This window comes from Tamandua tetradactyla, chromosome 8 (assembly GCF_023851605.1).
Source record: "Tamandua tetradactyla isolate mTamTet1 chromosome 8, mTamTet1.pri, whole genome shotgun sequence".
NCBI lineage: Eukaryota > Metazoa > Chordata > Mammalia > Pilosa > Myrmecophagidae > Tamandua > Tamandua tetradactyla.
The window spans coordinates 29,897,604-30,041,782 of NC_135334.1; the positions used below are offsets into that span (position 1 = coordinate 29,897,604).

At 41.5% G+C, this 144,179-nt stretch overlaps 3 protein-coding genes, 1 non-coding gene and 1 pseudogene across 16 annotated transcripts; 3 read left to right on the top strand and 2 right to left on the bottom strand.

The window, feature by feature from the left end:
* Nucleotides 1-6,050: 6,050 nt before the first annotated feature.
* LAYN (layilin) lies at nt 6,051-28,534 on the bottom strand. 2 transcript variants are annotated; one of them, XM_077112992.1, is made up of 7 exons: nt 28,213-28,534; nt 24,908-25,205; nt 20,558-20,715; nt 14,715-14,747; nt 13,456-13,539; nt 10,086-10,188; nt 6,051-8,417 (listed from the first exon to the last, which is right to left on the bottom strand). In XM_077112992.1, exons 1-7 carry the CDS (start codon nt 28,295-28,297, stop codon nt 8,054-8,056), a joined length of 1,125 nt encoding a protein of 374 aa, XP_076969107.1. In that variant the 5' UTR covers nt 28,298-28,534; the 3' UTR covers nt 6,051-8,053. The 2 variants fall into 2 exon arrangements, with proteins under 2 accessions (XP_076969107.1, XP_076969108.1); XM_077112993.1 differs by lacking the exon at nt 28,213-28,534 and adding an exon at nt 27,154-27,378.
* Nucleotides 28,535-33,605: 5,071 nt separating this feature from the next.
* On the bottom strand, nt 33,606-79,329 carry HOATZ (HOATZ cilia and flagella associated protein). 10 transcript variants are annotated; one of them, XM_077112999.1, is made up of 9 exons: nt 65,352-65,501; nt 64,651-64,797; nt 63,177-63,287; nt 62,827-62,989; nt 62,274-62,312; nt 61,722-61,792; nt 36,653-36,712; nt 36,102-36,154; nt 33,606-33,796 (listed from the first exon to the last, which is right to left on the bottom strand). In XM_077112999.1, exons 4-9 carry the CDS (start codon nt 62,915-62,917, stop codon nt 33,739-33,741), a joined length of 372 nt encoding a protein of 123 aa, XP_076969114.1. In that variant the 5' UTR covers nt 62,918-62,989; nt 63,177-63,287; nt 64,651-64,797; nt 65,352-65,501; the 3' UTR covers nt 33,606-33,738. The 10 variants fall into 10 exon arrangements, with proteins under 10 accessions (XP_076969114.1, XP_076969117.1, XP_076969118.1 ...); XM_077113002.1 differs by having other exon boundaries at nt 65,377-65,496; XM_077113003.1 differs by having other exon boundaries at nt 65,386-65,494.
* Nucleotides 43,045-43,119, top strand: TRNAS-GCU (transfer RNA serine (anticodon GCU)). The gene has a single exon. It is a non-coding gene; the product is annotated as a tRNA-Ser (tRNA).
* Nucleotides 76,144-106,893, top strand: BTG4 (BTG anti-proliferation factor 4). Of its 3 annotated transcripts, XM_077112994.1 has the most exons (10): nt 76,147-77,023; nt 77,937-78,018; nt 78,510-78,706; nt 79,156-79,293; nt 79,899-80,103; nt 81,853-82,016; nt 103,992-104,280; nt 104,375-104,467; nt 104,694-104,901; nt 106,668-106,893. In XM_077112994.1, exons 3-7 carry the CDS (start codon nt 78,534-78,536, stop codon nt 104,023-104,025), a joined length of 714 nt encoding a protein of 237 aa, XP_076969109.1. In that variant the 5' UTR covers nt 76,147-77,023; nt 77,937-78,018; nt 78,510-78,533; the 3' UTR covers nt 104,026-104,280; nt 104,375-104,467; nt 104,694-104,901; nt 106,668-106,893. The 3 variants fall into 3 exon arrangements, with proteins under 3 accessions (XP_076969111.1, XP_076969109.1, XP_076969110.1); XM_077112995.1 differs by lacking the exon at nt 77,937-78,018; XM_077112996.1 differs by lacking the exon at nt 81,853-82,016 and having other exon boundaries at nt 76,144-78,018.
* On the top strand, nt 82,162-85,317 carry LOC143643840 (adenosylhomocysteinase pseudogene; annotated as a pseudogene).
* Nucleotides 106,894-144,179: the final 37,286 nt, after the last annotated feature.

Below are 144,179 nucleotides of genomic sequence, written 5' to 3' on the forward strand. Positions count from 1 at the left end.
AGAACATTTTTCTGGGGCACATACAGCTTGAAACCACCATAGCAGTCTGTAATTTTGATGTGTTCTTACTTTGATCATTTGATTAAAGTAGCAGTCTGCCTGCAGTGTTGCTTTTGTAATAAATGAGCATCTGTGGTGAGACACTTTGAAACTATGCCAATACCCCATCTTCATAAAAATTTCAACTTATTCACTTATTATTTTATATCAGTATTAGATCACAGTTTCCTGTTTTATCCAATGAATTATAATCTGTCACTATAAGTATTTACTTTGATGCTCAAAATATCCCACAGTTACCTAATGTGGACTCTATAAACTTGTAATCTTTTGACATGCCTTCATCATTCTTTGAACACTCTTTGCTTTCTGTCACAGAAAGATTTCTCAACATAAATCATATTTTTCCTGCCCTGGCCCTAGAATCAGCCATTTACCCAAGTGCTGTGGTATATTTTAGTGGAGAATAGTATTTAGAAGCCAAGATCTGAGTGCTATCTAGGGAATATATGTATATATACATCCACAAATATGTGGTATATACTCAGTATTGTAAATCATGAGGTCATTTTGAATACTTCCGATTCCAATCCAACACAGGGCCCATTCTAGTTTTTTCCCTTTTCATATCTGCAAGTCCCTTCTCTGACAGTGAGAAACCTGTTCTTATATCCTTAATATATTGACTCATTTCACTCACCTGCCCTGTATGTAGTTGTTCTAGTTTGCTAGTGCAGGAGCATTATATACTAGAAACAGAATGACTATTAAAAGTTGCAGGTCCTCAGTTTTAAGGCTGTGAAAATGTCCCAACTAAAGGAAAGCTATAGAAATGTCCAATCTAAGACATCCAGAGAAAGATACCTTGGTTCAAGAAGGCTGATGACATTCAGGGTTTCTCTCTCAACTGGAAAGGCACATGGTGAACATGGAGGCATCTGCTAGAGTTCTTACCCAGCTTCTTGTTCCATGAAGCTCCCTGGGGGTATTTTTTTTCTTCATCTCCAAAGGTCTCTGACTGCCTGGGCTCTGTCTCTCTTTCCAAAATGGTTCTCCCTTGAGTCTGGGCCAAGATGGTGGCTTAGCAATGTGCAGGTTTTAGTTTGTCCTCCAGAACAACTACTAAATAACTAGACACAGTACAGAACAGCTCCTGGGGCCATGCCAGTGACTGGACACACAGTGTACCCCAGTCTGGACCAGCTGGACTGGCTGCAAGCCCCCCCAGAACTGTGAGTTCCCTAAGCAGCCATGGCCGGCGCCCCTCCCCCACAGGCTGCTTCCAGAGGGGAAAGGAAAGAGACTTTACCAGCAGCAGGGGCTGAGCCCAACCAGATGCCAATTGTGGAATTAATTAACAAATTCTGACTACTAAAAATAGGCCCCCAGTTCAGGTGAACGTGGTCAAAGTGGAGGTCACTCATTTTTGCCCTGGTGCCGGGGGGGGGGGGGGGGGGGGGGGGGGGGGCAGCACTAATGGAAAAACTAAAAAAAAAAAAGGAAACAGAGTTTTTTGTTGCTGTGTTTCTACAAAGGCTTGACTGCCTTTGTAGCCTTGACTGCCTTTGGATACAGCAGCAGGGCTTCTCAGGCTGCAACTGCCCCAGGCATAGGCAGAAAAAGCTCATTTGAAGGCTTGTCTGGAGCCTGTGCCTTCCCCAGGGGAGGGATGAAGCCCAACTCAGGTGGAATCCTTCCCTCATGGAATTCAGACACCAGGGCTTGGTAATTTGAAGCCATTAAAACCAGCCTACAACCTCTCCTCTGTCTCCACCATGTCCCCAGCAGGGAGAGTCTGCCAAAGTTAAAGGTACTGCAACATCTTATGCTGGTAGGACCTACAGGCAGACAAGCACCACATACTGGGCAGGAAAAGAAAACAGAGCCCAGAGACTTCACAGGAAAGTCTTTCAACCTTCTGGGTCTCACCCTCAGGGAAAACCGATGCAGGTGACTCTTTCCTCCTGATAGGAGGCCAATTTGGTCTGGGAAAATCTGGCTGGGGTCTATAATACCTAAATAGACCCTCCTAAGGGTGGGGGGCTGCGGCAGAAAAGGCACCATACAGGCAGGGCAAGAAACAAGAAAACAAGAACTGAAAAATTCTCCTCTGTTAAACAAAACCTAAGCTAGAGGTCCAGAAAAAGCTGAACTGAATGTCAAAGAACAGATAGACAACAAATTCATCCAGCAATAAAGCCCTAGGTAAAAGAAGTGAAAGCAATCTCCAGAATAAACTAAGTAAGGTAATTAAATGCCTAGACATCAGCAAAAAAAAAAAAAAACAAATCACACTAGGAAAATTGAAGATATGGCCCAGTCAAAGGAACAAACCAACAATTCAAATGAGATACAGGAGCTGAAACAATTAATTCAGAATATACAAACAGACATGGAAAACCTCATCAAAAACCAAATCAATGAATTGAGGGAGGATATAAAGAAGGCAAGGAATGAACAAAAAGAAGAAATTGAAAGTCTGGAAAAAAAATCACAGAACTTATGGGAATGAAAGACACAGTAGAAGAGATGAAAAAAACAATGGAAACCTACAATGGTAGATTTCGAGAGGCAGAACATAGGATCAGTGAACTGGAGGATAGAACATCTGAAATCCGACAAGAAAAAGAAAATATAGGGAAAAAATGGGAAAATATGGGCAGGGACTCAGGGAATTGAATGACAATATGAAGCACAGGAATATAAGTGTTGTGGGTGTCCCAGAAGGAGAAGAGAAGGGAAAAGGAGGAGAAAAACTAATGGAGGAAATTATCACTGAAAATTTCCAAACTCTTATGAAAGACATAAAATTATACATCCAAGAAGTGCAGCGTACCCCAAAGAGAATAGATCCAAATAGACGTACTCCAAGACACTTACTAATCAGAATGTCAGAGGTCAAAGAGAAAGAGAGAATCTTGAAAGCAACAAAATAAAAGCAATCCATCACATACAAGGGAAGCCCAGTAAGACTATGCGTAGTTTTCTCAGCAGAAACCATGGAGGTGAGAAGACAGTGGGAGGATATATTTAAATTATTAAAAGAGAAAAACTGCCAAACAAGAATTCTATATCCAGCAAAATTGTCCTTCAAAAAGGAAGGAGAAATTAAAACATTTTCAGACAAAAAATCACTGAGAGAATTTGTGACCAAGAGACCAGTTCTGCAGGAAATACTAAAGGGAGCACTAGAGATAGATACGAAAAGACAGAAAAGAGAGGTGTGGAGAAGAGTGTAGAAAGGAAGACTATGAGTAAAGATAAAAAGAAGGAAAATTAGATATGACATATAAAATCCCAAAGGCAAAATGGTAGATGAAAGTCCTACCCATGCAGTAATAACACTAAATGCTAACTCCCCAATCAAAAGACACAGATTGGCAGAAGGGATTAAAAAACAGGACCTATCTATATGCTGTCTCTACTCAAAGGATGTGAGGGCAAGGACACAAATGGACATTTGCACACCAATGTTTATAGCAGCATTATTTACAATTAACAAGAGATGGAAACAGCCAAAATGTCCATCAACAGACAGGTGGCTAAACAAACTCCGGTATATACATATGATGGGATGTTATGCAATTGTAAGACAGAATAAAGTTATGAAGTATGTAACAACATGGATGGACCTTAAGGACATTATGCTGAGTGAGATTAGCCAAAATCAAAAGGACAAATACTGTATGGTCTCACTCATATGGACTGATATTAGTGAATAAACTTGATATATTTTGCCAGTAACAGAGACCATCAGGAGATAGATATAGGGTAAGATATTGGGTAATTGGAGCTGAGGATACAGATTGTGCAACAGGACTGAACACAAAAACTCAGAAATGACAGCACAATGCTACCTAACTGTAATACAATTATGTCAAAACACTGAATGAAGCTGAGTGTGAGAATGATAGAGGGAGGAGGGCTGGGGGCATAAATGAAATCACAAAGAAAGATAGATGATAAAGATTGAGATGGTATAATCTAGGAATGCCTACAGTGTATAATGATAGTGACTAAATGTACAATTTTAAAAAATGTTTTTGCATGAGAAAGAACAAAGGAATGTCATTATTGCAGGGTGCTGAAAATAGATGGTAATTAATATTTTAAAATTTCAACTTATGTGTGAGACTAAAGCAAAAAATGTTTATTTGGTACAAAATTTATATTTTGACTAGTGCATTTCCTAATATAACTTATGTAGGTAGTTGGTTGAACAACATAAATACATGGAACCTTGGGTAGGACATGAGATTTTGTTGGTTTGTCCAAAGTGATGCCCCGATGAATCCCAGAGTGATTTGATCAGTGGGTGGAAAAGTATATGCAAAGTCTCCTTTGGGGAATGGTGAGAATGGGGGAAAATTCAACCTCCCCAAGTTGAATTCTTGATATTCTCACAAGCGATGTGGACAACCAAAGCTATAGGCTGAGACCAGTCTTGGGGTTTGTTCATATGAAACTTAACCCCACAAAGGATAGGTCAAGCCTACTTAAAATTAGGCCTAAGAGTCAGCCCTTAGAGTACCTCTTTTGTTGCTCAGATGTGGCCTCCTTCTCCAGCCAACACAACAAGCAAACTCACCACCCTCCCCCTGTCTACGTGGGACATGCTCCCAGGGGTGTGGACCTTCTTGGAAATGTGGGACAGAAATCCTAGAATGAGGTGAGACTCAGCATCAAGGGATTGGGAAAACCTTCTTGACCAAAAGGGGGAAGAGTGAAATGAGACAAAGTGTCAATGGCTAAGAGATTGCAAACAGAGTTGAGAGGTTATCCTGGAGGTTATTCTTATGCATTAAGTAGATATCACCTTGTTCTCCAAGATGTAATGGAGAGGATGGAGGGAACTGCCTGAAAATGTAGAGCTGTGTTCCAGTAGCCATGTTTCTTGATGATGATTGTATAATGATACAGCTTTCACAATGTGACTGTGTGATTGTGAAAACCTTGTGTCTGATGCTCCTTTTATCTACCTTGTCAGCAGACGAGTAGAACATATGGAATAAAAATAAATAATGGGGAACAAATGTTGAAATTAATTTAGTTTGAAATGCTAGTGATTAATGAAAGGGGGGGTAAGGGGCATGGTATGTATAATTTTTTTTCTGTTTTCGTTTTATTTTTCCGTTTTTATTTCTTTTTCTGTATTGATGCAAATGTTCTAAGAAATGATCATGATGATGAATATGCAACTATGTGATGATATTGTGAATTACTGATTATATATGTAGAACGGAATGATCATTTAAAAAAAAAGAAAAAGAAGAAAGGACATAGTTTTTCTGGGGTCCACAAATTCAAACCAGCACAGTAATCATCTCCCACTGTCGCTGTTGCCCCATTTGCTGCCGGGAGCCAGGCCACTCCTCTGCGCGGACACCTTCCTCTCCCTGCTCTGGCCCGACAGCCAGCTCTGGGCTGCCAAGGTGCCCCGTCCCCTCCCCTCGGCACAAATGCCTGTCTTCCCCTGACTTACCTAATGACTTCAAACTAAAGAGTTCAGTGATGGAAAGGAAGTAAAGGGAAAGAGGAAAGAGAATAAGAGTTTTGCAAACAAACATCAAAATTACTGCAAATTCACTTTCACTCATTTATGGTCTGATATGGCTATATGTCTTCTCTCTCCCACTATAGTGTAAGCTCATGGTGATATGCCCGTATCCGTGTCGTTCATTATTATATGCCTAGCACCTAGCATAGTTCCTAACTCAAAGCAGGTATGTTTACACCTTTTTGAATAAATGAAGGAATAAATAAAATGAGAAAAAAAAGAGAGAGAGAGAGAGAGAGAGAGAGAGAGAGAGTATTACAGCTACCATGTTGGAAAGTGCACATAACCCACAAATCAACTTATTCAAGCCTTAGCCTAGAACCTGGCTGTGGGCCAGTTATATTGTCCAAAGTGATGTGTGGCACATAGCAGATGATCAAGAAATTCTTGCTGGATGGACCCAAGGAGTTATTTGAAACACACATTCCATCTATCAAATGTGCCACATTGGAATAAAAGGTTAGAAACTACAGTTTAAAATTATGAAGCACATTTATTAAATTTTTGAATGATATTTAGATGAATAAACTCAGTGTTCAGTTTGAACATAACCAACACTTAACATTTAACAAATGATTGTTAAATAAATGAAGTGCAATTATTAGAGATAAAATTGGAGTTGGGTAAACTCAGGCTGCTAAATTTGAAGAGGAATGAAGAAATCGTACATCTAAGATATGGATTAAGACTAGCTGTGCAGAAGAACACGGAGAGAAGACATCTGTGGGTCCTGGTGGAGATAACGCTCTAATGACAAAGGGAACATGCTGAAGTAGTCACTCTGATTATAAATTTACTTCCTTTATGGATTAAGGATTGGTCCTTGTTTTGAGTTTTAGTGACATAATTAAAGTAAATCCTTCACAAAATTCACCAGCTTCTGTTTATATATTACTATGCTTCCTTTTTCCTAGGATGTAGGAGTGCTTTTCAAAGTAAAATTACTCGCTTACCTCCTCCACTCAGGGGGAAGTGTGAAAAACAACGACTGCCAACTTTTAAGATAAAACTTTTAGGCTATTTTACATCAGTTTGAAAGATGAATAGTTCATTCATTCAACACATATTTATTGCCTTGCAAGACAATCAGTATCACAATTTCCTTGCATTTGGCAAGGTATAGTCTTGGGTGCAGGAGGTACAATGCTGATGGGGCAGGTATGATACCATCTTCACAGAGCTTGCAATCTAATGGGGCACAGGCACAGAATATGAAGCTAGGAAGTCTGAAGCAAAATGGGAACTTGGACATTTTAGAACAGTGAATCAGTCCTTTAGAGCATGTGTTTGCAGTTTTTGCCTAAAATGTTATAAATCCACAGAATGAGACATTTGGTTACAAAACATACTTGCCATAATTCCCAGTCATAAATGTTGTTTTTCTATGCACACTGTTCTCTACCCCAATAGGGCAGGTAATTGGGCAGTGTCTATAATCCATTATATTCAATAATGATTGATTCAGACTAATTAACTCTGTCAAGGATGGGGCTTCATATGTGAGGCAAATATGATAAACTATTAAAAAATAAGATGTAGAAGGAAAGGATAAAATAACTTTATTAAGCTGAAAGAGGGGATTTTGCTAAATGACTTAAATAATGACCTCAGATATTCAAAGGGTAAATGACAGATATTAGGCTGGGAAATTTTTCTCTTGATTTATGTCCACATATATTTGAAATAGGCCCCTAAAACAAAAGGTGTTACCATTATTGCAATTAGCAATACTATGTTGATACTATAGTAAAACAAACAACACCAAAAGAAAAATAGTATCAGGGCTGAGAGGAAAAATAAGCTCAGAAGCTCAAACTCAAATGCCATTTTTAGTTTCTAAAGTGTTTCCAAGTTGGATACTTCCAAGTTAAGCTGTCAGGAAAAAGAAAACAAGGTCCCCCGAGGCCACGAGAGAGGAAAGGCTATAGACAGAGAGTGACTAATATTCTGCTTCCTGCTTTTTATTCAATTCATTCTTTGCAAAAAAAACAAAAACAAAAACAAAACACAACAGACATGAGAATTGCTGATATGCATGCAGGCTAGCCTGATGCTACTGGGCATGAGCTTTGGAAATCTGTCATTTCTGTCTCCATGTGATTATGTGTGCTGCTGCATAGAAGGAGAGAAACAGAACCAGCAGTGGGCTCTCAGGCTCTACAGCCACAAGCTTCATCCCTTGTCCCTTCAAAGTCAGACACAACCAACACAGCCATCATTTACTGAGGCTCTGCTAAGTACCAAATCCTGCACAAGGAGCTTTCTCACATGGTTGAGCTGGGTGAGAGGCTGGGATGAGGATTTATAACCCAAACCTGGGCATCCAGCAGAGGCCAGTGGGGATCACATGCTCACCCCCCAGGATCTGATCTGAGTTTCATTCACCAAGGTAAGCATTTCCATAGACCTTCTGAGTACTTTCTTCTATAGAACACGTGAGAATTTTGCTTCTTTTCTTTCCCATTCTTGGCAATTACGTTTTTTTTTTCATATGCTCTAATAGCCATATATTTCATTTTCCACCCACCCAGACTCCTTGCTCCTTCCCATTCTGTCTGGAGAGAACTCATAAATGTCGTTGGTCACAAATCCACTCTCCATGCTCGCCAGAGTCACAAACCCACTTTCTGAAGGGTTCACAGCCATGTTGTCATAGTCACAAGACATGTCCTCAGGAGTGGCATCTCCTGAACACACACGGAATGAGATATTCTTCAGATCTGGCCGGGGCTCAGCTAAATCAGCTTCACTTTGTTTTCTTATCACATTGTAAACCTCCAGGTTTGGGCTGTTCTCATGGTGAGGAGATGGCCAGATGGTACGTTCCTCCTTAGTGCTAGGGTCAGGCTGTTTCTGTTTTCTAGGAGAAAAGCAGAACAGTGCTGAGTATTTTAATCACAAGGGTACTGAGATTATCCCTGTGCTTACCTGTTCAGGCAAGAGGAAGTATTTCTGGACAACTGCTAAGCTGTACTTCTCACCTACCCGAACTTACAGGCCCGGACTTTGGGGCGGGGGACATAACAGAGGAAAGTGTTACATCGAAAACAATTGTGTATCTATCATTCAAGCTGCCAGAGTATAGGCCAGGGGTAATTACAAGGTCCCTAGAGCCCCCAAAGGGTCCATGGATTTGGATGGTGAAAAAAAGTCTCTTCTAATTGAAATTTCTCATGTCCTTCAATTATGAATGCAGGCAACAAACCACATTATACAACTAGTAATATCTATCGCTTTGTCGCCCCCAGAAATTATAGATTATTTTCATATCATGACATTCATCATTTTAAGACATAGATGTCTTGAAATATATTTTGCACACATCTCTTCTTCAAAGGTATGATTATGATTATGTCCACCACTAAATAAGAAGCATTAACAAGGAAGTACATATATTACTATATCTCAAATTCACTTTTGGAAATATTTCACTAAACTATCTAACAGTATAACTATTTATTTGTAATCTGATTTAAAAATATTGTTCTGGGAAGGGATTATTAGGCCAGAAGGGCCTGTGGCACAAAAAAGGTTAAAAATCCCTGGGATAGAGAGACCCCCAGCTTCAGAGTCACAATTCCCAAATTCTGGTGAAGTGCTAAATAGAATACAAAAGGGAACTCAAGAACCATCTGCAGAATGAGCAGGTAGAAAATATATTACTAATTTTTTAAACGAAATTCTACTTTTTAAAGTGAAAGTAAATAACTAATAAAAATTATTATGGTAATAGCTAACATTAGTTGAATGTTTATTACGTATTCACATAAGGAAGTGATTATTACGTTAGGTAGGTCCTACACTGAAATCTTGCTAATTCATATTAAATTGGTGGTCAAAGGGAATCAAATCTTGAGTTAGATCTTAGTTTACCTGTTGCAAAATGGGAATAATAGCTGCCTTCTCGGTATGCAATGATGACGGGGAATAAAAAGGTAAATGAGCAGAGCTTTAAGTACCTCAAAAATGGTGCACATGATCCAGACCCTAACAAAGGTGCTGTAAGCTACTTAGTGTAGCTAATCTATAGCTTGTATATTCAATTAAATTCAATTAAATGAAAAGCCAATTAAAAGGAATTTGGCTATTTCTTTTGAAATAAGTGGTTTAGCTTCAGATGTTTACCAAAATACACTGAAACGGTTATTTTCCAATTGGCTCACAATTCATTCTTTGCTCAAGCACTCCATTTTCTGAATGAGGCTATACATTCATGAGAACACTTTGCTGGGTGATGTGTGGATACGCTGGAGGCAAATAATATAGTTTCATCCCTGAAGTAGTTTCAAATCTTCCACACATACAAAAATTGAAATGTTAGATAACTATCTTAATTACAACTAAGTGCAAAGTGCTTATTACTTCTAAATTCCCTGAACCCATCAGAGAACTTTCTCTTACTTCTGCAATGGTGATTCTTTTGGACCTGCCAAGGCTTTTAATGAAAGAAACAGGGAAATGCCTAAATCTCAGAGAGTGCCTATTATGCAGAAGACACAAAGGTTTCCACAATGACGATTTTACTTGCCTTCTTCTACAGATCCAAACCCAACATACAACTGCAGTGACCACAAGGAGGAGGAGAAGGGGAATGCTGGGGATAAGGATGTAGGCAAGATTCAAGCCAGCTTCTGAAAAGGAAAACATACACCAACAGCAACAGCAATGTTTTTAGTATTAGTTGTGTTTTCAAAAACATACTTTTAAAGCTTAAGCAACCAAAAATATTCCGAAGAACCCATTCTTGAAAAGAAATACAGTTGGTTCTCATTAGTCGCAGATTCTGGATTTGCGAATTTGCCTACCTGCTACAATTTATAACTCGTAAATTAATACTCATGGCACATTTCGGTTCATCTGTGGACGTGACCAGAGCAGCAAAAATTTGAGTCCCCTGCATGTTCCCAACTGGTCAAACAAGGCACTGCTCTGCCTTCTTGTTTCAGTTGTCATACTGTGAACATGTGTTCTTTTCATGGTATATTTAGTGCCACGATTTTTGCATTTTTTCTCTTTGTGGTTGACTTGACCATTTAAAATGGCCACCCCAAGTGTAGTGCTGAAGTGCTGTCTAGTGTTCCTAAGTATGTGTATGGAGAAAATACATGTGTTCGATAAACTTCATCCAGGCATGAGCTATAGTGTCACTTGCCATGAATGCAATGCTAATGAATGAATTATATATACAATAAGATATCTTTAAGCAGAAATACACATAAGACAAGATTATGTACTGATCAGTTGATGAAAATGTTGTGACCAGAGGCTCACTGAGCCTCTATTTTCTGTAAGAGCATTAGTTGAAGATTTGCTAATTCAGTGTCACAGCAACTTTATAGACTATAACTACCATGAATAACGGAAATCAGATGTAGACTTGCAGTTACCCAATTAGGAAGGAGTTTTCTAGTTTCAATAAATGAACATTTTCTACTTGTCTTTTTATCCTAAGTAATAGTGAAAATAAGTTTTCATTTTAATATAATTTTTTTTTTCAGAGAAAGAGTTTCTCTCTTTTCTTGTCTTTACTCTCCCTTTGCAAAGCAGGGGTTCTGGGCAGTGTTGATGCCTTTGCCACTAAAGACAAACTGTAGTTCTTAGGGGAGGGTGGGGAGAGGAAGGGAAAAAGAAAGCAAGTCAGAAGTTTTGGTGTTATTATCAGGAAGGAGAAATTCATGCAAAGTTCCTGTAAACTTTACCCAAATTTCTGGCTAAGACTAACTGGGTTCAGTTGGGCCCATTAACTGAAACTGAAGAGCACTTAGGAGTCTGCTTTTGTGTTGGTCATTTAAAACTTACAACCAACCAGACGTCAAAGTACATTACCAAGAAAGTGAAAAGACAGCCTACAAAATGGGAGAACATGATTGCTAACCATATCTGATAAGGGTTTAATATCCAGAATGTATAATGATCTCTACTCCTACAACTCAACAACAAAAGATAAATAACCCAATTTAAAAATGGATAAAGGACTTGAATAGACATTTTTCCAAAGAACATATACAGATGGCCAATAAGCACATGAAAAGATGCTCAACATCATTAGTCATCAAGGAAGTGCAAATCAAAACCACAATGTGATATCACTTTACCCCACGAGGGTGGCTATTAAAAAATAATTTAAAGTAACAAGTGTTGGAAAGGATATGGAGAAAATCGTTCCCTTATCTATTGCTGGTGGGATTGTAAAATGATTCAGCCACTGTGGAAATTAGTCTGGAGGATCCTCAAAAAGTTGGAGATAGAATTACCATATGACCTGGCAATCCTACTTCTTGGTATTTACTCCAAATAATTGAAAGCTAGGACCCAAATAGATATTTGTTTACCAATGTTAATAATATTAACATTACTATTATTACTGAATAATAATAGCAGTATTATTCACAATGGCCAAAAGGAGATGCAACCCAAGTGTCCCATCAACAGAAAAATGGATAAAGAAAATGTGGTCTATCACACAATGGAATATTACTCAGCTGTAAAAAGAAACGGAGTTCTGATGCATATGTACCTTAAAGACATCACGTTGTGTGACATATGCCAGACACAAAAAGACAAATATTGTATGCTCTCACTTATATGAACTATCTAGAATAAGCAAATTCATAGAGACAGAGTAGATTATAGGTTTCCAAGGAAATAAGGACTCAATTCTTAATGGATGCAGAATTTCTGTTTAAGGTGTGGTAAAGGTTTGGATAATGGATATTGATTATGGTAGTATAGTATTGTGAATGTAATTAATACACTGAATTGTACTCTTGAAAGGTTAAAAGGGGAAATACTGAGTTGTATTTTACAACAACGAAAACAAATAAAAACTGTTGTAAAGAAAACTTAGAACCAGAGAATTTTCCCTCAAGGGACTTCAGGAGAAATCAAGGATTGGGGACTGACCCCTTCCTACTCTGACTGATTCAAGATTCTCAACCATCTAGAGGCTGTTGCTTTGTTTTTCTGTGAGGCTACAAACCTGTTTAAAGAAAAAAATTTTTTAACTACCACCAATAATAAAAATGCAGCAATAAAAATGTCACTTACCTTTGTCTGGCACTTTGTATCTTGTTCAAAGCATTTTTATACATTATATCCTATTTTATTTTATGGAAACCTAATGCTTTTAGATGAGTAAGGAAAGTATTATTACTTCCATTTTGCAAATAATTAAACTGAAGCATAGCGAAACTAAGTGGTTTTCTAAAGTTGCCCAGTGACAAAATCCTCTTTGAGGCTGAGAGTTCACAAGCATTCCAGTGTATCAGCCAATTTTCTTCTTCCTTTTATGATGTAACTTTTAAAATGTTTTGTCCATTTCCTCTGTTTGTTTTGCAACGTATTAATCATGGGTATTATACACAATGACCTAGTCTTTCTGCTCTCATCTCTCTGCAGCCACTCGCTCAGCCCCCAGCCCCCAAGCTTGCTAGGTAGTTCCAAGGCTCTTTCTTTACTGTCTTCACCCCACTATTTCACCTGTTTGACTGGTCTAATCTGCCACATTGTCTGAGAGTAATTCCATTCCCTTACTTCACTGTGAAACTTTACATTTAAAGAAGTTTTTGTAAAGCCACAGATGCTGTTTTCAGATTTGAAAATTTTTTATTGCGGTAAAATATATATAACAATGAAATATGCCATCGTAACCATTTTTAAGTGTACGATTCAGTGGCATTAAGTACACTCACAATGTGCAACCATCACCACTATCTATTTCCAAAACGTTTTCATTACCCCAAACAGAATTTCTGTACCTGTTAGGGAGTAAATTCCCATCTAGTTCCATTTTTAAATAGCTGTTCCACTTTAAGAACAAAGTAGGAAATGTTACCATGGGCAATTTACGATCAGAGGAGGCCCATGATCTATTTTTCCCAGGACAGTTCTGAACATACCTTTACTTTCTTTGAATACATTTTTTGTATCTTCTTTCTGTGAGTCTTTTGGAAATATGGGTGTTGCTGGCTCTATTCTCTCACCTGGAGAGAGACATATGGATTTGAGAACCCAGAAAAAGGAATCAGAACCCAGATATTTTTTGAGATCTTTCCAGGTTCAAGGTGGCATGCAACAAAGCAGTAGCAATTTGACCAGTGAAGTTTATAAAAACAGAAAGGTGAAAACTTGAATGTGCTGCTCTAGAAGTTTCCTTGCCTTCATCTTTTAGCAAGACTCTTGCTGCCAAGGCTTGGGTGCTGAATAACAGTTGGCATAAAGAACTGAAGTGCCAAGGAGAAGGGCCAGTGACTTACTTCTAAGATTGTAAATTATTAGCTAGGTTCACTTCTGTCTCAATAGATTAAATTATTCATTTCACGTGGTGACTAAAGATAAGTAACATCCCAATCTTGGCAATTGTTGCTTTTCAGCTTTGAGAGAAATAGACAACATTGCAGAAAGTGGGACCTTACACACTCCTTATCATGGCTGGGGGTGGCATGTACCTGTCCAAATGGTCTGGGTTAACACCAGTGGTGTTTCTGTGGAATAACCTGGTCTAAAGACTATATGGCTCTATCTTATGCAAGTTTCAGCTAGATATTGCTAATTGCCATAGTTTGCCAAACCCTAACCAGCATCATTCCTGTTAACTCCAAAGAACACCCAGGGCTCTACCTGAGACCCTACAAAAGTTACACGTGCTAAGTTTACTTTTCAGAAATCTAAAACCTTCAGATGGATCCTAGGTCAGAGAAGTCCTGAAACCCACAGGTGCCAGTCTCTTCAAGAACATTCACTAGTTCCATCTCCCTATCCCATATTGTTAACGCCCTTTTTCAACATGAAAAAAGTTAGAATGGGCCTAATATAAATGTCCTTGAATATTGGGAGAGGGATCAAAGGAGAAGGAGATATAACCGAGAAGTTAGATTTAACAAATGAGTGTGACTGCTGAATCATTACACTGGTATTTCTTTTTAGTCTCCAGTATCTTGGAGCAACTAGAAGGAAAAACCTGAAACTGTGGAACTGTCACCCATACCAAACATTAAAATCTGTTCTTTAACTACTTGTGAAAATGTTCTTTGAAATTTATTGCTTTTTGTGTATATGTTATATTTCACAATAAAAAAAAGAATGTACAGCTCTAAACCTATGAGGAGGGGCTTTGAACATAAATAAATTAACCTAAATCTCAAAATGGTTGGCTTACCTCCAGTCCTTGTAGAAGGAGCTGTTGGTTTCTCTGTAGTGGAAAGAAACAGAAACAAAAATAATAACTAAATTTCCATGTCATCTAGATAAAATCCACCAGAGCAAGTCACTGATGTGTTTGTTCATTCAGTCATCCAACATGTTTTAATTAGTGTTACTAGGTGCCAAGAACTGGGTTAGTAGTCAAAAGAATCACTTCTGTATAAAGATCAGAGGCGAGGCACCAGAATCTGACCAACTTTCCCCAGCTTTTAAAAAACTATATTTTAAACACTTTATTATGAGTATTTATATATATAAAAGTAGAAAGATTACCCAATATGCAGCTTCAACTTTTACCAACATAAGGCTAATCCAGTTTCAACAGTAACCCTCCCTTACTGCACTTCCAGCCTGGATTATTTTAAGACAAATCCCAGACATTTTATCAATTTCATATTAGAGAATGTTGTAAAGAGCAACAAACACTAATCTCAAAGCAGTGGAAGTGGTTGGGGTTGGCCACCCTCAAGGAAGATGCTGCTGATCTAGAAACTCAAGAAATTTTAAATATTTCAAAGAGCCTCAGAAAGCCAGGCTGTAGAGGTCATCTATAGCATCTAATACCTTTGCTTTTAGCTGAGAGTGTATTATCCCTTGTGTTGGGAGCGAATCTGAGGTTCACAGAGGCAAGGTCCTAAGGATAAGATGTTAGAAATCACAGTCCTAAGTCCAGGATATCAAGTCTTTTCTAAAGTGTCATTCACAAAGGACAAAAGCCTTCTATCCATAATTTCTTACATGGGTGTGTAGAGATGATGCACATCCATTTATTTAAAAAACAAAACAAAACACTTAAATAGTGCCTACTATGCTAATCATTTGAATGATATATTATATATGATAAGCATTTTTAAGTGTTTTATGAAAACTAACTCAATTAATCCTAGCAATGTTATGAGGTTGGTGCTATTATTATTCTGGTGTTACTCACAAAGAAATTGAGAGATTAAGTAACTTGCTCAATATCTCACAGTTAGTAAGTAGCTAGGCTGGAATTTGAACCAAATAAATTAAAGTTGAAATTGAAATGCTGAGGAGACAAACTCTGTACTAGATAGTGGGGACATAATGGCAAATGAGAAATAGTCCCAGCGCTACGCTCTACAGGACACCTACAAAAATCTGGAAATACAAGAGAATACTGTTACATATAAATTTCATTATAGTAAATGTTATATTCAGTGACATTACATGATCTTTTCATTTTGTTGTCCCTCTGTAGTTCAATCCACTGTGCCAGATTGCAATGAGCATGGTACACTAATGCAGCATTTCCATCAATCTCTACACATGTATCTGAGTTGTACTGCCTCAGATGATTTTCACTGCGAACACCTGTGCTTTTAGTATAGCCCAGAAGAAGTAATCAAGGGGTTCTGATCTGCCTAGCATGCAGCCCATTCTACATGGCCTCATTGTCAAACCCAGCTTTAGAAATCATTCAACAAGTCCCTTGCCACTCTGGTGTAACGGGATGATGGTGTACCATGTTGTAGGAACCATGTTGGATGACCTTCCCCTAGCCATCAAGTACAGTCATTAATTGACCATACATGATTTATTTCCAGACTTCATGTCAATCATGTAGTCAATGGAACTGACCTGTAAACAGGCAAAGTATACAGTGTGAGATGCTATGATTCTCACAGGAGGAAGATCTAACCTAGTTTGTATGAAAATTCACAAGAATAGTACAAAGAATTCCCATATATCCTTCGCCTACATCCTCCAATGTTATTATTTTACACATTTCATTTGCTTAATTATTCTTTCTCTTCACACACCTACACCTACACACACACATATACATATACATGAATATTTGTATACAGACATAATTTTTCCTGAAGGTAAGTTGCAGATATGGTACCCCTTTTATTACTAAATAGTTTATTACATATTTTCTAAAGGAGTAAGATTCTCTTATATAACCACAGTACAATTACCAAAACCAGGAAATTAGCACTGATGTAAAACTATTATCTAATCTAAAGACCTTATCAAGTTCTGCAATTGTTCCAATAATGTCTCTTATAGCAAATCATCATCCTCAGTCATCATCAATCATCATCATCATCATTATCATCATGTCTAGGATCCAATCCAAGCTCACCTATTGCATTTAGTTTCTAGCAAAAAGGTGATGTTTAACTTGACTCTGAATGAATTGACTGGGAAAGAGGTGAAGGGTGTTCCAAGGGCAGGAAACAGCAATTAAGAGCTCTTGGGGAACTTCACAGAGTACAAAGGGAAATGGGATGGGAGAGCAGTAAGAATGATGAGCACTGAGGCTGAAGAGGTAAGCAAGGATCTGATCATGCACTTGTGAAACTTATTTCTGCAATGGTGAAGCTAAGCTTAGTTATAATTATGCCTAAGGGTCAACCCCAGAGAACCTCTTTTGTTACTCAGATGTGGCCTCTCTCTCTAAGCCAACTCTTTAAATTCACTACCCTCCCTACCATGTGGGACATGATTCCCAGGGATGTAAGTCTCCTTGGCAATGTGGGACATGACTTCCAGGGATGAACCTGGCCTTGGCATTGTGGGATTGAGAATGCCTTCCTGACCAAAAGGGGGAAAAGAAATGAAATAAAATAAAGTTTCAGTGGCTAAGAGATTTCAAATAGAGTTGAGAGGTTATTCTGGAGGTTACTCTTATGTAAGCTTCAGTGAGATATTGCAAAATTGCCACAGTATGCCAAGTTCCAACTAACAGTATTCCTGAAAATTCTAAAGAATACCCTGAGTTCTAAGACTTCATGAAAGTTTTCTTAATAAGTTTATTTTTTCAGATAAAAAGTTTTACTTAGTAAGTTTATTTTTAAGGTCTCTAGGTGGTTCCTTTGCCAGATAAGCCTTGGAACCAAGAGGTTCCAGTCTCTTCAAGAACATCAACCAGTTTCATTTGTCTACCCCACAAGGTTGACACTCCTTTCCAGCATGAAAAAGTTAAAATGGTCATTGCCTAGATATCCCTGAAGATTGAGAGAATGATCAAATGAGAGGGAGGAGGTGAGACTAAGAAATTAGGATTTAGCAAATGATTATAACTACTGACTCTTTATATAGATATTTCTTTTTAGTTTCTAGTGTATTAGAATAGCTAGAAGGAAGTACCTAAAATTGTTGAACTGTAATCCAGTAGCCTTGATCTTTGATAATGATGGTATAACTTTATAGTTTTTATCGTGTGACTGTATAATTGTAAAAACCTTGTGACTGATACTCCCTTTATTCAGTGAGTGGATAGATAAGTGATAAAATAAAGACAAAAAAATTAATAGGATGGGATAAGTGGTATGGGATGTTTTGGGTTTTCTTTTTACATTCTAATTTCTTTTTTTGGAGTAATAGAAATGTTCTAAAACTGATTGCGGTGATGAATGCACAACTATATTTTGATACGGTGAGCCATTGATTGTATACACTGGATGGATTATATGGTATGTGAATTTTCTCAATAAAATTGCATTAAATGATTTTTTTAAAAAAAGGAAATCTAGCAGAAGGAGTGAAACCGAGTTAACATATGTAGGTATAATTTTAAAAAGTGGTATAATTAAATGAACTCTCTTTTTAAAAGAAAAAATACTGGAAAAATATATAAAGGTATGATGAATCTTCTCAATTCACCAATGCTGTGAAGAACTCATGAGACTGATGTTCAAAATCACATTTCGCTCTTAGGAAACCGAGTGTAGTAAAGCAATGGTGCATCTGAGCAATGACTGCTTTGCCCAGTTGCTTTATGCTTACTCGGGAACACCAGGCGGCAGACCAGCAAAGGGGCCCCAGGATGGACCCAGGCTAAAGATGGGCTGCTTAATTACATCATAACTGAAATAGCAAGATGCCTCTGTATTCCCTAAAATAACTGCTTACTAGCACTGAAATTAAATTGTTTCAAGATTGCACGCATTTTTTATATGCCTAATTTGGAAATTATTACCAATAATAGAAGCCTTGCTCTAATTACCTCTGAGTTTCTGTGAGAAAAGACATTTTCCAAAGGGATTGAGTAAGCATATCTGAGAATACAAGCTGAAAGACCTCTTCACTTCAGACCTGAACCCTTGGTATATGTGATTCTGATCTAAGTGCTTTATGCTATAAATTATTATTAATATTATTTGCAATCACTATTGGCCATTATGCAAAACACCATTATGGAAAAAAATTGGTATAACATTAAGTGAAAGAATAAAACAAGATTTAAAGTAATGTGTGTAAGTACATCACAGCTTTGAAAAATTACATATGACACAGAAATGGTAACTCTAGCTACCCACATCACCCAGAGTTTGGTAGTATGTTTATATACTTCTATATTTTAACCCAGAAAATAAAAAAAAAGTGTGAATCACATTACAGGTAGATCATGTAGGACAATGGGCTTGAAGTTAGTTCAGTTATTATAAATGAGTATTAAATATATCATTGCTAGAGAAAAAAACACAAAAACTTCCCATTGTTTCCCATAGCTCCTGGGTGCTTCATCATCTTTAGCTCTTTGCTCAGCCCTCTGCAAATATGCTTGTATTATCCTCTCCTCATTAAACCCGTTGAATATACCAGCTCTTTCCTGCCAGGACTCAATCTAAGTAATATAGGCAATAACAAAAGTGACAAATAGAATGATCTACTAAAAAAAAAAAAATCCACCAAAATATGTTCAAAGAACAAAAATAAAAGGACATTAAAACAAATTTCAAATTTCAAAAAATACATAAAAAGTACAAAATTTTAAGCCATGGAGCGAATAGAATAGTAGTTAATCAAAGTGTGATGGCAAGCCAGTTTGCAGAAAAGTGCCTTGCTTTCACTGCAGTCTTAGTCTTGGCAATCTCCCTGCTTGAGGCAACTGTGTATGGTGGGGAGGGGCAGATCATTGGAGAGAATTTATCTGAGGGGCTGAAAGAGGGAGAAAAAAAATCTCTTTTAGTGGCAAAATTGTGGCAAAAGCATAGTCAAATCCAAACAATTAAAAATAAAGGGATTATTTAGTTCCAGACAAGATACAACTAACAAGTCTTTCTAATCCTGTCAAGAAAAAAACACAGAATTGGGGCCAAACTTTTGGCTTCAGGGAGGTGAGAAACTTCAGGGACAGATAAAAAATTGCTTCAAGTATGGATCTAAGTCAGTTATGTCAAAGGTGTCTGGGAAGCCCCAGTAGAGTGAGACTACGGGCTTGTAGCCAATTCACAATGCTTACCAGCTCCGGAAGCAAATGCCAAATGAATCTGCAAGGCATTATATATAAAGGGTGCTCGGGGGAATTTAAAGCTGCTTATCAAAGTGCCTGCTGTCTCACCCCAATGCCGGTGAAATTGGTGTACTTTATGAACTACTTTTTTGGTCATGTTGTCTTAAGTCCCAGAAAATAATCTCATATGGCTGTTAGAAGATCTGCAGGAGCAATGCTAGCTTTCTTTCATATTTGTCTTTATTCCAAGCGCCTACAGCCAACCTCAAATGTGGAAAGAATAGGAATTGGTGGTGGTCCACTTAGAGTGCTTTTTACATTTCCTGAGGTTCTCATAATTCTTGCTTTAGCATACATAAATCAGACCATTTCTTTCCTCCATCCTTTCTCTTGGCAACTGGTAACCCATTCCACTGCTAGAATTATTCCCTGGTGATTCCTTTATAAGAATTTCAAATGTTGAACACCCCAGGCATTTGCAGCAAGCTTTCTCAGAGGCCACACAACAAATTCTTGGTACTAGCAGCTGCTTATGAAATGGGCAAGGAGGTTGAGAATTCGACTGCATAGCTTAGGAGAGGATTTATTACCATCGGAATATTTGCAGATGAAATTGTTCTTCATGTTGCATCGGTCGTCATTCCACTGGAATTTGTAGGGGCCCCCGATGCCGGCAGGTGCTGATGGCTGATGGTACATGACCACGCAGACCTCACTGCCACAGGAAGGCTCATCCACATACCAGTTCCTGGAGAAAAGTGGTCAACAGTGAGGGCAACTGCAGAGAAGACCTCAAGACTTCAACTTCAAAGTCTTTGGTTTCCCATCAAGTTTCACCAAGCCATGAACTTAAGACTCTGCTTCAGAACAGCACTCAGGGTAAGGAAGGAATTGAAGTACTGCCAATAAGTAGAACCAAAAGTTTTCTAATATGAACATCACAATCAATCATCTGACATTTATCACAACCTCTTTGCAAGGAAGAATATATTACATATGATGTCTGCAAAGTAATTATGAGAAGAAAACAACTAGCAGGTCAGTCTGGATGATGTTATTTCTTTTTTGCTAATTGGGTTCATTTCTCTATTTTTAGAGATCAGATACACTGGGAAGAGGCAGAACCATCTCCCTGTGCTTCAACGACCACAAATGCCCTCCTAACCCTGAGAAGCAGGGGGAAGATTCAAACATTTGAGCAAGACTTTCCAAAATGTAGAGGCTAGCAAAGCAGGTGAACAAGAGTCCCACTTAGTGTTTTTCAGTTTTTAGTTTCACCGGTGCAGGCTGATACTGATCTGGAGGTGGGGGAGGATGGGAGCAGGGTGAGAAGGGTATCCCTGTCCCCACCTCAGATTCTGCTGGCAAATTTCTTGTTTTTGTCTCCTAAGCTCCCTGAAATGATGCATCAGCAGCTTCAGCCCCACTATTTAGTGATACTGGGAATTGAGTGGTGCTGCCACTCAGATGAATGTGTGGGTGCCAGGTTAAAGCCCTGGACTCCCATGGAATATCTAAATGCTGGGAGTACCCACCCCATGTGTTGAATTAGGGATGAACTTCATAGTTTACCTGATTACCTACCCTGACCCCAGTTTCCATCTAGGGCTCAGACCTTGGCCTGATTCTCAGACTATTTAGATATACTCTGCTTCTCTGCCTAGCTCTTGTCAGAACCACTCCTCGGGGAAGAGGACGCTAATAGATTGGTCTCTTGCGAGAGCCACAATACTACTACGTTGGAGTCCTGTGCCTTCCTCTACCAAAAGGAAGATCCATTCCTGCTCCCACTGTGTTGAATTTGCCTGAACAATAGCTGAGCTTGTAACACTCCCTGAATACTATGCCTGGACAGCTGGGAGGCCCTAACTGGGGCAAGGCTCAGCACCTCCAGCCCATTTTCCAACCCCCTTCATGGGCCTCCTGCCCTGACTTGCCTTGTTTCCCTTCCCATTAGCCTTATGGCTTTATGTTATTTCATCTCATAAATAGATGGAATAGTATGCCTGGCACAAAGTTCCTGGACCTGAGCCACTTTCACATTTGGAACCCACTGATAGAGGGAAAGACCAGGCTCTCAGGAGGAGGCCACATGGTAATTTAACAGCAGGTACACAGGGTGATGATTTTATCTGTTCTTCCCCCAAAGGGACCTATGGCCATTTACTCAGGTAACTGTAAACTGGAAAGAGGAGAATATCCAAATGTTATGAGGACTGTTCAATATAGGGTGCAAGTTGACATTGAAAGGGAAGAGTTGAAACATCTTCCAGGCCCCCTGTTAGAGTGGAGCCAGATAGTAAATGGAATTCTGGCCAGGGCAAGCTCACAGTGGGACCTACCTGGTAGCCATTCCCCAGTTCTCAAATATATAAACAGAATAGACATATTTGGTAATTAGTGCAGTCGGTATGGGGTAGGAGCTACCCTAGTGAAGAAGGCTAAGTAGAAGCCTCTAAGGTGCAATTCTCCCATTCCTCCCAAGGCAAAATAGTAAGTCCAAAACAACAGCTTATCCAGAGGAAGACGGCAGAAAGCAGGGTCACCCTGAAAGACCTAGAAAACATAGGGTGGTGTTCCTCATTATACCTTTATTTAATTAACTTGTCTGGCTCGTGTGAAAACTAGACAGATCCTGAAGGATGATACTGGAATAGCACAAACTCAACCAAGTAGAATCTGCAATTGCAGGGCCTATGCCACTTGTGGAGTATCTTTGTTAGAGAGGTTGACATGCCCTTGGGACCTAGTACAGTGCCAGTGATCTGGTGAACACATTCTTTTCCCACTTTATCAGAAAAACGCTCAAAAACAGTTTGCATTCATTTGCAATGGACAACATTATACACTTATGGTCTTGTCTTGGGGATATACTAATTTTTTTTTTTTTAAAAAGTTTTATTCTCACACCATAAAATCCATACTAAATGTACAATCAATGACTCCTGTACAACAATCAAGTAGTTATGCATTCGCTACCACAACTACCTGAAAACATTTTAGAAACACAACTACCTGAGAACATTCCCCTTGCTTCCAAAAAGAAAGAAAAAAAAATCCCCTCTCTTATATCACTGTATTGTTGACCCTTAAATTTTGGCATAGTGCCTTTATTACAATTAATGTAAGAATAGTACAATGTTACTTAGTTTGCATTAATTGTGTTTGCCTCCCTTCTTTTTACTCCCTGAAGCCTCTCCTTTCCTACCTGCATGGCCCATTCCCCAGACAAGTTATAGAATGTAAAAAAAGTACACAAGACATGAAAATCATGCAAGTTCCATCAAAGCAGGGCTTTTGTCTGTCTTGTATTCCCAGAGCCTAGTGCTGCGCTTTCCACAGAGTTGACAGTTGATGAATGTATTGAATGAATAAACCAATTTAAAAACGAAGACATTCACTGAAAAATAGGCAAAGAGCACATATGCACACACACACATATGCACAACAGGAGTGCAAGCACACTAGGAGTGCAAACGGTGCTCATATAATCTATCACCTAAATAATAGTGAGGTGTGTGAGAGATGGAGGTGAAAGTTCAGTTGAGAAAATGCAACCATAAGAGCACAACCTCCAGCACACTACTGATCACCTTACAAGAGATTGATCAAGTTGAATAGAAAATCCATTTTAAGGAATCACATGGACTTTGCAGATCCAGAGGTGGATCAGTCAGGGGGGTGGTGGGGGCAGCACAGGGAGAAAAGGTTCCTGAGAAAGTTCCTTGAGGGCTCTCTCCATCTTGAACCTGAAGAGATCAACTAATGATGACTAAAAGCTTGCTTGGATGTTTTAGGGAAGGTGACTCTGAGAATGGAAATAGCAATGACTTTGGTTCTCTGTTGGACTCCTGCAAGAATTCACAGGATATGAGACCTTAACATAGTAAAACATAACCTGATTCACCCGGGGTGCCTTATTGTGCCTGTCCCTGTGTGTGGCCTTAGGAAAGAAGTAGGGCACTGAGAAATCCTGGAAGAGGAGTGGTTAGGGGGAGAAAATTTAAGGGCAGAGATAACTGATATTCAACTTGAATGATTTTACGTGTCGGGGATATACTAATTTTAATATCCTCTATCATAATATGTCTACCTAGATATCCTGCAGAAAATCAAACTAGTCCCCTATATGGATGACATCATGCTAATCAGATCAAAGGAGCAAGAAGTGGCTAGTACAATGGAGGCTTAGTAAGACTCCATTACTCTAAAGAGTTGGAGATAAACCCTATAAAGATTTAGGGACCTGCCACTCCATTAAAATCTGGAGGTATCTAGTGATCTAGGGAATATCAGACATCACTTTCAAATTAAAGGACAAATTATCGCATTTTACAATAATCTGAAGAAAGGAAACACCACCTTTGGGTTTTAGAGGCAGCGTATTATACACCTGGGAATATTGCTCTGACTCATATTCCAGGTGACATGAAAGACTGCCAGCTTTGAATGGGGTCCAGAGTGGGAAAGGAGTGTGTAGCAGGTCAAGACTGTAGTGCAAGCAGCCTTGCCACTTGGGTCATAAGATCCAAGAGACCCTATGCTACTAGAGTCTCACTGGTGGGAAAATGATGTCATAGAATTTGTGACAAGCCCCATGAGGAATCACAGTAGGATTCCGAGTAGACCCCAGGATTCTAGAGCAAGGTCACACCATCTGTAGCAGAGAGCTACGCACCTTTTGAAAACAACTCTTGGCTTGCTACTGGGCATAGGGCACCAAAAGACCATGTGGCCCAATCTGCCCATCCTGGGCTAGGTACCGTCAGGCACACCTAGTCGTAAAGTTGTTCACCACCTTCACTACACTGCTTTGGTCAATGGCTATTTCAGGGCTCACCTCCACTCCCCTCAGGGCTCTGATTTGGAACAGTGGATCCAACCTGCCTTCTTTTTGAGTTATGTCAAGTGAGTCAGCAACTGTGAGTCCACACACTTACCTAAATTTTGATGTGCTGCCATCGGTCCAGGCATAAAGGTCCTGGCAGGCTGTGCTATTGTTTTGTTGCTCCTCATGCCTCCTGAGTCCAATCCAGAAATCACCATCAGAAGCCAAGAGATTTTCAATGAACATTTCTATCAGTCTCTGTTCGTCTTCAGACTCGATGCTGACAAGCTGGCCACCATCTCTCCCGCAGGCTTCTCTGGCTTCCTCAAAGTTCAGTCTTCGAGAAGCATCGTGGAAGTAAATGACTTTATAACAAGGCCTCTGAGTCCCTCTGCGGCACACCGGCTGTCCTAGAAAAAAAAAAAGAAGCCAGCCTATTTAATTGGCTGCAAATGTATGCCAGGGCAGGGATAATTGGAGGCATCTGAATGTAGTAGTCTAGGCAGGAATTCTGATCACTTATCATTGGACTGTTATAATGTCAGTTTAGGGTTCCCAGAGCAAACTAATACCTCTTCCATCATGGGGATGCTATGATTTAAATTTCAGTTTCTACCTTGTGTAGGGACTCCATGCTTTGTTTCAATGCACTGTTTATTCCATTACAGTTCTTGAAAAGCACACAGTGTTTACTATGCTTTAAAAGAAAGGTATATAAAGGTTTATGGTTTCATTTAAAGGCACTTCACACCATTATGGAGTCTCAAGGGATAGTACGACTTAATGTGAGCATCTCTATTTCCTCCAATAAGAGAGGCATTCTGAAGTCAGGCGTGGCTCCTTTACCCTCGAATCCTCTGCCTATGCAGTAGAAATGAGAATTCACTCAGTCTCTGGTACAACCAGAAGCTAAAAACAACAGATCCATGGGCTTTTCTGTTATTGTCAGTCTCCTGACCTTGCCTAAAGACAACAGGTGAGGTTTATTAAACTTTTACTATGTGCCAGGAGCTATGCAATGAGCTTTACATTTGTACATCTAGTTATCTCATTTGATACTCATAATAATCAAATAATGATTGTAGACCTTGTTTTTGCCCCATTTTACAGATGAGAAAACTGAGGCTTGGAGAAATTAAGTTATTTGGCTAATAACACACGGCAATCAGCAGTAGTCCCCAAGTTAGAAGCATGATCTGATTACAATGTCAGGCTGCTAACCACTGAACTATACTGCCCACCGCCACCCCTACCCAGGCTCAGGTTGCACTGGGCACCCATATAATGTGTGTCTTCTGGCTGACACCTAAAGGGCTGATGACCATCTCAGACCAATGGATGGGATTTTCCTGAGGAGCAAATAACTCCTTGCCCAATGCACACTGTCTTTGCTTGTGTCTGGTGACTGAAGCCTTGCTGCACCCAAAACATTAGACTCATTACTCCTTTTTTTCCAATCAGCATGTATGGGGTGCACGCTCTGTGCCTGACACTGTGCTAAGGGCTGGGAATACAGAAACAAATTCTGGTTCCTAAAACACAACATCTGGATCCAAATGTAAAAAAGTAAAAACCAAATTTCAATAAGGAGAGGGCAGGCCACGGTGGCTCAGCAGGTAAGAGTGCTTGCCTGCCATGCTCGAGGACCCGGGTTCAATTCCCGGTGCCTGCCCATGTAAAAAAAATTAAAATAAATAAATAAATAAATAAGGAGAATAGTCTCCTGCAGTGCGAGAGCCAAATTGTGGGCTGTGGGTGTGAATATAGCTGCCGCAGAGTAAGGGATAAAGGATTTTGGTTTGGGGGAACCTCTTTTCAGCCCTTCCGGAATGTTCTCATTTTCCTAACTTATTTTGCAGCTGTGCAAGGGGCCAGAGAGCATTCATTAGTCCCAGTCTGTCCAGAACACAGGGCAAAAGGCCACAGATGGTTACCAGCATTATCAGTGCTAAGTGGGAACAGAGCACACAAAGGTAATCCAGAAAGTGTCTGTGAATCTTTACTTTTGATTTCGTCCCTCATCACTCCTTTATAGAAATTCTCAGTAAGTAATAAGTGATAGATAGGAGTTAGCATCTTCACCTGGTCCTTGTCATTTTTCTGCTGTTGCTGTGAGACAGAGAAACTCTACCTGGACTAGTTCACCAGCAAATTAGGAGGTGTCAAAAAGCACAACGTTCTCACTAAGGAGGTGTTCGGGAGAGGCCGGGGACCACCAGCAAGAAAGGCTTTGGCTGGGAAGCTGCCTGGGGAGGGGCTGGACCTGCCAGGCAGCAGAGGGTAGGTGGATGACTACAAAGAGTCCCAGAAACCCACCGTTCTGACCACCTGCATGACATCCGCTGGAGCTGAACTTACCAGCAGCCATAACATCTTAAACGAGCTCCCTCTGTGGTCGGAGCCTGGTCACACATCCCAAGGCAGCTGATGGGTGGCCGAGAGAGCCAGAGCTGGAAACAGGCCCGAGGGCGCATCTGGTTCCCCGGCTTTCAGGAAGTGTCTTTCTCTGCTCGCTCGCAGGAAAGGAACCGGCGAGAGGGCCTCTGTTCTTCTCCCCCACCCCCACCGCCCGCCGAGCACAGGGCCTATATAGCCTAGTCCAAGCAGTTTAATTCAGTTTCCGTCCCCTTTTGCCGCCTCGCACGCCGTCCTGGAACTAACTTTAGGTTAAGTCAGTTTAGTAAGCCGGGATAACTGAGCGTGGAGGAGTGTCCACCCTCCTCCGCCCTTCTTCATCAATCCATCAGCGCCTGCGAAGGGGCCCTGGAAAGGGGCACGGACGTCCCCTCTCCTTCCCCCAACCCCGAAATGCAAAACAACTGGAAGAGGCAATGAGGCAGAGCACCGTACCTCCTCTGAAGTTCAAGTCCGCGGCTGCTGTTAAACCACGGAAGGAAGGAAGCAGAAAGAGTCACTCCCCGGAGTCAGGCGCGGCTCGTCCCGCGCTAACTGGGCTTCTTTCCGGGTCTCTAAGCGCCACATTCCAGGCGCTGGATCCAGCCATCCTCCCTCCAGAAGAGACCAGGAGTGACAGCAGGGCTCCCACGGCACCGCCGATCCTGACCCTCTACTAAACTCGCGCCTCCCGGGCTGCGGCTTCCAGCCGGCGGGAGGTGAGAGCTAGCGGGTGAGCCCGCCCCGCGCGGGGGTCCCGCTGACTACGTGCCGCGCTCCAGGAGCCCGCCAAGGGGGCGCCCACTGGGGCAGATTTGTTCACCGCCCCACCCAGCCTACGCCCCCGATCCCCGAGTAACCCTGGGCGAAAAATGGACTTCGCACATACAGGGAACGGGGACGGCGCCCTCTCCACCGCGGAGGGCCACAGAAGAGGCGCGGCGGCTCGGAAGAGGGTCAGCAGCAGCTGGGGTGCGGCGAGCCCGCCCCGGCATCGCTCCCCGCCCCAGCGCGCGCACTCACCGCTCAGCAGGCGGTTCGACGCGCCCCGCGACCCCGCCAGCAGCACGGCCAGCAGCACGGCCTGTAAAGTCGCCCCGGGCTGCATGGCCCTGCTCTGATGCCCCCTCGGACGCCGGGGCGCTAAGGCGGTGGAGCAGGCCAACAGGCAGCGGCGAATCCGACAACTGTAACCTGGGGGGTGGCGGCAGCAGCATCTCCTGAGGACAGACGGATCCGGCACTGGGAAGAGGCGGGGAGGGCGAGGAACCAGCGTGCTGCCCCTCCGCTCCCTGGGACGTCACCGCTGGGAGGGCAGCTTGGCCGGCTGGCCCGCCCCGACGGCCTCCTCTGGCACTTTCGGCGCCAGCCACTGGGCTGGCCGGAGGGGAGCGAGCCGGGGAGGGGAGCCAATCTCCACCCTGAGCTTCCCAGGGAGATCCTGCGTTTGCCTAGTGCGCAGTGCGCAGGAAAATCCCAGTCTGGCTTCTCTGAAATCTGACGGAGGGCACTGACGGCTAAAAAGAGGACTACATCTCACCCCTACTCCGGCTGGCCATCCCCTCACCCACCTTCCCAAGTTCACCCAGAGCCCTAAGCTCTGCGGTGTGGGCCAGTGGGAGAGGCAAAACACCGAGACCTCCCTTGGGCTGGGTAGGCAGCAGTCCCTTCGTTCAGGGCTGCACCTGAGAAAGGGGTGGATCATACAGAGAACAAATGTTCAAGCAGGAGCAGCAGGCAGTGTGCCCTACTGACAAAGCAGGTTATGGGATTCAACACTTGTAGCATCCGGAGGCGGCTAAATTGGGGTTCTCCTGGCTGAGAGGAAAGTGGCTTCCACCAGAAGCCGAAAGAGTTTTGGTCCCCCCCCCCCCCTTGCTTCTGCCTACCTACCTGTCCTGCTTTTCCAAGCAACACACAAGAAAGTAGAGATGGTCCCACGGCTTCCAAGCACTGCAGTTCTAGACCAGCAGGACTGACTCCAGGCTGGGTGTTCTATGTCATTATCAGCTAATAAAATGGGAAGCTCTACTACTGCAGAAAATGGTGGGTTGAGGATTGACCTTTATGGCAAGTTCATTTAGAGCCTGTCTCTATGTCCTGATTAGAACATCTCACATCTAGCACACATTTTTTCTAGAAATTCCTGGGTTATCAAAACAAAGAGACAACTGTTATAGTGAAAAGAAGCACTTGGGTTAGCATGTGATGAGCTGTTTCAAATCCTGTCTCTTCACTTATGGTGTGGGCCTCAGCAAGACTCTTTGCCTTCAGAGTTTCATTTAACTATTGGTTACACTAGCAGTTACCTTAAGAGTTTTATGAGGGTTAAGTAAGGCAAACATATATGGAAGTGTACAGATAGCTGGGTACAGAACCTAATGTCAACTGAAAACAACTTATTTCCAGTTTTATGACATCTACTACAGCTTAGAGAAGTTGTTTGTTCCTTTGACCCTAATATTTAAATGGTGACCAGAATTCTCCCTTCAAGTCCCTGGACCTTGGTCCAGATTGGCTTTATTTAGATAGGCAGTCCAGTTTAGTGTAGTAGATTGCATTATCGACCCTAATTCTTTATCCCTCCCTGTATCCAGACTGTTTACCAAATGCCCACTGAAGAGGCAGGATATATTTCTCCACCCCTTCATTTTGTGTTTCACCATGTGACTTGCTTTGGACAATAGAATGAGCTAGAAGGTTCTGAGCCTAGACCATAAGAGGCCTCAAATGTTTTTGATTTTTGTTTGTTTGTTTCTCTGCCACTCTCTGAGAGGAACAAATCCCAGGTATCCTACTGGTTCAAGGGGGATGATGCCTGGAAGAGACCTACCTCAGTCAATTGACAGACCTGTAGCAAGAGGCAGAGCTGCCACTGTGGCCTAAAGCAGAGCTGTCTGGTCAAGCATAGATCAGCAAACCCTAGCAGACCTGCAGATGTATAAGCCATATAAATGGTTATTGTTTTAGACAACTTTGTTATGCAGTATTGTTGCAGCAACAGCTCACCATTACACCTGGTAATGCAGGCAGTTGTTACTTTGGGGAAGCTGGTTGCCAAGATAAACTAAGTGAAATTTATTTTGGTCCTGAATCTAATCCTTAGTTTGGCAAGCTCAAACACAGTGTAACTAAGAATAAATATATTTATGTATTGAGAAATATAATCATCAAGAAACTGATGTTTGCATTGGCCTGATCAGCACATATTCTCCCTTTGGATGGGCATTACTAACTTATAATTTTTATATTGTCCTTTTCTAGGCCTATCTTCCTTGTCAAAATTTTTTTCCCCAGGTAGTGTTCTGGTAGAAACTGCTAGTTGTCTCAGTATTCATTTCTATACGCCTTTCAGTGATAGAGTCACTGAGTTTTAACAAGACAAATGGCCACTCATCTAAAGACTATTTCCCACCCTATCTGGCAACTTGGTGTGGCCCTACGATTAAGTTCTGACCAATGGGATGCTAGAGGAAGTAATATATTCAACTTTCAGCCATGACCTTTAAAGGAAGGGGTATGCAGTCCACTTTCCACTTCCCCCATCTGTTGGCTCAAATTTGGACACTACAGGGGGTCACAGGCAGTCATTCTCAACCACAAGATGGAAGCAGTCTATTGAAATTGACATAGCAAGCAGAAGCTTGGCTTTCTGATGACTGTATAGCTTCCAGAGCATTCCTGGGCTACTTATCTGACCAATTCTGTATGGGTGTGTAAGAAATAAGCCTCTTTCTCATTTAACTTCTATTACTTTGACCCTATTTGTTACAGCAGCTGAGTTAATATCTTAAAAATACAAATAATTGATTTCTCCTTTTCAGATTACCAGAATCCACATTCTAGATGCTGTTTTTTTTTGTTTAAATTATCTCCTTTAGTTTTTATTTCTTAGTATTGCATGTCTCCACACTCATTCAGTAGATATCATCTGAAAATCATTTAAGCACCCAGGTATCATTTAGGAGTTCAAGGCCTGTGAGCATCTGAGCAGCAACCTGAAACATATTTTTCTGAAATGTGTGACATTTGTTCCTTTCTTATTAGACCCAAAATTCTGGAAAAATCAGAAAAGTTCTGCTTCTCTGAGATACTAAACCTCCTTTTATAGATTCACCTACCCGTATCAGTTAGAAGAACTTCAGTGAAACTGATCTTTATCCTCCAGCTTCACTCCATCTATGGCTGCACTGGCTGAATCACTAGTAAAGTGGCCCAATAAATACGGGTTCATATAATATGACTCCAGTGTGCAATGTGCATGAAATTGGCAATTAGCATCGTCGATTATTCTGGATTTAGCTTTGCTAATATTTGAATGCAAAGGGAGTCTTATTTAATTATGCAATAAAAATATCAGCACCTTCAATTAAACTATTGGGAAACTCTCAAACACTGACTTGCTACGTAGATTAAATTATTTTCTTTAATCAATTCTGAGTTTCATCTAAATTATTTTTTAACTGACATTTCAGGAATTTCCAAATTTCAGGTAATCTCTTGGTTTTCAGATGGAAACACACCAATTGTGTGAGAATTTTACTAGCTCAACTCTAAGGTGAACTTCATTTTCCTTATTCCCAGTTTCTGAGGGGGTACTTTACTGTTATCCCTATATGTTGACAAGTGGCCCTTGACTAGGTCTGACATCATAAAGAATCAATATTTCAAAGGAAGAAACACTTGGTAACAAATGTAAGAAGTTGGTTTATATTTATGTTGGCAAGTGAAAACTTCCAGACTTCATTTTTATGCAAAAAAAGGTCTTAATTGTAGGCTGAATCTGAATCTGAAGAATGGCACCATTCCTTTCTCTTCCTCTGGTCACTGGATATGAGTGTGGCCCTTGACCAAACTGAGTCTTCAGGTTGAGTCTTTTCAAAGCTCAGTCTTCGTGGCTAAAGGAGAGCCATTAGGAGAAAAGCAGTTCTGCAATATGCCTTTTCTATTTATAGGAAGCCTAAATGAGGCATAATTTAAAACTGATTAGGAGATAAATGAAGGAAATGAACATTCCTCTACATTATAGTCTGATGGAAAACCCAGACTCCATCAGAGAGGAGTGGCCTTGTGGTGGAAAAATATTTCCCTTCCTTTTTATTTAAACTGTAATGTCCTGCAAAGTAATGCTTGCTCTTAGGAAGTATGTATATGCATGCATGTGTGTGCATGCACGCAAGAGAGAGAGAGAGAGAGAGAGAGAGAGAGAGAAACAGGGGTGGGGGGGCGGGGAGAGATGGATTCAAATATTACTTATTGGGTAATTATGAATGTAACTGGCCTTGAGGGTTCATACTTATTCTTGGCTATGTTATGGAACTTGAAGTACCAAAGCCCACTTTTTGGGACTTCCCTTGTTTGCTTCCACATTATCCTGCTGTTTGGGATTTGGTTTAACTGTACTGCTGAAGACAGTGACGGATTCAAATAACTCAGACTTGGGAAAATGTAGTACTTCACAGAAAAAAAAAACTGGGCAAGTAGGAATTCCTAAAATGCTGTAAATGGGCCAGGTATAGGGGTATAAAGAAGATAGCAGAGTAATGTTAGAAACCAAGGTATACTGCAAGGAGATTTCTTCTGAGGGTTTATCTTCTTGGATCTTTTTTTCCCTGATTTAGAGAAAAGATATTGACCTTTTCTCTAATACACAGATGGAAGATTTTCCTTCCTTTCCTTGTAAGTCCCATTACTTAGCCCCCAAACTTCAGAAAAGTCTGAGGCAGTACTATCTTAAGTGATACAGTGGGAAAAGAAAAGCCGAGAGGAATAAAGGAAAGGAATAAAGAGCAGCATCTTATAGGTGTTCTGTCCAGGACTTCGGGTGGAGGCCTATAGTAAAGTGACTGGTGGTCCCAAGTAGAGCTGCAAGCACCAGGGAAGAGTATGCACCCTGAGTAGAACTGTCACTTGGACAATTTGGAAGGGAAATGCACATAACCTTCTCTTTTCAAATGTATTCCAAAGAGAGTGACTCTTGAATGGGAGGGAGGTTGGCACTGGAATTACTTATGTGAGTACACAACATAAGCATACCAAGATATTAGAAACAGAACCAGAAACAATTCATTTCTGAAAGTGACTTCAGACATGTTCCAGAAACCGAATAAGCCAAGTTTTGGAAAAGAGGTTTTTTAAAAGCAGGAAAATACGAAAGTTTTCAGGATTGCTCTTTCACCCCTTTTCCTGACTAATTGTCTTTTTCTGGTGGTCTGTAAGTTGGGGGACATAACTCCCCCCGTGTCTTGTTCATCTGATATTCACAATACAGGTCAAATCTAGAAATTCAAATACAAACATGATAAATAGGAGTTTGGGAATGTATAAGAGGAAGGAGACGTCACTGTTTATCACTGTGTCAAACACAGTAATAGCCAATAAGTAAAAGAGACACAAGTATTCTATAACCAGTAAAATTCCTAGAAGTCTGTATATTTAATCTTTATTTCTTTATCCATTTAAAATGATCCCAATGATCCCTATACAAGCAAAGGTGTTTCAAAAATGAAGATAAATAAGTAAGCTGTCCTGTACCATGTGTCAATCAGATTATTCCAAGGCTTTGACTTCTTCTTGATCCTGTTTATCTGACTCTGATATCACTTTCCTGTTGGTAGTAACATGGATCAGTTCAAGCACACAGAACTCTGTCATTACGAATACAGCATAGCATGAAAACAACTTTTGTAAACGTCCCACTAAAAAAAATTCACTGTCTTGGAATTCTGAATATGCATTATGTTTTACAACAAAGTATAAACTTACATATAGGAGAAGTGTTCATCCCACTGTGAAATGTGATTTGAAGGACGTGGGTGAAGACCTACTACCTACACATATTTTTCTCACCCAAGAATCAAACTTTTAAAAATTTCATCTTGGATTGTTTGGATTGTTCCACATTTCTTTGGATTGTTCCCTCCAGTCAGTCTGGGTTTTTTTGGTATACTGTATGGTGGGGGTTACATTTCATTATTTTTCCATGTGGGTATCCCGTTATTGCAGCACCATTTGTTGAATTTTTGTTTGCTTGTTTGTTTTGCTTGCTTGTTTTTTGGGGAGTGCATGGACCGGGAATCGAACCCAGGTCTCCTGCATGGCAGGCGAGAATTATACCACCGAATTACCCTTGCACCTCCAGTCAGTCTGCTTTTGAAATACAAATATTCCTGGCTTGTGTAAGAAACTTATTGTTACTAAAACACACTGCCTAACTCTTTCTGGCAGAAGGGTACTAAGATTTTTTCTGAGGAGATCTGTTGAAGGATAGATGCTAAGGGTGTTTCTATTTATGTAAGGAGATATGGGGAAGAGAGGAAAGGATGGGGGCAGGGAAGAGGGCAAAATTAAAGTATTTTACAATCATGTCTAAAATATTTACCAACTTAAAAAATGTTTATAAATTTTATAATGTATAGTAGAAAAATATCACTTAGCTAATACTGAACTACATGATTTTTTTACCTAAACTTTTTTGTTACAAATATTTTCTGACTTCCTATATCCAGAAACTATGTCGTGCATTTTGGGTTATCCAGTTTCTCATGCAGCTTAAAATATAGTTAAGAGACCAGACGTGAATATGTGAAAAGTTAAGTAATGATTTAAGAGACAGTAAAGGTTGAATAATATAAAATTTTGGTTCAAAGTGGTGCATGATTAATTGCCAAAAGAATGGTATGGACAACACAAGTATAAGAAGTTCAAGGGAAGGAGATACCATGGTGAAATGGAGTGAAATTCAAATGCTTCAGAATGGAAAAGGGGGAAAGAGCATGTCAATAAACAAAAGGAGTAAAATAGGTAAGCATTTAAAATATGAAGGGAATTATATGTTTGAGCTGTTAAATAATTTTTTATTCACAGGGTGGATCAATATGGGGAATAGCAGGCATGTTTTGAGTCATTCCTGAAAAAATACACCCAGAGATATAGGGCACTCAGACATATTTGTTCATGCTACTCAAGTAGCATCTGCATCCCATATTTGCATCAGATCTGTGAAACTTTTAATTGGTCTAGTTTTGCTCCACCCTTAGAAGCTATGTCAAATCATCTGGCTTAAAAAGCAAAAAATTAAGTAGCTGAACATTGTGTAGCCAATATATAGCTAGGTGATTAAATGATATTTTCATTTTTTCTAAAGATTTTTTTAGTGTATATATGTTCTTTCTTCTTTAAGGGTATTACCTTGATGATATTAAAGAGAGTCAGCCTCAGTACAAATGATATCAGAATCACAATTCTATTACTTTCTGACTGTTCTTCCCTAAATCTAGTGTGCAAATAAATATTTGCCAAATTACTATGGTTAGGCAGATTGATTTCCAGTCATAACCCAAAAATGGAAAGATTGCTTATTAGGGTTTTTAAAAAAATGGTTGTCTGGTGATAGCTAGTTTCCTTCAAAATCTTCTAGACCTTGTGCCTGGTATTCTTCTAATGTTATCCCAAGGATTAGCTAGTAAATCATCACCAAGAGACTGTAAAGCTGTTGCTACATGATCTTAGTTTTAGAAAGCTTAGATAAGTTGTTGATGGTTTCACAGCTGGTGATTTACCAGACGTCTTGGACCTCTAACAGTGGTGGGTGTAGGTGTGGGTAGGAGAGAGTGGAGATGGGAGGGCATGATGGCAGGTTAACCCAAGAGCCTGGAATGAGAAGAAATGGGAAGAGAATGTATATAGAATTCATTGGTGGTCTGTTCTCCTGTTTACACCAACTTATGCTTGTATATTCCACAGGCTTTAATGTCTATAAGGAGAAAAAAGTTTACCAAGGCAAGAAATCCCTACTACAGTGGGATGGGTTTTTAAAAGATTTGGGGTAGTGAGCAAAGTGAGTCAGAAAAAAAAAAGCAACTAGAAAGTAGCTAGAGAGGTGAGAATATTTTTGACAGAAGTGAACTTACTTTGCTTTGTGTACTTTGGCCTGTGGTTTAAAAGGAAGAGAAATCAGTTCTTTCTAAAAAATAAAGAAAAGAAAACCAAATCAAAAAGGAATAATGTCACTTCTTACATTGCCTGAAACATACTCACTTGAGAAAAACGGAGGTAAAAATCATCACATAGTTTGTACAGATTGGCCTCTTAAATTTAGAAACTGTGGAATCAGAAAAATTCCAGATTAGAGAATCTAGAGTTCATCAGGAGAGTGTGCTGTAAATCCACAGCACCTACGTAGGCTAATGTTAATACCCCACAGCTTGATAATGTGTAAGCAATAAGCTCCACTGACCATAGTACCTTATTCCCCACACCAGCAGAACTGCAAACACTGGAGATATCTTTGGTTTATCAAGGATTGCCAAATTATGGGAACTCTATATGCTTCACCTCTAGTTTATGGAAAGATCTGGTCCATGGGCACCTAGATAAATCTAGGTCAATCTTTAAACCTGTGAAAAGCTGCCACACTGCATAACTCCAGACAGACGTATCTGAATGCCTCACTATCACTCACCGTGATCCTTTCTTCTCTTTGTTTTCTTAAGAGTTGGAGAATCTCATCTCTTCTTTTAGCCTGTTTCAATGAAAGAAAAAAGGTAGATGCGTTGTGACTCAATCATAAAGACTTGTGCCTGTGGAAGGGTAGAATTCCTTCTACTTTCTTCTCATATTACTTAAACAGAATTTTTAAATGCTATTTTTTTCATGAAAAATTTATAGTTTTTCATCTCTATACAAAAATACGTAACATAGAGGATGGTGTTTTACAAAATAATTTGGGTTTGATCCTACATGGAGTTTTTTCCCCCATCTAAGAATAGCTAAAGTTTTATAGCCTTTACAACATGAACTATTCCAATAAGTTTATATACATTGTGCCCTTTATTTCTTAGAAAAACTCAGAAGTTTGACACTCCTATTACTCCATTTTAATGATAAGGAAACTGACACTTAGTAAGCTTAAACAACTTACCCAAGCTACTAAGGGGCAGAAATAGATTTGGCCCTAGCTCTTTCTGGCACCAAAGCCCAGCCTACTAACCACTACACTAAACTGACATTAAATGGTAGCAAGATACAAGGCCAGCAAGCTCAAATAGCTGCCACCATCTAGGTCTACAGTTACGAGGGCTTTGCTTAGTAGCTTGCGATTGGGAACAAAGTCTTTTTCTCTCATCTCTCCTTTCTCTGACTTAGTGAGAAACACTTATTCTCAGGCAAGTTTTCCTAAATGTAAAAAACGAATATGGCACAGGCATGAGGATTTATCAAGACAATTGCCATCATAATAATAATAAAAAGATAGACACTATATGAAAATGGTCAATTATAGGCACAACAGTTTTAAATAGACTCCAATTATGTTGCTTTGGAGATAGCCAGGCAAATTCATATCTGGAGTTTGTGAGAACAAAAGAAAAACAAGAGAATGTGACAAATAAAACTTGTAGCTTCAGGTGGCCAAATAAAATGAAAGAAGATCTTTATATCAGGGCTGGAAGAGAATTGCTGAGAATTGACACAAATTTGTCATAGCCAGGTCAAAATTCCATGTCTTCCATCCATCCATCCATTAGAATTTCTTGAGCACCTACCATATGCTAAGGGCTGAAGGAGACATAATCCCTGCCTGCAAGGTGACTGCAGACTTGTGGAGAAAAAAGACAAGTAAATAGTTTCAAATGTGGCACAACGGAGTTAATACAGGGTGCAATTAGAGAAAGGGGAACTCAATTCAGCCTGGGGAAGGGGATGACAGTGCTCAGAGATGCCCAGAAGAGGTGAAGTCCAAGCTTAGACAAGAAATGTAATTGCTAGATAACAGTGGGGACAGAAAAGGGAAGAAAGCTTTGAGGTGGAAGAAACAGCGGGTGGAGAGCCTAGAGGCAGGTGCGCTGCCAAGTAATTCCTCTGGATGATCCCAGATCTTAGTCCTGATGGCCAGCTGCAAGGGGTAGCTGGGGACCAAGGGCATGCCCTGCCACCTCACCCCCGCCCCCACCCCACCCCCACCAGAGGAGGAGCCTGTGCGGGGGTGCTGTCCTTTTCAGCTGGACCACAGCAACTGGTGCCTTTGTTATGCAAGATTCTGTTCAAGTCTTAAGAATCTTGCCTTCTAAGAGCCTCCAGGGTTTTACTTTCATTTATTTGGGATGGGATTTCTACTTTTTACTTGAATTTTAGGTATCATGTATCAAGTTACTGAAAGAAAAAAAATTCAGGGTACTTCAACATCTAAGTTGAAAAATATTTGTCATATTGCTATAGATTGAATGAAATGTTGTTTGTAGGCAAGACCTGCAAAGTTTCCAATGTAGGTATTTGGTGGTAGTTGCTTTTCTAACTTTTCCATTACACATATACTCAGTTGGAAATAATTGCTTCTGTCCTGGATCTTTATTATGCTATTGATCTTACTTTTCTTGCTTTATGTCTTAGTTGCTATCATGTCTTTTTCTGTCAGAGTCTTATTCACCTTTTTATCCTTCCTTAGAGCTTAGTAGTGCCTTATATATGATACTCAATGAATTTTTGTTGAATTGAATTGATTGAGTCTTGATGTAGGAATGAAATCACTGCATAGTCTAATATAAAATTATTAGCCTAAGCAAAAAGAAAAAAATTTTTAGAAAGTGAAATCAAACAGTGGGATAAGCTTAGTTCTTTAACATCCCCTATAAACAAAACTAGATGATTATTTCCTCTTTAACAATTGCATATCCATAAGCAAGCTGTAATTTAATGCTTAAAATATAAAAACAGACAAATATTTAATTATCACTTTCTAAAATAATAGTAGCATAAAAATACATACATTCATTATTTCCTTTCATTTCAGATCCTTTTAATATTATAATGGCTTTAAGTATCAAACCAGTTTTATAATATAATATAATGCCCCAGAAATAAAACTTTTTAGTATAATTTGATTTCAGTTCCCAGGACATGCTTCCTGGGAATGAATAACATGTTTTAAAACTACTGTAAACAACTGTGTCATCTGAACAAAAATACTGCTGACTCTTCTAAGAACAGGATAACTAAATGCAATTCAGTGGTAAGAGAAAATCCTTACAATTTACCTTGTTAGTAGGGGAAAATAATTTACTTGTTAATTTTGTAATAACAAAAGAATTCTCATTTCTAATCATTGTGTTTCGGTTGGGTTCATAATTGGAATTTTATATTTATAAGGCATTTAATTTGTTAATTTTTAAAATACTATAAGGGCTATTATTTTACAGTATTTTATTTATATCATATAATTTATATTAATTTACATTCATATATTATTCCTAAAAATTATGGAATAAAAACTGATCCCAGGAAATTAGGGGGTGGTGATATATATATATATTTAATGTCCCAGAGATGGTTAATGATTTTTAGTGATACTTCAAGAGTTAAATTTCTTAGTTCTCTCTTCTTAGCTTTTAAAACCCCAAAACTTGGTGGGGGTGGGTGGGTGGGGTGGTAATATAGAATAGTAGAAACAAATAAACCTGCATTTGAATCCTAATACTTCTGTGTGATTAACGGCAAGTAATATTTTAACGCTCCCTCCTAGTTCTACCTGTCCTTCCTCCAATTATAACCCCTAATTTAAAGTTCAGAAGTTGTGATCTTGGGTAAATCAATGAACCACGTCTTTGAGTCTTGAATTTCTCATCTACAAGGAAGGTTGTTGTGAAAATTAGAGATAATACAAATATTGCTTGTCATAATGCCTGGCATTTGGAGAATATTTAATAAATAGCAACAATGCTAATACTATTATAATTATGAAATGAATTTTTAATTGTAATGTTTTCAAAATGTGGAAAAAAATGAGAAAAAGAAAGATGGATTTGTAAAGGAATGGAGGACTTCTGATGCATCAACCTTTGACCTATGGGTTAGTTGGAGAATGCAGCTGGCAGGGAGAGGAAAAATAAGGAGGGCTATTTGAGATATTATTTGCCACTAAATATGCAGTACAAATTCCTCTGTCCATAGATTCTCTAGAATATTATAAATGTTCTCAGTTGCTCTCCTATTATAAAAATAAATCTCTTAATAAACACTAGACTTTAAAATAAAAGCAAGCCCTTTCTTCTCAAATTTAGTTCTCATATGAAAATTGCATTTCTTTCTTGGATTATGATTGAAATTTTTTGAGTGAAACATTCATTACAAATAATATGAAGTAGTATCTATTTCTCTCATATTGTCTATCTACATTACTAAAAGGAATTTTCTCTTGAGTACGAATCTATGAAAACTGAATTACTGAATTTAATCTTAAGAATGTCTTAGAAGTATATTGAATTCATTAAAAAATCACCTCTTTACTTAGTTATCTGGCAACTACCCCACTCTTTAGAGACCTTTCAGCATCCTCATCTATAAAATGGATATAATCATAATGCTTATAAGATAGAGTTGTTCCTAGAATTAAATTAGAATATGAGTAAAACACTTACAGTGTACATGGTATATAGTAATTCTCAAAAGTATTATTATACAGAGCGAGGGGAAGGCAGATAGTGAAAGAAAAAACATCAGGAGAAAAAACTATGAAGTACTGGAGGAAATACATTAATTCAAATAGGAATTTCAAAAAATCCTTAATTCTTTCCATTGAATATGAATATATATCACAGTACAAACATCAGAAAATGTGGAAAAGCACATAAAGGAAAATAATGTTTCCATAAAATCCACGGTTGAATCTAACATCTTAATATAAGTTTTTTAGGTTAAAACATAAAAATTTCAGAAGAAACTGAAAGGAGCTCCAAAATAAGTAATTTACAGATTTTTAAATAATATATCAAAGGGAAAAAGCTGGCTAGAGAAGCATAATACAAATGATTAATGATCATAATAAAAAAGTATGCTCAGAGTTGAAAAGAAGATAAACAGAGACAGGGAGGAAGGTAAGAGTTTAGCATGTCTAAAGGTGGTGATAAGTCTGGCTTGCCTGCAGCAAGACATGTGTTTTGGGGAACAGGAATATAAAGGGTACAAAAGTTTAATGGAACATATTGAGGACCTTGACATAAATGTAGAGTCATTTAAACTTGATTTAGTAGAAAATAGGAACTATTGAAAACTTAATGGCAGGGGAGTGATATGATAAAGCATGGTACTTAGGAGGATATACATGGTGAATTAGAAAGGAAATGAGTAGAGGCAAAGAGACTCTACATATGGCAGTCAACCATGTAAAGTATCTGCTTAAAAATGTAGGGTGATGCAACGGTGGCTCAGTGGCAGAATTCTTGCCTGCCATGCCAGAGACCCAGGTTCGATTCCCAGAGCCTGCCCATGCCAAAAACAAAAACCCCCACAAAACCCAAAAAACTAATGTAAACTTAGCTTGCCTTAGTCAAAACAAACTGTTCTGATTATAAGAAATAACAGCCCCAATATATTCTATCAACACATGTATAGAACTATGCTAAATTCAGAGTAACGCAGTTCAAGAAGCTTATTGTCTAAAGAGAAAGAAAATATGTTTCCTCTGAGAATTTGTAATCACGCGCCCTCACATGGATTTCGGGCTTAAACTTACATTTCTTGTATTGTTTAGGAAACGTCAAGAAAAGAAACTAAAGTGATTCCAGATTTGTTGCAGTCTGGGTCTCCTGGCAAATGCAAAGGCAAATGCTCTCTTGCACAGTTAGGGTGGCCAAACTGTCCTGGTTTGCCTGAGACTGAGGGATTTTCTTGGATGTGGGGTTTTAGTGCTAAAATTGGAATGGTCTCAAGACCAGGATGATTGGGTACCTACCTTCTGGGATTATTTTATGTAATTCTTTGTATAAAAGAATGGTAAACAAAGATACTATGGATAAACATGTGGATAAATCCAGACAAGTATACATTCTATAAAACAATAAGTGGAATGTCAAATGTGGGGTATAACTAAAAGAAGACAGTACTAAAATAGTGTACATCAAAAATAGGAAGATGGGAATTCTATTGTTCAGGTGCAAGGTAAAAATACTGATTTAAATTTACACTTTAAGCATGCATGTTAAAATTTTATAGGTAATTACAAAAATAATAAAAATTGCTGATGTAATCATGAAAATAATAAGGGAAAAAGTGGAACTGCACATACTACAAAAGAAAGCAGGAAGGAGAAAAGAAGCAACATGGACGTAGCAGAATAACAAGAAAGTAAAAACCAAGATGGCAGAAATAATTCCAAATACATCAGTAGTCACAACAACTATAAATGGACTGAATATATCTGAAGGAATAATACAAAACAAATGAACAGACAAAACATAGCTATATGCATTTACAAGAGACCTACCTAAAATAAAGAAATGTTGAAGGTATCATAATGAAAATGATACAGTAGACAAATATCAAAAATAAAAAAATGAGGTAAACATTTTAATATTAGTAAAAATAGAATTTAAGGCTAAAAGCATTTTAGGAATAAGAAGACCAATACTTAATGATAAAAAGTTCAATTCACTAGGAAGATACAACAATTTTAAATATGTATGCATCTAATAACATAGCTTCAAAATATAAATAAAATCTAACAATGACAGAATTATAAGGAGGAAGAAAAAAAATTCACTATCACAGTGGGATATTTTTTAACATAACTCTCTCAGTAATATCTATTAACAATAAAGTTATAGAAGATGTGAAAAATACAAATAACAAGAACCTGACATATTTAGAACTCTACACCTAACAATTATCAAAAACATATTCTTAAGCATTCCTGTAGCATTACAAAAAGCGAACATAATCTAGACCATAAGCAAGTCTCAAGTTTTAAGTGTTCAGTATATCATACAGACTACGTTCCTGAGCCCAATCTAATTAAATTAGAAAAAAATAACGGATAACCTAAGAAGACCCCACATATTTGGACATTAAAAGGCATACTCTTGGGCAGGCCATGGTGGCTCAGTGGCAGAGCTCTTGCCTGCTATGCTGGAGACCCGGGTTCGATTCCCGGTGCCTGCCCATGTTTTAAAAAAAAACAAAAAGCATACTCCTAAATATTACAAGGGACAAATTAGAAATCAAAATCAAATTAAAAAATTTTAAAATACTTAAAATGGAATAATTAATAAAGATTTATAATATAATATATACCATATATAAACGACATAATATTTATAAACTATGTATAGTGATTAAATGATATATTTATGGCTTGTAAGATGAAGCTAAAGTAGTACTCTAAGGGATATTTATAGCTTTAAGTGCTTATATTAGACAGGAGAAAAAATTGAAATTTAAGATACAAAATGAGAAAGGAATTAGAAAGAAAAATGGAATTAACCCAAAGTTGTAGGATGAAGTATTAAAAATCAATCATAACATAGAAAACAAAAATACAATAGAGGATAATATAACAAAGATTTGTTCTTTGAAAAGAATACTGAAATATATAATCCTTTGGAATAGTTACTCAAGAAAAAATATAGAAATGAGTAGAAATGAAAACGAGTAATGACCAGAGATATGGAAGAGATGAAAAAGTTGATTAAAGAACACTGAGGGGTGCATGGGCAGTTCAGTGGTACAATTTTTGCCTGCCATGTGGAAGACCACAGTTTGACTCTTGGCCCATGCACCCCAGCCCTCACCTCATCCCCCCAAAAAAACCATGTTGTGAACAAAATTCCCTATGATCTACATATCACATATCTGCCTTGGTGTGTGTGTATTTATAGATATTGGAAGTATATATATAGGGAGACACATAAAAAAGAACACTATGAATCCTTGGCACCAATAAATTTGAAAATGTAGATGAAATGGGCAATTTTCTTCAAAAAACTAACTTACCAAACTGATTCAAGAAATAAAAAACTGGCCCATTTCTCCCCCAAAACAAACACAAAATAAACAAACAAACCAAACCTATAACGGTTACCCAGAGTAGGGCCATATTTATCATCTCAAGTACATTTAGTTACCATTTAGCTCATCAAAAGGGTTTACCTTGGATAACCTTAGGTCTATCGCTGTACTGCTTACCACTTCTAATAGTGCTTTGGCTTCAGTAATTTAGCCTTTTTCTAGGTTTTCAAGAACTGTTGCCTTCTGCAAAGTATGTATTATATACAGTTATTCCTTCCGCATCACAACTCTCTCCACTGTGGTTTTGATATTTTGTGAGTTGGCATAAGAAATTAAATTGGAATTTGGGGGGAATTTTGTGGCATGCAGACAACAGAAAAAGTAAGGAAAGGCAGTGTCTGCTGCTCAAGAGGCAGCTGGGGAGTTTCCTGAAACTGAAGAAACTGATTGAAGAGAAAGGCTACAAACCGGAACAGAAATTCAATGCTGATGAAACTGCCCTATATTGGAAAAAAATACCTTACAGGACATACATAAGCCAAGAAGTGAAATGAGCCCCAGGTTTTAAAGCTGCAAAGGATGGGGTAATCCTGCTCTTTTGGGTCAATGTTGTAGGGTTCATAATAAAGACATTCCTGAAATATAAAGCTGCTAACCCTTGATCTGTGAAAGGAAAGGACAGGTACCAGCTGTTTCATTTTTTAAAAAAAATTTTATACTTCTTTTGTATTTTTAAATTTTCTTTCTCATATAGTATTTTTACTCAACATTGGCCTACCTATAACCAAATACTCAGCCCAAATTTTGCAGTAAGGTACAGTAAACACCCCATAAAAGAGAAAAAAATTCAGACTTCTTTGGTATGAAGGGAAGGCCAAAATTCTACATGGATTTTCTAGATTGGGGGGTTGCCACACCCATAACCCCCACAATGTGGAAAGGATAGTTGCTGTTGAAAATATTCCTTATCCAGCTGATTTTTAATATTCTGGCTGAAAACTGTGATGGTTAAGCTCAACTTGGCTAGGTTATGGCATCCAGTTGTTTGGTCAAGCAAGCACGGGTCTGATTGCTCCTGCGAGGGCATTTGTGGATTTAAATCATTGGTCAGTTGATTGCATCTATCTATGGCTGATTATTCAACAGTCCAATAAAGAAGATAGCCTTTAGCAATGAGAGAAATATCATTCAACCACTTGAAGGCCTTAAAGGGAGAACTTATGATTTCAGCAGTCATTAGGAGAAATCTCTATTTCTATATCAGCCCCCAGTACCTCCTGGGAAGTTTATTGAAACCTTCTTTGGAGTTCCCAACTTGCAGCTTACTCTACAGAATTCTGACTTGTCAATCTCCATGGTCACGTGTGCAAATTACTATAATTAATCTGTCAATATTCTCTCTGTTTATCTATCTATCTATCTATCTATCTATCTATCTATCTATCTATCTATCTATCTATCCATCCATCCATGCATCCATCCATTTCCTGTCAGTTCTTTTTCTCTGGAGAACCCTGATTTGTACAAGAATCACTGAGCATACCTTCAAAATCATCATGGTGCTCACCTTTTAATCTACATTTATTTGTAAATAGAGGCATTAAGCATCTACTGAGGATAAATTTCATTACCCTTTCTTTACCTAAAAGATTAATTGCTCCACAGCTGAAATTTCAACATTATTTTTTTCTTTTGTACTTGATAAAGAGATGATCAAGGGGAAATAGCACAAAATCTCTTTAACAGTTTGGGCAAGCCGATCTAATTGCTTCTTTTAAATAGGATGCGGATACTTATATGCTCATGCCTTTAGTAAAACCACTCATCATTTTTTGAGATTTACCACTTTAGTCACAGTATCTTTATTAATACTAAAGTCTGTTTTGAACTGGCTAAAATTTTATTTTTCAACCATGAGTTATAAAAAAAAAGGGGGGGAAGCAGAAAAGATTTAAAAGAAAAGATGAACTCTTTACAGATAGAAGGAACTCAATAAAAAATTAACAACTCTTTAAGGGTACCTTAACTAACTAGTAACTGGAAGAACCAGGATTCAAACTCATTTCAGTTTTGTTTAAATCCAAATCTTTTACTTCTTTTGCTGTACTAGTTCAAACATATACTAGCAATCTTGAACACTCACACACACACACACACATACACAGAGACAGAATGTTTTTATTTTCTTTATTCAAAAGTGAAGAATTAATTTGAATTGACCATGGTAAGGAAGACAAATACAGTTTTTGTTCCTTTAGAAAAATTTACTTTTAGTAGAGAATGTGTGCCATGGAGACCCAAGTAGGGGGTCCTAATCTACCTTTGGGATGGCTTTGAGCAAAGTTAATGATTTACTTATTTTAATGTATCATGTAGCACTTTACAAAAAAGTACTGTGAAAGGAGAAAGGATAGTTGAATTTTAGTGACACTTAACAACTGATGAGCTTTCTAAGATCATAGTTAATGTAAACTAAATATTTATGATAGGCTCTTTGATTACAAGTAACTGTAAGACGGGAATTATATTCAAATTTAGAATACTGCTTAAGCAGTTTCTGCCCCTCTTTAAGACCAATGAATAAAGGTCCTATGGTTTAAGAGAGGTTGAGGACATTATGATTTTTTTTTTCTTCAGGTTCTAGAATTTTATTTTTAATTCTATGCAAAGATTGGGAGTTAACTGTTCAATAGGAAAACAAGAGAATTTTAGTTTTTATCCTGCACAAAATCTAAAACTTCAGTAGGTTTCATTTCTCTTCTATGTTACAAATGTAATCTTAGAGGAAGCTTAAAGTAAAACTCTATTTTGGTGAAAATCTCACATTTGGACCTGATTCCAAAAAAGCAGTATGCCTTGTTGACTTTGATTACAGAATGCTTCAACTATGGATCTACTCTATGAATTTATTACCCGTCCCTATGCCTATCAGTTGAAATTTGTTATGTAGATTCTATAGCTGCCATATAGTAAATTTATATCTGCTATAATATTAAAAAACAAAATTGTTGTACCTCCAAATGATCTACTATGCATTTTAAAAGATAGGCTGAATATTCAGTGAAAAGGCTTTCTCTAGCACTAATCTGATTTTAGAAGGTGGACGTAATGGCAGTAATCTATGCGAGTGGATAGAAGATGTTACAGGGTTATTAATCAGACAGAGGAGGAATGCTGACTTGCAGGAAAAAGATGCATATCTCAGCACCTTTCCACACCCCCTGGAAATTGCTTGATCCTGGCTCATTTCCCAGGTCTGACAAATATAATTTTCTTTTAAAAAATAACAGTTAGATAAAATGAGCAAAACATATCAGTCACCACATAAGAGGGACTCAGTTCGATTTTTCTTAAATGTAGATTTCAATAAAATACAGATTTATCCATTGTTGGTAAGAAATTGTCTGTATTTTTCTTAGTTCTGTTACATATGTTTTAATGAAAAGCCAATAATAATTACCTGAAGAGTTTAGCTCTTGTTTTAAAAACACTCACTAAAAAATCCATGCAGGGTAAAAGCATAAGTGATTTTTTGAAACTACTTTAATATTATTTTAAAAGGTACTTTTTTAAAAAAAGTGATAAGTGAGATTTGAATTTTAATGTTGAGAAAAATATAAGCATAAGATGAATATTTTTTTTTTAATTCAACAGAGTATACATACATTAAGGATACCTTTGTCTATATGTTGAATTATATGCTATTGACAACTTGGTCTGCAATAACTGCCAAAGTTTGTGCTTAACAAGCAAATGACTAGTATGTCTTTAAGGTTTTCGTCATATTTGGCTTTATAGATGAGATGAATGGTGAATGGACTGACCTCCCCCTTCAAGTATATTTTTCTTGTCTTGCCCATTAGGACTTAAGAAGGAGGGGGTGAGGGACTTCCCACATAGATGATTTTCAAACTTCATTTCTAGGCTGTATATCCACATTCCTATTTCACAGCTCCACCTGCTTAGCTCAAATACACCTCAATCTTGAAAGCAAGAAGCAGAACAGAAGTTTAATACGCTACCATTCATGTAAGGAGGAAAATAATATTTATATGTGTTGCTTGTATATCATGGGCTATCTCTGAAAAGATACAAAACAAAGTGATAACGTTGGCTGGCCCTAGAGCAAGTAACTTGGTGTCTCAGGAACACAGGCTGGAAGGAGACTTTTCATTATGTACCTATAGTGGGTTCTGTGGGGTGCCACCAGATTCTTGTTGAAGTCCGTGGCACTCATTTCCCCAGGGATGGGACGTGTGAAGTTCCCAGTTGGGTCCCTCTCTGGGAACTGCCCTCAGCCTGCCTCATGACTAGTCACCTACATCTCCTTTTAAGGTTACATAATTTTCAGTTGCTTTGGGCAAGTGTTCTGTGAAGTTCAGCTTGGCCCACTGGATTAGTTTTCTAGGACTGCAGTAACAAATCACCACAAACTGGGTGGGTTAAAAAAACAGAAATGTATTCTCTCACAGTTCTGGAGGCTTGAAGTCTGGAATCGAGGTGCAGCAAGGTCAGGCTCCCTCTGAAAGGACTAGGGATGACGGCTTCCTTGCCCCTTTCTACCTTCTTGTGGTTGCCAGCAATCCTTGGCATTCCTTAACTTGTGGCAGTCAATAATTGCCTCCGTCATCACATGGCATTCTTCCCTATGTCCCCTCTGTGTCCTCAAGTCTCTATCTCTTCTTACATGGACACCACCCGATGGGTTTAGGGCCCACCCTGTTCTAGTATGACCTACCTCATCTTAATTATATCTGCAAACACTCATTTCCAAATAAGGTGGTATTCAGAGGCAGAGTAGGAATAGGGGTGAGAACTTCAATGTATCTTTTCGGGGGATGCAATTTAACCCAACATACTCCATGACGCTACTTTTCAGCACAAGATTCTGGAATTAAACCCAACAATGTCCAATCCAATCTTACATATAGACTAATGTATATATCTATACCTACATCTATATTATACTTGTATCTACTGGTGGCATTTATGGCCATAAACCCCCAGAGAATGCAAAGGTAATTTATAAAATAATCACAGCTAAGAACGAAAGAACTACCTTTTTATTTTTGTTTTAGGTTATTCAGTGCTCTGAAATCTACACTTTATAAGAAACATTTACAAATTTGTAAATACTAATTTTTCATTAGAGGTTTTTTCTAATTACTGAATTACTGTTAGAATGAAAGTTTAACTTTTTCCTTATTTAATTAAGTTTATATCAACAATAGGATCAACTATTTATAAATTGATTTTTTAAAAACTTTTATTGGCATGGGCAGGCTCCAGGAATTGAACCAGGGTCTCCAGCTCGGCAGGCAAGAATTCTTGCCACTGAGCCACTGTTGCACTGCCCTGTAAATTGATTTTTGAACAATATATTTTGACGTGGTCAAAAAAAATAAAAATAACCGAGGTAGGTCAATTTATTTGTCTCATATACAGATGGTTCTAAAGTAGATTTCTGGGAAGTAGGGAATGACAGAAATGTTTAGCAATGTGATGGCAGCTTGGAGGAGGGGTATATGTTTTCAGGACCATGCTTTCTTTTTTATAGCTAAGTCTCTCTCAGGTACTAGAATTCTACTATATGGAATATTGTCTTGTCCACTGTGTCTGATTTCTAGTTTTTTTTAAATTTATTTATTAATTAAAAAAATAAACAAAATAAAACAACATGATTTCTAGTTTTGATTCCTTGTCTACTGTTCCAGATACCCTGGGACAGCGTTCTTTTCTTATTTTCTACTGACCCTGTATCCTAATCTCTATGGCAAGGTTTCTCTTACATGCTATTAAATCTTGGCATCAATGGCCTTGGATTTCCACCTATCACTTTTTTCTGAGATCACCTTCAGAAAGCATTTGATGCTCTTCTCATCTACTGTGACTTCCTCTGTGACATACCGACTGTATTTTCACTCTCATCTATTGCTTGTAGACAACTGACTAATTAGCATCCATGAGTCTGTGAAGCCTTTGGGTCTTGGTTAGTTCTATTCTGGCCTGTTCTCCTATTAAATGAATACTTCATATGACATCTAGCTCAAGGAACTGATAATCATACAGTATCCTCGTCTAGAAAAGTTAGATCATCCATTTATCCATTCATCAGTACTTAGGATATAATCTACTATTTGTCAGGCACTATAACTATAAAGTAAAAAGCCATGGTCATTTTCCTTAAGGAACTTCTCCTTGTAGGAGAAACACACGAACTATACCTATACCACAGTACCATATGGCAAGGTCAATGACAGGGAAATGCACAGTTCCTAGAGAGGCACAAAGGAAGGGGCATTTAAATCAGATTGCAGAATATGTGAGGATGAGGAAAGGCTCGAATGTTACCACTGAGTTGTTTTGAAGCACAAGTAGGTATTAGTTAAGTGACAAGTGGGAGAGCGGCTCTTCTAGGCAGAAGAAATAATAGGCTCATGTGACAGAGGGGAAACCCTTGGAGAGTTCTTGCAACTATGAGTGGCTCAAAACAGCTATAGTGTGAATTGCCTTGAAGGGGGAATGGTGGTAGGTAAGGCTGGGGAGGTAAGGCAGGAGGCAGATTGTGAAGGACTTTGTATATTAAACTATGATCCAACCAATTTTAGAAGTGTTACCACTACTATGGTTTGAGAAGTGTAAAATCTTAACATTTATTCCCCCTATTATTTATTTTTATTTCATATGTTCTACTCATCTGTTGACAAGGTGGATAAAAGGAGCATCAGATACAAGGTTTTCATAATCACACAGTCACATTGTGAAAGCTGTACCATTATACAATCATCTTCAAGAAACATGGCTACTGGAACACAGCTCTATATTTTCAGGCAGTTCCTTCCAGCCTCTCCATTACATCTTGGATAACAAGGTGATATCTACTTAATGTGTAAGAATAACCTCCAGGATAACCTCTCAACTCTGTCTGCAATCTCTCAGCCATTGACACTTTATCTCATTTCACTCTTCCCCCTTTTGGTCGAGAAAGTTTTCTCAATCCCTTGATGCTGGGTCTCAGCTCATTCTAGAGTTTTTCTCAATCCCTTGATGCTGAGTCTCAGCTCATTCTAGGATGTCTGTCCCACGTTGCCAGGAAGGTCTACACCCCTGGGAGTCATGTCCCACGTAGACAGGGGGAGGGTGGTGAGTTTGCTTGTTGTGTTGGCTGGAGAGAGAGGCCACATCTGAGCAACAAAAGAGGTTCTCTTGGGGGTGACTCTTTAGGCCTAATTTTAAGTAGGCTTGACCTATCCTTTGTGGGGTTAAGTTTCATATGAACAACCCCAAGACTGGGGGCTCAGCCTATAGGTTTGGTTGTCCACACTGCTTGTGAGAATATCAAGAATTCAACTTAGGGAGGTTGAATTTTCCCCCGTTCTCATCATTCCCCGAAGGGGATGAAGTGTAAAATCTTAAGAGTTCAAAAGACAAATGACTGTATCATCTCAGATTCTGAAGGTATTCTTGACTACAATTCATGTGAGTAAAATACTCTACAGAGAAAATGATAAAGTGATGAGGTAAATATAAATACATAAATCATTCACCTTTATGATCTGGCTCCAATATAATTTGCCTAAGGACTTTCTCATCTTGCTTTTGGCAGAGGCAGAGGGCAAAGGTAGATTCTCTGAGCTACCTCCTCCACAAAATAATTCAGTTATTCAATAAATCCTATTCGATTTGTCCTGTTGCTTATAAAGAATATACTAATTTGAATAATAAGGCTTCATGTAATCCAATGGATAGTTCTGCATTTATTTTTAAAAATATATCATCTTCTTTTGCCTCATTCTGTGTTCCAGAGTTTCATTTAATTATATTTTATAACCAAATAATCAACATTGGTCTTTGCCTGATAGTACCTTAACATTTAAAATATTTTTATTGTATTGTTAAGGTTAATATAAACAAAAGCTAAGAAGTATTAGACCTTTGGAAAAAAGGGGGAAGAGATACATTTTTCTAACTCTGAGTCTGGATCTATATGGGGCAAATGAACTCACTGTAACTAAGAAAATTTAGGTTTTTCTAGGAAACTAATCCTGGTCATTTTTGACACCAAAATGGATTTCATCTGAGCATCTTGGTAATGACATCGAGGAAATGCCCTTTATCTTCCCCTTGGCTCTATGAAGCTACGTTACAATGATTTTGAGTATTCCTCTCACTACTTTCCCACTACTGGATATATTGGTTTGGAGCTATGTGCCCCAGGAAAACAAGTTCTTAAACCCAAGCCATTCTTGTGGATACGAACCCATTAAACAGGACCTTTTGATGAGGTTTCTTCAGTTAAAGTGTGGCCCATTTCAATCAGGATATCTTAAGCCTATTACTGGGGTCCTTCATAAGCAGAATGGTAGAACAAAATTCAGACAGATAGAGAGAAAGCCATGGGAAGCAAGAAGCTGAAGGTGAACACAATCGAGGAGAGAAGGGAGAGCTGCCACGTGCATTGCCATGTGACAGAGGAGTCCAGAACTAAGGACCACTGGAAACTAACCCCAGAATGCCAGTCTTCAGGAAGAGAGCATCACCTTGATTAGGCCTTGATTTGAACTTTTTCCTAACCTCAAAACCGTGAGCTAATAAATTCCCATTGTTTAAGCCAACTTATTGCATTGATATTTGCTTGAGGTCCCAAGGAAACTAAAACACTGGATCAGGAAAGTTTTTCACTTTAATGAGTCTACTCAGGATCAAAAAACAACACCTTTGTGAAGCTGCTTCTTCTAACATTCAAGTTCTCATCATGGTATAATGTGCTTCTAGTTTAAGGAAGTGCCATAAAGTAAACCCACTCTTGAGGGAGACTTATACTACGGTCAATATTGGTTGCAGAGGATGTGTGATTGCACATATTAATACCTCATACCCAATAAAGAACATCTCTGAGATGTTGCTCTGCTGATTACACATTTTTCTTATAGAACTCTCTGGTTTATATTCTTTGTTGTTAAAATTCTGATTCCTGATGGACACTTACAAAGATTACATCTATTATATTCCCTAAGGTACTACTCTGGTTTCTTCTTCCTTCTTCCAGCAAATGCATTATGTATAATTCTTTCAATAAAGAGACAATCAGCTAAAAAGCTCTCTTAAAGGTGGCAAAACTAAAAAGCAAATTAGTTTTATGATTCCAAAGAATTAGCTGACTATTCATTTGTTATAATGTTTTTAGGCTATTTCAGAACTCTCAAAGGAAGAATAATGGTCCAGTCTAGTGCTATAAGATTTCCTTTATGGTTAGAGTAAGCCATTTAGTCTTGACAGACTCATTTGTTTTTGATTTTCTGCCATGGATATCCATCACTGAATAGCAGCTGTGATTAATAGCATTTTGTCCACTAACCAAAAGCATTTATAATGTATACCTGGAAAATATTCCAAATGGAGAATAATGCTAAAATTTTTTTAAACATTCAACAACCAAAAATCAATAACAGCTGTTGAGAGAGGATTATAAAGGTGTTTTTATGAGATACAGAAAATACATTTTCCAATTTTCATTAATTTTAAGGAGAAAGTAGAATAATAAAACTGTAAAAGAGAATTGGTAGGAGATTTTTTTTTCCATTCTAAAATGGCAATTATACCTGGTGTATACTTATTAATGTATGTGTTCAAAACACATAGAAGATTCTTTTAAATTAAACAAATCCTTGTAGACGTTTCATTAATTCAAAAGGTATCCTTCTCCCATTTATTTTCTGCCATCAAGCTAAAAATTCTAGAATGGTGACAGTAGCAGTAGTACTACAGACTTTGATAAGCCATAGAATCCAAAACCAGATTATATGCTTCAATAATCACAGTGAGTCTCATTTCCTCCCATCATATACAGACCCAAGAGAGAAAAGTAAAACTCAAAAGAAAGGTGAAGTGTTAAAATGGTCCTAAAGCAGACTTGCAAAAAGATTTTGGGAGAATTCTTGCAAAAATTGCCAGTCTCAAAAATTTTGCCAAATGGATATATGTGGAAAAGGCTAAACAAAATTGAAATATCACTGTATAGAGCATTCATTCCCATTAATTAATTCAACTAACAAATATTTTTTGAGTTTAAATAAATAGTAAGGCACTGGGTTAAACAAATAAGACATGACCTCTGCCCTCATAGAAAAAGGGAGTTAGCATTAGTTAAAGGCAAACTATGACCAGTGCTTACACATCTTTTATGTAAGATGCGCAAAAAATATATGAGGCATATTTTTATCATTACTTCTTTAATACAGGAGGATTCCTTCTTTAATACAGGAGCCTCTCAGGGGTTCAATGGGTTGCTGAAGGCCACACAAATAGCTTCTGAACCTACCTTGCTGTCTCCAAAATCCACTATGCTAAGGTGCCTGTAATCTAGCAGGAAAGACAGACACATAAACCATTACCTACAATGCAGATCAGAGACTTTAATAAATATTATCAGTGAGGTATATGTGCCTTGCTATGGGAACAGAGAGAAGGGAGCTATTTATTCTGCTGTTCTCTAGGTAATCCCTGGGAAGGAGCTGGCATTTGAGCTAGGCCTTGACGATGGACACCTGAAAGTACATTGTATTTTGAAGAAACAATTTATAGTCCTGTAGGCTGGCACAGTTTTTCTCACTCTTGTATTCATACCACAGTTTTGAATTTTAGAATATTTGGCAGCATATTCTGAAATATCCAAATTAGCAACTACTACATACAATAAATCTACTACCAGTTTATTACATGGGCTTTGGAGTTAGGCTACTGGGGTTTGAATCTAGGCTTTGCCACTGAACAGATATGGGAACTTTGGAAAATCATTTAAGCCTTGTTTGGCAAAATGGGGTTAATCATCAAGGGACTATTTTAATGAGTGTATGAGTTGCTTAGCTTAGTATATAACACATAGGAAGCACTTAATAAATTGACTATTATGTGACTACTATGTGACCCCTCAGAGTGGCCTTACCTGCAACCACATGCACACATACCCACCCTATTCTCTCCCTCCCACCCTAGGTCTCCAGGCAGGCTGCTTTTACACTATTTTATTTTATTTTAGAATAAACACTATTTTTAACCACTGGAAAAAGATTGACTATTATGAATACTATACTATATATATATATACATTCAGAATTGCAGGATTCTCTTAGTTGCCCTTCTGCACCAACGTACCCTTCTGCATTGTTTGAAGAGAACGTACAGGACTAACTAAGTCCTCTATACTCACAAGACAGAGATGTAGTAAAATTTTCTTTCTTTCCTGCTGGCTTGCTAATTTATTGGGCCTCTTATATTCTACGCTCAATAGATAAAACCTCTTATAATGCATTGCAGAATCCATTGCAGGACTTGAAGTGGCTCCATGTATAATTTGGCAGATATCCCAGAATAATGTGGATGTTAAGGTGTAGCAAAAATATTTTACCCATGTGTACTTCTGTAGCATATATGGAGAGGGATTCACAGTATTCTTTGGCCTAGTGGTTGAGAACCAACTGCACAAAGGCCATTTTGAGGGTCATGGTGTGGGGAGAGGGGAAGGAGGAGAGTGGTAGGAGAGGTAGCCAGGTAGATTATTGTTAGAATATAAGGAACTTGAATGTCATGGAAAAAAAATGAAAGCAGAAGAACAACATGATCAGATTTGGGTGTTAAGAAGATAACTAGTGGCATTATAGAAGTTTGCTTTGGCTATTCTTTGAACAACTCTATACATCCTCAAAACTCAGCTCCTTTGGGAAGTCTTCTTTACCCTTTAAACATGCTTTTGAGTTCTCTAAATATAGTATTATGTGCACACATCTATAATAATAATTGTGCCAATTTGAAGATATTATGTACCCCAGAAAAGCCATGCTTTAATCCTGATGCAATTTTGTTGGGGCAGCTGTTTCTCTTAATCCTGATTCAATACTGTAGGGTGAAAACTTTTGATTAGATTATATCCATAGAGATGTGACACACCCAGTTGTGGGTGAGATCTTCTGATTAGATGGAGATGTGGCTCTATTCATTCAAGGTGGGTCTTGATTACTAGAGACCTTCAAAAGGAGAAACATTTTGGAGAACGCTCAGAGCTGATGTAGATGCTGGGAGATCAAGATAGAAATAGCCAGAACCTGAAGAGAAGAAATCTCAAGCCTTGGCAGATGCTAAGCTAAGAGTTGAAACCCAGAGTTTTGTCCCAGATGAGCTAAATGAAGGCCCAAGGACACTTAGAGAGGAAACCATTGGCATCAGAAGCTGGAAGCAATGGAACCAGAAACAAGGACCAGCAGACACCAGCCACAAGCCTTCCTAGCAGATAGAGGTGTTCCAGACCCATCAGTCTTTCTTGAATTAAGATATCTTTCTCTGGATGCCTTAGGACATTTTCTAAGTACTAGAACTGTAAACTTGCGACTTATTAAATTCTCATTCCAAAAGCTGTTCCATTTTTGGTATATTACACTTCGGCAGCTTAACAAACTAATATAGACCCTATTCCTGGTACCAAGCTGTATTATCAGGGTTCTCTACAGAAACAGAACCAACAGGAGATATCTGTAAATATGAGATTTAAAAAGGTGTCTTATGCAAGTGTGGGAATGGAAGATCCAAAATCTGTGGAGTGGACTGTGAAGTGGGCAAGTCTGATGAAGGATCTTGACAAACTCCAAGGAGAGGCTCACTTGCTGAAGAAGCAGTGAAAATTCTCTCTTCTTCCTTATAAGTCTTCAGCTGATTGAATCAAATTCAACTGATTGTATTATTTCATTTGTGGCAGGGGTGGATACACCCGTAATTGATCGTAGATGTAAGCAGTAACAGCCTGCAGTCAACTGACTCATGATTTAATAAACCACATGTTCTAGTTTGCTACCTGCAGGAACTCAACATACCAGAAATAGATCAGCTTTTTAAAAGGGGGGATTTAAAAAGTTACAAGTTTACAGTTCTAAGGCCATGAAAATGTCCCAATTAAAGCAAGTCTATAGAAATGTCTAATCTAAGGCATCCAGGGAAAGATACCTTGATTCAAGAAGGCTAATGAAGTTCAGGGTTTCTCTCTCAAGTGGAAAGGCACATGGCGAACACGGTCAGTGTTTCTCCCTTATGTGGAAAGGCACAGGGTGAATACAGCTTCATCTGCTAGCTTCCTCTCCAGGCATCTTGCTTCGTGAAGCTACCCCAGGGGCATTCTCCTCATCTCCAAAGATTGCTGGCTGGCGGACTCTGCTTTGTAGCTCTAGTCATTCTGTTGTCCTTCTCTGCTCTCTCAGAATCTCCAAAGGTCACTGGCTGGTGGACTCTGTGGTTCTCTCGGACTTGTGGCTCTGCTCGGCTCTGCTGTGGCTTTCTCATTGTTATCAAAAGGCATTCTCTGCAAAAATGTCTCCTCTTTTACAGGATCCCAGTAAACGAATCAAGACTCACTAGAATGCGTGGAGACACGCCTCCATCTAATCAAATTTAATATCTACAATTAATTGAGTCACATCTCTGTGGAGATAACTCAATCAAATTTCCAACTTATAATGCTGTATAGGGATTAGAAGAAACCACTGCTCTCACAAGATTGTTTAGGATTAAAACACTCCTTTTTTAGGATATAGAAATTCTTTCAAACCAGCACATTCCACCCTCTGAACCCTAAAAAAGACATGTTTTCCCATATATAAAATACCTTCATTCCATAACAATATCAGAGAACCTTAAAACATTCTAGTAACATTACAAATACAAGGTTAAAACCAGTACAATGTCAGTTATAGGGATGGTCTGTACTAAGGTAAAATTCTCTCTGTGGGCGGGCCGCGGTGGCTCAGCGGGCAAAGTGCTTGCCTGCTATGCCGGAGGACCTCGGTTCGATTCCCGGCCCCAGCCCATGTAACAAAAACGGAGAAACAGAATACAATAAAAAAAACAAGAAAATGTTTAAAAATGTTTCCCTTTCTTCCTTCCTTCCTTCCTTCCTTCTATCCTTCCTTCCTTCTCTCTGTCTTTCCTTAAAAAAATAAAAAAAAAAAAAAAAAAATTCTCTCTACTGGTTCTGGACCTGTAAGACTCAGAACAAGTTATTTGCTGCCAACATACAAACGAGGTACAGTCATAGGATACATATACCCATTTCCATAGGGAGGAAGGAACACAGGGGTCACTGGATTCAAGCAGCTTCAAAAACCTGCAGGGCAAATTCCCTTAGATTTCAAAGTCTGAGGGTCATTTATCTTCGGGGCTTTAGAAAGCAGAAGTCTATCCTTTCCAAGGGCCTACATGGTGGCCCACCTCTCTCCAAATGCAACCTTAGGGGATACTGGGGAGACCATATTTTTCTTGGCTTCCACCCTTTCCAAGGATCGGGGCTGCACCCGGGCTCTCTGCCATCTCTGGGGCACAAGTTCAACCTGTCCATGTGGTGGCAGCCAGGCTCTCCCCAAACCCTAAGGAATGTGCTCCACCCTCTCCAAGGCCTGAGGTGGCATGAACCTTCCACTGCAATGAAGTGGAAGGCCCATCCTCTGCCGTCGGGGCAACTCACTCTCTCCATATGCCTGGGTGGGTCTCCTCTCCTGGCCTGAGGTTTCTTGGCTTCAGACCTCAGCCTCCATGGTTCTGCCTTTGAATTATTTTTCCTCCAATGTGTTCCTTCTGTGTTCCTTTCAGTCCCAACTGGCAGTGGTTCTCTTTATACAGATCCCATAACACTCTTGTTGGCTTTATATGCAGTAGCCTCAGATCATGCCCATCAGACATAAGGAGTTTCCACAAATCTTTCCTGGATAACTCCATGTCCGATCCTGGCTTTCTATGAAATGGCTGACTTGTTCCACATTTGGCCACATCCTCACATGGGGCACTATTCTCTTGGCTCTCCCTTCCTGGAAGCCCTGAATTTTCTAGAACATCAATTTCTGGTTTCTTTGTACCTAAGAGTTCAGTTCTCAGCTTATCTCTTTCCTGTTACATTTCACTATATGCTGCAAGGAGAAACCAGGCGACATTTTCCGTATTTAATTTGGATATCTCTTCTGCTAAATATCTAAGTTCATGGCTTTTAAAATCTGTCTCCCAGCCAAAGCCACTAGTGAATTTTGCGATTATCTGCTATTTTAAAACAAGGATCACCTTTCTTCCAGTCTGCAATAACATACATATCATTTCTGTCTAGAGCCTGGTCAAAGATATCTTTAGAGTCCACATTTCTATCAACAGTCTCTTCAAAGCATTTTAGGCCTTCTCTACCAAGCTCCTTACAACTCCACCAAAATCTTCCCCTTATCCATTTAAAAAGCCGCTCCAACATGTTTGGTATTTGCAAACTGCAGCAGCATCCCACTTGCAGTACCAAAATCTGTTCTAGTTTGCTAGCTGCCAGAATCCAATATACCAGAAATGGAAGAGCTTTTTAAAACGGTGAACTTAATAAGTTACAAGTTTTCAGATCTAAGGCCGTGAAAATATCCCAATTAAAGTAAGTCTATAGAATGTCCAATCTATGGCATCCAGGGAAAGATACCTTGATTCAAGAAGTCCGATGAAGTTCAGGGTTTCTCTATCAAGTGGAAAGGCACATGGCGAAGAAGGTCAGGGTTTCTCTCTTATCTGCCTTATCAACTAGCCACAAAATATCCTTGCAGCACCAGGTAGGCCAGTGTTTGCTTGGCCAGACAACTGGGCATCATCACCTGGCCCAGTTGACACCAGAACCTAGCCATCATAATAATGTTTCTTAATTACTGATTTTAATTGGCTGTCTTTCCTACCAGACTGCAAAAACCTTGAGATCAGGAACCATATCTTATATTTGAATGCCCAGCATTTAGTACAGTACTTGGAATATAGTGGTTTCTTAATAAGGCTAAGTGGAATTAATTAATGAATAAATAGAAAACCCAAGGCAGAAAACAAGTTCTAAGACTATTAATATATTAAAACAGTTCATTAGCACTACATTCACCTTTAAGTCACATCATATTGTCTGTTTGACAAAAGCTGATAAAATTGGTAACCTTTAACCCTTTATTTCTATCCCCTTCCTAAAATGAAATAAATGAAAATTACATCCTAAAAGTACTGTAAGAATTGACTTGTACTGATTTTTTACTACACTGGAAATTAGGCTCCCTACTCTCCCATAAAGTCCTGGCCTAAATATACGGTATATAATATGCTAAAAAGAGCATATTATATACTGTATATTTATATATATTATTTAATTTTTAATATTTAGTATAGTATTATATGCTAAAGAGAGAAGAAGATTCTGTTTCAAATTATCTAATTTGTTTGAAGGAATCATTAGTATAGTTCACAAAGTGAATTAATGTGATCCACAAATTCAAACGCATTGTTCTGTGATTTATGTAGAATTCCCGATAAACCTTACAGAGTTTGCCAGTATGTCCAGTGATTAAAGACATTAGGCCCAAACGGATCTCCTATCTTTGCTTTTGTAGTACTGGAACAGTTACAGGAATAGAATTTATCCATGACAAAACAAAATGCTTCTATAAATCACTTTATTAATTGCTGAGTTAAAGGCTGTCCCTATATCATGAAAAACAAGGAAGAGACGCTGCCCCAGAGAGATGCATTCAGTTGATTTGATGAGGCCAACGTGTTTAATTTCAGCCTTCAGTACAAACGATTCTAAACGACAGACTCATTCCTCTGACCATTTAGTTTTAACCTATTAAGACAGTTAATTCTATTTGATTTTTTTCAGTTCTTATATATTCTTGTTCTTGGAACACTGTATATGGCTTTGGGATTGATTGAGTGGAAAGCAGGTGAATCCACCTTTCCCATTTTTCTCTGATTCTATTATTCCTGTACATCCTTGGACTTTTGCAGAGACTGAGAATAGCCAAAAGTTTAAATCTCCAAGTAAGCACTTGCTAGCCATTTCCAAGGAGTTATAAATCCTAACATTAACTGGGATTAGCTCCTTGGCGGTCTCGGAACCTTTTGGCCTAATATCAAGTCATTCAGAGACTCCTTGATCTTCTAGGTAAAGAGTATATAGGTTTGGGAGCATTCCCATGGGATCGAGATCGATACCATGAGGCTTTGGGGCAGTAAAAATTTCTATAGGAAGCAAGGCAGAAATTGGCAGAATTATTACTTTTTTGAGCCAGAATACTTTCAGTAACATTATTAATATTTGTAGTTTATGGTTCACAAAACACCTATATTAGATCCTCACAAGATCTTTACTGTAATGTGGTGACACAGGCAAGGCAGGTGCTATTATCCTCATTTTAAAGAAGAGGACATTGAAGCTCAGAGATATCCAAGTAATTAGAGGAACTGGTACTCAAATCTAGGTATTTTTCATTCTTAATATTATGCTCCTCCATTTTTTACATCCACATCCAGTAACTAGTCTTATATGTTGTCATTATCTTCACAGACAGGATTTCCTAATTAATAAGCCAGTATGACAGTATAGATTTGGTGACCAATTATTTGTTTGTTGTAGATAATTTATTACTTTACCATATTCTATAGTTATTTATATTGAAAACTGAAATCTATAGTTTATTTCCTAATGGTTGATAAAGTTATATCTAGAATCTAAGTGTAAGTTTGGAACTGCTCTCTAAATGCAGGTATAAAAATTAGTAATAAAATTCTTAATCTTCAATTGAAATTCTAATAAAGATTTCCCCAATTGCTTAAGCTGAAACACCAGTAAGAAATTTTCATATACACGTGGTAAGGAAAATAATTATTGGGATTATTTAGGAAATTTTATGAAAATCAGATGACCTTCTAAATTCTTGGCCTACCTTTTGGAGATATTTTGCTTTCTCCTCAGATTCCCGAATTTTTAGGGCTTCTGCAATGATGTCCATATTTTCTAAAGGAAATAAAGTTAAATTCAATCTGAAATTATTTTGTGATTTTACAAAGGTATGGAGGTAAAATTAGATAAGGGTAAAAAGGTAACAGATTGTCTAGGAGGTTAAACATTTAGGTACCGTGCCTTGAAAATTTGTAAAGTAGATTCACAAATAATTGGAGATTGAATTAATTAGCTAATGCTGCAGGGAACCTCTAGTCTCTTTAGATGATTAGTAAGCCTCAGTCCAGAGACAAGGAAATGTCTCTAAAGAAAACATGTGCAGTTTCAGAGATTCCAATTTCCACATTCCTATTGAATGTGTTATAGAAATGTAGGTACGGTCCTTTGGATATATAGGGTGGACCCTGAGGAAGGGTTTCAGTGTCCAATTCAGACTGTCATCTCAAAGTATAAAGTTGTATCCTTATGCTTATTACTTATTGTCTGAAGAACCTAGGAGTCTGGGATGTTGACAGGCATAGAGCTTGATACTTACTGGTATTCTCAGGAGAAAAAGGCTGGAAGTGACCTTTCTCTAAAAAATACAAAAGGGAAGTATAAATCATTGGAAAAAATCTGAGCATTAAAGCTGTCTTAACTTTTTATACCTACAAAAATCTCATGCAAACAGTTTTCACATCTTGGGCTCCACTCAGGTCAGGGAACTTGGTTCCTAATGTTGACAATGTCTTCAACTTTCTCTAGGGATTTCATGTTTGAACCTCAAGTAAGTAAACTACTACCCTTAATATCTTTCCAACCAACATGTAAGATTTCCCCAGATTATTCCATAGTGTTTAGCCAAATAGATGCCATCATTTAAGGGATAATTTAAGATGTACTTTTCGACGTAAAAAAAGATACCACTGGTCCTTTTCAATTGGAAGGATCCCTTTCAATTGGAGGGAACCATCTGAACAGTGTTTTAAACAGACGAAATAAAGATTCGTATTTTAGAATTAAGTTCTACAGTTTCTTTTGGAAGGGGATCTGGTGTACTCCAAGTTGGCCAAGGAAGTAAAAATCACCGACCTTAAGCAGCTACTCACCGGCCACTCTACTCCTGGAGGGTCCCGCCACCGGCAGACGTTGCCTGCTGTCTCTGGACACCACCAATTGAGATTCGCTAGGAGGATACATCGACGCCGAGATCCAGAACTGTTTGGCCAAGTTTACGTCCTGTTCCGAGGAGCCGGAGAACACCAGGAGTCCCTGGGGGCAAGTTTCATGGGACTCAAGGCTACTAGTACTATCGCTGGGCCCCGAATCCATGGCAACTCCGGACGCTTCTCCGAGCTCCGTCTCCCCTTCTCCAGCCCCGCCCCTCTGAGTACCGCGGAGTTGGAACCGCGGCGGAAGCTCTCGGTTTCCTCCGTAGCTGTTGGGGTCTAGCGCGCACCTGTGGGAGACCTGAAGCCTACTTTTGCGGTGATCACGGGCTTCAGGACCAGATCACGCCTTGGAGTCGAGATGGGAGAGTCAAAACAGCAACCTTGGGGCGTGTCCTGTCCTGTTAAGAGTCAGTGGAAGAGCACTTCAGCCCTCTTGTATCCTTTAGCCCCCAAACTCGCAGCTACCTCTCCGCTCGCAACCTGCCCGCCCGAAATTTAAATAAAGCCCTTAGACGCTGCCCCAATTCTCTTACAGACCAGATTGCCACGGTTTACCAGCCCCTACTGGAAGTTCTGGGCCTGCCTTGGTTTACGAATTTAATAAAAAGATTCTAGCCTATGGGATTTGAAAGTCTGAACTGGGCGGATAGGTACCAATGTGTATTGTATCTGCGATACGTTTCTCCCTCCTCACACCCCAAATCCTTTAAGAGGAATCCTATGAAATAACCTTGATTTAGATTCTAACTGCATTCAGTAATTATTCCCACTACAAACTGCCTGGAGTGTAAAAGTTGTAAAAGACTAGTACAAGAAGGGATATATCTAATGAGGGCAATGAATCCCTTCATGAAAAATTAGGAAAAAAAACTGTTGAAGTAGTCCTTATAGAAATATTATGCGTGAATATCTTTCAGGAGATGTTAATCTAGGAACAATTTAACCGTTTAAGCAACAGAAGAGTTGCTCGTAGCAGGAACTGAGAGGGAGTGCATAAAGTCAGTTTAGAAAAGGAAATGGACACATGGTAATAGCCGTAATTTGTCCCTATGGCACTTTATTCTTCCAAAATATAATTAACAATATAGTCTCACAGAAAGTTCAGAAGTTGATAACCACAAATCTATATAATGATGTATCAGCTAAAGAAAAAAATCCTATTTGCCAATGTTAAGGCATCTTAACATTTTTTTTCGTTAGGAGACTGAAATAAAACTGAAAAATGATAACATATATTAAATACATTGTGTATTTAGCAACTAAAATATTCCTCTCTTTGCTTAACTATTAATAGGCAATGGGTAATATTAGCATATACTAATTCCCCCAACCTCCCCTCAAACAGTTGATGTTGCACAGGCAATAGTCCATTTGGATGGACTCGCAAATCTCTTTACCTGGCCGTGTGGTTAGTGATTGGTACTATTAGCAATCAGCTAACTACACTGCCTAGTAACTAGACTCATAGAAAAGTTATTTCCATCACCAATGGCAGTCTCAAAGTGATGCCCCCATACGTTGTGATCGGCAAATCAGCGGTTAAATTGTAGTTCACTTTAGTTGCTGGGTTGGTGAATACCCTACCTAATAATGAAAAAGAGGCAGGCATCGTGAATCTCAGCATACAGCATTAAATGTTACATAGCCCGTTCCTCCAAGCGGTTTGCGTCTTTACATAAATATCACAAAGCCATTACATTCCACAACTTGCGCTTTCCTTACATGAGATTGTACAATCTTTTACTCATAGCTAACGCGTACTTTGACAACGTGCTCGCAGAGCAGCGCTACGCGGGACAAATGCTGACGCATCAAATCTCTTTAAACGCTTCGGATCGCGCGCCGAGAGGGCCCTTCGCTGCCGAGGGTGGCGTCCTTCTCCCGGCGGGGTGGCGGGTGATGCTGTGCCTTGTTTTGATGGCAGTGGAGTTAGTGATTGTAAGCACCAGAGTACAATCAGCTAATTACACTGCCTACAAACCGAGCACCGGGCGCCCGTGGGCTGCAGCTCCCGGACTGTCCGCAGAGCCGACGCGGTCTCCCGGAGCCGGCCGGACGCGGGGTCTGGACTTGGCCGGGCGCCACACTTCACCCGAGGCGACGCCCGGCAGTGCCCGGACTCCGGACCCAGGCGAGAGGGCCCCAAGGACGCTCCCGGGCCCACCGGACACCCTCGCCCCGCCCGTAAGGGCCCCCGCCACCCTTGCCGCGTTCACGCCGCACAAGCACCGCCAGAGGGCGGCGCTGCCCGAGGGGACCCGCATCCCCCAGGGCCGCGCCCCGCGACCCCAGGTGACCCAGGAGTGCCCGGCTGGCTGGCTTCTCCCACCCGCTGGAGCGCTCGCGCCTTGCCTTTTCTTTCCCGCAGTCACCCCCGCCACCCACCTTCCTCCTCCCTCCTCCTCAAGTTCCCTTCTCCTTTCCTTCCCTTTCCCCTTAGCTTTTTTCGTCCCTACGCCCACCTCCCTCTAGCCGGGTCCAGCCTGCCTCAAAAACCTTCTTTTCAGTTCCCAGCCCAAACCCTAGAGCCGGGTTTCTCGGCCCCGTGCGCCCCGCAGCTCCGAGTGGTGGAGTGACCGTGACCGTGGCCGTGGCCGGCCAACCGCCCTTGGAACCCCGCGGGCACAGGGGGCGGGGCGGGCGCGAGATGGGGAGGGTTGGGGGAGGGGCGGGTGGGGGCGGGGAGACATGCGGGAAGGGCACAGGGCTTGGAGGGAAGAGGCCTAGGAAAAGGAGGCACAGATTCTTGAGACTTTTCTAGATTTAGCGGAAGGAGCCAAGAGCTCTTTCCTCTTCCCTTCCTCCAGCCCTCTACCCCTCCCTCCTCCCCCAGCCCCTCAGGACCATCCTGTTTTCAGTTCATCCCAATCAGGGAAAATAGCTTTACAGGTACCTTGAATTGTAGGCCTGAGTTTTTAAAATGGAAATAGGCCTGGAGACCGTTGAGAATCCCACATTTGCTCCTACATTTCCCCTGAGGATTTGGAGGCCTATGCAATGAGGGGAAGGCTGAATCTTTTTAGTCAAATACTGAGCCAGTCAGCTCTTAGTTAGATCAGAGGGATCTGGAGATCAAGGCCTCACTTTATGTTCTGACGGTTAATTTTAGGCAAAATTACTCCTACTTCTAGCACATGTTTATCTAAGTACCTGCTATGGAGGGGTTCAGCACCTAACAGTATAAAGCATGGTCCTTCTGTATGTACGATCTAGGTGGTAACACATTCTTTATCATTCAAGAAATGACTAAATTGTAGATTTTACTGATTGAAGTAGAAGTGGGGGTACCAATGTGGGCTGCAGTCAGGGGCTGTTCTCAGACCAGGTGAGACTTGAGTAACACAAGAATGTTGGATATTCAGGATGAGGGTTAAAGAAGCTGGAGAAACAATGTAGTTTGAGGAATTACGTTTTTTCTCATAATTCTACTTATGATAATGTAGATATGTTTATATATATTTGGAGTAGGCCAGACAAAGGGGGCAGCTACAGGGAACTTCTGGGAGACCTCTGCTAATAATTCATTCCTTTAGTTACTCCTTCCCCTCTTTTCCTTCAATGAATGAATCAGGAGTGGATAAAGGATATTCTATGATTACACATTTTTTGGAACTTAATTCGTAGTAGCCCTCCTGGAATATAGTCTTCATGTTCCCAGCATTGAACACTCATTGTTGAGCCTGAAGGCTAGTTTTCTACAAGGAAAACTCTCTGGCTGTAGATTCTCTAAACCCAGCAAATGGCCTCATAGATGCCACTTGTAGCATGTATAGGGCCAAGTAACTTGGGTCATTCAACACAGTTTCCAAACACGCTATTAAAATACCAGAAGAACCTCCCAATAGTGAATTTGAGTGATTTATATACACTATCTTTGTATGTGAAGGACAGCACATTTGTGCCAAGTGCATAGTTCGCTCTGTGAACACCAAAGCGAAGAGTAAGGAACTAAAGTATAAGTGTACATTACATAAACTTTAAATATCAAAAAGTCAAAGTCGTTTACAACTAACCTTATTTTACATTCAGTCAGTCTTTGGGTGAGGCACAATGTTGTAGTAGTACACATATAAATCAGTCACACTCATTAAACATGAACAGTATACCAAGCCATACCAGGCAAGTTGCTGAAATTAGAGCTATAATTAAGCTCTGGGCTACCTTTAGATAATTACAGAGCCAATTTTGTATTTTACAGTTAAATCTATATGCATAAAATCAGGAGTGAAATAGCCTCCATTACATTAACAAGTATGCAGATTTATAAATCTCTTAGATTAGGACATGGTTGTTAAAGCAATTTGATCTTTAAAATTGTTAGCCATTTTTACCCCGAACAATTTTTAATACTTCTTCTTAATTGATGTTTTATGATTATTAGTTTGCATTTTTAGATGTCTTACCTGAACTGGATTGCTGTTATCCAAGACACTGGTTGAGGTAGATGCTTTGATAAATTAGATTTTTAAAACTTTTCTTCAAAAGTAACAAAACAAAATAAAGTTCACATACAAAAGTCATCAAGATGCATTGCCGACTGAAACAGTATTTTAAAAATGCAGTTTTTTTAGTATGTAGTACAACTAAAACTTAATGATAAAAAAATGTGTGTGGCCTAGTTCTGTTAAAAAAACAAACAAACACAAAACACCAAGAATGCTTGTTCTTATGGTTGCTGTTGATTTGGCCTGCAGTTACTAGAGAAACTCCAGTTGACTCATTCCCTTTATGGTTCATGTCTAGGCATGCCTGGAGACCAGGGAGACCCATAATTTAATCTAAGTAAGAATGCTTGTGGTGTTTTAAATGCCCAAACAGAAGATTGCATTTGTTTTAGACAGCACCAGGAAGGCACCTTTCAGGGAAGTTGTTTACTGTTTTAATTTATGAGCTTTTGGTGATGGGAGAGATTGGAGGTTGGGAGTTTAAGAGAGGTGAGGTTGGAGACTAGGTGGAAACCAAGAAGAGTATAGAAAACAAATACCTTCTGCTTCAGCTTTTGCAAATTTATGTTGGCTTAATTTACCACCCCTAGATAAAAGACTCGAGTGATGGGAATTGGGGTTTACAAAAGGTGGGGGTAGTTTATTCCCTCCCTTCAACATACACAAACACACAGTCTGAATATTTTTTATCTTCCACAGCTTTTCAAGGTGGTTTTTAGGGGAGGAAGAAGTCAAGAATCAGACTAATTAGAAATTAATGGATTTTAGTAACTTCTTTTTAAATCCATTTTTGTTAACATGTGTTTTCTCTTAGGAAATAGAAAACATGTTTTGTTTTTGATATACATCAATATCAGATTCCTTTATTAGCATTTATGATGGTATACTTAAGAACTAGTTTATATGTTGAAGCAGGACCAAATTGAAGTCAACATTAGTGCCTCCAAAGTACCAACAATCAATGAATCTGTATAATTAGGAAAGGAGATTTTCTTTCTAAGTAAAATGAACTGCCAGCAGTTTTTGTAACATACTACTAGTTCCATTTCATTGTGCTCTCATTAGTAAAAGTGCACTAGATTTTTAATTAGCTCTTCTTTATATTCATTGATTAATCAATACTGTTGGTTTCAGTTCAAAATTACAATATTTTGTCTTTTAGGTAAATCAGAAAAATCTAACAAAATAGACGTTATAATTAAAGTTGTTTGAACTCTTAGTTTGACTGCAGGAGTAGGAGCTAATATATTGTATATTTTAGTGAACACTACCTCTAGGCACTTATGGTCTAGTTAGAGAGATGGACAACTTGTATACAGAGATAACTAGTTAAAATAGATTATATCAAATAACAAGACAGATTAGTAGGTGTTCAGAAGTCCTGAGTACTCTTGTAAGCTACATTATTGCTAGTATTTAGGGGGAAAAAAAAAGGAAACTCACATAGGTTGAAACAGTAAGAGAAGGCTGTACAGATAAGACGAGATTTGAGTTGGATCTAGAGGGAAAGTAGGACTGAAAAGGAGAGAAGAGGGAGAGTAGATGTTCTTTGTAGCAGAAACAACTTGAAAAGGAAAACAAGCAAATTCACGCAGACTGTAATATACATGGCAAATTGGGAGAGCAATGAGTGTGTTCAGGAGATAGATCTTGGAGGCATTTTTTTCTTGGGGGGTGTGTGTGTGTGTATGTGCATAGTCTTAGAATCTAACCCAGGTCTCCTGCATGACAAGCGAGTATTCTACCATTGAACCACGCATGCACCCTTCTTGGTGGCCTTGAAATGGTAGGTAGGAGAGTTTAATCTCATTCCTTTGACAGAGAGGCCCAAATGATATATAATCTGTTGTTTTATGGAGAATAATAAAGCAGCAAAGAGGGAAAGTCAGAAGAGACTGAATGTCAATTTAGGAGATTATTTTAATAGTCTAGATATGAGTGATGTAGAAAATATTGGATGAATGAGAATGACTGGTTAAAGTGGAGATAGAGAAAAAAGATTAACTTTCAAGTTTCAATGCCAAATGGAGGTGTTAGGAGGTGAATTTAGTCAGAGAATAAATATAATGAGTTTCGTTTTAGGTAATGGAAGGACATTGTGTGGTGGAGTTAGATATGCAGTGCTAGGCAGAAACTGAAGAGTTTTCTGACATTGTAATAGTTGAAGACATGAGAATAATGAGATCTCCTAGAAAGGTACATGGTCCTACTCTTATTTTACCTGCTAACACGTGGTGTGGTTCCGCCAGCCCAGGATAGGTGACTGACAGTAATACGTTATTCTTGAACAGAGACTAGAATGAGGACAGCAGAAGGCTTAGGGTCAAACTTTGAGAGTCCTCTCCCATTTAGGGCCTGACAGGAGGAAGTAAATTTTGAGAGGAGTCAGCTCACAAGAAAAAGCAGAAAAAGGGACTCTCACAAAAGCCAAGCTGTTTTAAACAGGGTCATAAAGACAGATGAATTCAAGGGAAACTGCTGCCTTGGCATCACTGCATTGTAAGGTTTGATTAGTACAGTTAGGCGCGGGGCAGCAGATGATTGGTTTGGCTCTAAAAAAAAAATGTTCTTTTTTTGAGTCAATGAAGAGTCCGTGATCTTCTCTAGGCTATAATTAAACAGATTAACTTCTCTGGCTGCTTTTCCACACTGATTAGCTTCTGTCACCTCTTTAAGGATTTTCAAGGTTTAAGGAGGTAATTTTAGAGTTTTCAGTACAGCTAATAGAAGTATGGATACACTGTCACAGAAAGTTTGTTCTTCTTGTGAGCTCTAGAGTGTGTTCTGTAAACCTATGAAGCCCAAAGGAGAAAATTGACCGATTCTCTTGCAAGTTAATCCATTTACAGGAATGAACATATGCCATTCTCTTAAGCATATGTCCACTTATCTTAATTTTCACTATCTTCATTTGGCACTCCAGCTCTTTTTTCCCATCAAGATGTGGAATTTACCTGATATCTTTTAGTTTTTTTAAACTATGTAACTCTCATTTATTATGTTTATTCTCAAAACATTCATAGAATATATCTCAAGGGTCTTATCATATGTACATTTAGTAAAGTTTACATTGTCCTTCCCCTTTTTAGCTCATCTATAGTTTATTCAATCTCAAGCTCAAGTTCTACTTTCAGGGTCAAATCTTTGCTGGTGCCTTTAGCCCATCTTGTTTCTTTCCTTTCTATAATTCTCTTTGTACTTGATAGAGTCACCTTACAATTAGTATCTTTTGGTAAAAGAGTATTATTCCTATACTCTAATTGTATTTTGAATCCAGCATTTTATTTTTGTAATAGTATAAAGAGCTGGTATGTGTATATATATATAAAATATTATATATATATATAATACTTATATTAATATCAAGTACTGTGTGCAGAAACATATTCTTACTGACTTATTTTTGGTGGGTTGTTTGTTTTGTTTGTGTCCACTAGCATAATGCCACTTACATTGTGAGTATTCGCTAAACATACAGAGAAAATATTGGGAAAAATGGCATGCATCGGGATGCCGAGACTGATGATTGCAGGCAGGAAGTTTATTGAGAAGGTCTCTCAGCAGAGGGGGTCTGAAGAATAGACTTCAGCCCACCCCTGGGAGGGTCGTATAGCATTATATATGGGGCAAGGAGGGGTTAGTGTAGCTTATGGGTTATTTTATGATTGGTGGAGAATTAGGGTAAGGAGAAGTGACATTTTTGGGTAGGTAGCTGGTCTTGGTTATGTGTGAGAGGTTTAAGGGCCAATAAGGAACCATTAGGTTTCTTTGCTGTGCTTGGGAGGAATTGGCGGGTTGCATTCCCGCACGTAGGCCATGGTTTGCTCAATCAGTCAGGTAGGCCATGGATGGTGTGGCGGGGTGTGTGTTACGGGGAGATAGGCCATAGCTGGTTAGTCATTGCCAACTTTGTGAGGGAGAATCTCTAACATTCCTAACCCTTTGATATATATATATATATATTTGATATATATATATATATATGATGAGAGACCTGAATATTGGAAATATAAGGTGTTGATCTGGATGGGAGGGTAAAGGAATTTGGGTGCGACGCTTGGTTTTGGCGGGTTCGGGAAGTTGGGGAGTTAGCAACTTTTCATTGGTGGGGTTTAAAATTGAAAAGCCGCTGTAGTGTTGGCCAGCACAAAGCAAGGGGATTATCACAGGAATGAAGTTGCCAGAGGGTGGATGCTGGGGTAAAGGGTTATCACAGTAACGCAGTCTCCACAACTGCTCTGTGGAGACATATTTTAAGGGCTGGCTACATCATGAGAATGTGTGTTGGGGGGGCGGGGGGGGGGGGGGTGCTGGGGCATGTTGAGGATCCCGGGAAATTCTAACAACAAATGAATTAGGAAAAATGCTTGTGGCAAGTAAAACCTTTGCTGGGTAACTTTGTGCAAAAGAAGCATCACGAGGTTAGTTTAGGGTTCATTTAGTTTAATTAGTAAAGGACTTTCACTTAGAAGAATAGGCTGCTCTAAAGTTAATTTCTTTTGGGGTTTAAATTAGCATTGCATGACTAAAATTTCACCAGGTAACATTTTGGCATATGCAATTTTGTTTAAACAATTAATATGTCTTCCTTTATATGTAGTTTGAACATAATGGGAATGAGTTCATGTGTAGGTTGTATAATCTTGCTCATTATTTTATAAAATTGTTCATTGTTTTTTAAAACTTGTTATTAAAAAACACACTATCCATCAGGAGTGGGATTTGTGCTGAAACATCTGTTCTTTCCCTTTTATTAGTACTGACATGCATTTGCAAATGGATGGCTGAGCCTGTAGATGAAATTTGTAATTTAAGGAAGGGAAACTAATTAAACCAAATAGGGCTGATTTGGCTATGGCATCACAGATTCAATGAATTTAATGTTCAAGTTAGATGATATGTTAAAGTTATTTTGACTATTTTTAAACTGATATATGCATAAATATTTCTATTTTGCAATTGAAGATTAGTTAAAAGCAAGAATGCAAATACAGAACCAGATTTTCTATTTTTATCTTTATTGTTGGACTTTGGGGCTTGAACATCCTCAGTGATCAAGTTAACCCCCTCATTTTAAAATGAAGAAATACTGTTGTAGAAACTCTTGCTTTTACAAGGTCATTTAAGTCTTTTTCATGTTTTCTACCATTTGATACTGTTAAAGGCTTACTAAGCAGGTAAAATACATCGTTTACATTTCCCCCTTGTCCTCGTTATCCTCTTTCCAAAAGGCAAGAAACTGTATTTTCTCTGTTCTCTGTGATGACTAGCCCAGGTTTACTTTCCATACCCAAACCATCTTTAGACAGAATGTTAACCTTTTTGTTGTTATTTTGTTGTTATTGCTGTTGTTCTTTTTTTCTCATGTATTTTATTTTTTAGTTTTTTAAAATGCTGTTGTTCTTATTGTTTTGTTTTTAGAACATTAGCATTTTGTGCACCTATGGATAACTCCTATTACTTTTTCAAAAGGAAATTCTGGTAAAATATGCCTTAAGCAAGGGAATAAAATGTCCTATAACTGGGATTTTAGACATTACACTAGAAGAGTGTGAGAGCTTTTTGGTATTCTCCAAATTTCAGTAATCATTATCTGTTTAACTCAAATTAGAGCTGGGTTTAGGCTAGCCCATGCTGGACCTTCTGCTAAATTCTTATATCCTTTCAATGGACATTACTACCTGAGTGTTTAGTTGCCATTGAAAACTCAATAGACCTCTATCTGAACTAATTTTTCTTTTTGTACTGACTCTTCTGCTGAACTCCTGAGGTTTTTTGCATGATAGCATTAGTCTCTGGGTTACAAGTTTGAATTTAGACTAATTTTTCTCAGACTGTGCATCCAAGTAACTTGAGTATAGGTCTGATATCCTTCTCTAGGTTATCTGTCTCTTGAAAGGAAAGTTGAATTTTGTTTTTGCCCCATAGCATTTAGAAGTTTGTGATATGTCACTGCTAATCTGCATATTATTATGTGTACTAGTATGGGCAGTAAATAGTCGCCAAGTGAATGTTGCTTAAAACAGGTGTAGTTATTAAGGTATAGGACATGATTTAAATAAGGTGTCTAAATCATTATAAACAGGTAACTGGATTAAGGTTTGCATGATGTTTCGTTTCTATTTGATTGTCCCTTCTTGAAATCTAAGTACATTGTTATTTTACTATTCTATTCAGAACTCCCAAGGCTTGCCTGGGCTTGTTGCAAAAAATAATGCTAGGAAAGAGTATAAAGCCTCATCAGTTAATGTGCTTCACCAACTCAAAGTTCAATAGAACAGTGTGCCATCTGGGGATGAAGTAATGAAAGAATTATTAAACACTTGGCACCATTTTAATATTGTAAATGCAAACACTAACCATTTGAAAAGGAAAAATTTGTGTATGTTGTCTTTAGTTCAGAAGCAAATTTTATTTCAGCAATATATACGTAGTTGCCCTGATTCTCCATTTTGTCACTTCTAAAATAAATTTAAAAGATAATCTTTACAAAAGTTACTCTAGCAAATGGCTAGAAAAAATGAGACTAAATGGTACAAATTTGTCTTAATAATCTTTGTTAAGCTAAATATATTATTAAGCAATCAAAAGTATAAAATACATTTAAAGTCTCCTAGATATCTAGGATATCTTCTACCTTAGCTGCACATTGGAATCACTAAGGGAGCTTTTTAAAATGCTGATGCCCAGGATGCATTCCATACCTATTATATCTGAGTGTTTGGGTGTCAGAGACAGTATCAGCATTTTTGACAGATCTTCAGATGATTCCAAAATGCGGCAGGTGGAGGACCCCTGACACTGGATAAGGGAAATAAGAACTATATCATGGACAGCTGAAATAAGATGCTGTGGAGGTGAAAGATTTAAGTCCTATTCTGGCCTTTACTTTACTTTTGCATGTTCTGGGCATATCATAGACACTTAAATACTTAATGAATTGAATTTAACTAGCCTTAATGAAATCATGTCACTCCTAAATATCCAGGTGCTCAGCACAAGCCATCTATTTCTGTAGCCCTTATAATTACTATTTCTCATAACTCTCAAGCACCCAAGTTACTACAATGGCCAGTGCATCTCCTATTATCTGTATTTTCCATCCCATTTCATCACTGGGGAAAGACTTAACAATTGCATCACTACAGCATTCCAGGAGCTACCCAGATCCATATTCTACTACCACTAGTGATGAGGTTTTATGCCAGCCAGCAGATGTGTATGCATGTACCCTGGCAGCTCTATTTGTCTTTACAGTATATTCTCATGTGTTCTAGAGTGTTGCTTGAAATATTTCTTTTCTTTTTATAGTTATGCTAACAGGTACAATTCTCATCTTGTTAGTAGAATGTAGGGATAGTAGATTCTAAAGCTTAAGTTACTTGATTTTCCATTCATTCAGAACTTCTCAATGAAATTTATTTTACCATTATCTTTCATATATTATAAATTTGCTTACATCACAGACTAAGACATCTTATTCTAACTTTTTTTCCCTGAAGAATTAAGATAAACTTTATTGACACGAGGAGAATTAGATGGGACAGATATAGTAAGATTAATTAATTTGCCCAATTCCATATGGAAAAGTGGGGATTTAACTAAAAGTTAGGCTGAATTCTTCATTTTATGGAAGTAAATGATATTTTAAAAATAAACTTGAGTTATGAGGAGATTATAAATATTTGAGTTTTAAATCTCATGAGTAAGTGCTAACTTTATGTAATAGTGGTTTGTATTAGTACAAGAATTTTGACTTAGACTAATCTTATAAAAGCAATGTGGCTCTCATCTTTACTTGTGGTTGTCAGGATATAAAGCTTCATAGACCAGATTTATACAATATATACTAATCTAAATATATATTTATGTTTATAACATATATATATAACAAAATTTTAAATTTTGACCTAATGATAGATAGAAACTACACATTTTATGAATGATGTTCTACTAATATGAATATTTCATAATGTGATAGTCTAAGACGAGAGATGGTTACACATCGTGTTTCTTTTCAAACAGGGGAAGAAGATAGATACTTTAAATTATAGACCAGTGATCTTGACCTCAAGTAGGGCAAATTTCTCAGCTTATCAAACAGATGGTTTCTGAGTATTATAGAAATTGGGATTCTTTGAAACTTAATAGGCTCCCAAAGAACAAGACTGGCCAGGTTAAATTAATTGTCTTCTTTAACAGTAGGTTTACTCTACTGGGATATTGTTTTGGATTTCAGCAAAGTAATTGGTAAAATCTCTCTTTACTCCACTATTGACTAATTTTCCACTGGATGATAATAGAATTAATTGGTTGACATGAAAGTAACTGTACTAAAAACACGAACTCATGGAGAGATTTCCTAGGATTTTTCTAAGTGATGTACTTGAGCTTTATCCTATTCAGTTTAATTCATTACTTATGGGAGAACACAGGTGGCATTCTTATCAAATTTATAGTTAACAAGTAGCCAAAAGGAAGAGACAATTTTTTTGTGTGACAAAATTAGTTTCACAAATAAACTTGATTCCCTGTAGTGAAGGTATAAATTTAACTCATGATATATGATAGGTATGCTTCAATATATAGTTGTTTCTTATCTCATTTAATCCACAAAGCATCAGGAATGACAAAATTAAGTGAGAAATATAAAATCCTTTATGCTTTTTAATGAAAAAGGTTGTCACTTTTTAAGCATTCACTTTACGCCAAGCACTCTGCTAAGTGCTTTATATAATGTTATAATTTAATCCTGACAGGAACTCTGTAAGATAATAGCAGTAGTAGCAGTAGACATGGTAATATCTAACATGCATAGCATGTTTACTGTGTATCATATGCTGTTCTAAAGCATTTTACACTCTATTTTTATAGCAACCCTATGAGATGGATGCTATTATCTCCTTTATATAGATAAGGAAACTGAGGCACAGAGAGGTTAAATAACTCACTTTAGGTCACACAGTAAATTGAACTGAGGTCCACACCCAACCATTTCATTCCAAGGCCTATACTCTTCTACCTCTGCATTATATTCCTTAGTTGATACACTTCTGACCCTCTTTTTATATATGCAGATCCTGAAGATTAGATTGGTTGGGAAACATCTCCAGGTTTCTAGTCAACTAGAGGGGTGGAATTTCAACCTGAGTATGCTTGATTTCATAGGAAATTCCTTAACTACTCTGTTAAACTGCCTCTCTGTAGCCACTAGGCTCAGGACCAACTGCTTCAATACATTATTGATTGTAATCTTGATAACAACCCTATGAAGTCACTATCATACCTCCCTTGTCACAAACATGAACCTGAACGTTCAAGAGGTTAAGCATGTTGCCTCAGGTTACACAGATTGTTGAGTCGTAGAGTTGGAGTTCAGATCCAGGTCTGTTGGACTCCAGATCTCATATTCTTAAGCATTATGCTGTGCGTGATGGGAAAGATGTGACAAAACAATAGCATTAGTGAAAAAGACTACTTGCAAGTTCAGTGTGAGGCAGGGGTGTGATGCCCTGTGAACAAAGTGAATGGCAGCTGGAGCTGCATTCTAGGAAGTACAGTGTTCAGAGCCAGGGAGGTGACAGCCCCCTCTATTCTGGGATTTGTAGAATATGCCTGAGCTTTGTGGTTGATTGTGGACCCCACACATTAAAAGGAGGATTTACTGACACACCTAAAACTCATCCAAGGTGAGTGACGAACTTAGGGAGGAAGAACTGTTAAATAACTGAGAATATTTAGCCTCCAAAAAGTGAAGACATGGGGGTGGTTGAATAGCTAGTAGTTGAAGTGTCATTATGTGGTGGAGGATTAGATTCAATCTGTATAGTTTCAGAGAGAATTAGGCTGCACATTTAGAGAATCAAAGGACTACAAGAGAGAATTTTTTAGAAATGAAATGGGCATCCTTATAAGAGAGTGAATCCTTTTTCCCAGATGAAGAAACTGACTGACCACTTATTACGGGTGTTAATAAAAGACTTATATGTGGTGTAGTGTTTCTTCAAGTTTAGTGTGGATAAGTTTTTAAATATTGAAGGCCTTACCTTCAAAGTATTACTTCAATAGATTTGGGATAACGTTCAAGAATCTGCACTTTTAACAAGCCATACATTGGGTCCGAATCAGGTGGTCAGTGACCCACTCTTTGAGAACCAGTGAGACTAGATAAACTCAGATCTTTTCTACTTATTCTACAAGTAAATATTTTAGTAATACGTGGGTACAGTCAATGTAATGACTGTTAAAAGAAAATTGTCTTAAGTTTGTAAAAGATCCAAGACAAAATTCTTCAATGACAGAGATAATTAGAAATGGAATCATTGGAATGTAGAATCTTGGGATTTGGGAGGAGAAGGCTTGATTCTCAATCTATGTCATAAAAATAAGACATTATAGCAAGACAGAAGATATAAATTCGGTTTGAATACATTTAAGCACTTTACATAAATAACCCACTCTATATATGCCAAGAAACAATCTTATGGGGGCCTGAAAAAAACTAGCTGGTTATTCTAATGGACAACACCTGTTTAAGTTAAAGACCTACCAGCCCTTGGAGCTCAGGTTTATATAAACTTCAACCTACATCTAACAATACAGGTGTGAGTGAAAGTCGGAAACATCGTACGTTTGCTCTTCTAATTCCTCCCCGCTTTTTGTTGGGGCTAAAGAGCTTTTGCTGGTAAGTACAACATACATTTGATTAATCTTAACTTTTACTTAAAGAAATCTAAGTGCCACGGGATTAGTGACCTGAGGGTCACATTTCAGACCTATACTCTGAAACGTTTTTGCTTTCTATAAATGATTTTAAAAACAGTGGTGTTTGGTATAATTTACTCTACCTTAGGACTTTTTTTTTTTCCTTAGTTGCGTTATTGTCTCATTTGTTTTTTTTAATGTTTTAAAGTTTTTAAAAATATATTTTTTTCCTTTGAAAAACTTAAAAAAATGGCTAGTTGAGGAATTGGTGTTCTTGGATTTACTAAATGCTTTGTTGATTGATAGGGTTTGTCTTTACTTTCTTCAAAAGTAAAGACAAACTTTCTTTGACTTCTTTCTAACAAATGACTTCTGTGTTAAATTTAAGGTCTATAAAGCTTCCGAGTGACAATTATATGTGACTAGTAAGTTAAATCCTTGTTTCTATTTGATTTCTTTTAATGATTGCAGAACTCCTCAGATTTTTCTTGAATCATGAGAGATGAAATTGCAACAACAGTTTTCTTTGTCACAAGACTGGTGAAAAAGCATGATAAATTAAGTAAACAGCAAATAGAAGCCTTTGCAGAAAAGCTGATGATAGTCTTGTATGAAACTTACAGAAGTCACTGGCATTCTGACTGCCCTTCTAAAGGGCAAGCCTTCAGGTGAGTGCAAGTATGTGGTATGGCAAAGGGAAGATATAATCAAGCGACCAGCTGCTACAAAAATGTGATAATTTTATCTGTCTGTGAGTAGTTAAAATGTTCTGGGCCCAAATTCAGCTGCTCAAACATGGGCTCAATAGAGAAAGAGACGCAGTAGGTTACATTAAAGTTGTAAACAATTATAGAGCAAATCCCTTATGTGAGGTAGAATTAAACATTAACTTGTATTTGCCACGAAAGATAGGCAGTGAACATTTGGTGAACTAATTGTGAGACTTAGTGATGCAACACATTCTGAGTCACTGTGTTAAAAAAAAAAAATTGATATTTTACTCTAGCAAAATAATGGGGGGAAGGTGGGGGTGAAGTGAGAGCTGTATGTCTTGGAGCACTATGATCCTCATAGCACCTGTCACCACACCCTTGTTTTCCTTTCCTTGTTTTTAAAGGTGTATCAGAATAAACAATAATCAGAATAAAGATCCCATTCTAGAAAGGGCTTGTGCTGAAAGTAATGTGAATTTTTCTCACCTGGGACTTCCAAAGGAGATGACCATCTGGGTAGATCCTTTTGAAGTATGCTGTAGGTGAGTAATCTCATTGGAGTTTGCTTTATGACTCCTAGATAACCTTCAGCTATTAAGTCAACTCTATAGAACTTTGTGAAAGATAATGCTCCAAAGTCTTGGGTTAGCAGTGAGAACACTGCTTAGTCATAAATTTAAATGCAAATTTCTATTAGACAATGCAGATTTCCAATGAGAGTGGATGGAGTGGGAAGAACAAAGATTTTAAATAGCATTTAAAATTTGACTTTAACCACTGGACACTTGCAAACTGTAGATTATAACCCCTAAGAATTATAGGGAGTATAAAGAGGGAAGAGGTACTATCTATCATTGGGCAATTCAGCCCATTAGCTGAATTAAAAACACTAGTCTTATGTCTATTTCTAAGTAATTAACCAAAATACCTCTTACAGAGTATCCTCTCTAATTTATGACAGTGTGGTTGTTGAAGTCATAATGTCCTTCAACTTGCTTTGCTGTCAAGCCATTTCAGTTTGTTTTTTTTTAGACTTATTCTTTTTGGCGAACTCTTTTCATAAGTGAGTGAATTGTCTCCAGAAAAGAGTAGAGACAAAATTTGTGAGAGGTTGAATCTCTAATGAACATTTTCCTTTCCTGCTTAGGTATGGTGAGAAAAATCCTCCCTTTACAATTGCTTCTTTTAATGGCAGATGGGAGGAATGGGAACTAGCTCAACAAATCAGCCATGCTGTTAACAGGCTCACATTAGACTTAGACTACTCCTCTGGCGCTTCCTCTGATGAAGAAAGTTGTAGCAAAGAACCTCGAATAATTCCTAAAGTCAGCAATCCAAAGAGTATTTATCAGGTAAAGTGTGTTCCAGTTCTCTATTTTTTTTTCCTGTTCTAATTTCAAAAAGAATATGCTTGCTGTAAAACAAAACAGAAAATGGAAAGAACAAAACAAAGATTTTAAAAAATCACACTTAATATTTTGGCAAAACTTTTTCTGGATGTATTCCTTCTTGGCTAAGTCCTTGGATCCTATACCATCTTTTGTAGTAGTCCTGTTTCTTCATATAGTATTTCAATATGCGTAAGTTTCCTTTTACTTAGGTCTGTTCAGAATTAAATATTAAAATTAGTGTCTTTTTCTTTTGTCAATAGAAAGCAAATGCAAATTGTAGCAAATTTAAAATATTCAGAAAAGTTTAAAGGACTCGAGTCCTACCACTGGAGCAGTTTTTCTCCATGTGTGTGTGTATGTGTGTTTTAACCACAGCCCTATAGAAAGATATTATATTTATATCTGAAACATGTTTCATCAAACAATACTTTTTCCTTTCCTGGTACAATGTCTCCAACCCTTCCAATTAAATTAAATCAGTGACTTTGATCATCTAAATTGATTTCATGGCCCTGTGGTTGTGGCAACCCACAGTTTCAAAAACACTGATCTCTGTTAATGCTGTGTATGTATGTACCTGTTTATATGTTTTCTCAAATTAGTCACTAATGAATTAAAATGTTAGTGCAACTTAAATATTTAACACTTTAATATTCATTTGCCCCCTGGTAATTTACTTAGCCCGTCTCTTATTGGCAGACATCTAGATTGTTTCCACATTGTTGTGACATTAAAAAGCTGATAACATATGCAGGTGTTTGAATTTTAAATTATTTCTTGAGATTTAATCCTCAGACATGGAATTACTGGGCCACTGGATATTATGAATATATTACTGATCCTTAAGCTAAAGTGAAAATACGTTATAAAAAGTTATATATATTCAGAGTCTTACCAGCGCTATGTGTGCCTATTATATTAGGATTCATAGGGTTAGGAATTTGATAATTTGATTTAAAAAAATATATTTTTTATATTTATTGTTAATGAAATTAAATATTAAAAAACCCTCTTGTTTCAGACACTGTCCAAAATCCAATTGAATTTATTTCATTTATTCCTTTAATTCTGAAAAGAATATACTCTTTTAAATTCTAACTTCTAACTTCTTTTAAAAGAAGCAATTGTAAATGGGTCATTTTTCTGTTTTAGACATTTACTGTCTTATGATTTTTCTTTGCCCATTATTTGAGATCCTAATGTATTATATTACAGGCTTTTCATAGATCAGGGATATTTTAGCCCTTTGTCATATTAGAGGCAAATATTTCTTTCTTGTCAGTTTTCTAAACTGACCTTTTTTATGGAAAGAAGTTTAAAATTATGTAATCAAATATTTGTCTGTAAGTCTATTTTTTTGGTTTCAAAAAGGTCTCCTACCTGTAGATCAGATCTATAGTCAGCTATATTCTTGGTGTGGGGACAGGGGGAAGAACTTAAATATATGCAAATATGAATAAATGTTTTTAAAAATTTGCCAGATTAAAGAATTAATTTGGGTAAAAGGTATGAAGTGACTTACTTTTATCCTCCAAAATGCTAGCCAGTTTTCCCAAAATGATTTTTATCTACTTGAGTTCATATTTGTTTGTACTTCTTAGGCTTTTAAAAAGCTTAATTTCTGAGTTTTGGGCCTGTATTTAATCCTTAGAGCTAGTTTATTAGTTCTAGATCTTCATACTTTTCATTTTTTTTCACCCCCCTCCCCAGGTTGAAAACTTGAAACAGCCCTTTCAGCCTTGGTTCCAGATCCCTTGCAAAAAGAATACGACTGATGGCCGTCCCAGTCTACTGGGAAATGTTTATCGCGGATCACATAAGAACCCTAAAAGTTATAAGCCAGCTGCTATGTTGATAGGGCATCGGGTAGACAGGTACCACTGGGTCAACACAAATCGATAAGGAGGGCTGGGCACGCGGTGGGGAGGAGCGGCTTTATTCTCTCTAGAACTGAAATGAATCTAAGGTTGAGAGGTCCGTGAAATGGAGAAAAAATAACCACATCAGAATCTAGGGTACATGATAGTAAGTCCTCTCACACAGATCAAGACTCTATTCTTAGCTGTACTTTTAATTGTTATTTATATTTTATATATGAAGTTTTTAGTATCACTAATGAATGTACTCAACAAGGTAATAGAATGAAGATATTGACTTGTAATAAGATTTGACTAATTATGAAAAGTAATAATTTAAATAAACGTACTGTGTTTTTAATACCTTTCTATTTCTGTTTATTGCGAGGAAGTTTTAAATGTTTTTTTCCTTAGCCATTTAAAAAAAATTAAAATAGACCTTCACTTAGGGAGATAGAGCTTGATAATACAGCATTCTAGCTAATATAATATACCTTCCATCCTTCTATTTCACAAGTCCAAAGAGCTTGCTTGAAAATTTTAAGTTCTTTTTTTTATGATGCAAAATTCCCTTCTTTGCATTGTTTTAAAATCTCATTTATATTTCAGCCTCTTAATAGGCTTAATTATGATGTAGTTAATAAATAGTACATATGCTCATTGTAAATAATTCAGGCTAACAAAGAAAATATACCAAGAAAATAAAAATCCCTACCACCCCAAATTTTTTTAAACTTTTAATTTTAGTGACATATATACAACTCATTTTAACCACTTAAGTGTACAATTCGTTGGTGTTAAGTACATTCACAATATTTTTCTACTATCACCAACATCCATTACCCACACATTTTCAGCACTTCAAATAAAAACCCCATACCCTTTAAGCATTAACTTTCCATTTCCCTCATTCTCTGGCCCCTGGTAACCAGTAACCTGTCTATGAATTTGCTTATTCTGGAACTTTCATATAAGAAAGGTCATATGATATTTATCTTTTTGTGTCTGACCTAATATGATGTTTAGGTTCCTCCATGTTGTAGCTTGTGTCTGAACTTCATGCCATCTAATGGCTGAGAAATATTCCATTGAATATATATATTACGTTTGGTTTATCCATTTATCCATTCATGGAAATTTGGGCTGTTTCTACCTTTTTTTTGCCTTTGTGAACACTGCTGTGAATATTCTCATGCAAGTATGTCTTTAAATCCCTCTTCCCACTACTTTTGAATGTATACCTGGGACTGAGCAATTCTATTCCTATAGTTAACTTTTTGAGGAACCACTGAACTGCTTTTCATAGCAGCTGCACCTTTTTATATTGCCACCAGCAATGTGTGAGGGTCATTTCTCTGTTTCCTTGTCAATACTTTCATTTTCTTAATACCCATCCTACTGGGTGTGATGTGGTATTTCGTGGTTTTGATTTGCATTTCCCTGATGACAGTTGAGCATCTTTTATGTGCTTAGTTGCCACTTGTGCTAATTTTGAAGTATTTTGTTTAATTGTTGTGATGTGCTTTGAAATTTATTGCTTTTTTGTATATATGTTGTTCTTCACAATAAAAAAAGTATTATGTAGCCCAGAAAAGCCATGTTTTAACCTTGATCCAATCTTGTGGGAGATTCTAATCCTGATTCAGCACTGTAGGGTAGAATCTTCTGATTAGATTATCTCCATGGAGATGTGATGTGCCCAGTTGTGGGTGGTGATCTTTTGATTAGATGGAGATGTGGCTCCACCCATTCCAGTTGGGCCTGATTAGTTCACTGGAATCTTTTAGAAGAGGAAACAAACTGGAGATAGCCAGAAACATCAGAACTGACAGAGAGCCAACTGAAACTTCAGGGCTGATAGAGCAGATACATGAATGTTTGGAGATGAACGGAGCCCAGCAGACGTTGCCGTGTGCTTCCCATGAGATGTTAAATCAGTCAGATCCTGGAAAGAGCCAAGGGAAGCTAAGAGATGAAAGCCAGCCCCAGAGAACTAAAGTAACAGTTCCGCAGGAACAGAGGCTGAAAGCAACAGAGCCCAGGAGCAAGGAAGCAGCAGGAGCCCACCACCTAACTTCCCGGCTGACAGAGCTGTTCAAAACAGTACGGGCCTTTTCTTGAGTGAAAGAAACTTCTTGGCCACCTATATGGCTGCTGGGAGTCCCTCATAGATAGCATCAAGTGGGCCACAGACATGATTGTGGGCAAGGTGGCGGTGGTGGCAGGCTATGGAGATATGAGCAAGGGCTGTGCCTAGGCCCTCAGGGTTTGTGATCTGTGTCATCATCCCTGAAATTGACTATAACACACTGCAGGCTACTATGGAGGGCTATGAGATGACCACCATGGGTGAAGCCTGTGGGGGGCAATATCTTTGTCACTACCTGTGTTAATTAGATTCAGTTGTCAACTTGGCCAGGTGAGCATACCCAGTCTTGTTGCTGTGGACATAAGCCAATGGTACATGAACCTCATCTGTTGCTAATTACATCTGCAGTCAGCTAGGAGGCGTGTCTGTTGCAATGAGTGACGTTTGACTTAATTGGCTGGTGCTTAAATGAGAGAACGCAATGTAGCACAGCCTAAGCAGCTCAGCATTCCTCATCTCAGCACTAGCAGCTCAGCCCAGGCCTTTGGAGATGCAGAAAGAAGTCACCCTGGGGAAAGTTGTTGGAACCCAGGGGCCTGGAGAGAAGACCAGCAGAGACCATCTTGTGCCTTCCACGTAAGAAAGAACCTCAGTGGAAAGTTAGCTGCCTTTCCTCTGAAGAACCAACAAAATAAATCCCCTTTTATTAAAAGCCAATCTGTCTCTGGTGTGTTGTATTCCGGCAGCTAGCAAACTAGAACACTACCACAGGCTGTATAGACAGCCCTGGGCGGCACTTTGAGCAGATGAAGGGTGATGCCATTGTGTGTAACAGTGGGCTCTCTAACTTGGGGGTTTATGTGTCAGGTGGTTCATTGAGAATGCTGTGGAGGAAGTGAACATCAGTCCCAAGGTGGACTGCTACTGGCTGAGGAAAGATCACAGCATCATCCTGTTGTCTGAGGGCTGGCTGGTCAACTTGGGCTGTGCCATGGGCCACTCTAGGTTCATTATGAGCAACTCTTTCACTAACCAGGTGCTGGCATATTGAGATCCAGAAAGTGGATCTACCAGGGGATCCACTTTCTGCCCAAGGAACTGGACAAGGGGGTGGCTAAGGCTCATATGGGCAAGCTAAATGTGAAGCTGACCAAGTTGACTGAGAAGCAGACTAAATATCTGAGCATGTCTCATGATGGCCCTTTCAAGCTTGATCACCACCACTCCTGAGAGTCAGGCCTATCCTTTGCCTTCCAGCTGGTGTTCCTGCCCAGGCTTTGCCTCTCCTCCCCAGAACAGATGGCATCGGGCGGTGCCATGGTGGCTCAGTGGCAGAATTCTCGCTTGCCGTGCTGGAGACCTGGGTTCGATTTCCAGTGAATAGAATTCCAAGTCCAAATGGTTTAATGGGAATTCTACCAAACATTTAAAAAAGAGAATTAATATAAATTCTGTACAATATCCTGTAGAAAATAGAAGCGAAAGATTCCAATACTTTTTTTCTTGGTGGGGGGGCGCCACGAATTTTATTTACTCACCTTCCTGCTTTCTTTTAACACACTATAAACCGAATTAATCTTTCTGACCTACAGTTGTGTTATGTTAATTCTTTTTTTTTTTTTTTTAATGTTTGATAGAATTCCCCTGTTAAACCATTTGGACTTAGAATTTCGTTTTTTTTTTTCTATGAGATTTTTAAATTATGAATTCAGTTTTCTTAGTTACAGGGCTATTCAGTTACCTACTGCGTATTGGGTGGATTGCAATAGTTTGTTATTCAGGAATTGGTTCATTTCATCTAGGTTGTCAAATTCATGTGTAGAGAGGGATAGTATTCCCTTATGCTTTTGATGTCTTCAGGGTTTGTAGTAATATCCCATTTCATTCTTCATATTTCTAATGTATGCTAACTTATGTATTCTTTTCGTTGTTATTCTTGCTAGAGGTTTGCCAATTTTATTGGTCATTTCAAAGACTCAGTTCTTAATTTTTCTCTGATTTCAATTTCATTTATTTCTGCCCTTAGTTTTTATTTTCTTGTTTTGCCTTTATTTTTCTCTTTGTTCTCTAGGTTCTTGAAGTGGGAGCTCAGATTATTGATTTGAAACTTTTCCTCTTTCTTAATGCGTACATTTAGTGCTGTAACTTTCCTTCTGAGCACTCCTCTAGCTGTGCACCATAAAATTTGGTATGTTGCATTTTCATTGTCACTCCGTTCAATTTTATTTCCCTTGAAACTTCTTTTCCTTAGATTACATAGAAGTCTTGTTTAATTTTCAAGTATCTGGAGATTTATCTATTTTTATGTTTTTTTATTATTTTTAATTTGATTCCATTGTGATCTGAGAGTATGTGCTGTATGATTTCAATTCTTCTAAATTCATTGAGGTTTGTTTTATGGTCCTAGATATGGCTTATCCTGGTATATCTCTGTTATTAGAGGAAAGGATATATATTCTGCTATTGTTGGGTGGATTGTTCTATAAATGTTGATTAGATCCTGTTGTTTGGTGGTGGTGAGTTCCCATGCATCCTTGCTGCTGTTCTTCCTAATTCTATAAATTGTTGAAAAAGAGGTTGAAGCCTCTTTAAATTGTGAATCTGTATCTCCTTTCAGTTCTGTAACTTTTTGCTGCACATATTTTTCAGCTTTGCTGTTTTATGCATGCACATTTAGGACCGCTATGTCTGCTTAGTGGATTGACGCTTTTATCATTATGTAATATTCTTCTCTGTCTCTGGTAATTTGCTTTGCTCTTATGTCTACTTTATCTGGTATTAAAGGAGCCATTCCTGCTTTTTTTTTTAAATTAAGATTTGCATGTTATAACTTTTTCCCTTCCTTTCATTTTCAGCCTGTCTGTATTGTTATACTCAAGTGTCATACCTTTTTTATAGGTAGCATATTATAGCTGGGTTGCATTTTTTTGGTTCACTCTGTCAATTTCTTTAAATTGGTACAATTAGACTATTTACATTTAATATGACTAAAGATATGTTGGGGTTAAACTTGATATTTTATTTTCTGTTTGTTCTGTTTTCTTTTTTCTTGCGTCCTTGTGTATTACTTGAGCATTTGTTTTAGAATTACATTAAAAAACACTACATATCTCTCCTACTTTTCTAGTGATTGTTCGATGGATGTCATCATTTTACCAGTTCAAGTGAAGTATAGAAACCTTATCTCCCTTTGTGTCCCATTATCTCATCCATTTATGATTGTATTAAATATATCCTCTATAAACATTTAGAACCACATCAGACAATGTGTTTTATATACATATATATATATATATTTTGCTTTAAGCATCAAACATAATTTAGAAAAAAATCTCAAAATGAGAAAGAAACTATTGTAGTTATCCATATTTTTGTTTACCACGTTCTTTCCTCCCTGAGTACTTTTTCAGCCCTCTTTGGGACTCCACTGACATGAACATTAGGTCTTTTGCTACAGCCTTCCAGGTTCCCAAGGTCCTGTATAATTACTTATTTTGTATTTTTTTCTTTTTTGTTCGATTTGGGTAAGTCCTATTCCATCTTCCAGTTTACTTATTCTTTCTTCTGTGCCTTCCATTTTGCTGTTGGGTCTCTTGATGGAGAATTTTAATTAGATTACTGTATTTTCATTGCTAAAACTTCCATTTGGTTCTTCCTTATATCTTCTATTTCTTTGAGACTTTGTTTATTCATTCGTCTCAATGATATTTGTAATTGCCCATTGAAACATTTTTATGATGTCTGCTTTAACCTATTTTCTAATATCTATTATCTTGGTTTTAGCATTTGTCCTTTTTCATTCATTTTGATATCTTCATGTTCTTGGGATGAGTGATTTTTTTTTTTTAATTGAAATATGATCATGTTTGGTATTAGAAGACTCAGGATCGTACTTCACATTTTTTGTTTTAAGCTGGCTTCCTTTGATACCACTCCAGTGGGGGAAGGAGATATACTGCCTGTTACTGCCCAGTGAGGATAAAAGTCCTGGCCTTCACTGATACCTGAAGGCCACTGATACCTGGCCTTCTTTGTTACTGTTGAGTGGGGGTGGGAGTTCCGCTCCCCATGTCGTCGCTGCTAACATTGCACTGGGGAAGGGGTGGGGGTGGTAATTTTACCTTATTACTGTTGGGTAATAGTGAAAGTCCTAACTCTCTATTTAGCCTTCTATGAGGCCACTACAGCATGGAGGTGGTAGTGGTGGTGGTGGGAGGGTGATGGGGGGGGGGGTGCTTTGTTACTGCCAGGTGTTGGTGGAAGTCGAGACTCTTCCTGTGATGTTCTCTGATACTACAGGGTAGGATGGGAGCTTGTGACCGCCCCGCAGGAAAAAAGTCTCAGCTTCTGTTCAACCTTTTCTGGTACCACCTTTTCTGTCGGTGAGAGGTTGAGGCACCTAAGGCAAGGGTGGAAGTCTAGACTCCTGCTCAAACTTTGCTGGTGTGGATGCGGTGATACCATATATTTTTTTCTGTGGTGTTTGGGTAAAGTAAAAATTTTGTGTCTTGCTAGGTTGTTCCTTTGCTTGGCCTCTGGCTAGGGAGAGCAGATTTTGCTGGGGCTTTTTTGGTCGGCACACATTGGTGTTTATGTATTGCTGGCTGCTTCAGTTCTAAATCTGGAATATAAGGCAAAAAAGAAAATTCAAGGAATTTACCATCATGTCCTTCTGGGTTCTGAGGTCCCTAGCTGGTCTGCCTTTTCTATACCTTTTGGAACCTTGTGTTTGTTTTATGTACAGTGCCCTTGAATGTCAGTTGTACTTAAGGGGAGGAGTAGTCTATCTTCACCAAAGCAGATGTTTATATACCACTTGTTTTTGTAACACATAAAATTTGCCATTTAACCATTTAATGGTTAATTGCATTTACAGTGTTGTAAATGTGCTTCCATTAACAGCATCCATTACCAAACATTTGTTACTCAAAGCAGAAACTCATATCCATTAAATAATAATTCCATCTCCCTCCTCCTAACCATGGGTCCTGGTAACCTGTCATCCACTCTGTCTCTGTGAATTTCTGTATTTTACATATTTCATGTAAGTGGAATCGTATGATATTTGTCCTTTTGTGTCTGGCTTATCTCACTAAGCACGTTTTCAAGGTTCATCCATGTTGTAATATGGCTCAGAACTTCACTCAATTTTTAAATAATATTTCATCACATGTACCACCTTTGAAATATGAAGTCATCTGAAAGCAATTATTACATTTTTGGGAAAGGGTCCTTTTTGTTAACAGTTGGTAAAATCTGACTTCTACATTAATTGAGGTTTTCGTCTCTTTCCTTTTTTTGGCCAGTGGAATGTATGTGTATTCATACAAGCTAATGCCTTAAAGATAAGTAGAATCTGAGCATTTTTAAAAAAGAGGCTTGCTGTTGATTTGATTCAGCAATAAATATACATAATGTAGCAGAAAAGTGAAGATGACCTTTGCCTTGTAATCTGTGGCATTTCCATTAAGAAGCATGTGATTATTAAAAGCCTGCAGCTGTTAGTATATTAATGGAAATCAAATGGAGGGTTCAAGAAGCCAGCCAGGAAATTAATAGGATCACATTCTGGTAGTACCTGATTCAGCCAAGAATGGGGAAGAGATAAGAACAATGTCTACTTTCTGTACTACTTGTTCTTTCCCATCTCTCCCAGAGGCCCCAGTCTCTTGGCCTAACTAACCTGAAGAGTCTTGTATATTGGCTTAACTAATCTTCATTTTGCTTTCTGGGAAATACATTTCATAATATCTGTAAAAAGCTAAATAAAGTTCTTGAGGACATATACCCAGTATTTATCAAATCAAACTAAGATTTACCTCCATTGTAAAGCCCTTGTGGTCTTTAATCTTGTAAAGCTCTTATGCATTGGTTGAAGGATGTGCTTTAAGAATTTCCAGATCATGGATGAGACAGAACAGCTGCTGTATAGCTCTCTCTTAGAGGCAACTATATTTTATTGCTATCTGTGATATGAAGGCAGCAGGTAACATTTTTGAAGTTTTATAATATTTCTTTTATTTTATTTTTTATCACAATGTACTTTATTTTTTGTGAAAAATGTACATATAAAAAGCAATAAATTTCAAAGCACATTGCAACAAATAGTTGTAGAAAGGTTTCAGAGTCTGGTATGGGTTACAACGCCATGATTTTAGACTTTTACTTCTAGCTGCTCTAAGATACTGGAGATTAAAAGAAATATCAATATAATGATTCAGGAATCGTACTCGTTTGTTAAACCCTATTTTTTCTGTATAATTCCACCATCAACTTTGATCTTTTTCCCCACTCTTTAGGGGTATTTGAGCTATGCCCATTCTAAATTTTTCACATTGGAAGGGACTGTCAATAACATGGGATGGGGGATAGAACTAGTTGATGTCCTGGAGAGGCTGGCCCCTCTAGGTTTCAGGACTTATCTGGTCCAGGGATCCATCTGGAGGTTGTAGGTTTCTGGAAAGTTATACTAGTGCATGGCCAGTGGTTACCCCAGAATCTTATATATTGTCCTAGGTGTCCTTTAAGATTGGCTGGAATGGTTTCGGTTGGAGTTTGGCAAATTACGATAGGTAGCAATGTCTCACTGAGGTTTGCGTAAGAGTGACCTCCAGAGTAGCCTCTTGGCTCTATTTAAATTCTCTCAACCACTGATACCTTGTTACCCTTCTTTTCCCCTTTTAGTCAGGATGGCATTGTTGATCCCATGGTGCCAAGGCCGGACATCCCTGGGGGTCATCTCCCATGCCACCAGGGAGACTCACCCCTGTATGTCATGTCCCATGTAGGAGGGAGGGCAATGATTTCATTTGCAGAGTTGGGCTTAGAGAGAGTGAGGCCACATCTGAGCAACAAAAGAGGTCCTCCCAAAGTAACTCCTAGGCATACCTATAGGTAGTTAAGCTTCTCAGCTATATATGTAAGCTTCACAAGAGCAAGGCTCAAAATCAGGGGCTTGGCCTATTGATTTGAGTGTCCCTAATGTTTGACACAGTATCAGAGGCTCTCCCAGTGGTAAAGTTTAATAGTTCCCTATTTTTTTTCCCATCCCTCAAGGGACTTTGTCAATACTTTTTGATTATCTGCTTAATATACTCTGGGATTTATCCAGGCATTACATTACGCTATTACAAGATTAAAGGCCTCCCATTCTTATTCTGGGCTCCCTGTGATTGGATTGTTTAAATGAACTATCCAGACAGGTTGAGTTAGAGTATGTGCTACAGAAAATTATGTGGACAAAATAAGCCTTTCTTCCTTTGGTCTCAATGAGTAGAAGAGGTTCTAAAATATAGACGGTGTCTTCCTTTCCCCTGTTGTCTAAATTACCTTAATCCTGGCCTAATAGATTTCATTCTTACCTCTAAATACCAGATTATACATATATAAAACAGCTTCTCAAAATCCAGAAATAACAATGACCACTCCGGACTAAATGTGACTGCCATAAGAGTTTACAATCTAGGCCCCTGTTTTCTTATAAGTATTTTCTAAAGGAGACCATACAATATTTGTTCTTCTGTTTCTGGTTTATTTTGCCTCACCAAATGTCCCATGGTTTCATTCACAATGTTGCATGCCTCACTACTTCATTCCATTTGTGGCAGCACATTATTCCATCATATGTATACACCATTGTTTGCCAGTCTGTTCTCTTTAGAGCATCCTTCAGCCATGTCCATTCATCGGGCATCATGTATAAAGGCAACAGTCCATCAAACCGTCAATTTTAGAAGCAGGTAGCTTTTTAAATGCAATTTTATTGAGGTATAGTCATACTTCACATAATCCATCCAAAATATACAATCAGTGGCTCACAGTATCCTCACACAGTTGTACACTCATTAACATGATCAGTTTTAGAACATTTTCATTACTCAAGAAAAAGAAATAAAAAAGAACCTAAAACATCCCATACCTCTTACCTTACTATTATTGACCCCTAGTATTGGTGTGGTATATTTGCTATTATTATTGGTGAAAGAATATTAAGATATTATTGTTAATGCTAGTCTATAGTTTGCAATAGGTGCATTTCCCCCATATATCCCCTCTATTAACTCCTTATAATAGTGCCATACATTTGTCCTAATGCAAGAAAGAGCTTTTTTTTTTTTTTAAATATTAGTACAGTTAATCACAGTCCTTGTCTAACACAAGATTCATTGTGTTGTACTTTGCCATGTTTTAACCTCCAGCTTTCCTTCTGGTGACAAATATGACTCTAAACTTCCCCTTTCCACCACATTCACTCACAATTCACAGTTAATTATACTCACAATAATGTGCTACCATCATCTCTATCCATTTTCAAACGTTTTAAGTTCACCTTAGTTAATTCAGCAGCAGATAATTTGAACTGAAATAGTAGCTAATAGAGCAGTTTTAAGGCTGACAGATTTGGTACTGCCTTTGCCTGACTGCTAATCAAACTACTTAAACTCAATAAGGATTACTAAATGACCAGCCCTGAAACCAAAAGGCTGCCACCACCACCAAAAAAGTTAAATTTAGAGCTATAGTCCTCAGCCATGTATTGGCACCTCCTAATAACTACAAAAGACCTGCAGAGCTAAAAATGTTGAGCATGAGATGGATGCTGAATTCACTATTAGTTATCATTCATTATTGTGCTGGTTTGAAATGATGTATGTACTGTAGAAAGACCATGTTTTAATCCTAATCCCATTTTGTGAAGGCAGCTGTTTCTTCTAATCCCTATTCAGTATTGTATGTTTGAAACTGTAATTAGATCATCTCCCTGGAGATGTGATTTGATCAAGAGTGATTGTTCAGTTGTATTGGGTGGGGGCATGTCTTCACCTATTTGGGTGGGTCTTGATTCATTTACTGGAGTCCTATAAAAGAGGAAACATTTTGGAGAATGAGGGAGATTCGGAGAGAGCAGAGAATGCTGCAGCACCAGGAAGCAGAGTCCAACAGCCAACGACCTTTGGAGATGTAGAAGAAAAACACCTCCTGGGAGCTTCACGAAACAGGAAGCCAGGAGAAGAAGCTAGCAGGTGATGTTGTGTTCTCCATGTGCCCTTTCAAATGAGAGAGGAACCCTGACTGTGTTCACTATATGCCCTTTAGATGACAGAGAAACTCTGACTGTGGTCACCATGTGCCTTCTCACGTCAGAGAGAAACTCTGAACTTCATTGGCCTTCTTGAACCAAGGTATCTTTCACTGGATGCTTTAGATTGGACATTTCTATAGATTGTCTAAATTGGGACATTTTCTTGGCCTTAGGACTATAAACTAGCAACTTATTAAATTCCCCTTTTTAAAAGCCATTGCATTTCTGGTATATTGCATTCTGGCAGCTAACAAACTAGAACAATTATTCACCCAAATAATGTTTATTTAAATTAAAGCTTTAATTCGTTACTAGCCTGCCTTTCTTGCATTGCTTGGGAGACTCAATAACAATTGTTGTACCAAAAGATCCTTTTGCTACTCAACCTGGAACACAATTCTGAGAATTTTCCGTGTAAAGAATCAGCTTGAATTGTATGCCTTGGGTTTATAATCTGGGCTTCCATTGCTTTTGATTTGGAGTTTGTATTTGGAATTTTTTTCTGCTTTGTTTTGCTTACATTGAATCCACATGATGGTGTGTCCCTCCTAAGTAGTACTCAAATTCACCTGAAACTTCAGTTTCAGCTACGTGAAAGATGACTGCTTCTCTCTTTTCGATGTTCTAACCAGGGCCAGCAAATGAATTTTGTGGATCCTATATAACCTACATCTTAAATACTCACATCTTAGATTGCTCTCCAAATACTGTGAAAATATATTCATTTACCTGTGTCACTCAATAACAATTTTGTATTAGCCTGGTAAATGAACAGATATATAATTTATACCTTTCACAGTTCTAGAAAGAGCTTCAGTAAATATTTTTAAAATAATAACTTAAGACAGAGACTAATAATCTCTTTACACAGTGAAAATGTCATGTTTTTAATCTTCTGCTGGACATTAGTCCCTTTCATGTTATATATACACACCAAATTATGGTATATATTTGTGATTCATACATGAATATATATTTTTAAATCTCATTCTCAGCTTCCTCAGATGTATTGATGTTTCTGACTTCTTTTTAATATGCATACTAAAATGGGGTCACAATTCTCTTTCTAGAGCTAAAAATAAAACAAAAAATAAGCATTAATAAGTTATTTTGAAAAATATGCCATTAGAAGATTGAAAAGATAATGCACAGAATGAGGAAAAATAGTTGCAGAATAAAGAATTTCTATAAAATCAATAAGAAAAAAAAGCAGGCAATCCAATGGAACATGAGCAAAAGGCCAGAACAGGCACCTCACAAGGGAGGATAGTCAAATGGTATATAAGTATATGAAGCATTCTCAATGGTCATCAGGGAAATGCAAATTAAAACCATGATAAGATGTCACACACCTAGAAGAATGGCTAAAATAAATAAAGACGGAAAATACTAAATGCTGATGGAGATAGGGAGCAACCGAAACTCTTATGCTGGTAGCAGTATATATTTATATAAGCACCTTAGAATTCTAGTTTGGTAGTATCTACCAAGGCTGAACATATTCATACCTGTTCTAGTTTGCTAGCTGCTGGAATGCAACACACCAGAGACGGATTGGCTTTTAATAAAAGGGGATTTATTTTGTTGGTTCTTCAGAGAAAAGGCAGCTAACTTTCCACTGAGGTTCTTTCTTACGTGGAAGGCACAGGGTAGTCTCTGCTGGTCTTCTCTCCAGGCCCCTGGGTTCCAACAACTTTCCCCGGAGTGATTTCTTTCTCCATCTCCAAAGGCCTGGGCTGAGCTGCTAGTGCTGAGATGAGAAATGCTGAGCTGCTTAGGCTGTGCTATATTGGGTTCTCTCATTTAAGCACCAGCCAATTAAGTCAAATGTCACTCATTGCAGCAGACACGCCTCCTAGCTGACTGCAGATGTAATTAGCAACAGATGAGATTCACCTACCATTGGCTCATGTCCACAGCAACAGAACTAGGTGCCTTCACCTGGCCAAGTTGACAACTAATCTAACTACCACAATACCCTAAGACTAAGGGTTTCCAGTTCCAATATATGCCAAACAAAAGTATATAGTTGCATATAATCACTGAAAGATACATAAGAATATTTGTGGCAAGACTATCCGTAATAACCTCAAACTGGAAAATATAAGCCCATCAACTAGAATGAATAAATTGCGAATAATATATTTGCACTATGGAATACTTTACAGCAAAGGGGATCATCAAATTACAATTATGTGCAACCATATAGGTGAATCTCAAACATAAAGCTTAAGGTAATTCATATTTTTATTCTATTTATAAATTGTTTTTGCTCAGTCATGAACTATATATAATCTCCCAAGTCAGGATAGTGGTTATTCTTGGGGAATTGGTGACGGGAAGGAGGCGTGGAGGGGTGTGGGAAGCTGGTGGTATTCTATTTCTTGACCTGGATGCTGGTTATAAGGGAGTGTGTGCCTTGGAAAGTTCATTGAGCTGCACGTTTATGATTTGTGAACTTTTAAAAGCTGTGTTGTATTTTAATGAAGCATTAAAAGAATGGTTATCACCCTAGATACCGGAGGCCAGGACTGGGGTCAGGGCTCTGTTATTCCTTTAGGTTGCTGATCTGGATCTCAGTGTGGCAGGTCTCCACCTTGCATGAGAAAAATGAAGGCATGTGGGTGTTCTCTCTTTGCTAAAATTATCCATTGATCTTACAAAATATTGATGTTTGTAATTTGGAATAAAAAATGCTATTGGTTGACTTTTTAAATGCTTATGATCAAATGCTAACAAAGGCTAAGAATCTTTTAGAAAAAAGCAGTAGGCATTCTTATGATATATATAGCATGAAGGCAGGAGACTTAAATCGTAGTTGCTTTTTATCTCTTCTTTCCAGTGGGGTAAACTGGGCCAAGTATGAGCTCCTGCTCTTTAGGATTAATACTCCACCTGCCTGGAAGGTAGAAGGATAAACTCTATGATCTACTGGGTCCTTCTAATTCTGAAATCTAAGATCTACCATTTGTTAGTGGGAAAGTCCTTAAATGCAGTTACTGATGATGTAATCTATTCATATGGCCATTAATTCCTAATTCTTCATTCTGATAAATTATAAATAGGGCCCAAAACACATAATAAATTTCAAGGTGAATAGCAAGTCACCTTGCTGTTTATCTTGTAAGGGCATCTTACTTTCTCCTTACCTCCATATTGATCTTCTGGTTTTCTTAGGTTTTGTTGCTCTACAGTGAGTATACTTTTCAGAAAATGTTCCATATTGGTGAAGAGGAGAAGGTCTTTGTTTTTCTTAATATACTGTAGAGACTGTGGAGAACACAGTTAAAACCCTTATTCCCACTTCTTTTAAGTACTTCCAGATCTTTGTAACTGGAATGTGGACCTGAGATTATTGTCTATAATTCTGCTTTTAAAATAAAATGAGAACCCTTCATGGTTAGTGGTTGACAGAGGACTAGCAGTCTAGCTCCACAAGGATCTCTAAGTCTTGGGCAAGTTTTTATTTTTTTTTTAATTTTTTAACTTTTTAAAATTGTATAATATACATACAAGGCAAAGAGAGAAAAAAACAATAGTTTTTAAAGCACTCTTCAACAAGTATTTATAGGACAGATCCCAGAGTTTGTCATGGGCTACCATACCATCCTTTCAGATTTTTCCTTCTGATTTTTCCAAAATATAGGAGGCTAGAAGGAATAAGTATTTTTTTTAACACCACAATTGACTTTTAAATGAAAAATAACATATATACAAAACAATAAATTTCAAAGCATAGCACAACAATTAGTTGGAGAACAGATTTCAGAGTTTGGTATGAGTTACAATTCCATAATTTTAGGTTTTTACTTCTAGCTGCCCTAAGATACTGGAGGCTAAAAGAAATATCAATGTAATGATTCAGCAATCATATTCATTTGTTAAAACCTAGCTCCTCTGTATAACTCTATAACATTTGATTTTTCTTTCCCTCTCTTTAGGGGTATTTGGGCTATGGTCATTCTAACTTTTTCATGTTGGAAGGGGCTGTCAATAATACAGGGTAGGGAGATGGAACTAGCTGATGTCTGGAGAGGCTGGACCTTCTAGGTTTCAGGACTTATCTGGTTCAGGGACCCATCTGGAGTTTGTAGGGCAAGTTTTTTTTTTTTTTTTTTTTAAAGGAAAGACAGAGAGAAGGAAGGAAGGATAGAAGGAAGGAAGAGAGGAAGAAAGGGAAACATCTTTTAAACATTTTCTTGTTTTATTGTATTTTGTTTCTCCGTTTTCGTTACATGGGCTGGGGCCGGGAATCGAACCAAGGTCCTCCGGCATAGCAGGCAAGCACTTTGCCCGCTGAGCCACCGCGGCCCGCCTGTAGGGCAAGTTTTATTTATTTATTTATTTTTTGAAGTAAAATGAAATTCTTTGTCTTTTTTTTTAATCTACTAAATTTATTTTAGCATTTGTTCCCCCTATTATTTATTTATTTTTAATCCATGTTTTACTCATTTGTCCATAAGGTAGATAAAAGAAGCATCACAAATATTCCAAGAAATGATCATAAAGATGAATATGCAACTATGTGATGATATTGTGAATTACTGATTATTTATGTAGAATGGAATGATAAAATAGGAATGTTTGCATTTGTTTGGTGTTTTTTGGTATTTAAAAAAATAAAATTAAAAAATTTAAAAAAAGCATCAGACACAAGGTTTTCACAATCACACATTCACATTGTGAAAGCTATATCATTATATAATCATCTTCAAGAAACATGGCTACTGGAATACAGCTCTACATTTTCAGGCAGTTCCCTCCAGCCTCTCTGCTACACCTTAACTAAAAAGATGATATCTATTTAATGTGTAAGAATAACTTCCAGGATAACCTCTCGACTCTGTTTGGAATCTCTTGGCCATTGACACTTTATTTTGTCTCATTTCTCTCTTCCCCCTTTCAGTCGAGAAGGTTTTCTCAATCCCTTGGTGCTGAGTCCCAGCTCATTCTAGGATTTCTGTCCCACTCCACACCCCAGGAAGTCATGTCCCATGTAGAGAGGGGGAGAGCAGTGAGTTTCGTTGTCGTGTTGGCTGAGAGAGAGAGGCCACATCTGAGCAACAAAAGAGGTTCTCTTGGGGGTGACTCTTAGGGCTAATTTTAAGTAGTCTTGGCCTATCCTTTGCGGGGTTAGGTTTCATATGAACAAACCCCAAGACTGGGGGCTCAGCCTATGGGCAAGTTGCTTTTAACCCTTCTGTTTACTCACTTGTAAAATAGGAATAAAAGTAGCACCTACCTTTAGTTTAGATAAGATAACATATGTAAAGCTTTTAGCATAACATCTAGCATGTGATAAGAATGAAATAAATGCCCATTATCATCTGTTTCATAAGTTAGCTCTGATGGATTGGGGTATTTCAGAATATAGAATTAAGGTACTTATATATAATTCAATTTATTCATTAAGTCAGAAAAATATATTGAGGGCCTGCAATGAGCCTGACATCTGGGATACATCAGGAAACAGACAAACATCCCTGCCCTCATGGAGCTTCCATTCTAGCAGGAGAAGAGAGGTAATAAACCAGAAGCATAATAAATGAGTAAATTAGCATATTAGAAAGTGCTTATATATAAAGAAAAATAGACTGGGTATAGGAAATCTGATGAATAGGAGGCTAAAGAGGGCTGAAAATTAAGATAGATGGTCAGAGTAAATCTCCTTGAGAGGGTGACATTTGAGCAGAGACCTGCAGGAGGTAAGGGAGTTAGTCAGGCTCTAACTAGTTCCTTAAGCTCAGCATCATTTGTTTAGGGTTTCTTAACCTCAGCACTATTGACATTTTGGGCTGGCTCAATCTTTGTTGTGAGGGGAGTCTCCTCTGCATTTTATGTTTAGCAGCATCCCTAGCCTTTACCTACTAGTTGACAGCAGCATCCTCCAGTTGTGATGATCAAAAATGTACTGCAGGGCACAAAACTGTTCCTAGTAGAGAACTACTGTCTTCGAGGAAAGAGTGTTATAGGCAGTGGGAATCCCTATGAGTGGAGTGTACCTGGTGTGTTTGAAGAACAGCAAGGAGAAAAGTGTAGTTGGAGTTGAGTATTCGAATGAGGGATAGGGTAGTAGGTGAGGGGGTAAGGAAGACACATGGAGATTTTGGCTTTTATTCTGAGTGAAATGGGGAGCCACCGTAGGATTTTTAGCAGGTCTGATTTTTCATTTTGAAAGGATAACTCTGACCATAGTGCTGAGAATAGGCTGAAGTGTCATGGGTGAACTCAGGGAGACCAGTTAGCAAAGATTACAGCAATCTGAAACAAGAGATGGCCATGGCTTGCATTGTTCGTGATGAGAAGTGGTCAGATTCTGGACATAATCTGAAGGTAGTGCAACAGGATTTCTTGATGGAATGCTTGTAGTTATATGTAACACAGAGAGAGGGCTCAAGGAAGACTTTGGCCTAGGAAATTTGAAGAATGGAGTTGCCATCAATTGAGATAGGGGAAAGTTTTGGGTGGAAAAGGTTTGGAAAGATCAGAAATTTGGTTTTGGACATAATTATGTGACATCCAAGAAGTGAATATAGACAGAGAAGAAAAGAGACTGAACCCTGGTCCTCCAACATGAAAAGATCTGTCTCAGAAGAGGAGAGATCAGCAAAGGAGACTGAGAAAGGACAACCAGAGAGGTAGGAGAAAAACCAGAGAAGGAAGGTGTCTTGGAAACCAAGTGACAAAAATGTTGAGGAAGAGAAAGTGATTGGATGAGTCCAAGTGAGGACAAAACTAACCATTCTCTGTGATTTCTGGGAGGTGGAGTATAACAGAATTCTGTGGTCTGGATGACCAACAGTTTTGAGCTAAGTACTTTAAAACATCATCAACATATTGCTAATTGTGGTGGTTTGCCAACCCCCAACCAACGTCACTCCTATTAACTCTTAAGAACACATAGGGCTTGGGCAGGCCATGGTGGCTCAGCAGGTAGGAATGCTTGCCTGTGATGCCAGAGGACCTGGGTTTGATTCCCGGTGCCTGCCCATGTTTTAAAAAAAAAACAACACATAGGGCTTGAACTGAGACTACAAAAGTTTCACGCACTAAGTTTACTTTCCTGGAACCTATAACTTCCAGAAGGTTCCAAGGCCAGATAAATTCTGAAACCCAGATGAACAAACCTCTTCAAGATTATCGACTAATTATATCCACTTATCCTTTATTTTCAACACCTCTTCTTAACATGAAAAAGTCAGAATGGTCAACTCCCCCAAAGATCCCTATAGATGGGGAGAAGGATCAAAGGAGAAGGCATTATAATAGAGAAAACAGAATTTAATAAATGAGTATGACTGCTGAATCACTATACTGATATTTGTTTTAGCCTCCAGTGTTTTGAAGCAGCTAGAAGGAAAAATCTGAAATAGTGGAATGGTAACCCACAGCAAACTCTGAAGTATGTTCTGTAACTACTTGTTGAAGTGTATTTTGAAAATTATTGCTTTTTCTTTCTTTTCTTTGTATATACATTATATTTCACAATAAACATGTTAAAAAACATCAATATCAAACACAAAATAAATTGTTGACTTAGTAACTGGTGGAGATTGGAATACAGAGAGATGTATACGGAACATTTACGTAGGAGTCAGGAATCTCAATTCTAGTGTCAGATCCACCACCACAAATAGCTTCATGACTTTTGGAAAATTGCTTAATCTTTTCTTAGTTATAAAATATGACTAAAATTAGGTATGCTACCTACTTTGCAGAATTGCTGAATGGATCAAATGAATCTCTCTCTCTCTCTGTATACTTTGAAAGTTATAAAGATTTATACAAAAAGTGAAAAAAAAAGATACACCATTGTTTATAACCTAATGGCCTTTTTAAGATCATGGACTTAAAATTAATGATCTTTTATTTTTAATAGTTAAAAGGCTGAGGTGATATTTTTCACAAAAGTGCTTTAAATAACACATTAAAAAGAATACTGTTGGGCAGGCCAGGGGGGGCTCAGCCGGCAGAGTTCTCGCCTGCCATGCCGGAGATGTGGGTTCGATTCCTGGTGCCTGCCCATGCAAAAAAAAAAAAAAATAATAATAATTATAATGTTAAGTTCGTACAGAAAACAGCACACAGTAAGTTTGGGTAAAGATGCTATTACTTAGGCATCTAAATTTAGTCTCTCAGTCACAATGCATTTTATGGCTGGAAATCTGTCTTACTTATTGATAATATGTCAGTGGGTCATGAAGTAAATTGCTATGTAGCCACATTTACAATCCCATGGACTCAAAGAGCTGTATAACACTGCATGCCCTGTAGAAGATAAGATTTTTAAAATATTGTGTTTTGAGAAGCAGGCTGAATATCAAGGCAATGTACCAATACCCCTAGGCTAGAAATATCTTAACAGGTCATCCACTGAGGCATTTGTTCTCTGACAAAATCAGTTTTAATCAAGACTATGGGAGACCTACGATTAAGTTAGTTACCTCTTCCAATGACTCTGTCTCCAAGCGAGATTCATGCTTCATTTCAAAGAGTTTAGGCAGAAGATCTCTTTCTCTTTCAAAGAGGGGCTGCTCTTCCAGCAGGATGGCACTTATGATTTGGCCAAATTTACTGTCTCGGGAAACTGCTGACATTTGCAGTGTGATAGAGAATGCTTCCTTGAAATAAACCTTTAGCCCCTGCTCGAGGAAGAGAAATTGAGGGGGACAGCTCAGTAGGCAATTGCTATTAGGGCTTCAAAATAATAGTTGAAAAATGGGGCTTGAGGTTTATCATCCCCAATTGCCCTCACCATGATCATTATATGATCATTAGCAATTCCGGCGAGGCTTATTTACTGATGGTTAAATAATTATCCACAGAAAGCCACGATGGACTTCTCATGGGAAGATTGCTTCTCTCAAGAATGCTTACAGAGTGGTGCATGCATTTTGTCATATGCCACAGGAAACCTGATCAGGAAAATCCTCTTGCCGGCGAGGCATGAGGAACCACAGACAACCAGTGGGGCTTAAAGTAGATTTGCAATGCTGCAAAGCTTAAAGCATTTGTTATTCTGGGGAATCAGATCCAAGACACAAAAAAAAGAGAAGCAAAAAGCCTTGAGTATTATAAATACCTCATAAAACAACCTCAGAAAGACTGGGTTGGAGTCATGGTCGAGGTCCTTGGCCACAATGTGGGCCAGGCAGTGGATCAATAGCAGGACAAAGCTTCCTACAGAAGCCAAACTCTGTCTCCCCACAAACAATCTGTTTTCCGCACTCTGAGTGGAGAAAAGACCCAAACGCAGAAGATGTGAGGCCGAGGGAACATTTCCACTGCCTAGTTCTTTTCCTAGTTTTATAGGGTTTAAAATAATTTTTGAATCATGATAAGTCAGAGAAATGGAAATTTACCGAAGGGAAGATGTAGATGACAAGGGAAAAATTAGTGTTCTAGTTCAACTCTCCGAATAAATGATTTCCTCCATCTCCCAATTTTTCTGCTGCCCTCATCTTATAGCAAACAAACTTATTAGAAATTTAGAGCAAATTTACTTAGGTACCTCTGTTTTTGATCCATCGCCTTCAATCACTGTTTCCTGAAGTAGTTTGTTCTCTGATGTAAGTGTGAATAAGAATCACAAGGGAGTAACTTTATTCTTTGGGCCCAACCCAGTATCTCTGATTCTGTTGATCTGGGGTGGGACCTAGGTATTTCCATTTATACCAAGCTCCCCAGATAGTACATGTTCGTGGTCCAAGGACCACAGTTTGAGAATCACTGCCTTAAAGGGCTCTCAGGCTTTCTTTTTCTTTTATGCCTTTGCTGTAATCAAGTTATCAGATTTCCTATGTTGCCTAATTGGTTTGAAATAGCATCCTTGCTTATTTTCTTAAGAGGCAACAAATTGGCAAAGAAAAGCCTTAGGTGATTTGGAATCAGACAGCCCTTGATTGAATCCTCTTAGGGCCTCTGAATCAGCTATGGGTGGCAGCACAGACTCTAGTGGTTTAATGTCAAATACATCTGAACCTGATCACAGCTCTTGCTGATTCTGTGGCCTTGGACAAGTTACTTCACCTCTCATGGCCTCAATTTCCTCATCCATAAAATGGGGATAACAAGACTACCTACCCCACAGGACTGGGCTGCTGCAAGTTGTAAACGAGAATGTATGTGAGGTGTATGGCCAAACACCCGGCATGCTGCTCTTAGCAAATCCTGTATTTGATTCCCCATCAGTAAAATGGGGATATATTCTTGCCTTCTTCATAGAGTTGCTTTGAGGATAAATGAAATAATGCCTAGAGAGTACTGATAACCTATAAAGCATTATACAATATGAATAATTTTTCATCCTATTAAATCCCCTAACAGTCTAGTCAGGAATAAACCATTTCCTTGTTCCCTATATCAATTAGGGTTCCTCTTCTCATGATCACTGTTTACCAGTGCACTCTCACTAGTGTTGAAGTTCTTTATTCACTGGCTGAGAGTTACCAGTAAGGTATTTCCAATCTACATATTTGAGGAACTGTCAGGACAACACAATTTAGATTGCTTTCTGTAGAAAGATGCTGTTTGTGCAGGATTTCCTGAAGCTGGGCTCATAAACCTTACGGGAAATTCCAGTCTGGAACCACCCCCCCCTTGAGAATGACAGAGATTTATTAATGGGCACAAGGCCATTACGATTCTCTGGCCATAAGCCAGGACATATTCATTTTACTGATTAGAGAGAGCTCTTACACGGCAAAATTTATTATTCCTTAGCTAAACGACTATTTCCAATGGGGAATAAAATGTGTCAGGATTTGAAAGAGAACAAATGTTTTATAACATTTGTTCTTTTTCATTTGTTTATTTTTCTTAGATCCCAGAATTCTATAACCTGTGTCTGGGAATGACGGTACAGCACCTGATAGAAGAAGGAAACTTGGATGGCATTGTCTGAGGTTTGTGTGGAAGGAAGATGAGAAGCAATCTGCAAGGTGATTTCTGGAGCCTGAAAGGGGTGAAATATAAAGGCAAAAACAAACAAAAAAACCCCGAAAAACAAAAATTATTCTTTTGCTAAGAAATTTTCAATTAGCTCAGCTACATAGCATCCTCAAAATTAATGGAAGACAAATGCATTGGAACATAAGTAAAATTGTAATAAGGTGAGTAGATTCAGGAAAATGGAAAGAAGATATCAGAATACTCAGAAGAGTATTCTGCTAACTATGACAATCAACTTACAACTTTTCTAAACAGAGGTGGACAAGAATAGTGGTCAGGCCTGAGGGCTGTGAAGCCCTAATGTCCGGATGCAACCTTGAACCTACCTTTTCGGCTGTGTGATCTTGGGTAAGTTTACTCAATCACTCTGTGCCTTTTATCCTCAATTTTAAAATGGGGAAAATTTTTGTGACAATTAAGAGTTAATTCACACAAATTCTTAGAATGTTTTCTGACATATAGAAAATAATTTATTCTATCTATTATTTATATCCTTCAAAACATTAGACTCAAATTGATAAAATGACTTCCATCAGGCCCACTAAAGGAGAGACTAAAAAGTTCCCTGTTTCAGGTTCTCAGTCCTAAGGCATATCCATGGCCTCAAAGCCCCCTTCCTGGTCACCGTTGACCTCCTTGGCTGCTACGATTGACCGTTCCACAGAGAGGACAGAAACCGGACTTACATGAAGCTGGGGGATGAGGAGGTGCAGGATGAAGAGGCCATCCTGATAAACCACAAACTCCCTGGCAGAAAGGTCTTCCAACTGCACAGTTATCAGGTCTTCTTTCTGTATTGTATGAGGTTTTGAGAGATCCTGCAAAGAGCTTTTTGGGTCTGCAGAGATCATCAGAAACCAGTAACATATTCACTGAGCTTTCTGTAGTCACATTAGGTTAACAACAACATTCAACTTGGGTGAATGTTTATTTGCAACCATATGTTACTCATCTATTCATCCATTCATCCACCCGTCTACCTGCCAGTCTGTCCGTCCATCCATCCATCCACCCACCCTCCTTTCCACCCACCCACCCACCTACCCATCCACGCATCCATCCATCCATCCATCCATCCATCCATCCATCCATCCATCCCCTTGTGCCTCAGCCTCTCCTGCTCATCTTCATGGAAAAGTGACTAAGTCTTAGCCCATAGGTGCAGAGGAGCCAGAAGGACAGAATGAGGTCCCAGAGAAGATGGCAACTGTTTTTTTCTGTTGTCTCATAGGATTGTTTTCTGAGCATTAGAAGTAATAAATGTAATGCATTTAGAGCAGTGTGTGGAACACAATGACCACTCATAAATGTTAGCTCTATTAAAAATTTTACTTCCCCGAAAAATTGTCTCTAATGGGCCTGACTCTTTAAACATTTTTATTCTTTTTTTTTTCTTGAGAGGACAATGAAAAAAGGATAGGTAGCAGGGTATAGGAAAGAATGCTGAAGTAGCAGTCAGAAGTTTTGATTTCTGTATGAACCTGGGAAAGTTATTTAACTTCTTTATCATAACAAATAAGTTAATAATTCTCTAAATCTCATCTATAAAAATGAATTAATCTTCCACTATCATGTAAATACATAATTTAGCTTATAAAATTTCTTTGAAAATTATAGAGCCAATACAATTGTAAGACAAAGGAGGTTGAAGTTGGGGTGGGAACTGTAAAGGAATAGCATACGTCTCTGCCCACCCTTTTCTTGGCTTCCCCACAAAGACAGGAGGAATTGATAACAAGATTGGTCAAGTTCCAGGGTCAGAAACATTTTTTTTTTTATATAAAGGGACAGTTTGTAAATATTTTGACTTTTCCAGTCAAGAGAAAAATTGGGGCTCAGAGTTAGTATTTCCTATCATCATGGTAGAAACATAAATTTATTCTCCTCCAAAGCCTTCTTTTCTTTGAAACACACTGATCATCCCTTCTGGAAACGCCAGAATCTGTCCCCTGCATCTCTCTTTTGGCACTGCCCTCAAGGTGTTGGATGAGTTTTTTCTCTTTTTGCATGGGTAGGCAATGGGAATTGAACCCAGGTCTCCAGCATGGCAGGCGAGAACTCTGCCACTGAGCCACCATTGCACCACTGTGGATGACAGGGGTACCAGAGAAAAGGAGGTTGCCTAGCTGGTGAAGCATGTCCCCTTGCAGTTCAGCTCTCTCCTTGTGGGCCTGGGACCAGATGTCTGTTTTATTCAGGGTGGAGAAGAGTGACAAGGTCCAGAGGCAGTCCTCTATCTGCCTCTGAACAGAGGGAAAGAAAATAGTTGGAGTGAAGGAACAGGACTGTGGGCAAAGTTAAAGGCAGCTAGACATAGCCTTGATTATAAAAGGCAGCCTCTAAGACGACCCCTATAATTCCCACAACATGCATCCATGATCTTCTATAATCCCCTCCCCTGAGTGTGGGCTGGACCTAGTGACTCACTGCTCATTAGGAGAATATGGCAAAAGTGATGGGCTATCACTTATAAAATGGGGCTACTGACAGACTGTGGCCTCTCCTTGCTTACCCTTTCTCTTTCGCTGCTTGCTCTGAGGGAAGCCAGCTGCTACTGTGAGATACCCTGTGGAAAAGTCCACGTGGCAAGCAATTGATGTCTCTGACCATCGCCCGCAAGGACCTAGACTGCAGCTTGAAAGCAAATGCTCCCCCAGTCAAGCCTCGGATGAATGCAGTGCCGGCCAACACCTTGACTACAGCCTTGTGTGAGACCCTGAGCCAGAGGCACCCAGCTAAGCTGCACCCAAATTCTTGACCCACAGAAACTATGAGTTAATAAATGTTGTTTTAAGCCATGAAATTTTGGGCTAATTTGTTACGTGGCAATAGATAACTAATACGTTGAGTTTTTCTGCACACTGCCTGAAGACCCTGAGGCCACACTCCCATGGTGTTCTGAAGCCCTAATTGCAGTATTAGCCAACTGAACTTACTGAAGCATGGCCAGGGTGGGCAGGAGAAGGAACTTTGAAATGGTGGCCATCCTCACCTGTTCCCGGCCTCTGTTCCTCCAGCCCTTGGCCGCAGCCCTGAGCTCCCTCTAGCACTACAGTGAGGCTCTTCAGGAACGGGATCAACATGGGGCAGGCAGTAGCCTTGCCCCCGAGGGAGGTGGTGACTGTTCCATAGAATATGTCTCCAGGGTAATTCTCCAAACACACAGGGGTTCCTGAGGCGATAATCTAGGATGAAATAATCAGAACCTACTTCTGTGTTTGCTTCCCATCACTTCCAGGTGCCTGTTTTGGGAGTTTCTCTTTGAAAGCTCCATCAAAGATGAAAATACATATTTTCCCCATCCAAGTCCAGAGGTTAGTACCTGGCTGTGCGAGAGCTGGAGGCGGCTCAGCTCCCGCTGGTACTGCAGCTGACGGAGGGCACGATCCAGGAAGCTCTGTCTCTCCCTCACCACCTCCTGAAACTCATTGGAGAGATGCCGAACCACCTAGAAAACACAGGAAACGTAATGCCCAAATGAAAATGGAGCTTCTCTCTCTCCCCTCTGTGCCTGCTCCCAGCCCGTCCCACTGCTTCTTGGGCTCACCTATCCCCAAATATTACATTGCCCTGAAAAGCTACATCTGATGTCATGGGAGGCTGTGCTCATCCCACTTGGATCCCTTGCCAGCCTCTGAGCCTTACCTCCCTGTAGTGGTTCCAGACCAGTGGGCTCTGACTCCTGCTATGCTGTAGCCACATCTCCTCCTGGCCCTGCAGCCTGGCAGCTGCTTGCCTGAGCTTTTCTGTTGCCTGCCCTAGACTCTGCAGGAACTTCTGCATGCTTTGCAATACCTGGGTCTCCTGTTCCCACTCCTCTCTGTCTGCTGCAGAGGGGATAGGAAAGGGCCATGTGACAGCAGCCACCTTGGGAGGGTGGCGGAGGGGAGAAGAAAGGGTACAGTAGTTTATTGGCACCAGGGGAATCTGCTTTCCCACCTAGTTCTGGGCTGCTCTGTGTGCTCAGGGCTCTGGCTCTCCTCTGGGTCTCCTGAAGGCAGCAGGACTCCAGGGCCGCACAGGCCTCCTCAGCAGCCTTCAGCTATGCGATTCAGGAAGCATGAGGGATGGGCAGTGGAGGGAAAGGCAGGCACCCTGGGCTGACCACTTCACAGCGGCCCCTCTTCCTCCCCCTCCATCCTGCTGAGATACTTGGGGGTGATTGAAATCTAGGGCCTGGAGGTGGGGAGTCTGGGGGCTATGTCTGCCCTGAATTGGGTTCCATTCCTGTTGTTAGGGGGGCTGACAAGGGCTCCAAACTTTCAAAGAGAAACGTGTACAGTCCTGGTAGTCACATGGGTGGGGACGGTGGGGTGGAGCTGCCGGGTCTCACCTGCTGCCCACTGTCTTTGCCTGGAGTGAAGAGGAGCTCCTGGCCCAGATTGCCCAGATGCTCTGCTAGCAGCTCCTCTTCCTGTTCCTGGTGGAGCCAGTCCTGCCCCCGGGCTCTCAGCTCCCGCTCCAGGAGGTCCACCTACAGTGTCCAGCTTATTTAGGGCTGACAGGTCTTTTCTACTCACAGGCCCATGGACTCTGACTGTAGACCCCAAAGCTTCTCAAGATAAGGCCCTCCTGCGTCTCCAGACATCCAGGACTAAGCTTGGGAAGCAGTTGATTTGGTTGTGGATGGAAAGATAATAACTGCATAAATTTAAATTCCCCAGCCACTCCCTTCCTTCCCCATTCTAGTACCTAACACTTCCAGAGTTATCCGTGCCTCCTCCCCCCACCAGCTTCAGGGAGGCCCGCAGAGATGGACAGGTGGCAGCGGGAAATTTTTCTTGGTTTCCCTTTCTTTAACATTATTTTATGCCCATCTGTGGAATAGTGGAGCTGGGACTAGAATTTAAATTTCCTGGCTTCTAACAGGAATCTTTTTAGGACATATCCATCTTTGTGTCTGACGCTGTAACTAGACTGAGAATGTATGGCCCTAAATCATTTTCATTTTGGTGGAGATCTGCCAAGGGCTGAATTATTGCAATAATCTCCTGATGGGGCTTCCTGCTCGGATCTGGCCCTGCTCCCACCCATCCTCTACACTGCTGCCAGAGGAAACTTTCTAGAATGCTGATTTTATGGGTGCATAAAAATGTCTGGAAGGAGACATGCCAACCTGTTGACAGTGGCTGCATTTGGTAGGATTGGGGGCAGTAGTGGGGAGGGCTTGTTGGTGTTTAGAAGAAGGGGAAGGGGGAATACTTACGTCTTTATTTACATACTTTTAAAAAATACAGTAGGATTATAAGTAATATATTGTCTTTTTGTATTACTCCATATTTTCCAAATTTAAAAGTCTTTAAAAAATTCATGTCTCATCATGTGACACATCTACTTACAATCCTTCAATGGTGCCACATGGCTTTCGTAGTATAAGTCACATTTCTTGGCCTCAGCCAAGTCTGCAGGCTGTTCATGATTCATTTCCTGCCTTCCTCATTGCCCCCCCCACTGCCAATGCCCTGCGCCCTCCTCATCCGGGTGACCCGCCTGCCCTTTCACTGGCTGTCCCCTGAGGCTGGAGTGGCTTTCCCTGACTCCTTTTTCAAGTTTCGGCCTAGGTGGGAAGCCCTCCTTGAAGTCTCCTCCATCTGATTTAGGTGGCCCTCTTCTGAGCTCCCTTAACACCTCTGCACGCTGGGATCATGGTGGAGGCGGTGGCCTGCCCTAAGCAGAGGAGCTCTGCTTAGCTGACTTTGTATCTGAACACCTAACACCGAACATTCTCAACATGTAGCAGCTGGATGAATGAGTGAATGAATGAACAGAATCACCCCCCCCCCAACTCTGTACCAGACCAGGGTCTCTGAGCCCCCATGGTAAGGCCTCCAGCACCTGGACCACGGGCACCACCACCCTGGCAGATGGGTCCATTTGAGCGCCAATGACGGGACCAGGCTCCCCAGTCAAGGGGTCTATGGCTTCAGCCCCAATTGTAATTGGGATGAGACCTGTGGGATACCAATCCAGCTTAGTTACCAGAGATGGGGAAGAGATGAAACAGGCATGGGGTGGGGTGGAGGAAATATGAGGGGGAGGGAATCAGAGGGGCCCCCAGGCCCCCTTTTCCCATTCTATAGGTTCTGAACTGGACTAAAGGGCTTCGTGTGGCCATGTGCTCTTCAGGGGTGTTTGTAAATTTCTAGAGCCCTGGCCTTTAACAAAGAGGACCCAGTTTCTCAGGGAGAAAGATAACCTGTGGCCCTGAGTTCTTGAGTCTCTGACCACCTTTACTTTGGGTCTCAGCAGCCTCAGCAGAAGCATCAGGACTGGGAATGACCCACTCTCTTGGCTCATGAGGCCATGGACTGGGGCTATCCCTCTTGGGCTTTACAGGGTTTTCTCTCTCAGTTCTGAGTCACATTCCTGATTCCCAGCAAGCTTTTAGAGGTCCTGAGGTCTCTCCTACCTTTGCCATTGGCATCTTCCATTGAACCTGCCCAGGAGTGTGGCATTATCTGAATCTCCATCAGGTTCCATGCCCAGGATGGGCACCATGAGGCCTGAGCCTGCAGGGTCTGGGACCTCCATCCCGTACAGGGTGGGAACCCACAGCTCTGTACCAGGATAGCACATCATTCCTAACACAAGGGGGTGGGTGCAGAGAGGAGACGTTGAAGAGTTAAACGACAGGCTGAGGGTCTTCCCAGGCTCCGAAGCACTACATCCTTAACCAGAGAAGCATCATTGCAAAGACTGCACGTGTGTTTTTTTGGAGCCCAACTTAACAGTTTAAATTCAGATGGGAATCCCTGATGGTTTGCTTTGGGAGGGAGCAGGTGAAGATTGAGTGGCATCAGACCCTTGGGAACAATGTCCAGTCCCCACTAAAAAGGGGGAAAGAGAAGGGGACTAACATCCTTGAGCACCTACCACCCACCAGGGATCGAGCTAAGAACTGCATATAAATTATTGTATTTTATCCTACAGCTAAACCTGTAAAGTACGTGCTATTTTTATTCTCATGTTAAAGATGGTTAATCAGAGGCAGAAAGGTTTAGTAATTTGTCCAATGCCAAATAATTAATAAATGGTGGGGCTGGTTTTCAAACCCGAGTCAATTCTGACCCCAAACCCTGGTTCTTTTTTTGTCATCCCCTAAGCAGAAGGAAGCTTCTGGGACGATTTGAGTGAGATAAGTTCCATTAAGATGCCACTCCCACTTCCTCTTTCTGCCCTTCCTTGTATAACGGCTGCAGGGGGAGGTGGAAGAGCTGAGTGGGCTCCTTTCCTGAGTTTATTATTGGGGAGTTAAAGGTCATTGCAGGATTAAAAGTGAGAAGGGAGTTAAGGATGAGGAGTTAAGGAGAAGGGAGTTGAGGATTAGGTTTTGCAGGACCCTGGATGGGCAAGTCACTTAACTTCTTGAACTTCAGTTTCCCCACTGTAAAAATGGTGTCCTAACACCTGATACAGTATTTGGGGTGCCTCTGGAATAATAAGAGAATGTTTTATGCACTGTAAAGTGCAGAAAGGGTAGGGCCTGAAGGAATGGGTGAGGGATTAAAAGACAGAGACAGGAATAGTCAAGCACTCATAGGGTGGGGACACGAAGCCATCACATTCCTTCTCTCTTCCCTTAGTCACAGGTGTGCATGGTCAGTGAGGCTACAGGCCTGTCCCTGAGCTTCCAGGCCAAGGAACACAGAGGCACCAGGCCATTCTGGGCTTTAGAGCTCCCCCTGCCTCCCACGTCACTGTACCTATCCTGCCACCGCTGGCCTGGATATGCTCCGCGGCCTCCAGCTGTCTCTCCAGCCTCCGAGCCTGCTGCAGCACGTGGTGCAGACTCAAGGCCAGTGCCTGCCTCGTGTCCTGGAGGGCAGCCTCCAGAGGCCCCTGTTCCCCCTGCCCCTTACTCTCCTGACGCCGCCGGAGCACGGTGATCACGTGGGTCTGGGCCACCAGCACGTTGGCAGCCAGCAGGGCCCGTGCCCCCCCCGTGTGGGGCAGGGTCCGGCCTTCATGTTGGTAAACGCCCTGGAGCTGGACCGTCTTCCCGCTCAGTGGCTCTACAAAGTTGTCACCAGGCAGTATGAGGGTCCCCGAGGCATCTCGCAGCCCTCCCAGGGCCAGCACCTGACCTAGAAGCAAGAAATCAAGAGGGTAAGGTGGGAACGAGGAGAGATGCAGGCAGGTGAGAGGAGGGGAGAACTAGGGCATGAAGGCAGAAAGGAGGGACCTGCTGGGGGACTGGGAGCTGGGAAGGGAGGGAGAAAGGGGTGAGGGAGTAAGTAGAGGGATAGGAACAGTGGTGGCAGGAGAAGGATTGCTTATTTAAAAGGCATCCATTTACTTGTACTTAGAACCACCTCTGTTGTCTTTTCCCTTCCCAGGGGCATTGCAATGGAGAACGGGAAGGGTTGAGGGAAGCTGGGAAGGAGAGGGAAGTTTTGCGGGAAAAGGCACTAGGATAAATGATGGAAAAATGGGGGTGGGGATAGAGTCTGCAATCTGGATCAGAGCATGGAGGGTTTAGGGGCTGAGAGGAGGGATTGGGAGGCCAGGCCAGGAGGGGAGGAGAGGGAAGGAATGGACTGAGGGCTTCCAGGAGACCTGTGTTTTCATCTAATCCAACTCCCAGGATTGGTGAGATGCCTCCTGTGGTGGGATCCACCATGGGCCCCCCCCCAACTCCAGGGGGGCCAAAGTCTTGGTGAGGGGATTGCAGTATGTGCCCCCAAGAGTGATCCACTGCCTCATTTGCGGGTGCAGCGTCACAGCCAGCACAGGCACCTCGATCCCAGTTACAGGGTCTGTCATGAGAGCCCCCAGCTGCGACGTCCTCCTTGGCTGCAGGACTGGTAGGTGTGTGGCTGGAGGAGAACCTGAGGCAGGACAGGTTGGGTAGGGCACGTAGGGGAGGATAGCACATGCTGATGTTCGCACAGCACCTGGACAGGGAGAAGGAAGGCGTCAGTACCCTTTGATGTGCAGCTACCCTCCCTAGCACTGCAGAAGGGGGCAGAGTGGGACCCCAGCACCTGCTTCCTTTCACCAAGGCATTCTCTGCAACCACTGCAGTTTTCATCCAGCAAGAATGTTGAAATGGGTGGGGAGAGAAGGCGTTTCCTACTCCGCTGGTCCCCAACCCTCCTGGGCTGTGCACCCTGGGGTGTGATTTCGGTCCCCATCCCTGAGGCCCGGTTAGGTTGGGTCTAGCTCATGGGTCAGGGTCTCACTGGCGTTGGAGTCCATCGTGGGCACCAGGGAAGCTCTGAGCAATCATATCCCAGGTTTCCAGCCTCGGGCAGCACCCGCCCTGTGTCTGGGTGGATGAAGTAGCCAGGGGGTATGGACCCTGGGTGGCCGCTGGCTGGGAGCATCGCGCAGTTGGGGCCTGGGACCATCAGCTTGGTGATGGGACTCACATCGATGACATCGGCGACCCCGGGAGGGCCAGCGGAGGCTGCAGGGAAGCAAACGTTCCTGCTCAGCCCTGGGCCCCCGGTGAACGGGGCAGGTAACGTTCCCTTGGTGCTGTCTGGAAGGAGTTGGCAGAGACTCAGCTCCACCCCGGACAGATGTAGGGCTCCCTGAGGGTAGGGCTCTTGTCATTTGCTGAGTCCAGGGCGGGCACCACGTTTGGGACTTGACATTGTGACATCGACCTAATGCAGGTGGGAAGAGACTGGAAGGACCTCGAGAAATGGCCGTTGACAGCCTATAGGGTGCTGAGATGGGGCTGGGGTCTCCAAGAACCCAGCATGCTTGCAGGGCTCTTGAGGTGGTCCTTTTCTTACTCTTTCCCCCAGACAAGGCCAGTATCTCCCAATCCAAGCTTAGTGGTCTCCATTCATCTGTCAGGCTTTTACTTTTAGGAAGCACTACCTTACTTGTAAAGCTATAATTTGCAGTGATTTCACTTGCCTCCTGGGTTCTTCCTGTTTCCATAGCTCCCTCTTCTGTAAGCCAGACGCTTGCCCAGGGCACTGCATGGGGGCAGCCCCTCCCAACTTCAGGGGCGTTTACTTTGTTTTGCCTACCCCCTTCCCTCCTTTGCATGATGTCTGGCAGGTGGAACGTGAGTTTCTGCAGTGCCTGTTCTGTGAATGCAGGATGAGCTTTCCTGGGGGGCCTGGACTGAGGCCTGGCTGGGCTCACCTGACTGCAGCAGCTCAGCCCCTGTGCCGGTGCCCAGGATGCCCCAGGCCTTCAGGCGGTGGCCCTCCTGCAGCACAGCCTGGGACAGGTGGCCAAACGCGACGTCCAGCTGGGGGACTGCCCTGCAAGAGGGTAGGGGAGGGTTCACCAGGGCAGAGGGGAAATTCGGGTTGGGAAGGGACACGCGGCATGGCTCATTCTGGGACCCCACGAAGCCATGCTTGCCTCTCCGCCCCTGGTCCATATCTCCCCGAGCCTGATCTGGCTTCACCAGGTACACACCCTTCTGGGTCCTGCCCAGCCCAGGACGACTTCTCTGGCTTGGAGTCTGTCTGCGCCTTCAGCAGCCGCTGAGCCACCTTCAGCGCTGTGCAGAAAGAGGCCCACTGCTCCTGCCTGGCACGAAGGTCTTGGTGAAGTAGCTTCAGCTGGCGACTGAGGCTTGCTGCGTACTCGCCTGCCAGGTGCCCCCTGCACTTGGCCTCTTCCTCTGCGACCCGCACAGCTGCCTCAGTGGCCTGGGGTAGGAGACAACCATATCTGCTCACGTGCAAGGGCTGCAGTCTCAGGGACGTCCAGCAACCCTGGGAACTCCAGAGTCTTCTGGGCAGGTATAAGAGCAGAGGCAAAGTTCCCAGGGATGGTGGTAGTTGGGTGGGTTGGCGTGGGTAGGGGTGACACGGCAAACTCTGGGGTGGAAGGAGCCAGGGGTTGAGTGAGGGGAGAGTCACAGTTGGGCACAGGTGTGAACAAAGCCGACCTGCTGACCATTCTGGTTGGTGGAGCCTGGGACCCCGCACTTAGTACCCCACAGCCGCCGGAGAGTGCAGGCTTCACTCAGAAATTTGAGGTAGAGGTGCTTGAGCTGTGGGAGAGGGTGGATTCAGACTGTGAGTTCTATTCCCAGACCCGCCTGGCCTCTTTCACTGCTGCGATTTCATCGCCCTCTGCTACCAATAGCTGAGGAGATGCTGGACAACACAATCTCTTAAGACACTTGTAAGGAATGGGTGAAGACCAGCAGATGCAAGTCCGAGCAAGTCCCAGCACACACACTCTGCCTGGGGGGCCCCTGGCCCATTTTTGATACTTGGGCTTCCAGTGTTTTGTTTCTGCTCCTAACATCCAGGAATGTGCTCCCCCAGTTAGGCTATCAAGGACCAGGGGATCTAAGAAGAGGTTCATGAGGTGGTCTCTGCAGCTTCCCTACCATTGGTCTGAGGCCCTCGGTTTCATAAGATCAATTTTGTTTAATGTGCCATCTTCCGTCTTCCCTGTCTGTATCTTCTCCTTTTTTTTTTTTTTTTTCAGACTCTTTCTTGATAAACTGAGGATTTCTTCAGATCCTATGTCCCTTAATCAGCTCTCCCAGAGAGAAATCCATTTCTAGTACCACTGGCTTCTCCCAACCTTGGGTGGAAGCACTGCTTGGAGTTGCCCGTTACCTCCTCCTTGGTCTGGCTGAGTTTGGTTGTCACCGACAGAGACTGCCTGAGCAGGATCCCACAGAAGGCTTCCATGTCAAACCACTCCAGGTCTACCTGCTCATCTGCATCCCAGCTCCCACCTGTGTGGGGATGGGAAGTGAGATTATCCTTCTGAAATGCCAATAGGAGCTTCTTACAGATCTTCAATGCCTCCCAGTGGTCTAGACACAGTCTTGCTACTTAAAAGCATGGTCTTTGGACCACAGCATGAATGTCAACGAGAAGTTCAGAAATGCAGCTTCTCAGACCCGTAATTCATATGAATGTTAAAGTTTGAGAAGCACAAACTAATTCCAGTGCTGCCGATTTCTGAGGAGGATACTTGGAGGAGCAAAGACAGACGATGGCACGCCTTAGTCTGACATACAATGCCTGCTGCAATTTGTTCCTCTTAATAGCACTGGTCATTTCTTAGCTTGGACACTCTGTATATGGTTATATTAGCTTTCTTCTGGAAAGTTTGTATTTTAATGTCTCTATCCCCAGCCACATCGTGTATTCCTAGTTCCTGGCAATGTCTTGCACACACTAGTTACTCAATAAATGTTTATTGAGTGTAATGGAGAAGAATTATACCGTGAGTAATCTAGGGAGATGCATAAGGAAACAGGAGCTGACCAGATGGGTCTGTGGGCCCCCGTGGGATTCTAACCCAATCCTGTCACTCACTGTGACCTCCCTCCACTTGTGGGGGTGTCAGAGTCCTGGTGCGATCGGCCTCGTCTCACTGCTGTCAACTCAGTTCTTGGGGAAGTGTAGACATCAAGGTTGTATCCTTGCTGATGTCTCCTGAAGGTTGGGTAGGGAGCAGACTTCCGGGCCCAGCTCAGGCCGTGACACTGAATCTACAAGGTACGTAATGGGGTGGTGAGAAGGAAAGGGGAACTGAAGACTCTGGAAGGAGGCAAGTCACTGCTCAGTGGTGGTTAGCAGTGCCCTCATCCTCTTTAGCTTGGACCATCCTATCTCTCTGCAGATGTGCATCTCTGCCCACCACTCTATTGCTAGAGTAACATGTAAAAATAAAGTTTCCCAGGCTTTCCACCCAGCTCAAAATTCCAAATGGATCCTCATGGCCTATAGGACAAAGTCCACACTTCTTAAGCAGGGCTTATTTGTTCTCCTTCCCTTTTTTAGCCTCACTCCTCCCTGGACCCTTTCATCACCCCCTAAGCTCCAGTCATGGAACCACATTTGGCTCCTCGAGTAAATGAATGTTGCTTCATGCTTCTGTGCCTTTGCTCATGACACTCCCTCTGCTTGGAATGCTTTCTCAGCCCCACCTCTCCCCACAGCTCGTTCTACCCACTCCCAACACCCCCTCACTTGTCTGGGGCCCAGATCCTTGTATTTCTCATATTCCATTCCATTCTATTTAAGTTATCAACTCTTCCGGAAAGTCTTACCTGATCCCCGGGCGGGGAACAGGCAGCTTCCTCTTTCATGTCACCCTGGACATGCTTTCACCATAGCTCCCTAACACTCGGGGATGTTTGTTTGTTTTCTTGTTTCCTTTCTCCCTATGAAACTGAGGACTAAGGTTGCACCTTTTGTCACCTTTGCAACTTAGCAACTATTATAAGGCCTGCTGCATATGGTTACCACAAGGGAAGGCCCAGTTATCTGGGATGGAGAGCCAGTCCTGCCTAGTGCCTAAGTTGTCACTTCTCCAGCTTTACTCACCAACAGAGGCAGGCAGAGCCCCAGGAGCAGGACGATCTCCCCCAGGATTGATGGCCAGTCGGAGCTCTTCACGGACCCAGGGGTCTTTGCGATGCCAGTTTGGATGAGATACCTGGGAGTTGTGGAGGCAAAGGGCCCTTCCCCAAAGCACTGGCCCCCAGGTGGGAGGGTGCGGATGTACTGGATGGAAAGAGTGCAGCTTAGCCTTTGTCCCACTGTCTGCCAGAGACTGGCCAGGGGTCACCGTGGGGACCCCGGCCTGTCAACACTAACTGAACAGTGCACGTCTTTGGGCCAACCTGGGGAGAGCAGAATCTAGACTTTTCCTGGGAAACTTATTCACATTAGGCTGACTATCTGTGTGGGGCGCACTCTGGGTGTTTTAGATCTAGGTCAGCACTTCGTCTTAGAAGTGAAGCTAACAGGTCGAGATAAAAATCCTGAGTGTGATGTAGCCTGTGCCCTGGACCACTGATGGCATAATGGGCAGGTGATGCAGAATAAACTGGGTGTAGATGGGCTTGGGGTGTGCACCTTCGGGATGAAGGACTAGTGGGGTGCGGGACATAAAGCGGAGGCCCCGAGACATCATCAGATGCTCTGATGATGCACTCTTGTATATCCACCCCCACAGCCTTCCCTCCTGACACATCGTGGGCTGGGCTGCTATGGAGTGAACACTTAGGATCCCTAAGATTATCTCTTGGGATTGTCAGACCCTCAAACATCGATGGGACAGCCAGGGCATCTCCTTCCCTGGAAATCTGTCAGGGATGGTTATGGGACTGTATTTATTAAAGAGGGGTATAGTGAAATAATGTCTTAAATGAGGCAAACTATCATAGACAAACCATCTTCCGATGCTGGTTGCTGCTCAGACGGAAGACATAGACCCCGGGCTTCTGGAACTGCTGCAGAAAGAGGTGGGAGCTTGGGCGGTAGAGCCGGGGCTCCTTGGCCAGGGCCTGGAAGTGCCCCCAGTCAAATCCCCCCTGCGTGTTATACGTGTGGGCCCTGCAGACTGGGAAAGAAGGGAGTGTGTTTTCTCCTGACAATGCACAGCAGCTTTTCCATTCTGGGCCCTAGATGGTGGTGGGTGGGGGCCGTGTCCTCCAGAGACTCACAGATCATACTCAGGGTAGTGCTCGTGCGTCACCAGGAAGGCCAGGGTGTCATGGGGTTGGAGGCAGACTGTGGGGTTTTGGATGCCTGGCTCTGGGGGCCACAGATCCCCAAGGAGTGTGGAGTTGAGGCTCTGCAGCCAAGGAGAGGGCAGGCATCTTTCCCTTGGCTTTCCTGGGGAAGATTCAGGATGTGAGGAAGCTCAGCCCCTTTTCAGAGAGATTGGGGATCGGGACCTGGCAGGGACAGGGAGGCATTGGAGAGGCGGTGGGATGCTGGGTCTCCCTTCCTCACTGGCTGCGATGCCCACCTGGATCCTGGCCTGGGATCTTGGGGTCCCTGAGCGGCAGGCCGAGCCAGTGCAGTAGTTAACCACCTGGGCTGGTCAGGCCCAGGAAGCCGAGCCCTGCAATGCGGCAGGGACTCCACTGAACCTGCAGGCATGGCGGGGGAGTATTCTCCAGTGCATGGGTGCAGTCGGAAGCCACCCTGCCCCGATTTGCACATGGCAAGGAATTAACCTTCTAAGGAATAGGGGGGCCAGAAGTCACACGTCCGTCTTGGGGAGTCCTGCCCTGGGGGAGGTAATGCCCCCTCACGCCCAGCTTCTGCTCGCAGGGGCAAGGCTTATGCCATGGCCAGGACACGGTGCACGCATGTGGTCCTGAGCAGTGGCCACCCGGTGGCCTCCCTCCCAGTCGTCTTACCATCCGTCCTGACCACATACAGGGGCACAGGCTTGTGCATTTGGTCTAAGTTGCAGGGATGGCCCATGGCCTGCGGTGAGGAAGGCCTGTCTGGAAGGTAAAAGACCTGGAAACAGGGAGGTCCAGTGTCAGAGCTCCCCTCAAGACACAGTGGGAAACACGTCCATCCAGCAGGGAGGTGGGGGAGCACAGGGCCTTGCTTGAGCAATGCCGGCCTGTCCCGCTGAGGGAGGAATGCGGGTGAGGGGGTGGGAATAACCCTAAGAACTCTGAGGAGTAGGGGCAGCCTGGCAGCCTGACTCCTGGTGCTGCCCATGCGCATGTGGCAAGGCCTCACCGAGAGGTCCCTCTTCTTTAATGAACACAGTCACCTCTGCTCCTTCAACAAGGTTGATAGAATGAATTCAAACTGACAACGGGGCCTTTTTCCTGGCTCTGGAAGCTTTGATGAACCAGAGGTTGTGGCAATGATGTGGGCCAGTGAGCGGCGGCTCCCAGACCCAGCACACGTGCAGTGACACGTGCTCTCCAGGTGCAGGCAGTGGCCACGGGGCCTGGGGACCTGTGGCCTCCGTTGCTAGGAGCTCGGGGCACTGACCTGGTTCCCACTGCCTTCAGGGATGGAAATCTGTGGGATACCCTCCTGGCAGCTCAGCTGCAGGACGTGCCACTGTCCCTCTGAGCATAGAGGTCCACACATGCCACTGGAGTGTTGTCCCCAACACAGGCAGAGCCCCAGGGCTGGGTCATAGCCACGGGCATCTCCTGGTGTGGCACAAACCTGCACAAAAACTTGAACTTCTTGAGGAGGCCTCACTGGAGGAGGATACCCCCCCAAATCTCCCCAGCTTCAGTAGGAACTGCCACAGAGTGCAGAGCACAGGCCTCTGTATTTCCAGGGGGGCAACAGTGAATTGAGACAGTGGCAAGGAAGTGTGTGAATGGGAGGGCGGAGGGCTGGGGGATGAGGGGCACAACACACGGTGGTCTCCTACCTCGTGGGCACAGTGGTCATTCCATTGGCTCTTGGTCAAACACAGCCCCTCCTGGTTCCTGGCAGCCCCATCCCTGCAGGTCTTATGTTCCTGCTGGACACACCCCCTGGGGTCTCCAGCATCTTGGTGGCCTGGAGGGCAGGGGCACTGACCGTCACTGGGCTGGGGGTCAGAGAGAGGCAGTTTCAGGCTGGCTAATACTTGGCTTTGGCAAACTGCACACAACGCCTTGGCCATGAATCTGACTGATATGGGCCGGATCCAAGAAGGCAAAAAGGATGGAGATACCAAGAAGGCAGCAAAGGGGGAAGGTGGGATGGACAGAGCTGGAGAGGAGTCAGATCAGAGGGAAAAATTATGGTACATGCTGGTTCAAGTCCAGCTGGCCCCATCATTGTAGTAAAAAAGATGTAGATATTTTGGGAAAGGAAGAATTTCACATATATATTTGTTGGCTTATAGGGAAAGTTCGAGGTGGAAGGGCTTAGGCCAGAGGGTATTATGGTGGAGAGCAAGGTAAAGTCTGCCCTTTCCTCCAAGTGGAATTGCCAGATCGAGCAAAGCAAAATACAGGATGACCAGTTACATGTGAATTTCAAATAAACATCAAATTATATTTTAGTACAGGTAGGCCCATGCAATATTTGAGACATGCTTATACCAAAACATTATTCATTATTTTTCTGAAATTCAAATTCAACTGGGTGCCCAGTATTTTATCTGGCAACCCTACCCCCAAGTCACTTGAAACCTGAGCTAACCCCGGTCAGGTTACACCTGTGCTGAAGTTGAGGTGACACCAAAACAGTCCTGGAAATGCAGCCGGTCCTTGGGTCTCACCGCCAGGGGACATAACTGGAACACTCACCCAGGCCCCTGGCAGACACACGTGTCCTGGCCCTCCTCAGGCTGGGTGGCCTCTGAACCACAGGGGAAGCAGGCGCTCTGGGCAGGCCAGCTGTTGAAGAACCCTGGGGGGCAGAGGTGGCAGAAGGAGGAGTTGTGGGGACCAGCTCCAGAGAGGAAAGTTCCAGGGGGGCAGAGAGCGGGTGATGAGCCAGGGCAGAGCCCACCTGTGGGTGCAGCAGAGCAGTAATTGTGGACCCCCCCGATGTTCCCTTCTCCCACAAGGAGGTTTCTGACCCCAGGTATCTCATACAGCCAGGGTCTCCTCTCAGAGTTGCCTCTTCTCCCACCTCAATTCTACCCCCAACCTCTTGGGTGCAAATCCAAAGCCCCAGCCCCTACCCGCTGGGCATCCAGGTTGATCCAGCTCTTGTCCTTCTGCACAGGGCATCTCAGCCCCACCGTCTGGAGGAGTTTCCCTGCTCAGGCAGCTGGTACTCAGGAGGGCAAAGCAGGAGAGAGCCATGAAGGTCCATGTCCCTGGAATTCCCCCAAAGGGGAGAATCCTCACCTTCTGAGCGGTGGGGACAGTGGCAAGGAGAGAAGACATGGAGGTGGGGGAAACCCAGAGAGGGACCCCTGGGGATGCAGATGGAGAGTGAAGAGTGCACGGCACAGTGCAGAGCCACGTGCCGAGAGGACAAGGTAATGGTAGCTGAACATGGAGAGGCACAGAGACACGGAGGCTGAGGGATCTGGTGAGACAGGTGCCCAGGAAGGACAGCATCTGCCCCTCATGAGAGCTCCAGGAAGCATTTACTGAATATTTCATGAAGATGAAATCTGAGATATGGATCCCCTGGGCAGCTTTGTCTGGACATCTTCAAGTGTTCCCGCCCTCTTTTTCCTCCCCCCATATGCCCTTACCTTCCTAAGAGCAGCCAGTGGTCTGTGTGCCTGTGCACAGGTGTGCAGGTACGTGTGTATGCATACGTGGGTGTAGAGAGCTGAGCTCAGTGGGAGCAGGGGACATTCCAACTCCTTCCTTTTGTGAGGCAAAGCAAGCCAACTTCGTTTAAAGTATTCTCCGTATGCAAAATCCTGCAGGAGAGATGCAAAGGAAATAAAACACAAGGCTTCCTCTGCCTGTGGCACCGAGTACAGCCTTGTCTCACAGATTTATCCGATTGAGAGCACAAGAAAGGACCATAGAGATCATTTAGTTCTGTCCACCCAGTTTACAGATGAGGAGACTGGGGTCCAGAGAGACTGAACATTTTTGACCACCAGTCAAGTGCTTCTAAAAAATATGCATATACAAATTGCTGGAAACTGTTAAACAGCTTGTGAGCTCCTGGAGCTACCATGTGAGATAATGGAGAAAGTACTCAGCACGTGATGAGGAGATAGGGTTCTAGTCCTGGTGTCTTTACCTTTTGAGATTGGACAGTTGACTTATCTCTTGTAAGGAAATGGTAACACCACCGGCTTTATTCATAGGCTATAGTCAATTAAGATACCAGGTGAGAAAGTGCTTGGAAAGTCATAAAATGCTAGCAGAAGTAAGTGCTACCTAGCAAGTGCAGCAATTACAATTCAAGTGAGCACAACTTCTGACTCCAAGTCTGGACAGTACCCTGAAGAAAACTTGTTGCATTACTTTGTAATTGCCAAATTTTACTCTGAATGACTAATGACTTGGCTGTATAAAAACAGATTCATCCATACAGGATAAATTGTGTTGCTACTAAGGACACTTCACTTACTCATTCATTCCACGAATATTTACTGTGTACTTACTATGTACCAGGAGCTCTTCTGGGGCTGGCAATACCTAAGAGAATGTGCAGCAAACTCTGAAGGATTAGAGGGTGTTGTTGGTGGAACTCGGGCTGGAGGGAGACTAACTGGAGTCCAGAAGTAAAGGCACCTTGTAGGGACATATTTGAGGGGTCTGTTAGTCAGGTTCTCTAGAGAAACAAAACCAACTGGAAGGATCTGTAAATATGAGATTTATGAAGGTGTCTCATGCAACCATCGAAATGGAAGAGTCCAAAATCTGTAGGGCAGGCTGTGAAGCTGGTGGCTCCAATGAAGGGTCTGGGCCATCGCCACAGGAGAGGCTCGCTGGCTGAAGAAGCAGTGAAAGGATCTCTCTTCTTCCTTAAAAACCTTCAACTGACTGGATTATTTCATTGTAGGAGACATGCCTTAGTTGATCACAGATGTAATCAGCCACAGATGCAATCAACTGACTGATGATTTAATACACCAGCCTTCCAGTTTATCAACCAGCCACGAAATATCCTTGCAGCAACGGTCAGGCCAGTGCTTGCTTGACCAGACGACTGGGCATAATCACTTGGCCAAGTTGACAGAACCTAACCATCACAAGGAAATAAAAGCGAAATCCCTGGAAATGCATTTTCTGAAACATAGCTTATATAGGTGCTATCAATAGAAATATAATGACAGCCATATATACATTTTAAAATTTTCTAGCAGCCGCATTATAAAAGTAAAAAGAAACAGGTGAAATTAGTTTTAATAGTGTATTTTATTTGATCCAATGTATCTAAAGTATTATTTCAACCTGTAACTCATATGAAAAATTAATGATGCAATACTTTACATCCTTTCGCCTGTACTCAGTCTGCAATCCAGTGTGCATTTTACACACTCAACACTTCTCGGTTTGGACTGGCCACAGTTCAAATGCTCAGGAGTGACTTGTGACTAGTGTTTATTGTATTGGAACGCACAGGCTTTCATCTTCCTGCAAGCCTCTTCTCTGCAAGGTCTCCCCAGGTCTCCCAGTGCTCCCCTGCCCTGCCCGCGATCATCTGCTCTGTTCCCTGTGCGTCTCAATCATCCTTCCCTCGTTTTTCCAGAAGGTGGCGCTGTGAGCTTGCAGGAAGTGGTGAGCTGAGGGTGGAGACGGGGAACCCCGAGGTAGAAGAGGAAATGTTGCGGGTATGTGTGTATAAATTAGTATTATTATCTTAATTATCTTGATGATAACCATAACATTTGTATAATGTTTCACAACAATTCTCCTAAAATTTTATTGTCTCTACCAATCACCTGGGGATCTTATTAAGATGGAGATGCTGAGTCAGTGAAGTAGGTCTGGGGTGAGGCCCTGAGATTCTGCATTCCCAACAAGCTCCCAGGTAAGGCTGTGGTACCGCACTTCAGTTAGCAAGGTTTTGCATGGAACTTTCACATGCACACGCTTCAGTTTTTGGGCTGGGAGGAAGGGGGTGCATCGTCCATAGTGACTAGTTGTGGGCGGTCTCTGAACTGTGAGCTGTAGGAAGGAATGCTCTACATTCTCTATAGCCTATTCCCAGACTCCTAGAGAATCTCCCTTGACTCTGACACCCAACGAGCAGTCTCTCTCTCTCTGGAGGCAGCGGCAACTGCTGATGCAGAGGTTTGCTTCTCTCTAGCCTCCTCCCCTTCAATACTTCTCCCCTTTCCTTGTTAAAATGAACAGACCCTCTTCTCTCCCCACCTCTCCAAGGCCTGAAAAGATACAGACCCAGGGAACTTCAGCAATATTGGTAATATTTTACGTCTTAATTAGGATATGGTGCATGGGTGTTTGTTAATCCTATTTTTCTTTCCTTTTTGCATGGTTTAAATATTTTATAATAAAATTCAAAGCGTGTCTGGAATGAAACTAGAAAGACTCCCAGTGGCCCTGGTCCATGTGACCCTCGTTCCTGGAGCAGGGTTGCTGCACTGCCAGATGCCTGCCCCTTCCAGCCTGGAGCCAGCAAAGTACAGCTAGTTTGGGCCAGATGGGTCTGCTGGAGACTGTCCGACCAGGCATTGTTTAGGTGATGATGTGATTGGACGCCAAAGTGGTGTGGCAGATAGAATCCTATGTCAGGCCCCTCGCCCTCTCATTCTCCTCATCCCCAAGACCCACCTCTGACTCCTAGGGCTTCCGAGGCCAGTGACAGAGTGACAACCCTTCTCTACAGCAGCAAGGACCTGCTGTTGGAGCATTCTCCAAGGGCTGAAATAGTTCTTGAAATTCAGGCCATTAACCACTCCTCTATCTTGTGACAGCATCTTTGCCTCTGCACTGACCTGACTCCAGCCTCCTTATCTTCCATCTAAAACTATCTGTGAGCAAAAACCTGAAAAGGGCAGCTCCAAATCTGGCAGCAACTGAGAAAAACCAAAAGGTAGCAGCCAAAGCAGGTGAGGGGCAGGCCAAGCGGGGGGTCACTTGGGGATGCTGCACTAGGCTACGGGTCGGATGTTTGTTTGAGTCTCTGGGGGGAAGAATGGAAGTGTTGGGGGCAGCTAGTACATGCAGGCTGGTAACTGTCATGTTTTATTTGCAAGGTTAGGCTATTTGGCCTTTGGGCCCAAGAACCTCTGCTGTTCATAGTTAAAGGGGCTCAGGGCTCCTGAGAAGAGTTTTTTTTTTTTTTTTTTTTGGCTTGTTGGTAGATTAAAGATGTCTGCAAATCCTTTTCTCTTGAATCTACTGCCCAGTAGAATGCAGCAGAAGTGACATTCTGGAATTTCTCAGCCTAGGTCACATGAAGCCCTGCAGCTTGTGCTCAGTTCGGTTGGAAAACTCTCTTTGGGAGCCTTGAGCTAGGAAGTCTGATTCCCTTAAGACTGCCATGCTGGAAAGGACACGTGTGGGCCCTTCGGTCAAGAGTCTCTGCTGAGCCAAGCCTTCCAGCCACACCTGCCAAAGCATAAGACGTGAAAGAAAGCCATCTCAGACCTTCCAGATCAGCTCATCTGTCAGCTGAATAATGCTGAGTAACTCCCACTTATACTACGGAGAGCAGAATTGCCCAGCTGAGTCCCCAACAAATTTTGACCTATACATATATATTATAACATTTGTATTATAATATAAAACAAAATTTATATTGTGTGTGATTATATAAAATGCTTTATTCTGCTAAACTTTATTGTTTGTTACATAGCAATAGATAGCCAAGACAGCGAGGATGCACCCCCATCCAGGCCGTCTGTCTTGTTACTGATTTCCAGATCCGACATCCATACAAGAGACAGGACACAGGGTTCATTCTCTAAATGACCTTGCAGAGGGGCCAAGACTAAAACTAAGAAGCATTTCCTAGAAATGGTGTCCTCCAGGCTCTCTGCTCTGGATAACCCTGAGTTCCAGGGCCGATGATCGACTCAGATGATGGGTTGAAGCAAACAGAAAAAGCTGATTCCAGTGTGACATCCAGATGGTGGGAGAAAAAGGACTCTAACCTGAGGGGTTAGGTGAGTCTGGGAGGGTATGGGGGTCGTGCAGAACACTAGCTGCAAAAGGGAGAGGAGCTGACTTGGGGGGGGGGGGATGAGGACAGGAACAGGGGGCAGTAGGAGTACCCGCAGCCTGGAGCTGGTGCGACGGCTTTAAGCAGCCCCTGGGCTGGCGCCTGGCGCCCACCCCTGCTCCGCCCGTGCAGTGCTTGGCTCTCTTTAAAGAGCGCGGCTGGATGCCCAGGTGATCTCCCACCGCCAGTGCAGGTGCAGGCCTGGCCCGTAAACCACAACAGCCGCGGCCTGTGCGGCCACAATGCGCAGGGCAGAACCTCCAGAGGGGGATAAAGGGTGATTATTTGTTTAGCATCACTAGCAAGAGTCCCAGAACCCATCAAAAGCAAAGCAGAAACTTTTGTATTAAGGAGATTAAACCTTAAACTCAGCTGAGAAGGTTCTGCTGTATTGAGTGGCTCTGTTGCTCCCGGTATTGTGTGTGATTATATGCAAATCTCTGGGAGGCCTCACTGGGGCCCGACCACAGAGGCTTAGCTGCTGGGCCCTGGGTGGGTGTGCGGGACAGGGGCAGTGCGTGCTGGCAGAATCTCCCCTCCCACCCACCACCCACCCCAGCACCCCAGGCAAGGGAAACCTGTTTTCCCTCAGGTCCAGGGAGTTGGGATTTTTGAAAAAATGTTTAACATGTCTACCAGAGGTTTCAGATGGATGCATAGGAGAGGAGGGGCAGACGTGCCACAGAGCTAGTTTACATGGAAATTCAAGGCCCTGTCCAGTTAGGGTGGGAGCTCTTGTATCCAGGGACCTTCTGGCCATATCTCCTGTAGTCCTCTGTATTCTCCCTTTTGAAACTTACAGCTATGTGTGTGGTTGCCAAGGAGATGGGAACATGTTTTAGTTTTTCTGTTTTCTTTTCCCTCAAGAGACTTAGTCGTCAAGCAGAAAAAAGGCTTGGAAGTGGGGGTGGGTGGATTATTCTGGATTTATCGATCTGCTCTGGGCAAGGCACAGTACTAGGTGCTAATAGGGGGTGGCAGGTGATCAATGAGAACAGAGATGGGTGAAATAGCTCTGTCCTTCAAGAGTTTACAGATAAGATGTGAACCAGAGAATTATGGCACCCGCTGGGATGTGATAAGTGCTGGAGAGACACCCTAGGAAAGTGCTCAGCTTCTGAAAGGAGTTGGGGAGGGCTTCACAGAGGAGGAGGCCTCAGAGCCAGGCCTCGAAGATCAAGGCAAGGGCAGGCAGGGGGAGGGGCTGCACAGGCCGGGGTGCAGATGGGCAATGAGTACAGGATCATGCTGTGTCTCCCGGGGCTGGGCAGGATGCTGGGACAGATGGGGCCCGGACTTCTCCTTCCATGCTAGAATTTGGCCTGTGCAAAGTGGAGTCAAAAATCTAACCCACGAATATATGTAGTGGGCCCGGGCCCTGCAGTGCCAGTGGGATGGCATCAGAGATGTTGTATCCTGCCTGCTGATGATTCTGTGGGTGCTGTGTCATCCTGCCACACCTTTCCCCCACAGCACCATTTTCAGCTGCTTCTAGGTCACTGATAACAGAATCAGCTTGGATGTCTCCAAGGCCCCACTTGCAGGTGGCCATAAAGTATTGCCCGGCAGGGACTGGGGCTAATGGTCACCAGTTGCCCCTCCTGGATTGGGTGATCGTGCTGCCCGTCTGAGTCGGGCATGTGGGAGGAGTGAGACTGGCTCTCTGCTTGCAGGGCCTGCTGCCTGTGGAGACCACCAACGTCATGACCAGGGCCGAAAGGAAAACCCAGGCAGGCTGGGTTTTCGACTTGAGAAACTGGGCAAGTCATCAATTTGAGAAACTGGGCAAAATTGTAGCAACAGGTAATAGACACGGGATGAAAACCTGGGAGCCTAGACTGGAGGCAGATGTTTGGACTAGAGGGAAGAGCTTGCGGAGGTGTCCTGAGTAGCTGGACAGCGGTGGGGAGTTGGAGGGGAAGGCTTAGGCACTTGCTCTCGGGGCTCTAGTCTCACTCAGGGGTGCCCCGTCTCCAATCCCCTGTGGTAGCCTGGTCACTGGTATTGGCCCAGCAGACCTCTAGAGGGAGAGGCACTAGTCCTCCAAGTTAGCACAGCCTTGGCCCAGAGAGGAACCCTGAATTCTGTGAATGAGAAAGATGAGCCTGGAAAAGAGAGAAACCCCATCCCTTTCCAGCCCTGCGCTGATCCATTTCCCAGCAGGGGTACCGGGTCTTACTGGGGTGGCTGCCAGGGGGCATTAAAAGGCAAAGGGTCACCGTGGGCCCTTCTGCTGGAAGTTTCTGTGAGCACGTGGTCTTTGGTTTCTGAAGGGGTGACATGGATGGAAACCAAAGGTGGGGCGTAGGGGACTCCCTGTGACTCTGTGTCCTTTGCCCCATGCACAGGAACAGATGTCTTGTGTGGGGGTGAGCGTGGGGGGGTGGGGGGGGTGGGGTAAGGGCGTTGGGGGCTCCAGCAGGACGAAAGCCAGGCAGAAAGAATCCCAGGTGATGGCGGAGCTGAAAGGAATTTCACAAAGATATTGTCTGGGACCGGGATCGGACAAAAGATGCCGGCAGCCGGGGCTTTTGTTCTGCCCCGCAGGCAGCGCCTGCTTTCCACACAGCCCTGGGGCGCGGTGTTGGCGGGGAGGGCAGGCTGTCTGCCATCTGCAGGAGAAATACAACAAACACCCACACGCGAGCCAACGGAAACTCTCGGCAAAACAAACAGCGAGTGGAGGGCATCCTGCCGGGAGTGTGCGGCCGGGAGGGGCGGCGGAGAGGCGGAGAAGGGAGAGGCCACCTGCCGCGGGAGTCTCCCCGGGGCTCCGCGGCCCGCGCTGGCAGCTGGGCGTGGTGGTGGTGCGGGGGTCCCGCGAGGTCCGTGCCGACGTCGTCCCGCCCGGCGGGCCCCTGTCATTCCCTCAGCTGCCCCGGGTTGGAAAAAAAGTCCGGGCTTACCAAGCTAGCATGAGGTATAACCAATTGCATTTATCACCGATATCGATGATCCGGCTGCTGATCATCAAGGCTGGTGTTAAAGTGTGAGATTTAGCCGGTAGGAGGCGCAGGTTCAAGACCCGGCGTTGCCCTTCATTAGACATATCCAACCTCTCTGAGCCTCTCTCTTCCACGTCTGTAAAATGGGGAGAAGATGATGTCTAGCTCAGAGGGTTGTTATGAGGATGGAAATGATAACGTCTGGGAAAAGTGCTTTGTGAGCTATATAGTACCATACCGATGCTGGTGGCTGTTAACCCTTTACTTCAATTTGGGTCCCAGCCAGCAGTCTGGGTGTTGGCTCTTGGCTGGTGACAGGCAGAACCCATGCACATCAGTTGAGGGAGGCCCTCAGCTGGTGCACAGGGAGTTTGGGAAGCCCCTCAGCTTATGGGGTTTACGGGGAAGAAAGCCTGGACTTACGCTTTGGGTTCTGGGTTCTGGGTCAGTGAGGAAAGTGGGAACCAGGGTGGCCTGGGAAGGGTGGGGTACAGAGTTATACCCGATGCCTCGGTGGCATTAAGTGTTGGGCTCTGTCTGGCCTAGGTCTGGGGGTGGAGGAATGGCCTATAGACACCCCCCCCATCTGTAACCCCCTTTCCCATCATCCACACCTCGGCACCGTGAGTGGCAGCCAGCAGAGTGTCCACAAACCTGCTGGGATGGGGCAGGCAGCTTGTTTGCTCTTCCCAGGGCCAGGCCTGGTGGGCTGGACCCAGAAGTATTATGTTACTCAGCCAAAGAATTCCTTTCCTTGCCTGTCTCCATTTAGAAACTGGAAACAAAACCCTGAGCTATTCCTGCTCTGCTGGTCCCAAGCCAGGTCCTCAAGTGTCATTCTGTGAGCTGCTTCCTCCCCAGGCCAGGGCGCGGACTTCTGGGGAAATAAGAGCCCTTCCTCCCCTTTCCCACACATGGTGGTGGTGGTGGGCATTCTCTAGTCCCTCCCACCCCTAAGAGGCCCTGGATTATCTGAGACCACCTTGAATTTTTCCTCATCCCAGGTCTGCGCCTTGAGAGCAGAGTAGGGTTGTAACTTCTCTTGGCTCAGGGGAGTCTGGGGCTGGGTTTCTGGGTTTCTCCCTCAGCCCCAGTGGGCAGGCCTGGTGCACTCCAGCAAAGAAAACCACCGAGAAGGCTTTTGCCATTGATTGTGGTCTGGTGCCCTGGTCTCTGTTTGCTGTGAGAACCTGAGACGGGTTTTGGATCCCTTGTACTGCATGTACTGCTACCCTTCAGAGTTCTGGTCAGAACTGGGCAGCCCTGGGCCAGCCCTCCCGAGGTGGATCTCACTGGAGAGTCCCAGGACCAGGTGAGGTCTGAACTTTAGAAACCTGCCAGGTGAGATCCTCTTATTCTGCAGACGTGGTTGGAAAGGCTGACGGAATGGGGCAGGCAGGGAAAGCAGCAGGTAAGGGGAGGGTGATACAGAAAGGTACTGTCCAAGGCTTGGATTGGGAAGGACCTCAGAGATCCCTGCTGACCTCATTCCCTCCTGCCTGGGTCGTCCTTTTCCTATCTGGAGGAAGAAGGATCAATAGGAAACTTGGATTTGAGTCTGGCAATGCTACTAATTCACCACGGACAAGTCATTTTATGTCCCTAGGCCTCAATTGTTCATTTGTAAAATAAAGAAATAGGACGGGATGATATTTAAGGTATTGATAATCGCTGATGTGACCATTTCATACCCCTGGCTCATTGTAAATGCTTAGTAAATGTTGGTTAATAAATGAATTCTGGGCTTCATCTGCTTCCTGCTTCATCCCCAGTTTGCTTGGCCCAGCTGAGATAACAAGGGTTTCTAGAAGTACATTTAGGAGAGACCATTCCTCAGTGGCAATGAGATTTAGTTTCTGAAGAATATGGAATTTAATGTTTTTAGAAAGTGTAAAACAATATATAATTAAATTTAGTCAGCACTTGCCTCTGCTGCCAAACCTGTTCAGACCTCTTCTAGCTTGCAGAACTAAACTTTATTTGTCCCACTAGTTTCCCTCATGTTTGTTATTTTCTTTAAATCTTCTTAGATATTGGGTTGCAATTTTGCTCACTCTGGGTTTGTTCAGTATCCGTAGCCTGGCTCTGAGTGATTTGGGGGTAGAGACCACATCTATTCCTTCATGTCGCCCCACAAGGAAATGCCTTGCTCATAAGCATTTTCCAAGAGGGTAAGCTTTCTGGGGGCAGGATTTTTCCTGTGTTCACCTTTCTCTGCCTAGTGCCAGGAACAGTGGCTGGCACACAGTAAGACTTGATAAATAGTTGTTGAATGAATAAAATGTGCTCACTGGCTTGTACGGAGCCATGTTTCCTCTCTTACCACTGCTCTCTCACCATAGCCTCCTTGGCCCCAGCTCCAAGTATCCCTGGTACTCCGTTCTTTGGCTTCTGCCCTGCCCCCTCTCTGTGTCCTCCATCGGGCATCCCCACCACTCTTTGTGACGTCATCCGCTTCCTTTGCTTTAACGCCTACAAACTGTGTGTCTTCAGCTCTGAACCTTGCTGGAGTTAAGTCCACATCTCCGATTGTCTGTTGGCCAATTAACAGAATCACAGAATATTTGTGTTGGAAGAAAACTTAGAAGTCTTTTCATTCTCTCCTTTGCCTAAACTTCCCTTGCTTTCATTACACTGTCCGTTCCTTCATAGGACAGCCCGTTTCATTGTTGCTCAGCCGTAGTGGTCGTCCTACATCCTGCTTCCCTCTCTCCGTCTGTCCTCTTGTCTAGACTGTAAGCTTCTCGGCGGCAGGGGCCATCTCTTATGCCAATCAATGAACACTTGTTGATTAAATGTTGAACATTTGAAAATGTGAAACATTTGAACATTTGTCCTTAGGTGGGAGGCGAGGTTCCCGAACTAGGCTTTGGAAGTTGTCCCTTTGGTTTTGGAGTCAGAAATCTCTGGGTTTGAATTCCAGCTCCATGATTCACCAGCTATGAGCTTTTAGGGAAGTTATTTAACTTCCCTGAGTCTTGATTTCTTCATCTATAAAATGGTGATAATAGCAATACCTTTCTCGTAGGCTGGTTATGTGGGCTCATGAGACACAGCCGATACAGTGCTTAGCGTAGTGTCTGATGCAAATCAGGGTCTCTACACATGGGAGTTATTGCTACTATTTTTAGATTGATATTAATACTGCACCTGGGGTTTCAGGCCGGCCATAGAGCAGTATGTGACCCTTGCCTTCCACCTCCCCACCCTTTAGTTCACCTCCCAGTACAATGCTAAACATACAGGCCTCCTTTACTTTTGGGGGACATGGTACAAGGGTAAGCACTCCCTTTGGACAAGGGCATTGATTTTTTTTTTTTGTGTGTGTGTGTGTGTGTGGTTGCATGGTCCGCGAATCGAACCTGGATCTCCTGCTTGGAAGGCGAGCATTCTAACACTGAACCACCCATGCATCTGGGGCATTGATTTTGCTTCGGAATATTGACTCTTCCGTCATTGACACAGACCCTTTGAGGGCCCAGAAGGGGAGAGGGGAGCTAATACATATGTGAGGCCCCATGCTGGGCCGCTTCTTTGCACATAGGACCTGCCCTTGCAGTGCTTGGACTGGTTGGAAGAAAAGGCAGTATATATGAAATAATAGGAATCAATATTAGAGCCAGGAAAGACCAAGGAACGTTTAAGGACAGTGAGATGTATATCCTGCCTTGAACGGAGGCCATAATCTGGAAAGATATGAGCTATCAGGTGGATCAGCTGAGGAAGGTTTCAGGTAGGGAGGTTGTGTCTTTGAATTCTCCGCTGTGTCTAGGCTGGCACGGTGCTTTGCTAAGCAAATGTTTATCGATTGCTACTGAAGCTCTTGGCCTAAGCGGTTTGACCTGCTTCTCTTACAGCTAACACGTTACACAGGTCTACTCCTTTCTTGAACTTTTTCATGTAATTGCCAAAAGCTCCCTGGTTCGAAGCTCCCACAATGTCCCTTTATCCCAGTAGCTCCAGATTTGTTGGGCAAGTTCATGTATATCTTATCTGTACTGTTTATAACCGAGAAGATATGAAGTGCCTTTCTTTCCAGACGGAAGCGTTTGTCTCATTTTTTGCAAACGGCCTGACTTCATCAGTTTCTGCATGACCTTGAGTAAGTTACATAACCTCCTGGGCTCCATTTCCTCATCTGTAAAACTTGAATAATGGGCTGATGATCAATTTATTTGTCTCTCAGCTCCAAGTTCACTTCGCTCTGCGGTCATGGCGGCACTCAAAGCATTTCTCCGTTCCCATGAGTGTAATGTTATGCTTCGTCAGTAGAGGGCGCCTGTTTCAAAATCAGGTTGTGAGGGTGGGACAGATTGATGAACGGAAAGAGCTTAGAACAGGGCTCAGAACCTAGTCAGTGGGGTATATATGTTAGCAGTGATTGTCATTTTGAATCTAAAGCCCCTGCTTAATTCTTTAGTGGTCTATCACCTGCCCTACTCTTCCTTGAGCCAAGGAGAGGCTTGCACCGAATTCCTGGTTGTCAGGCAGTTGGTTTGCCCTGGAGCTCTTCCCCTCCTGCTGGTGGGTATTCAGAGTCTCCTCAGTTGCTGAGTGAATGCCTGTGCTCTCGCTTTCCTTGAGTCCTCCAGAGAGCTGATGAACAGTGTAGGAGTAACTCCTCATTGACCAGAATGGCTGGGTAAGACACAAAGGGACAAATCTTGCATGATTCCACTTATGTGAAATTTTTAGAATAGGTAAATCCATAGAAAACTGAAGGTAGACTAGAGGTTACCAGGGGCCAGGGGTAAGGGTGAATGGGGGAGTCATTGTTTAAAAGACACAGTATCTGTTCGGGGTGATGAAAAAGTTTTAGAAAGAAGCAGTGGTGATGATTGCCCAACATTGAACGTAATTGACGTCACTGAATTGTACACTTAAAATGGTTAAAGTGGCAAGTTTTATGTTGCATATATTTTGCCATGATACGAATGAAAGAAAAAAAAGAGAATGGCTGAATAGCAGGGAGAAATCAAAAGAAAGCATTTTTATTGGATTTTGTTTTCCAGGCTCCTGGGCCTCAGGACACTTTTAATTTGGGTAACGGTTTGCGCTGTTCCCCTGGGCCCTCTCCCAGTCTGCCCTCCCTGGTGTGGGGACTGCAGAGGCCCAGCCCAGTTCCTTCTGGTATAGAACGGGGCGTGGAGGGAGGGTCATCAGCTGGAGGCTCTGCAAAGCTCTGTAGGTAAAGAGGCCTACAAAAGCTCAAGGGGCAGGGATGCAAGGAGAAGCAGCAGGAACAATTATGTCCGGGTTTGAAGAAATTCTAGTGTGAGATCTGTTTTGGGGGAGATCTTTCTTTGGGATATGATCACAGATGAGGCGGGAGGGAAGGAAATTGTAGGACTGTAAACAAAGGCCTCAATTCCTTTGATGTCTTCTTCATTCTAATAGCCCTCGTCATAGCACTTAGCCTGGAAGATCAGTATTTCTATTCTGTATCGTGTCTCAGATTTTTCAGGACAGCCCTAGTTCAAATTTTTTTGCACGGTTATCCCTGTACTTACACTTGCATTTGTCAGACCATTTGTCTTAACTCTTGGTAGGAAAATATGGCCATTAGTCAAATCCCTGTCACTATAACTTCATCATTGGATGGGGCTGCCTGCTGGGGACTTGGCAGAGAGCAGGAGGGGAGGATGCTACTGCCTTGAGTTGCCTCCCTGCAGAGCTGCTGGTGTTCTTCTTAGCTTCTGGCTAGGAGTGGTGGGCACCAAAAGCATGCCTTTGTGATGCCCCTACTCTGTCACTCTGATGTCATTTTCCATTAAATCGACTCAGGAAGGCCCAGGTTGCAAATGCCTGTGCAAAAAGTTAGAGAGACAAGCTATTAATTTTCAAGGTTCATGGGGGTAGCCGCAGCTTCTGGGTGGCATTGGTTTTGGGGTCCCTGAGATGCCAGGGTAGTCCCTCTGAGGACTCCCCTAGGACCTCCCCTCAGACATAGTTACCAAACATGCTTTTCATCTCTATTAATCTGCTCCTCTTCTCACGTTTCTCAGGTCACAGCTGCAACGTTATCTGATGGGCTTGCGGCCAGCCCCATGAAGCTTGACAGTTACAAAAGCTGGATTAGCTGCAAGAGAATATTTATTAGAATAAAAATCCCTTTAAATTATGCCATATTCTGTGGAGTTGGCCACCTATTGCCTTGGTGAGATAAGAGCAGCCCTTTGAGAGCTGCGAGCAGAGGGCCGATATCTGGGTTATTGGAATGTCAGGTGAACAGTAGTGATTATCCTTGCCTTCTATGGACCATCCCTCTTCCAGTGACTCCTAGAGGGCTCTGCTCTAGTTCACAGCTCAGAGAGGTCTGAAATGTGGCTGGCTCTCTCCAGGAAGCTGAGCAATTTTTAATGTGTGGGTCTCACTTTTCTTCTGGTCTCCCAGGCTGGAGCTCAGAAGAGAATTGACCATTTGGTTATTATTTCAGTTTAGGGGTTGAATTCAGTTGAGCAGTTCTATGTTGCTGGGGTTTGTTAAATGACATCACGAGAGAAAAGAGATGTTCCAGTTGAGAATAGAGGCTGGCAGTGACTTTTTCTTACTCATTTATGGAGAAACTCTGCCACTGAGGTCATTCTAGGTCTCAAAGGAAATCAGCTCCTTTGTGGAAGTTGATTTTTGTTCTGTCTTGGAGACTTTGGTGGTAGGACTATAGATCGAAGACATTTATATCTTGTTGCTATGAACCTGAGAGAAATGTGCAGCTCTCACCACCCGGGCCTGCTGTGGAGCTCCAGAGGACTGGCTCCATTAGGGCACACGCACTTTGAGTAAACTCTGAGGAAATGTCAACTTTCCCACCCAACCCTGGGGGCTGGCCTTGTCAAACCTGCCTAGGCCTGCCTGTCTCAGTTGCAGGGTGAGAGAGGGAGGTGGGCCCGATGCCATGGGTGCTGACAAAGGTGGGAGCTTTTGATCTGGACTTTCTGAAGCCAGTGGGTTTCATCATCTGAAATCTGGGCCAGTCTGTACTCTGGGCATAGTGGGAGAAATCAGCCAGTTGGGAACTCTGAGTTGGGGGGTTTTTGGTATATGGAAAGAAGAGCCCTGTCGGAGGAGAAACCAAAATGAAATTAGAGTTACAAGGGGCATTGGAGATGAAAATCCCTTGTCCACCAGAATCCAGATCCCCTCCAAGAACCCTCTGTATTTGCCGCATGTATTTCTATAACACACTCTCTCTATTATGTGGTCTCCTGGGAGAGAAGCTATGGCACTTGGGAGACAGTATCTTTCCAAAGAGCTTTGGAGACTCTGGGAGAGAACAGTAGGTGCTAAGGTCTTGAAATGTTGCTGCCCAGGATCCTGCCCTCCTTTATTATGTTTGCATTTTCCTTCCCTTCCCAATGGCCTTCTTTTTGTAATTTCTTGTCTACGCTCATCTCTCTGGATGGCTCACCCTTGCCTCCTTGGTGGGCAAGACATGGGGCAAACCCATATTATCTCATCACCAACTTTTCATCCCAATGTATTGCGCTTGACTCCTTGGTTTTTTGATAATGGCACCAACAGTCTATAAGCTACCCTGGCTCCAGAGGCCAGGCCAGTTTTGATGATTTCCTTGCCCTGTATAACTAGTTCCCAAATTGAGTATAGTCTTCCATTCATGCCTTTAATTTCCTTCCTACCTACTGCTCTGGTTTTCATTCATCATAATCTTTTATCTGATTTACAGCATTAGCTTCCTAACTGTACTTACTGTTTTTTCCTTCCCTTTCTTTTTCTTTTCTTTCCTTTTCTCCTTCTTAAATTTGCCTTATACTCCAGGCCCAGATTAATCTACCAAAAGGCTCTGATCATAATTTGGAAGTATTAAAAACTGTTAGTGAATACAAATTGTCAAGGTAAAAGTCACCCAAACTGCTTAAAGAGCAGCATTGGGGGTTTTCTGGTCTACCTTTCTGGCCTTATCCTCGGAGGAACTGTAAGTTCCATGAGGTCAGGGACTTTGCTTTATTTACTGTTATGGTCAGCACAGAGCCTGCCTAGAGCACATAGACCTGCCTAGAGTACACAGACCTGCCTAGAGCACACAGAGCCTGCATAGAGCACACAGACCTGCATAGAGCACACAGACCTGCCTAGAGCACACAGAGCCTGCCTAGAGCACACAGACCTGCCTAGAGCACACAGAGCCTGCCTAGAGCACACAGACCTGCCTAGAGCACACAGACCTGCCTAGAGCACACAGACCTACCTAGAGCACACAGAACCTGCCTAGAGCACACAGACCTGCCTAGAGCACATAGAGCCTGCATAGAGCACACAGACCTGCCTAGAGCACACAGACCTGCATAGAGCACACAGACCTGCCTAGAGCACACAGAGCCTGCATAGAGCACACAGACCTGCATAGAGCACACAGACCTGCCTAGAGCACACAGACCTGCCTAGAGCACACAGAGCCTGCATAGAGCACACAGACCTGCCTAGAGCACACAGAGCCTGCATAGAGCACACAGACCTGCATAGAGCACACAGACCTGCATAGAGCACACAGACCTGCCTAGAGCACACAGAGCCTGCATAGAGCACACAGACCTGCATAGAGCACACAGACCTGCCTAGAGCACACAGACCTGCCTAGAGCACACAGAGCCTGCATAGAGCACACAGACCCGCATAGAGCACACAGACCTGCCTAGAGCACACAGAGCCTGCATAGAGCACACAGACCCGCATAGAGCACACAGAGCCTGCATAGAGCACACAGAGCCTGGCACACAACTGGGCCTTGGTAATGCTTGGGAATGACTTCCTAGCTGGCTACTAGGAATCCTTGTTGCTTCTTAAAAATCCCCTTCATTTTTCCCATTTCCATGCCTTTGCACATATTCTCCCTGGAATGCATGCCCCACTATCTCTGTCTGTTCTACTCCTACCCACTTTTCAAGGCCCAGCCCAAACCTTACCTCTCACATGGAGCCCTCTGTGGTACGACACCCCTGCACTGCCATGGCATTTTGTACCCCCTTGTGACACTTGTGGCCATTGGCACAGCTCACCTTTATTTGGGGGCTTCTTATATCTTGCTCTGTTAAAATTTGAACTTCTTGAGGACAAGGATCTTTTCTATTCATCTTTTAAAGCACCTAACACCGTGTCTTTCTATTAATAGATGAATTAATACATGAATGTAAAATCTCTTATTCTTATCTGCAGGCTTGGTTTATTAGTAATCACTCAATCTTACAGCTTTAATGATGATGAGTGACTTGAGGCCATTTAGCCTTCATTTATGCTGCTGCTGACGGGTTGAATGGTCAACTCTAATGAATATTAACAAATTATCATTTGTTCTATTACAGAAAGACTCACACGGAGGCGAATCGCATGTCAAGTTGTAGAGGCCTGTGTTGGATTATGTAAACTTGGGCTGTGGCTTGGAAATGGCCTGATACTAAACCCATGAGGGCCTCTAGTGTCCTCCAGCTAACTGCTCTCCTGTACCCTTCTGAAGCATGAGTTTCCTAGTGGCAGGCCAGGGGCAGCTGGTCAAGCCTGTGAGCCTCTGCTAATTCTGTTCACCTGTTTGGCCTCTCCATGACGCTTTTGGCCTCATTGGTTGGTGGTTCTAAGGCTGCGAAGATTTGAGGAAGGATCTTATGGTGAACTCAGCACCTGGGGAAGCAGAGGTCCGGTGCTCTCTCCTTCCTCTCCTGCCTGGTTCGGGAGCAGCAAGCCCTGAGGGAGCTCTGGCCTCGAGGGTTTCCTCTTTCCCAGCGTCCCTCCACCTTAGGATTCTCAGCTCCCAGCCCCTCACGAAAGTGACATCATGTAGGAGCTGAGCTTTCATCCTGGTACACCACCCCATCTCTCCGTGCTTCATTTTTCCTCATATGACAATGACATCTGCCCTATGGAGGTAGGGAGTTGTTGAGAATAAATGCGTTAATGACTGTGAGTCATAGTAATGTGAGAACCAAGCGTGTTATGTTATTTATTGTCATTCTCATCGACAGGCCCCTTGGAAGTTGTGGGTTTGTGTTTAGCTTTTTGGGATAGAAGTGAAGGGCGAAGATTTGTTGAGGAATTCCTTTGTGGAGGGACAGGCTGGATCTCTGCATGGCAGTCGGTGTGGGTGCTTAATTGAGTTGCCTGGAAAACGGCCCTGTGAGCTTGGTGCGGCAAGAACCTGGAACACATCCCATCAGTCTGACCCAGTAAGGACCTGTCCTGTGTGTCATTTCAAGTTCAGCGTGACATTCAGTGTTGTTTGGAGAACTCTGGTACTGATATAAAGGCCGTTGCTTCTCAGGATCTTTCAGAAAAGGTTGCCCTTTATTTTGGTGGTGGTGGGGGTAGTGGTGGTAGATTGAGGGGGAGTGGAAAGGTATTCCCAGAACTCAATTTCACGTAAGGGTGCTTAGGAGAGATCTCACACCATAAGCCTCCTTGGCTGTCACCGTGAGCTGTCAATAGGGGGAGCTCTTTCACTGTGGTGCCCGCCCCCTCCCCTTTGCAGCAACTGGGGTAAGGGTCTCTCTAGGGGCGTCAAGGAGGGGCTTGAAAACTTCCCAGGGTCAGTGGGGCTCTGTTCTGTAGGAGGAGCCGGAGGTGCAAACTGAAGAATAGTCAGGACAGGAGTCGTCTGCAGGTAGCCCCACTTGGAAAAGAAGTGGATATGCACTGGGGCATATCCAGTTAATCAAACAAAGAAATGCATGAATGTCTTGACATAGGGAGCCTACGTTAGATGGAGGAAGGCAGTCACATAAAACTGAAACTTATCCTAGAATATAACATCAAAACTGCCCTCTACCCTCACTCTCACCCTCACCCTGCACTGTCTGCAAGGACTTGACTGAACTTGACACTCCTGGGTGCTTCCTGTGTGGGTGCCTTGCAGCCAAGCTCACCGAGAGGCTCTTGGGGTGGTGCCCTCACCTGGTCCTGGTCCTTCTGGTGCACCCACAGGTGAGCTTCTAAATAGGAGTGTTTCCAAGTGGTAAGAGGTCCTTCTTGTGCAAACCACCCATGACTCTGGCTGGGAAGAGATGAAGATGTGATAAGAGGAAATATCGTCCCGTTCCAGGCTGCTTTCCATGGCCATGTGAGTATTTAGGGTGTTGGATGCAGAATTGCCAGGGAGTGTATACTTGTCTGGGGCTCTGAAGGGAGGGGAGATGCAGGGTCAATGTCTGTCTCTCCTGTATCAGGTCGTAGACTCAGATGGGGCTTTGCTTTTCCCTCTCTCAGGAGACTTCAGTCACTTCTCTCTTCCATTTCTGTTTCATGCTAGTTGAGGGCCAGGGAAGCCCAAGGACACAGGTTTTTTTAATTTTATTTTTTAATTTAATTTATTTTGTATTATCAAACCAAAACAAGATATAAACGAACGTTCTTAACATACAAACATTCCGTGTATGGTGTACAATCAGTGGTTCACAATATCATCACACAGTAGTATATTCATCACCATGATCATTTTTTTTAGAACATTTGCATTACTCCAGAAAAAGAAAGAAAAAGAAAAAAGAAAAAACTCACACATACCATACCCTTTACCCACCCCTCTCATTGACCATTAGTATTCCCATCTACCCAATATATTTTAACCTTTGTTCCCCCTCTTTTTTTTCTACACCCCTTACCAGTCCCTTTCATTGTTCACTAGAATTCAATCTACTCAATTTATTTTAACATTTGTTCCCCCTATTATTTATTTATTTTTAATCCATATTTTTTACTCATCTGTCAATATCATAGGTAAAAGGAGCATCAGACACAAGGTTTTCACAATCGCACAGTCACCTTGCAAAAGCTGTATCATTATACAATCATCTTAAAGAAACATGGCTTCGGGAACACAGCTCTACAGTTTCAGGCACTTCCCTCTAGCCTCTCTAATACACCTTAAACTAAAAAGGAGATATCTGTAAAATGCGTAAGAATAACCTTCAGGATAACCTCTTGACTCTGTTTGAAATCTCTCAGCCATGGACACTTTATTTTGTCTCATTTCCCCCTTTTGTCTGAGAAGGTTTTCTCATTCCCCAAGGATACAGGTTTAAGTCCTGGATAGAGGTGGCTTGAGAATTGTGTGGTATGAGTCTAGGCTTTGAGCTAGGAGGGGTCCAGGAAGGTCCCAGTGGCTCCACCTCAACCATTTCTCATGAGCATGTAGGGAAGAGGTACAGCAAGAGTGGGTCATTGTGGCCTTATCTGGAGCCAGTCTGCCCTTGCTAGTGACTTCTGAGATGAATCTTTGTTCTTTGGATATATTTTTTTCTTTGAATCTTAAGGTTGATATTGAGGTGCTAGGGAGGATGGGTGGCTCAGAGGTGGCAGGGGCCAGGGAGAGAAATTTGCTGAGCTCTTTCCTAGAGGCCTCTGGGACCAGAGGACTTTCCCTGCATCCTTTCTCCTTGGTGTCAGAGAAGACACAGTCTGGCTTGGAGCAGTTTAGGAGATGCCTACTGGCCTGAGGGATTAGAGATTCCTTCCTAGTGAATCTCTCCTAGAGATCCACACTCTTCTTGCTTGTGATGGAATTTGCAGTAAACCAAGGAATTTTAGAAATGGAGAGGGGCTGACATTCCCCTTTAGCAGCGTTTATGTTTTTAGTCCTATGAGAAGTCCCAGTGAACTGCCAAACTTCCCTCCCTTTTGTAGCCTTTAGATTATAGTATTTCTGGGGAAGCCAGCCTCACTTTCTCCTTCCTGCAAGCTGGGTGGCCTGTACTCTGCATGGTGCAGACACCATTCAATGTGTGGCCCCAGGAGGGAAGGGTGTGAGCCTAGAGGGATGTCTACACTCCTGCAAATACAAATCCAAACTGAAAATTAATCTTTTCAACTGAGTTGGCTAGCCCTGCTTGCTAGAAGCAAAGTAAACCTCTTGAATTTTCCAGTTTAGAGTTTTCAGATCATGGTGGCCTCAGATACAAGGCTCAATCTCCCCAAGGCAAGAACAGGCAAGAGTGATTATGTCATTTCTTCTTTCTGCAAACACTTCCATGACTCTCTGCTGCTCTTAGATGAACATCAAAATCTCTTAGAGAGTCTACAAGGCTTTGCATGATATGACCTCTGTTGGGGGTTGAGTATGTCCCCCCAAAGATATATTGAAGTTCTAACTCCAAGTACCTGTGAATGTGACCTTATTTGAAAATAGGGTCTTTGCAGGTGAAATCAGGTTAAGATGAGTCATTCTGGATTAGGGTGGGTCCTAAAAATCCAGTGATTGGCATCTTTGTAAGGAGAGACAGATTTAGGTACATAGAAACACACAAGGAAGAAGACTATGGGAAGATGGAGGCAGAGGCTGGAGTGATGTGTCTACAAGGCAAGGGATGCCAAGGATTGCCAGCAACCACCAGAAGTTTGGGGAAAGGCATGGAACAGAGTCTTCCTCTGAGCCTCCAGAAGGAACCAACTCTACCAATACCTTAATGTTGGACTTTTAGCTTCTAGAACTGTGAGAGAATAAATGTCTGTTGTTTTAAGCCATCCAGTTTGTACTACATTGTTACTATAGCCTCAGAAAACTACTATACCCTCCTTGAGAGACATGCTTTCCAGACCCATCTCATGCCATCCTCTGCTTTCCATCCACTTGGGGCCTCTTTTAGTTCCTTTTCTGTCATGTTCTTTCTAAACCTAAGGGCTTTGCATCAGTTGTTCCTTCTTTCTGGAATGTTTTCCCCTATCCCCACATCATCCAGTAGATGGACTCCCATCCTAGAGTGTGTGGATGCTATTCTTACCAATTGAAGGGGAACCCAAAGGTGGGCTAAGTGGTCTTATGTGCAGCTCCTGTAACTTTTGAGGCTTATTTCTTACAAAATGATGACTAATCTCATCTCTTCCTGTTTTGTCTCCCTCAAAGAGTCTCTGCTAAAGCAGAGTACATTCTCAACATGCCTGTTGCCTTCTTCCTTCTGATCCTTGACCTTCTGGCCATGTGTAAAAAATGTGGTTTTCTCCAGGCAAAGCCCCAGAATGCTACCTTGGCTAGGGAAGGTTGTTGACAGTGGTCTTCTGAGTTCTAGCTTCAGATCTAGGCCTCTCAGCTTGGTCTACCTGCCATAGATGAAATTTCAGGATGATATTGGGAAGCAGGTCATCTGGAATGCTTGGGATAGTTCTGGAGTGTTATGAGTTGAATTAGTTCCCCCAAAAGATATGTTGGAGTCCTAACTCCCGGTACCACAAAAGATGACGTTATATTTGAAAATAAGGTCATTGCTGATGTAATGAGTTAAAATGAGATCATACCAGAATAGGCTGGGCCCCGAATCCAATATGACTTGTGTCCTTAAGAAGAGGAGAAGAGACAGAGAAAGAAGTGCACAGGGAGAAGGCCATGAGAAGATGGAAGAAGAAATTAGCATTGTGCAGCTACAAGCCGTGGAACACCAAGGATTGCAACCACCGCCAGAAACTGGGAAGAGACAAAGGATCCCTCCTTTAGAGCCTTCAGAGGGAGCATGGCTCTACCAATACCTTGAGTTCAGACTTCTAGCCTCCAGAACTGTGGAAGAAGACATTTCTGTTGTTTTAAGCCACCAGTATATGGTCCTTTTTTATAGCAGCCCCAGGAAACTAACACATGGAGCAAGCTTTAATATCTCCTGGAGAAGTTAGCAACTGGTTTGGCAAGTCCTCCAGGACCTTACAACTGGAGATGGGACCCAGGGGCAGCTGAGGAGCCTGCATGTGAACTTCCCTTCTGCTACAGAGCTGGGCTGCAGTTTGATGGCTGAGCACTGAGCATCTCTAGGCCACTTCAGTTATCTGTAGTGGGTCTGCTCCAATCTCAGTCCCTCTCCTACCTACATGTCCTTCAGCTTCTCTGTGCTGAATCAGCAGTAGCCCCCCTACAGTCTT

Bases quoted from the DNA above. Each gene is read 5' to 3' on its own strand.
- BTG4 (XM_077112994.1), top strand. From the start codon at position 78,534: ATGAGAGATGAAATTGCAACAACAGTTTTCTTTGTCACAAGACTGGTG. The intron at 80,104-81,852 runs GTAAAGTGTGTT...CCCCCTCCCCAG, and splicing joins ATCCAAAGAGTATTTATCAG to GTTGAAAACTTGAAACAGCC. The intron at 82,017-103,991 runs GTACCACTGGGT...TATTTTTCTTAG, and splicing joins ATAGGGCATCGGGTAGACAG to ATCCCAGAATTCTATAACCT.
- HOATZ (XM_077112997.1), bottom strand. From the start codon at position 63,049: ATGGATTCGGGGCCCAGCGATAGTACTAGTAGCCTTGAGTCCCATGAA. The intron at 62,313-62,826 runs GTGAGTAGCTGC...TGTATTTTTTAG, and splicing joins CTCCAGGAGTAGAGTGGCCG to AGAAAGGTCACTTCCAGCCT. The intron at 61,793-62,273 runs GTAAGTATCAAG...TATTTCCTTTAG, and splicing joins TTTTTCTCCTGAGAATACCA to AAAATATGGACATCATTGCA.
- LAYN (XM_077112992.1), bottom strand. From the start codon at position 28,297: ATGCAGCCCGGGGCGACTTTACAGGCCGTGCTGCTGGCCGTGCTGCTG. The intron at 25,206-28,212 runs GTGAGTGCGCGC...TTTTTTTTCTAG, and splicing joins GTCGAACCGCCTGCTGAGCG to GACAGCCGGTGTGCCGCAGA. The intron at 8,418-10,085 runs GCAAGTAAAATC...CTTTTCTCCTAG, and splicing joins GTTTGGATCTGTAGAAGAAG to AAAACAGAAACAGCCTGACC.